The sequence below is a fragment of the Megascapheus bottae genome, chromosome 14, assembly GCF_031878675.1.
Source record: "Megascapheus bottae isolate mThoBot1 chromosome 14, mThoBot2.hap1, whole genome shotgun sequence".
NCBI lineage: Eukaryota > Metazoa > Chordata > Mammalia > Rodentia > Geomyidae > Megascapheus > Megascapheus bottae.
Genome location: NC_143522.1, coordinates 13,784,407 through 13,925,404, shown reverse-complemented (window position 1 = coordinate 13,925,404; position 140,998 = coordinate 13,784,407). Strand labels below are relative to the sequence as shown.

Sequence of the window (140,998 nt, the reverse complement as noted above, 5' to 3'; positions counted from 1 at the left end):
TGGCAACCATGTTCTGGGCCAATCAAGAGAGTAGTCTGGTGGGTTCCATAAAGCACCCTGGCAGGTTTACAGAACATATGTGAGGAAAAGAAGCAGACTTCCTCTTTGTTGGATTTGACTCTTCCCTTTAGCCCCTCTCTCCGGAGCCTGCATGAATCCTGCCATTTCAGGAACTTGCCTGCTCACCTGGACAGTGGGGATAGCAGCTCCCTTTCCAGCGTAGCTGTAGGATTATCACTTTTTAGACACAAGGCAGGATCTGGGCTCAGCTAGAGCAGACTCCATAAGTGGTTATTGTTCCCCCACCCCCACTCCTCCAGTAGGGCACTGGGGACATGCCAGGATGGAGAGCTGGGTGGAATGGGAAGAATTGAATTGTGGAGCTGGGAAACACATGACCCAGTCACCCTGGGCAGTTGCAGGTTTCCAGCCAAACGCTGCATGTGGGTTGGGGCTTTGTCAGCAACTAAAGAACAATATCCTTCCCCAAGGGCCAGATACAGTACAAGCCCTCCACCCTCACTGGTTCCCACACTGTGTAGCCCTAGTGCCCTGGTCCTCCCAGCCTCCCAGCAGCTCCAGGGCTCACAGTGCCCCCTGCTTGCAGCCAAGGTGCCCTGAAAAGGCCCTTCATTTCTGCTCAGCTGCCTGAGCCTTCCAGTAAGCTTCACCACTGCCCAGAAGGATGTTCCTGGCAGCGTGTGTGTGTGTGTGTGTGTGTGTGTGTGTGTGTGTGTGTGTGTGTGTGTGTTGGTCCTGGGGCTTGCATTCGGGGCTGGGGCATGGTCTCTGAGCTTTTTTGCTCAAGGCTAGTACTCTACCACTTGAGCTACAGCTCCTCTTCTGACTTTTGGGGCCACTAATTAGAGATGAGAGTCTCACAGACTTCTTGCCTGGAAAGAGCAGGATTACAGATGTGAGCCACTGGCACCCAGTTTTAGAAGACTGTTTTCAAAGAAGGGCAAGAAGGCAGCTTGCATCTATAGTGCTAAGCTATTCAGGAGACTGAGATCTGAGGATCAAGGTTTCAAAGCCATCCCTGGCCAAAGAGTCTATAAGACCCAACTCAAATAACCAGCAAAAGCCAGAAGTGGAGCTGTGGCTCAAGTTGTAGAGTGCCAGCCTTGAGTGAATAAGAGACAGTAACCAGGACCCAGGCCCTGAGATCACAGCCTAATACCAGTACACGTGGGGGACAGATGAACATTCTCTCTCTCTCTCTCTCTCTCTCTCTCTCTCTCTCTCTCTCTCTCTCTCTCTCTCTCTCTCTGTGTGTGTGTGTGTGTGTGTGTGTGTGTGTGTGTGTGTGAGAGAGAGAGAGAGAGAGTGCGAGCGGGAGCGCCAGAAGGAACTTCAAAGACTTCTGTGTCCACCACCCTCACAGGCTTCCAGCCGAGCGCGAGCACTCTCTCTCTGTCTCTGTCTCTCTGTCTTTCTGTCTCTGTCTCTGTCTCTCTCCCCCCCATCTCTCTCTCTCTCTGTGTCTCTCTCTCTGTGTCTCTCTCTCTGTGTCTCTCTCTGTCTCTCTGTCTCTGTCTCTCTCTCCCTCCCCTCCCCCCCCTCTCCCCTCCCATACCTCCCTGGCTTGGCAGAACCAGGGAAAGAAAACTCCAGCCCAGCTCTTAGCAATAATTTGCCTTGTGACCTTCAGCTGCCTTTACAGTCTCCTTGCCTTCATTTGTAAAGTGAGGGGGTCCAACTCACCTAGACTTCTAATCATGACCCCTCAGTGATTGCTTCCATGGATTCTTTCTTCTGGATCATTCACACACAGCCCTTACCACTGCCTAACATAGTATATCTTTTTATTTGTTTATTTACCATCTGCCTTGCTCCACCTCCCTGCAGGCGGGAGATTTGCTTGTTTTTCTCACTTCACTGCTACATTGCTGCCACCTCCGATGAGAATGGTGGGAGCTCAGGCCTTGTCTGTGTTCTGGAAGGAAATGGAGATTACATACTCAGACAGTGCAAGGAAGAGGAGAAAGCAGCATTTGTAAACTTGTAGACAAGGTAAGATGAACCCATGGGAACGGTGAAGCACCTCAGGGTTCACAGGAAAAGGGGTGAGCCTAAGGGCAAGAGGAAGCAACCCCAAGAGTCTCAGGTTGAGTTGAGTTGCAGGAGTTGCTTCTTTAGTAGAGGAAAGCACTCTGACCCAGCAGAGAGGTGAGGAAGGAATCAATTCCCACTTTTTCTTGGATCCCCTGATTGCCTACCACCTCATACCATTGGCTAGACCAACCAGAAGCCAAAAAATGAGAGATCCATGGCATAGACCTTAACAGTCAGGCTCCTGAGGTATGGGCAAGGTAGAAGAGGATAGACTGGAATCTGGAAGGAGAGAGTGGTTCATTCAGCATGGCCCTGGGCAGTGCTGTGAGCCGGAGCAAGTGCAAGTAAACAAACATAAGATCCAGGTGCTCACTGGAGGAGACCTGAAGCTCCCCAGGCAGCACCTGCAGGCCTTGCTGGGAGGCCAGCCCCCGCCTCCCTTCGCTCCTCCTGGCGCTCTTCCATCTAGATCTGATTTAGGGCAGAAAGTCTGCCTTGCAGAATTACACTGAAGATGGAAACAGGGAGCATTGTTTTGGGGGAGGCAGGCTTGGAAGAGAGAGGGTGGAAGTAACCGAGGGTCTGGGTGATGGGAGCCCTGAACTAGACCTCAGAAAGGTGACCTTGAAGCTGTAGTTTCGTATCCAGAGACAGAAAGATTCAAACCCCACTCTAATCCGTCATATGCTGAACCATCTTGGACTTGATATCTCTGACCCTCTGGGTCATCACCTATTTTTTTTTTTTTTTTTAGTGGGATGAGGGGTGAATAGAATGTAAGAGTTTTGTGAGGATTTAATGCAGATCTGTGCAAGGGCTCAAGCATAGGGCTGGGACACAGGAGGAATACTATAATTAGAACGAAGGCCACCCCCTTTCCTTTTCTCACCCCGCAGGGATCTCCACCCCCTTTCCAGCTCCATTTAATTCGAATGTTTTAGGTCATTCTATGGCTGGCATTCTGCCAAGGCTCTGACAAAGACGGGAGTTTCTGCTCATTCATCCTAATGCAAGTTACTGCATTTATGATAATAAGGGAAAATGCATGAAAGGGCTCACTGCCTGTGGAGGGGAAATCAGCTTAGAATTGAAAATCCAGTTCTCATTTGGCCCAGCTCTCCTCCCTGAGCTTTGGCAAAGGCTCCAGAAGGGAGAGGGGCCTAGGAGAAGCTGATGGGAGGAAGAAGAAGGGGAGGAAGGCATGGGGGAGGAAGAGCTGGCCAAAGGGGACAGAAGGGCAAGGAGGGGGGAAGGGGTGAGGGGCCTGGTGAATGGGTTTCAGGGTGGCTGAGGAAGCTGGCCAAAAAGGCAGAGTGAAAAGGCCAGGCCCGAGGAAGCACTGAGCTGCTAGAGGTTTCCATGGCAACCCCAGCTGCAGCCTGGGCCCTGGCGCTGTCTGGGGGCCTTGTCTGCCACCACATGGTTACCCAGCTCTGTAAGGAAGAAAAATCAGATGGGTTGTCTTGGCTCAGCATGTCACCAGGCCAGGCCACTCTGTTCTGGCACCTTGTTGCTCTCTGCAGTGAGGGAGTGGTGAGTGTGTGTGTGTGTGGGGGGGGGGGGGGATGGACAGAAAGCAAGGAGACTGAAATCAGGAAGGTGGAGGCAGAGCCCCTGGAGTAGGCATGTCATCTCCAGAGTGAAGAAACCAAAGATACAAACATGCACCTTGTTGTGGGTTCAGACAGGCAGGGACAGGTTCTCAGAGGCGCTCTGTGGGAAGTGGTAGGGCTGAGAGATGGTGTTAAAGGTGCTGGTCCCCTGCCGACTGCCCAGGTGCCCAGGACCTGAAGAGGGCAAGTTCTTATTTGGAGAGAGCCCAGGGACAGGAGTGACCTTAGGGAGGTGGGAGGCAGCAGCAGACCCCAGAGGTACACATGACTAGATCTGGTATCTAGATGGCAGAAGGGATGATAAGAGGACAGGCTAGGACATCTCCTGGGCTTTGGCTCAGGCAGCAAGTAGGTGGAGCCTGTACCTCTGGAAACAGAAAATGAGGATTAGAACCAGTGGGTGAAGGGGCTGTGGCAGGGACTCTCTTGTCTGCCAGCTCTTGCCTAGCTTATCTCCTCCCAATTCTCCCCCACTGCTAGGCCTACAGCAACTTGGACCATGCTAGAGGATGTGAACGTGAGATCAATGAATGGGTGAAATGGAGAGAGATAAGAACGAGCAGTGAGAGAACCGTGCTCTTTGGAAATACTGACATGTCAAACCTATGGATGTGCAAGAACCTGGGATAGGCCCTGAATCCTTACCTCCTACTAAATTCTGTCATTTCAGTGTTATGGATTCTATAGGAAGCTATAGTTTGTCTTTATTCACTGAAGTTAATTTCACAAAGGTGGGTTAGGAATAAGCCTTTTCCTGGGCCATGAAGTATGTCTGTCTACCTGTGAATGTGGGGGCTTACAGGTACCCCTGTGCTCTGTGTGTGTGTGTGTGTGTATGCCAGTCCTGGGGATTGAACTCAGGGCCTGGGCACTGTCCCTGAGCATTTGTTGTTCAAGGCTAGCACTCTACTGCTTTAGCCACAGCTCCACTTCTAGCTTTTTGGTGTTTGTAAATTGGAAATAAGAGTCACAGACTTTTCTTCCTGGGCTGGCTTTCAATAGCAGTTCTCAGAGCTCAACCTCCTGAGTAGCTAAGATTACAAGTGTGAGCCACCAGTAGCTGGCAGAACCTGGATCACTTTTGCAGGGAGCTGCAAATGTTTGCTGTGAGAGGGGGAAGCCGCTGAAGCAGGGAATTTGTCAGGCAATTTGTTTTCCAGGAAAATTGTAGTCTCTGGAGTAGTCTCTGACTATCGGTGTTTGCTGGGGGTCAGGGGGAACAAAACAAAACATGGTCCCATAGCCGGGCTCCAGTAGCTCACGCCTGTAATCCTAGCTACTCAGGAGGCTGAGATCTGAGGATCAAGGTTCAAAGCCAGCCCAGGCACAAAAGGACCTGAGACTCTAGGGTAGGGTGATAGCCTTGAGCAGAAGAGCTCAGGGACAGAGCCCAGGCCAAGTTCAAGCCCCACAGCTCACAAACAAACAAACAAACAAATAAGCAACGAGAACTGGCCAGATTGTTTCTTACATGCATTCCTCCTCTGACATCATTCACAACTTTATGTGCATTTTGCTGTTGTTGTTGCTGGTCGTGAGTCTTGAACTCTTGGCCTGGGCTCTGTCCCTGAGCTCTCTTGCTATTTCCTTTTTCTATTCTAAGCTGTCTAAATCCCACTATCTCAGTGGCACTGTGGCTCAAGGGGTAGGACAGTAGCCTTGAGCTGAAGAGCTTAAGGACAAAGCCCAAGTCCAGAGTTCAAGTCCCATGACCAACATAAAAAAAAAAAAAAGATAAATCCCACCATCTCTCACCTCCTACTTCCTGTCTACTTCCAAGGACATATCCTCCTGCTGGCTTCATCCCCAGTTCTTTTTTCATCAGAAGTCACAGCATCAAAGGTCATGTCATTAATCTGGGCAAACCTTATTAGTGGTTGTCCAGAGCACTCAATGGGATATAAAACCATGCAACATCCATCTGGCCCTACTCCCTGACCACTAGCCTTCAAAGCGTGTATCAGGCTCTACTGACTCAGGGCCTTTCCCCTGGTTGCTTTCTTTTCTCTCTCTCATTCTCTGGAATATAATTTCATTAGCATCTCACATACCTGGTTTATTCTCCACTGAGAAGAAATATCATGGGCTGGGGTATGCAGGGAAGAGGACAAGTCCCAAGTCACCCAGCAAATCTGCTAAGCAATGCAAGGTCTATACTGTCAAAGAAAGCCTCATCTTAGCTGGGAGCCAGTGGCTCATGTGTTATAATCCTAGCTACTCAGGAGCTGAGATCTGAGGACCATGGTTCAAATCCCAGACCAGAGAGTCTGTGACTTTTTTTTTTTCTTTTTCAGTCATGGGGCTTGAACTCCAGACCTGACCACTGTCCCTGAGCTCTTTTGCTCAAGGTTAGTGCTCTACTACTTTGGTTTTTAGTGGCTAATTGGGGATAAGAGTCTTACAGACTTTCCTATTTGGGCTTCCTAATCAGCCTCCTGATTAGTTAGGATTACAGGTGTGAGCCAGCCGTACCCAGCTTGTGAAATTCTTGCCTCCACTAAACTACAAAAAGAAAAAAGAAAAAAAGAAATGGGGCCGGGAGCATGGCCTAGTAGTAGTAGCGTGCATGAAGCTCTGGGTTTGATTCCCTGGAACAACATACACAGAAAAAGCAGAAGTGGTGCTGTGGCTCAAGTGACAGAGGGCTAGCCTTGAGCAAAAAGTGTCCAAGGACAGTGCCCAGACCCTGAATTCAAGCCCCAGGACAAGAGAAGAAGAAGAAGGAGAAGAAGAAGAAGAAGAAGAAGAAGAAGAAGAAGAAGAAGAAGAAGAAGAAGAAGAAGAGAAGGAGGAGAAGGAAGAGGAGGAGGAGGAGAAGGAGAAGGAGGAGAAGGAGGAGAAGGAGGAGAAGGAGAAGGAGGAGGGCTGGGAGTTTGATCTAACCATAGAGTGCTTCTCTACCATGCATGAAGCCCTGGGTTCAATTCCTTAGTACTACATATACAGAAAAAGCCAAAAGTGGTACTGTGACTCAAGGTGAGGTACAGCACTCGCATTGAGAAAGCTCAAGGACAGTGCCCAGGCCTGAGTACAAGCCCCAGGACTGGCAAACAAACAAAAAACCCAGAATTGGAGCTGAGGTGCTAATGATAGAGGTTAGGCCTTGAGTTCAAGTCCTAGTACCAGCACACACACACACACACACACACACACACACACACACACACACACACACACACACACACACAAGCCCTGTGTTTACTGGATGGGAGAGAATTTTCTTCAGAGTGTATAATGGCTGGCAGTAAGAGCTATTTCTGCTAAATAAAGAGCTCATGTGAATGGCACCTTGGCTGCAGGTGTCTGAGACACAGTATCACGGGAGTGGAGCTTGGGTCACAGTTATCAGCAGCTATCTCGACATGGTTTTGAATTGCCTCTTTCTCTCCCTTTCTGCCCCTGATTCTAGTGTTTGAAAGCTTGCCTGCTCCATCTTTGAGAGGCCCTTCTGCAGACAGTAAAAGGCTTTGTGATCCAGAGGGGCAAAACTGGGCAGTGGGAATCACAGGTACTTCTAGACTCCAGTTCTACACCACAAGGAAGGTCTTGGCAGAGCGTTCTCACATGGGTGAGCCTCTTATCACTAGGGATATTCAAGCAGGTTGGCAGGATTCTGGGGCATCCCCAGCTTGGGAGCTAGACAAGAAATAGAGTCCTGTGGTCTTATCCCCATGCTTTCCTGAAGATCAAGCCAGCTTCTTAGGCATCCCAGGAGCAAAAGCCCCTTTGCAGTTAGCCCTGAAGTCTCAGCCACTCCGAGCCTGCTTGCTCTGAGATCCACAGACTCAGGGATTTCCTCTAGTCCATGGCTGAAGCAATGTGGCTGGATGCTCGATAGGCCTGACCAAGGCCTCCTGGTTTTCAAGAAGACATGTTCTAGTTTCGCGAATCTGAGACTATTGCACCAGTATGGCCCCTGGTGCTCTTCTTCTCCAAGGCAAAACATCCCAGGGGTGTCACAGGTATGACACCCCCCACCCCCATCCAAGCACAGCTCACCTGGGCAGCAGAGAATCATGCATGGCTCTGGTTCCTCAAGAAAAGAGACCCCTGGCTTCCTGGTCCCCGCTGCAAGGTTGAGGGGTTAGAAAACATTCCAGAAGGCTCTGAACTCTGGTCAAACTATTTTGTTCCAGGCCTGGGCTCAGCTGCTGTAATGGAACTCTTGTTAACAGCTGATTTCTAGCTCAGATCTGCTGTGGGTGAACTCTGTCTCGAGGAGGCAGCCCCAGGCCATGGAGACACTGCTTCTGCCTGGGCTCTCTCTGATGACCGTGGGTCTTTGCATCTCTGAGCCTCAGTTTCCACATCTGGAAGATAGACCAACAAGTACCAACAAGAGAATGAAGCAAAACTGCAGACAGGAGAGACCAGTCTAGCACTGCCTGGAGTTTCATCATAAGTTTTCTTCTGAAACTTTCTTTGTCCTCTGTTTCCCTTTTTCCTTTCCAGGAGCAGAATTGTTTATGCCTGAGGGGTGCAGGGGGAGGTGCTGCAGTGCTTGTAGGAAGAACTACTTCCTTCTTGGCCTCAAGGGCCCCCACCTTTGCTGAATAGCCCACAAATGTGAATTCCATGAAAACACTCACAGTAAAAGCTGGCTGAACGGTGTGCTCACTAGAAGGTGTCATGGAGGAGAGGGGCCAGCTGGAATGGGTGGGGTCTGGGAGGGGCCACTGGACATGGAAACAGCAGATGGCATTCCATACTTCCCAGCTTGGGGGCCCAGCTGAGAGCTGGGGAGGTGGGGAGGAGGCTGGCCGGGTGCCTGTAAGAGGAGGATGGAGGAGGCTGAAGCTGCTTTCCAGCCAGCTGACCCTGTTATTTTTAGCTCTGGAATGCTCCTCCCAAGCCCCCTTCACTTCTGTTTATCTGGCTTTGGAGTCTTTTGTTTCCCTCTGGCAGTTCTGCCTCAGCAGTGAGAGGAGGGTGGAGGGGGAAGGAATGTATGGGAGAGGTTGGCTTGGACCAGGCTGGGCTGGGTAGAGCTAGGAGTGGCTCTCTCCTTTCTCCACCCCCAACCTGGAGGCTGCCCTTTCCTCCTTTCTGCTCTTCTGGTGGGGATGTGGAGAAACCTTGACACTGGCTGGGTTATTGTTTGTGAATAGTCTATAGTCCCTCCCCTGGTCTCAAACTCATTCTCTTTACCTTTCCTTTCTTGGAAGTGCTGGGCAAGAAGGGGAGAGAGGTCCTGTATCCCACTTTCCCGGGTCAGAGCACACTGCTAGACCCTTGCAGGAACTGCTGTGAGGAAGTGGCCACGGGCCCAGCTGCGCTGGGGGCAGAGTGGGCCTGAGCTCCAGTTTACATTCCTTTAGTCCTGGGTTACTTCTCTTGTAAAATGGGACCAACTGTAGTCCCTGCTCTCTGAGGGGATTGTTCGGGGGGGGGCCACAGAAGATGCTGAATAGAAAGTTCTGGAGACACTGGGAAGCTTCTCCATAAGGGTCAGTCCTCATGGCCTCCTCGGAGATGGCGTGGATGGGCCCTGCATCTCTTGGGAACGTCTTAGGAGCATTCAGAGGAAACCACACCCCTCTCTCAGCTCTGCCTTATCACTGCCAGGCCAGGGATGCATTCTTTCTTCCCTTCCCCCACCACAGGGCAGGTTTGTACCCATGCTGGCTGGGAAATCACCTACAGCCAGCCTCTAATCACAGACCTCAGATCTCAAGGTGTAGGTGGAGGGGTGGTGCGACCCCGTGATGATCAGGGGGTCACTCAGATGAGTGCCTCCTATCTCACCCTCTTTAAGCCGATTAGCAGCTCCAGTTGATGGCCTGGCCTCACCTGGAGCTGGAAGCAGGGGAAAGGCCAAGCCTCCAAGCACTTCCCGCATCTACAGAAGGGACAATAGCAGCATTTTAATGTAGTCTGTGTGTCACTGCAAAACTGCTCATGCTCCAGGCCCAAGGGGAGAGTCCTGAGCCCAGTGGGAGTAGGCATGCCCAGGCCAGTCCTGGGTAAAGGAAGTGTGTGCTCAGTCTCTGGGCACAGTACTGACCCACCCCGGGGTGGAAAAGAGGTGACAGCTGCTGCATCCCGGGAAAAGCACTGACCTTTAGAACAGGAGACAGAAATAGCCTAGGAGGACAGGATCCTGTGTGGGAGAGATGGCCTGACTGGCCAGGGCAGGCCCAACAAGGAGGAAGGGATGGAGGGAGGGAGGGAGGGAGGGAGGGAAGATGCCATCCCAGCTGCCTCAGTGCCAGGCATTGTGCTGGCTGTGACACCTGCCTGCTTCCTCTATTTCCAGCCTCCAACCTGCCCGAGAGCTAAGCACCATCTCTATTTTCCAGATGAGGAAGCCAGGGATGTAATAATAGAGCTCAGACCAAGCCAGACATGGTTGGTCTGACAGTGTCCTATCCTCACCCCTGTCTTGCTCCGTCATGAATGCCTCCTAGGTACATGGTAGAGAATGGGCTGAGTGAAGCTGTACTCAAAGCTGGCTTGAAAGGCCACCTTTAACTTCTGTTTATCAGACGATGCAAGGGCCCTTGATCTTTTGAAGAAAGAAGAAAAAGCAGCATTCATCCTTTTCCCTTAACTGTGCTAGGCTGATGGCTAGACAGAGTCCTGCAAACCTGTCCCCTGTCCCCTGAGGCCTCTAGGGGTAAGGACAAGCTGAGAGAATGGCCTTAGCAGCTCTGGCTGGGGCTGAGGTCCTCCAGGGTGAGAATAACATGTTCAAAATAAAGCTGCTTGGGGCTGGCTGGCTCCTTCCCCTCCCCCTGCGGCTCCCATCCTCAACAGCTCCAGCTGTTTCTGCTTATCTGAAGCTAGGGAGGCTGGTTGCCTGGATACCAGGACTGCTGATTAGCAGTTGGGTCCTTCTGTGGCAGGCAGAGCTGCCGCATCCTCAGCCAAAGTATCCCCAGACAGCTGGGCGTGGTATTGCTAGGCCCCAGCCACCTCTCAGAAAGGTGGCAAGGGAGGGTGGCAGCCTGTTTGGGGATGCTTTGGAAGATTCTTCACCTCTTGGCAGGAGTTGTCTCTAAGGGTTACTTTGCAGCCAGAGAAACTGAACCCTGCCTGTTTTGTTGGCTATGTGACCTCAATCACTTGATTGACTTTCTTGAGCTGTTTCTTTAGTCAGGAGACGGGGATATGTATTTAACTCTAAGGGCTGTTTACTGAGCAAGCATGAATAGATGGCCACAGAACCTGGCCACACAACAGTCATAACCCTCTGTCCCCATCAGTACAGTGGGCCCTATCCAGAGCCCTCTGACTCTGTGTGCAATGGAGAAGTTGAGGCAGGCTGATGAAGAGTTGTAGAGGCAGTGGCAGGCTCTTACTTCTTTTTCTTCCAGAGAGGAGGCTGTGACATAGAATCTGGGGCCCTCAAGGTTAGTGGGTGGGGGCACGCCCTGGGATGGGTAGAGGAAGACTGAGGAAGAGAGCAGGTTAGGACATTACTCTAGGAGGTGAAGGAGAAAATGCTTGGTGTCTACTCACTGTTAGGGTTCTTTCTCCATCAGGAGAGAAGCACCTGGCCTGCAGGTACAAGTCTAGGGGTGTGAGAAAACAACCCAGCCTTGGGAGCTGCCCAAGGCAGCCTGCCACAGCATCTGGAATGAGAATACAGGAAAGTAGGCTGAGGGAGCAGGAATATGGCCCAGCATGCATGTTCTTCATACATGCCCAAATCTCGTGTTCCTGGGAGGGCTGCCTTGCTTGAAAGGCAACTGAAGCAGATCTAGAGCTCTGAGTTGGAGGTTAGATAGAACCAGGGAGGAGAAACCTGGCTTTATTCTGTGAAAAGGGCTTTTCTAAGCTCATCTCTCAACAATCCAGAGCCCCTGTCTAGCGCCAGGCCTGCCAAGGAGCAGGCAGTAGGCTAGATGAGAATTATAAATGACCAAAGAGCCCCAGTGACTCCAAGAGGCATGCAGGGCTATCGTGGGCCCCTTTCCTAACCATCTGGACTTAAGAGAAGGATAGGGAGGGGGGCATCATTTCACCAGGGCCTCTGCTTTTTCTGTTTGTATGGGGCATGAGATCAGCCCATGGCTGTTGGTAGCAGAGAGAGGAATCCATGAATAATGCAGACAAGTGCACAGGGCAGCTAGAAAATGGTTACTGTTTCATGAAAACAGTGAACGGGCCTTGAATACAAAATGGAGGGAGGCTGTGGGCTGGAGCTACAGAGAGCTCAGTCTGCCCTTGGGACATTAAGCTGAGGACTCTTTTTCTCTTTTCTGGGCCCAGGTCCGGGCACCAGTCTCTTTAGGGGCATTTGCAACAGCCCCTGGGCACATGGATGGGCAGAATTGGCGGGAATTGCCCTGGGCCTGGCTGTTCATAGTTGGAGCAATAGCAGCCAGGACCCGCCCTTAATACCCTGACCGAAGTGTGGTGCTCCTGGGAGCAAGGGGACAGGAAACAAGAGGTTGTCTACCCTGAGGAAGATAATCCATTCTCCTGTATTTTGGAATTGAGGGAATTAAAGGAGCTGAAATTGCTTGAGTCAAAAGAAGAAAGGGATTTAGAATAGGCCTGCTTGGGAAAGCCCCTCCCCTACCACTGTCTTGCCCCTAAGATATGAGATTGTCTCAGAGGTATACCTGAGTATTTTCCTTGAGCTCCATAGGAATTTCATGGGAGGATTTTTACCAGGAGAGACAGGCCAGATTTGAATGTACTGCAGGTGCTGTAATAATTCTATTGCCAGGGAGATCAACAGACCCTGTATTATGAATTGGCCTCTGCTACCAGACCTGGCGGTTCTATTGTGATTTGAGGAGAAGGGGTGTCAGGCAACTTCAAGAGGTCAGCATTAGTCTGGGGGTGGCAGTGGGTAGCAGGAGCAGAGGGTACAGCAGGCCTACAGAAAGTGGAAAGGGTCACTCTAGATGATGTTGTCCAGGAGAGAGAGGAGGAATGGGGTCAAAGAAGACTGCCAGGATTTTGGTTTGGGTAACTGGGTGCTGGGGAAGAGGGCCTGTTCTATATAGGAAAAAAAGCACTGAAGGCTTTGGAGTTGGGAGATAATGGGAAGATGATGCAGGTTCGGTTTCTGTGAGACCTCAGCTGACAAGGAGGACTTGGGTTAGGGGTGTGAGGCTGATCCTTGTGGCTCATCTTTGTCCCAGTGAGTACGGACAGATACGGTCCTACATTCTTCCAACACCAGAGCAAAGGCACCATGTGATACATACAGATTAGAACCAAGATTTTCTGCTGGGTCCTTGACTGTGGGTAATTCAACCCAGTACAGCCACTCTGCCATGGAAGAACTCTCTCAGCCTTACTGCCTAAACCCTTCCAGGGCCGAGCACACATGAGGCCTTTCCTTTCTCTGCTTGAGCTGGGCCTTTGAGCAGCCCAAGGGGAGCCTTTCTCTTTGACAACGCCCTGGGGGAGAAGTTTTCTCCCCCCCCCACATTCCTCCTCCTCTGCCAGTTATGATCCCCCAAAGGGAGCAGGTGCCTCAGGCAAACCCTGAGAGATACCTTGGGGGTGTTTGCTCTGGGTGGTGGGGTGAAAACCCTCTGGGGACAGGTAGAAACTTTCTGAAAGGTGAGTGCTTCCTGCTTTTTGTTGCCTCCAGGTCTTAAGTCTTTTCTCTCCTGCTGACACCCAACTCCCCCAAATGCCCTCTCCCAACAGCATGCATGCAACACATAATGCAGTTAGTTATAGGAATAAACAGCAGTTGGGAATGGCAAATTAGCAAAGCAGAGAAGTAGAGACAAGGCTGAAGGCAAGAGGAGGCTGTTTAAGGAGGCTAAGAAGGCAGGAAAAGGCTCAGAACAGGAGGGAGGCTGAGAGGGGGCTTTAATGCCTGGAAGAGGCAGAGAGTCCTGGGACCTGGTAAAGCAGGCATCAATTTCAATGGGAAATAGATGCGTGCAGGTCCAAGGATTCTCTGTAGGGCCTAAAAGGTAGGTATCATGTATTCTCCTATGCATCATTTTTCCTTACCTACTGTGTTCTAGGGACTGCCTGGAGACGCAGAGAACGGGACAAAGTCCTGATCTTGGAAAGCTTGGAGAGGAGAGGATCAGTGTCTTAGAGATGGTGAGACCCCATGGCTCTACCCCTGGGGAGACATTTCAGACATCTAAGTAGAGAATTCCCTCCCTGCCCTGGTGTCCCAGGGAATTTGAGGCCCTGGAGAGTCCCAAGGAGGAGAGCAATTATGCAAGGGCAGAGAGATCTGGGGGCTTTCTGAATGCTGCAGTTAGTTCAGTGGGGTTTGAGGATGGTGTGTGTGTGTGTGTGTGTGTGTGTGTGTGTGAGTATGAGAGCGCACGTGCATGCAAATCTTTAAGAGTGCATCTACAGGGGCCGGGAGTTTGGCCTAGTGGTAGAGTGCTTGCCTAGCATGCATGAAGACCCGGGTTCGATTCCTCGGTACCACATACATAGAAAAAAGCCAGAAATGGTGCTGAGGCTCAAGTGGTAGAGCTCTCTAACCTTGAGAAAGTCCAAGGACAGTGCTCAGGCCCTGAGCTCAAGCCCGTGACTGGCAAAAAAATAAATAAATAAATAAATAAATACATAAAATAAATAAAGTAGAATTGAAAATTAAAAAAAAGAAAAGAGTGCATCTACATTCTGAGAATATTGAGCAATGAGGCCAGGCTGTAATAGCAGCATGGGCTTCTCTGCTAAAGGCCTTAGTGCTCTACTGCAGAGACTTGCATGCAATGGGGAACATTTAGATGATACAGAGAGGTTGCTGTTTGGAACATGAAGGGGGGTCCTGGGAGACTGGAGCTAGAAGCAGCTGGTTAGGAAGCCACTGGAGGAATCCATGTCAGAGGTGATGGAGGCCTGAAAGGATACTGATAATATCCACACTTGCAAGCATTGTTCCTCACTGTTTTATGGACTAATTCACTTAGTCATCTCTTTAGCCCTAGAAACAGGTCCTATTGTTATCCTACTTTGCAGGTCAGGTCACTGAGGCCCAGAAAGGGGAAGTAACATTCTTTAGTTCTTCTAAGATCTGGCCACAGTATCTGTCTGCAGTGCATGCAAAGACCCTTGGGTCTGGATGATGAATGGACAGAAGGGCAGGATATCACGGAAGCAATCAGATGAAACTGAAAGGGGGTAAGAGAGAAGAAGAAATCAAAGATGAGGATGAGAGAGTTCTCTGAGTCAAATAGCTCCTATGTCCACTCCTATGTCCATTTATGACTGTGTAGAAATGGGGAAAGTGACTTTATTTGGGAACAGGGTCTTTGTAGATGAAGTGAAGATGTGATTTCACCAGATTAGAGTGGGGCCTAAATCCAAAAATGGGTGTTCTATTATTTATTTATTTATTTATTGCCATTCCTGGGCTTGAGCTCAGGGCCTGAACACTGTCTTTGGACTTTCTCAAGGTCAGAGCTCTACCACTTGAGCACCACTTCTAGCTTTTTTCTATGTATATGGTACCACAGAATCAAACCCAGGTCTTCATGCATACTAGGCAAGCACTCTACTACTAGGCCAAACTCCCGGCCCCAAAATGGGTGTTCTAATAGAAAGGAGGGAACTTTTTTTTTTTAATTGCCAGTTCTGGGGCTTGAGCTCAGGGCCTGAGCACTGTCCTTGGGTTTTCTCAAGGCTAGAGATTTACCATTTGAGACACAGCACCACTTCCAGCTTTTTCTATGTATGTGGTACCAAGGAATCAAACCCAGGTCTTCATGCATGCTACGCAAGCACTCTACCACTAGACCAAACTCCTGGTCCAAAAAGAAAGAAACTTAGACACAGGTACAGACAGAGAAAAAAGCCATATGAAGAGGGACAAAGGCACTAGGTGCTGGTGTCTCAAGCCTGTAGTCCTTGCTATTCAGGAGAATGAAATCTGACGGTTGCAGATGAGCCCATGCAGAAAATTCACTAGATTCCATCTCCAAGATAACTTGCAAAAAAACTTGTAAGGCTCAAGGCATGGCTCAAATGATAGAGTATTGCCAAATTAAAAAAATGTAAAATAAAATAAAGAGGGAAACAGGTGTTAAAGGGACATAGCTAGAGGTTAAACAACACCAAAGGTTGTTTGCAAACAGCAGAGGCATAGAACAGTCCCTCCCTGGAGCCCTGCCAACACCTTGATCTCAGTCTTCCAACCTCCAGAACTGTGAGAGGATAAGTGAGGGTGATTTTAAGCCATTGAGGTGGTGATAATTTGTTATGGCAACGCTAGGAAACTAATACATTCTTCCCACTTCAAAGAACCCTGGACTTGGAGAGAAAGTGAGAGCATATTTATCTATCTAACTTGATTAGGTAACATCAAACATGCAGAGGAAAAGGAGGACACGGTCCCACAGGTGAGCCTAGAAAGACAGAAGTGAGCTGATATGGCAGGCTCTTAAGACTGACATTCTATCAATGTGGTGATCATGGATGGTCTTGACAGAAGAGGGAGGAGCCTGAGAGTTAAGCAAGCTGCTCATTACGGAGCTGTCAGATGAGCTCAGACTGGGAAGGACAAGTTCAAAGCTGGAAGAAGGGCATCAGAGCAAGGACAAAAATAAAGGGCCTGCACGCAGCATCCCACCTGGAGCAGAGGCTTTCAGGAAACACACACACACACACACACACACACACACACACACACACACACACACACACGAGCAAAGCAATGGTTTTGAAGTTGGGGGGAAAGGAAAGCAGGGAGTTTCGTAAGGCTTCCCCAGAACCAGGAACAAGTGCTTGGGTATGAGGAATAATTTCGTGGTCCTGGATGTCAGAGATACCACGTTAGTTGTCATTGATTTTCTCTGGAGAGGGAATGGAAAGGGAAGTACAACTATTGGCAAGAGGAATTGAGACCAAAACTTGGAGAGGTGGTGAGCTTTCTGTCATAGGAGATATCTAAGCATAGACTAGAAGAGCCTTTGGTCAGAGCTGTTATAGAGGAATGTCCTCTATAACTTTAGAGTGGGCACAGCCAGTTACCTATTGCCAGATGTCTGACTCTTTGCTCTATTCAACTGTAGAGAAGAGAAGCTAAGTAGCTTGCCTAGCAGTATTCTGGCTGGCTTTGTTAAGAAGACTATAGAAAGGTGGCATTGCTGGTGCAGGGTCCTGGGTCCGACTTCTTAGTGTCAGGGCAATCAGGATGATGGTGTTCCTGTTGTGACTTCAGATGTACAATCTAGCTTTTCAGCTTTATTTTTTGTTACCAAGCACTGAACATAATAACCTCATCACCAAAGTTCTCACCTTTCTCCCCTCCCCCACTTTGGTCTCCCCATAGCTGTCCTTTAGCCCACCGCTCTCTACTTCAGTGACCTCAAGGCTGAGAAGCACAGAAGGGCTAGGCAAGCTCCTTTGCCTGGTGGCTGGGAGCTGCCAGGTTCCCTCCTCCTCTCCCTCCCTCCTGGCTCTCTCCTCTTTGTTCTCTGTTTCTCTCTCTATGTCTCTCCCTGCCAGTTACAGCTGGCAGGATTCTCAGGCTAGGGGTGAGCCAGGGCCAGCTCTCCCTTCCCCTGCTGTCTGTCTGTCAGTCCATCAGAGGTGGTGGGGGGCTGTTAAGAGGGTTAAGAAGACCTCTTAAGCCCTTTCACTCCCACACCCCAGGATGCTGGCTGGCCTCTCCCAGCTCCAATTTCCTGAGGTGCCCAGGTCTACTCCCTGTGTATTGGCTGTGGGTTAGGGAGGGAAACATAGAAGCCTGCCCTTGGCTGAGGACAAGGATCCCAATGACGTCTTCTTTGACCTTGAGAATTCTTCTACTGGCCCTGCCTCACAGGAGACAGGAGCTGGAACTTTCCCCTTTGGCACTGTCTGCCCAAGGGCAGCTCTCAGAAATCTCTAATGACATCTCAGGCCACTGCATTTTCTCACAATGAGTCAAACTCCCATCTGAAGATGGCAGACAGGGTGAGTGGGGGTGGGGGTGGAGAAGGGGATGCCAGAGCTCACCTTTCGGGGAGGGCTTGGGCTGAGGCATGAAGACAAAAGAGGCCCTCATGGACTACTGGTTTGAGTTCTTTGTCACCTCAACTGTATACCATATGTCAGAGTCTTACCTTTGGCCTATCCTTACCTGGCTCAATGACTACATTTCTTTCCTGTTCTGACTTACAATCTCTGGCTCCACTTACTGCCACTGCTGTGTGACAGTTTGGAGAGTCACTTCACCTCTCTGGTCTCCAGTGTGTGACATGACAGCTAATCTGACAGCAGTCTTACCACCTGCTTCAGAATTTAATGGTTTGATGGGTTCTGGCCACTTCTAAATTTCCTGTTCACGCTAAGACCAAATGATTGACATGTTTCTTATTCTTTTTATGCATTCAATATCTACTGAAGAAAAGAAGCAAAAAGACTATAATGAAAGCAGTCTCTTGTCAGCATTTGTTCCTTTCTCTTTCCCTGTTTACTCCTCTGGCAGGCATAAGGATTCATCGTGACAAGAAGGCAGGCTGCCTACCTGCTCAGGCTTCCATGTCAAAAGGGAACAAGTATATACAACCACCGATCCCTACCAACAAAGAGTTGAACCCTGGCTGTGCCCTTCTCCCTGCTCCATCTCGGAAACCATTGATTTCCTCTGACAATTCTGCCTCTTGTTTCTATTGCTGCTTGGACAGGAAGGACACGGTGCATCATGGGATAGGAGCCAGGGCCCATGCCCAAGTGAGCTTTATGATGGGACCCAGCTCCCACCCTCAGAAAAGCCAGGATTGTCTTGAGCTCTTGTCTAGGGAGCGCCATGCTGTTTGTACCAGGTGGCTTCCATCCTTCCATCCTCTTCCCAGTGGCTGGAAGGAAGGAGCCCCTGCAGAAGCAGCCCTTGGGCTGGGAGAAATGTGGAGACATACGGTGTCGGCCCAGGCATCAGGGCCGGGCTTGCTTCCGTGTCCTTTTCCTTGTACCTCAAGTGTTGTCATGAAGGGGGAGTTGGTAAAGCAGCTGAGGAAGAGAAAGTGAGATGGAAGAGAAGGGGGAGAGCCAGCCTGGTTTCCATAGCAACCACACATGTGAGCCAGCTGCTGTCACCATGGAAACAAGGGGAGCCTGCTCAGAGACTACAGTGTCTCAGGGGAGACACCAATTTTGACACCCTCTTCCCCCACAAAAAAAATACCCTTTGATAAAAATAAAAAATAATGAAAGCCACCTTCTCTGGGACTCAGGGGCACTGCTGATGAGGGCACAAAAGAGAGGCGGGAGGGGGCTGGGTTGTGAGGAAGGAAGAAGCTTTGGCCCAGAGCTTCTATTTCTAAGGAGATTTGCAGAGTCAGTGTTTCAGAGCAGAGGGGGCCTTGAAATTACTTCTGTTGACAGATGGGGAAGGGCAGGTTAGACGAGGGGGGTGGTGGCTGCTCATATACGGTCCCAGGGTTGAAAAACCAGCCCAAGAGAAATGGGGCGGCAAGGGGGAAGGGAGGTGGCACAGCTGGAAGAAAGGAAAGGTTACACTATAGGGATTTGTCCTTTGTGAGCCAATGTGCGGGGACTGGAAAGAAGCCAGTGACCAGGGTGAGGCTGGCCTTAAACATCAGCTGGAGCCTGAGGACAGCAGGGACATTCACTGGGCATCGGGTCTGGGCTAGAAATGTGGTCAAGAGGCTTTTGGTGGCAGTCAAGGATATCTGAATGGCAGGGCTTCTTGCAGCATGTCCCTAGGCAGATAGGCAGGCAGAGGGTGAGCTGAGATTCCTGGCATCTCACCAGGGCAGCTCTGCTCCCATCTTCTCTCTGTGTTTATTTTCTGTCACAAAGCACTTCCCTAAATGTCATCTTTGTCCCTTGGCATAGGTGACAGGAGATGTGCCCATGCCATGGCAAAGATGGAGATATCCTCAGAGAGGTTAGGACCCTGCTCTAAGGTCACAGGACTGGGAAAGCAGCCTAGCCTGAATTCCAGCCCCCTTCTGCACCGCCATCACCTAGGTGTGTCTCTTGCTCCAGATCTTCCCCGGCAGAATTCAGAGAAGCAGAGGCTTCTGGGACCCTGCCCAAGTCCCAAGGCATACATTATGGTAGGTCAGAGGTATATCTTTGGGGTTGGAATCTGGCTGTCTCTTTGTTTGAGAGCTTCCTGTCTACTTTCCCTTGGGGCTGTAGGTGGCTTCCTGCAGATTCCTGAAGGCAGGGTGAGAGGCAAGAAGGGTGGCAGTGTGCAGCATCACGTCCACGGAGCTCGGGCCTCTCCACCACTCCTTTGCAAGCCCTGCATTCCCCACCTCCCATCCTTGGCAAGCTACCACGTGGTTGCGTTGCCATGGAAACGGAGAAGTTCCATTTGAAAGCACCGCACTGTGTAATCTGAGATAGTTATTTGGGGAGGAGTGGGGGAGCTGGGCTTGGAAGGGAAGCATTTACACCTGTTAAATCCTCTGAGCTCCCCTATTACCATCAGAAACTGCGGGGGAGGAGGTGTTCACCTCACTCCTGTTCTACAAAATACTGCCACCCCAAATTCCACAATATGTGTTCCTCTCCCTCAAATCCCTTTGTCATCCCAGGCAATAACCTCACTGGCTTGCCCTCGACCCCCAGGGAAGTAATGATTATTCTTGTTATGTAATGGCAGGGTGGCAAAACCAAACAAAACAGAAAGGCCAGCTAAGAGGTAGAATGGAATCTAAAGGATTGGGTGGGTTAAAGAGTGGTGGAGAGGGCGGGAAGAAGAAGGGAAAGTAGGGACCTGGAGCTCCTCTGTCTCCCTCTTCTTTTCCCACCAGTGGTCTCCCAGTGGGAGGCTCCAAGCCAGACCTGACCGGAAAGCTGAGTCTGACTGAGATTAGAAGCCAATTTGCAAAGACCTCAAGCAGAGGTCACACCCAGCCCTTTGTTGTCCCCAGTGTATACAAGCCTGGTTTAGGAGTTGCTTGCTTCTGGTCATGGCCTTGTCCCCAGTTCCTATCCCTAGTGATGGCCAAAGAGGGAAGAATTGTGATTCCTGTGTGACTTAGGGCAAATGGCTTAGTCTTTCTGAGCCTTCACTGTTGCCATGAAATTGGACCAAGAAACAAGCTGCTTCCTAGTGTTGGTGGGGGGATTAGAGACAATGTATTCAAAGTGCTCAGCATAGTGCCTGGTGTCAACAAAAATAGAAGTATGACTACTATTATTATCCATCCTTCAATACTGCAGAAGGCCCATCTCCTCCAAGGAGCCTTTTTTTCTTCAGCAAAGAACTGGAGCTGGAAGCAGCCACCATATACCAAAGCCTTAATGCCTCATTGCTGACCATCCAGACTGGTGTACTTAGTTTTTGCATGTGCTAGTACTAGGGCTTAAACTCAGTGTCCAGGTGCTGTTCTTGAGCTTTTCTCTTCAAAGCTGGTACCTTACTACTTTGAACCACACTTTCACCTCTGGCTTTTTAGTAGTTTGGGAGCTAAAGAGTCTCCAGAACTTTTCTACCCTGGGCTGGCTTTGAACTATGATCTTCAGATCTCAGACCTAAGTAGCTAGGATTATGGGCATGACTTACTATCATCTGGATGGTGGTACACTCTTTATAGCTCTATTGTATAGATGTGGACATTGAGGTTCACCTTGTACCCCGCACAAAGTCATTAGCTAAGATAATACAGGGTTGAGTCAAACTCTGCCTGTCTTGTTGAAGGTCATGTCATGTCTTGTCATACATACATAGTGCATGGACTTCATATAATGTACGTATGGCATAGGAAAATTCTCTCTTCCAGCCATTTTCCTTCTAGTTCCTGGCTGATTGGTTTTATGTCTGCTTTCTTTGTGATTGTCTTGTCACCTTGATTCCCCACATCAGGGGAAAGGGCCCTGGTTTCCTGGGAGCTCAGGCTCTGGAAGTTGGGGGGTCAGTAGCAGTTTATAGAAAACAGTGAGCTGGTACAGGGTTCAGGTGCCGGACAGGGTCAGCTAGACTCTGATTTTTTCTGTTCAATGCTGACCCTTCTCTAGGATCCTAGCCCCTTAGACTAGGGATGGTGGAGGATCTTGGCCTGGTTTTGTTAATCTGGGAACTCAAAGTGTTTCCTTTAGGATGGAGGGGAGGAGAGACAGAGAGAGACAGAGACAGAGAGGGAGGGAGGAAGGAGACAGAGATTGTAATGGTGAAGAGGAAGGAAAAGGAGAAATAAGAGGAAAGGAGGAGGAGGGGGGAAATGGAGAAGCAGGCGGGAAGGAGAAGGAGGGGAGAAGGACACTGAGGAGGGGAGGGAAAGAGGGTGGGAAGTCGGCCAAGTGTGTGATTGTGAGTTCTGAGAAGAAAGGATGAGAAAGCAAGAAATCAGCTTCAAGGGAAGGGTGGGGGGTTGCAGCTCCAAGGGTGACTAGAGAGGGAGAGCCAGGGAAGCAGCCAAGGGGGAGAATGAGATGAAAGGATGGAGAGAGGCTGAGGGGAAGAGAGAGAAGAACAAAGGAAAGACTGAGCAGCTGTGCTCTCTCCCTCTTCTAGAGAAGCCAAATGAAGGTGGAGGAGGGGTAGAGGGCCATGAGTGGCCCCAGGCTGAGAAGGAGGTGACTCAGCGCTGACACTCAGCCCCACCCACAAGTCCTTTCTGCAGGGATGGGTGTACTACCCTGCCTCTGACCCTCTCCTCTCCTCAACCCTCTGAAACCTCTAACCCCGCTTACAAGGGTTTTCTGGTGGTTAACCTGCCTTAAACAGTACTTCTAGAACCTTCCAAAATGGAGAAACCACTGTGCCTGGGAGAAGGGAGGGGGAGTGGGTGGGCATGCAGCCTGAGGAATCCCCCTTTCCTCACTGCTGAATTCTGGTGTTTTTAGGAACTGGCTGCACCTTAATAAAAGAACTCAAATGTATTGAGTGCTTAAGAGGAGCCGAGCCTGTTGTTTGTTTGATCTTGTTCCATCCTCACCGCGGTCCCCAAGATGCTGCTGCTAGTCCACACTGCTGAAGGAGAAGTGAGGGCTGAGGAGGTTTGATTGTTCTAGCTCATCCAGTCAAAGGGAGGATCCCCGAAAGGTCATAGCCCTTCTGGGATTTGAACCCAGGGCTGAGTTGAACAGGGACATACCAGGATTGGTGGATATTCCAAGCTGGTTTGGGCAGGTCTTGGGATGGTCTGTACCTTAATATCCCCACTCATCATCACTGTGGCTGTGGGTCAGTGTGGGAGGAGGAGCTGACATGCAGAGTCAGGACCTGAGGTCAGGAAGGCCGTGGGTGAGGGTGGCCATCTCCTCTTGTAGGAGGGAGATGCAAAGAGAGTGGACAGTGTTTCCGTCCAGCAGCCTAGCCAGAGTTTCCCGAAGGCCAGATGGATGGCAATGAGGCCTGCTTGCTGAGAGCCTCTCCCCAAAGCCCTTTTCATATGTGATACACACAGTACATATAAAGTATGCCTGGCTTTACTTCTCACTCATTGGAGGAAGGCCAAGGTCACATAGCTGGCAAGGAAGAGTTAGATACCACCTGCATTTGGATGACAAGCTGGGAGACAATGTGTCTGCTTTCAAGGCACCTAATGGGCTCTCAGGGAAACAGAAGGCATATGGCACCACTGAGCCCCTAAACCCCAGCCTCTACTTCCTTGCCCCACAATACTTAGCAGATGCCATTGCTCTCCTTGGCACTGCTAGTCTATATCCCTCTCTAGCCCACTCTCCCTCAGCCCCCTGGCCCTTTTGATGCTGGATTCAAGTGTGAGAAAGGGCTTCCCTCTGCTCCTCCCCCAGCCTCTGCTCAAACAGCAGCTCCCCTTCCCCAGGGACCCATGATGCTGCAGCTCCAGTAGCCAGTGGTTGCCATGGTAACAGCCCTCCTTTGGGTTTGGGGGTATGGTGGGGGATGTTGGGAAAAGGTGTGTGTGTGTGTGTGTGTGTGTGTGTGTGTGTGTGTGTGTGTGCACATCTGCCTGTCTACTTCCAGCTCCAGGCAAGGAGGGCTCCTGGACTAGAATCTACCATCTTCCTCATGTGGCCTCTGCCTCCTCCCAGCTCAGTCCCAGCCTACTCAGTGACATCCAGCCAAAGGAAAGACTGGAAGACACACATAGGGACGATGAACTGAAGAGAGCTGTTCATAAGGAAAACTGTAGGTGTGTGTGTGTGTGTGTGTGTGTGTGTGTGTGTGTGTGAGGGGGTGATGGTGATGGGCGTCATTCCCATAGTCCTGGAAAGATGAAGGCCAGGATGTGGGGAGGGAGTGGGGGGAGGAGGGACTGAGGAGGCTATGAGATGATGCTGAGAAGCCAAGGATCCAGAGGAGTAGACAAGGGAGGGGTGGGCCCCTTATTTTCTGCCATCCCCCCAGGGGGTCTCCCGCTGCGCTTCCCCAGCCGAGAGAAGCCCCCTCTGCTCCTCCAACATGATCTGTAATTTCCGGCAGACATTTGAGGTCCTGACATCTGCATAATGTGGGCTAGTCTCTTAGCAACGGGGAACAGCTGTCTGGCATTTCCAAGATTAAACTGTAACTATACGCGGTCCTTGCCAGGGGGAGGGGGTGGGGGAAGGGGATAAACACTGCCTCCTGGCATTTCCAAACTCATTTAGCTTTTATTCATTTCCTGCCTGCAGTAAAGAGGCCAGGGATTCGGGCTGGGCTGAGCTGCGACTGCCTCCAACGACTGCTGTTGCTGAGATTGCAGATGGCTCTCCCTCTCCATCTCTTAGCTCTCCGGGGAAGGACAAGGATAGGGATAGCATGAGTGCTTTCTTGTTTTCATGTTCTTTATTTTTGAAGGTGCTGGGAGCCTGGCTTACACAATGTAGACACAGCCCAGGGAGACACAAGGATCCCTGTCACTAAATCCCTAAAGTCATCTCTGACTGATTCCCTTCCGTTTCCTACTCACTCAATAGCTTTGTGACCTCAGCTGAATTCCTTATACTGGTCTTCGCCTTTATCTCCTCAGTAAAAGATGGTGCTGCCTTATCAGGGTGCTAAAAACTTGAAGCTATCCTACTAGGGAACAACAATGCAATCTTTGTGTTGCTCTGTTCTATTTGCCATACACCTACCCCTTGTGTTATTATTTTTTTTTTGCCAGTCCTGGGCTTGAGCTCAGGGCCTGAGCACTGTCCTTGGACTTTCTCAAGGCTAGAGCTCTACCACGTGAGCCTCAGCACCACTTCCGGCTTTTTTCTATGTATGTAGTACCAAGGAATCGAACCCGGGTCTTTGTGCATGCTCGGCAAGCACTTTAACCACTAGGCCAAACACTCGCCCCCCCCCCCTTGTGTTATTAACCTGAGGTACCACCTTGAACTCCTGTTCCCTGGAGTTCTGGGCAATGACACTAGGTTCCCTTGCTGTGATGAACTGCAGCAGATCCCAGCAAGGCCTGGCAGGACTCTCTGCTACCGGAGGGAGGTGTCCTCATTCCCTGGCCTGCTTGGGCCCAGGCAGTTCCTGCGGCCAATCCCTGGGCCGCCAGCTCCTGCTATTTGGCTTCAGCCCCTGAACTCGTGAACACGGTGTTTTGGTTTTGCTGCAAGAAGAAAAAAAAAAAAAAAAGGGCGGGTGCAGGGCGGGACAGGATGGGGAGAGAGAAAGAGGAGGAGGGAAAAGCCCTCTAGCTGCCTATGTTGGCCAGTTCCAGGAATGTGTTCTTGGCCACCAGTGCCAAAGTGACCCAGGCAAGGCGGCCAGGCCAGGCTGGGCCTGGAGACCTTCCAGGGAGAAGGGAGAGGCTACTCTGGCTGGCTGGCCCCATCTCCCTCCCCCAAGCTAGCCCTCTGCTGACTCATCCCTGTTCCAGCTGGCAGAAACCTTTTTTTCTGGGGATGGCTGCTGCTAAGATTCCTGGGAGATGACTGATCGCTTCTCTCTGAGCCTTGTGAAAACATGTTTGTAGACTGCACGCAAACACACGCATGCATTCTCATAGGCTCGCATGCCAGGCCTGGACACCTGCTCATGTGTTTGTGTGTCTGAATTTTGTGTGTGCACAAGAAGTGCCCTGACATGCTTACTGCAGCTTTCGCCTTCACAAGATTTATGGACTAATAAGTGCGTGCAGGCATGATTTAGGATTTGGATCACTTGCCCCGCCCAGAAGGGGCGGAGTCTGGCCTGGCCTTCCTGGCAGCTGGGGATAGGCCATGGTTGTCTTGAGGTATACTTGGCCTCTACCCCTCATCTTCTCCCTGGGTTCCTCAGTTTCCTTCATTCTGCTATAATGATCTAATCTTCCTTTCTCCTGAGGCCTGACAGCTTTTTGGTGTCTCCTTTGGTATTTTAGTCTCAGTCAGGAGGCGAACTGTTTGAGAGGAGGTTGCCTGGCTTAGAAGTGACTCAACAAGGAGGCTCTAGGACAGTCTCGGTTTCCGCAGGAGAGAGGACACAGCTGTGGGGATTCATGGACAAAAAGTACTGTGCCTTTCTCTGGTCTGTGCTTTTGGGATATGTTTGTTCTTCCTCTGCACAGGGCCTTGGCTCTTTGTGAGTCTGAGTGTTTATGCCTAGCATTCGGCCCTCCCAGCTTGTACTGTGTGTGTGTGTGTGTGTGTGTGTGTGTGTGTGTGTGTGTGTGTGTGTGTGTGACCTTGGTTCCATTAGGATCTGATGCTTTGATTTCACCCTGTGGAAACGACCTCTTGCTGAGTCTTCGAGGGTTTTAATGCAACAAGATTTGACGAGTGCTTAGGTAATGGGCAAGGTTGTTTTTCACAGGTACTTTGGAAGGAGTGGAAGGACAGCCAGGCCCTGTGCCAGTTTGAAGAAGTCAAATTCTTCTCTCTCTCCCTTCCTCCTTCCCTCTGTCTCTTTCTATGCAATCGCGCGCGTGTGTGTGCGCACGCGCGCGCACGCACGCACACACACACACACACAAAACGTGTGCACACAGAACTCTTTCAGGTTCAGTCTCAAGGGTAGTTTCTTTAAGTGGATCTACTCCAAGGGCTAAATCCTGGAGCCCTTTCCACTATGATCCTATCACTGTTACTTAAGGGAGGCTCTGTACCTGCCCTAAGGGATAAGCTGGTATCTGCCAGGGTGTCTGAAAACTCAACAAAGCTCATATTAGCTGCAAGAAAAAAAAATCCTGTCTGTGAATAATCCTAAAATTAAAGCAAGGCTAGCTCTACAATTTCTGCTGTCTGTAACATGCAGCCAGCAGGGGTGGGGCGGGGCCTTTGAAATTAAGAGTAAAACAAGCTGAGCATGGCAGTGCATGCCTGTAATCTCAGCACTCTGGAGGCTGAGGCAAAAGGATTATGAGTTCAGGGCCATCATGGACGATATATAGTGAAATACTATCTCAAAACAAAAGAGCAAAGAGAAAGAGAAGTGTCACAATAGCCTATCTCCTGGATACAGATTTTCAATAGTACCCCAAGAGTCAGGCAAGCAGTGAATCCCCAGATAGAGGAATAGAGAGCATCATGTCCCCAGGACACCCTGTGTCCCAGCTCAGATGCACTGGGCTTTTGTTGCCCAAAGCTTAGCCTACCCATGCCTATTGCACTGGCCTCAGGACAAAGCTGGACTCTAGGGAGCCTGCCTGCCATTCTTAGTTCTACCAGAAGGTGGCAAGAGCTTCTATTAAGAGTTAGCCTGTCAGGTTTGGGAATTACAAAGGTGAATTAATAAAAATAGCAACCTGAGAGCTAGGAAGCTCAGAGGGGTACACTTGGGGCACTAGGGCGGTCTTTTGGATGAAGGGGACTTTTTCACTGGTAAAGATGCAAGCAGCGAACAATCGAAACAATACCTTTTAAGACTAAGTTGTTACATTACCTACCTCGTCCCCACAATAGACCTGTGAGGGACACCAAATCATGAAGCATACTTTCCAGATGAAGAAGTGCTAAGATGTTAGAAAGAAGCAAGTAAAGAAGAGGGAGGAGTGCTGGGAATGTGGCTTAGTGGTGGTTTGCCTAGCATGCATGAGCCCTGGATTCAATTCCTCAGCATCACAGAAACAGAAAAAGCTGGAAATGGTGCTGTGGCTCAAGTGGTAGAGTGCTAGCCTTGAGCAAAAAAGCTCAAAGACAGTGCCCAGGCCCCAAGTATAGGCCCCAGGACAGAAGGAGGAGGAGGAGGAGGAGGAGGAGGAGGAGGAGGAGGAGGAGGAGGAGGAGGAGGAGGAGGAAGAAGGGAAAGGGGAGGAGGAGGAGGAGGGAAGAGTCTTTTTCCAGAACTTCATCCTCAAGCACTTTCCCTTATTGCCTCTGGCTGGTCACTACCCTAGTTAAAGCCACAATTGACACCCCTTTTCCAAGGATTCTTCCACCTCTGACCTCAGGCCCTCATACCAGCAAAGAGTGGTGTGGCGGAGTGACTTGAGGCTTAAGACTCAACCTTTTGGATCTTAGCTCCTTTGCTACTCTGACATGCAGTAGTTCTAGGAAAGTGCATTCTTTCAGGACTTGCAAGCGCAAGGTTACAGATGCTGCAGATGCACCTGGGCACGCACACATTTACATGCATGCACACGCACGCGCACACACACAGCACAAAACCTTAAACGGAATCACATAGTATGTAATGGAAACTGAGTAGGACCTCCTAGAGTTTTGCATTTTAACTACATATTATATGGCTGGAACATTCCATAGGATCTTACAGACCTATAGAGCTATGGAAGGGCGATTGCCCTTTGTGTTGTATGAGATAGCCCCATGTGTGTTTAGAACTCTTTTAAAAACAATGTTTAGCAGACACTGGTGTCTCACACCCATAGTCCTAGCTACTCAGGAAGCTGGGATCTGAGGATTGCAGGTTGGAGCAGAAGCCTATGAGACTCTTATCTCCATTTAACCACAAAATGAGGGCAGTGGAGCTACGGCTTAAATGGTTGAGTGCTAGTCCACGTGGGCAGTGGGGAGGGCAGGGAATAACAACAACAAAGAGCTCGAGAGTGTTTTATTGTATTGCCCATAACAATGCTACTGCCTCTATTAGGCAACCGATTCATATTTGCTCATGATAAGCAGGAGAAAGTGGACATTTTTTTGCTAACATATTCTTGGCTAGCTGCCTCTGCCCATCCCCTCCAGCATCCACCATGTGCACAGGTCTTTGCCTCTCTTCAGCCTCTCCTCACCTAGATGTTCCTCACCCACAGTTGGGGGAAGGGAACCTTTTTCTCCAGTCTCCACCCATCACCTCCAGAGAGAAGGAAGGGCTGAATTCGGGACCTGCTGCTTTCTGTGTGACATGGTGTTGGATGAGGCAGGATATGTCTGAGCCTCCAGCCCTACCTGGCTTTGGGCTTGTTTTGCTGGGTTTTGCTGTCCAGAACTAATGAGACATGAAAGTCCATCTGGGCAGCAGTTTAGTCTGCATGCATGGCCTTGCTATCTTTGATGGGGGGGTGGGTGTTGAGTTGTTCTCAGGCAGGACCCTAAGAACTGGTGTGAGCTCCCAGAGAGAAGGATATGGAGGATCCTGGAGTCCTACCCTGTGGCTTTCTAAAAGTGAGAAGGTACGGTTGGTCTAGCAGACAGGTTGGAAATATACCTTTCCTTGTCTCATTTCAGGTCTTTAATGGATACCTCCACTGTGCTCAGGCTCATAGACAATGGGGATGCTTCTGCTGATCTAGAGGCTAGGGAACAGGGTGCTGGCACTACATACCCAAGTCTCCAGCCTTGGTTTCCCAGTCTTGAGAGTAGGTGCTAGGGAAAATTCTTCTGATCACCTTTCATTCAGTTGGCTACACAGCGACATCTGGTGGATCATGGTTGTCCTTACAAGGATACTTCAGAAGCCCCTCCCTGGCTAAATCCTTAGGTACAGAATGAGAACCTCCCCCAGGTTTCTGGCCTGCCAGCACAGTCCTCCAGGGGGCTAAAACCACATTTCATTCTGAGCCTGAAAATTCAGGAGCTGAGGACCACTGGAGCAATGAGTAGGTCTTGGAAGGATTCAGTTTCCTATCAAAGGCTGTTGGGGGATTATCCATGAAGGTCGTGAAGTCCTGGTACTTGGCCACTAGAATTTAATGAGGTCCTGGAAGGGTCTGGGCCTGGAGGTGAGACTCAGTTTCCATTCCTAGTGCTATAGACAAACAAAGCAGATTCTGCTGCCTTCCTCAAGACCAAAATGGAGTCCATGCAGGTCTTGAACTTGGGTCCACACACCAGAATCTGTCCAGTCTTCTGTGGCAGCACTAAGAGGCTATGGCTACATGTTTTCACACCACAGAGTTTGGGCAGGCATGTCATTTGCCTTGTCTTTCATGATGTGACTTAGCAAGGCCACATAGCTACTCACCGTAAAGGCCATCTCCCCAGAGGGGACAGGTACCTGACAGACCACCTCCTGGTGGACTTGAGCTATTGAGCTTGAGTTCACTGCAGAGCACTGCTGGGTACTTAAATATGGGTCTTGACGGTTCACAGCTCCTTCCCTATGGTTTCCTGGTAGGGTGGACAGTCTTCCCATGATGTCTTTTCTCAGTTTCTCAGTGCTGAGTGAGGTGGGGAGACCAGGCCGGCATTATCTTGGCCACATGGTGAATGGTAGGGTCTGGCATCTTGTCTCCATGGTGAGGGAAGGCGAAGCCCCTACCTTCCAGATGATGAGTATGCCTAAATTCCTGGAGGCAGAGGAGGCATTTGGATGATAGGTTACTAAACCTGTCAGTCCAGTGCCTGGGACTTGAGTTTCCTGTGATCCTGCCCCCTGACCTGACCCTACTTAAGCCTGGAACAGCTTAGGCACCATGATGCCCTTCCTTCCTTCCTTCCTTCCTTCCTTCCTTCCTTCCTTCCTTCCTTCCTTCCTTCTTTCCTTCCTTCCTTCTTGCCTGTCTGCCTGCCTGCCTTCCTGCCTTCCTGCCTTCCCCTGGTACCAGAGCTTGAACTCAGGGCCTTGTATTCTCAACATGGCTTTCTCTATCACAGCTCTGTCTTCACATATAGTCACACTGGTTTTCAACATATGAATCTTAGGTAACACCATTTAGTCATTCCAAGAGGAAGGAGAGGAATGTTAGCTGAAACATCCTGATGCTTCCAGAATGCCAGTCATGGCACAAGGTCCTTCTTGGTCCTGGCCCTGGCCTAACATTTCCAGGAAGCAAAGGCATTTGGAAGAGTGATTTCAGTCTGCCCTGTACCAACAGCCCTGATGGGCTAATTTTAAACCCAGGTTCCCCAAATCACTGTACCAGGGTCCTCTATACCCATGATGGGATGAGGAGTCAGAATAGGGTACTTCGTATATCTCTGAAGCCTGCCCCCTTCTGCTCCCTGTCTCTTCTCCCTGAAAGCATAATTTTTGTGTTTCATTTTCCTAGTACAATGATTTGGAAGTATTTTCCAAAGTTCCATGTGTGCTGGTGGTATGGCTGTATGAAGAAGTAGAGTGCTAGCAAGTGCAAAATCCCACATTTGATCTTAGTACAACCAATCAATCAACCAACCAACCAACCAATCAAACCAAAGTTTCCATGTTAAAGGCTTGGCCTTTCCTGTATTAAAGGTCATTAGACTGTGACCTTGAAATGGCCATTGCTATTCCTATTCTTTCCTTTTCCTCTTTCCTGTCCTGTCCATGATGCAAACCATTTGACCACTCACTGTCTCCTGGATGGATTTTCTTTATGAAACACTGGGCAGCCACTGCCATTTCTCAGCAGAAGAAGTATCGAATGGCCTGGGAAGATGTTGAAGATAGATAGGTGGAGGCCCAGAGGGGAAAGCATGCTACAAAGTCACATGTGCAAAGGAATATTTAAAAAAGTCAAAGAAAACACAGAGGTCTGATTTTTTTTTTCCAAAAGAAAATCAAAACATTAGCAGGGTGCATATTTAGCCGCTCCTCAGGCCCCAAATTGATGGGACCAACCGGAGACTGAAACCATTAAAACTGAGGGCCCAAATAATCTTTCCTTCTTTCTTTCTTTCTTTCTTTCTTTCTTTCTTTCTTTCTTTCTTTCCTTCTCTCTCTCTCTCTCTCTCTCTCTCTCTCTCTCTCTCTCTCTCTCTCTTTCTCTCTCTCTCTTTCTTCCTTCCTTCCTTTCTTTCTTCCTTTCTTTCTTTCTTAAGCTGATTCTCTCAGGTATTTTATCGTAGTAATGGAAAGCTGCTTAACACACCAGGGAAGACTTTGAATGGATCTGCATGGAACCATCTATTAATGAACCAATGAATGTAGGGATATTTCATCCAAAGGCTGGGCACCTGGGCCATTTGCTCATCATACACGCTTGGAAAGGTGGGGGGCACCTCTGTTGACAGCTGTGCTCTGCCTGGGTGTGCAAAGCAAGGGCTGCCAAGCTCCTCCCAGGAACTTGCCGGGAGGATTTCTGTCTTGAAATCAGAATTCACTTGACAAACAAGAGGGCTGAGGCCAAGGCCATGTTCAAAGTTATCCTCCATCCTCCTGCAGAGGCATGACATCATTCTTGGCTCAGGCTCTAATTATTCCAGTCAAGAGCCAAGTGCAGTGGCCAAAGGGCTGTCTGAGAACCTTGTCTTCTGTGTGACAGCCATGAGGTGAAGAGGGTGTCACAGAGGCTCCTTACTGACCCACACATGGCCCACTCCTTGCCCTTCTCAGGCTCCTATGCCGGGAGCCCCTGACCCCCTCCTCTGGCCTGCAGAGGCCAGGGAAACTGCAAATGGCTGTCAGGATGAGAGGCTGGGAGTCTGGCTAAGAATCTGGGGGAGATTACAAAACAGGAGGCATCTCTGCACGTGTGATCAGCATGAATCATCTGAAAGTCTGGGGTGAGGGATTTAGCTCAGTGGAAGAGCACTTGTCTGGCAAGTGCAAGGTCCTCAGCTTGGGGGTGGGGTGGGAAGGCAGCTGAAAGTCCCAAAGCCATGCAACCTCCTGGGGCATGGATTCAGATCCACACAAATTCCTTCTACCCAAACAGGAGGGAGGCCTTTTTTTGGGAGGGCAGGGCTTCCCATGACTCCTCTTCCATACCTGCTCAGCTCTCATCTCCCTCCCAGGCCACCCCTCCCCGCTCCCACCCACAAGCTCTTCCTGGCTAGGCTTGTCTTTGTTACACAAAATGACAGCACCCAGAGTAGAAATCCCGCCTACTGCTCTTATCCAGAGAACACCCTGCTAAGGTTTTGATTTTCTTTTGGGAAACGAAACCTCTATTTGATTTTTCTTTCTTTCTTTCTTGAAACAATCCATCTGCACATGCTGTGTTTTTTTTTTCCCTCCCCCTACCTAACTACATATCTTGAACATCTTTCCAGGCCATTCAATATTTCTCTACTGAGAAATGTCAGCAGCTGCCCAGTGTTCCATAAATAAACCATTGTTTATCTAGTCAGTGTATTGATCGCTGGACATTTTGTACCTCATTCCCTGACCTGGCTCTGCCTCTAGATGGCTGTGTGATAATGCAAAAGTCACTTCCGCCTTTCTGAAGCTGGCATTGCTCATCTGTCCACAGTACAGTCTAAGGCTCCAATGCCCTTGGGTGTTGCTTTGAAGATCCCTGAGCTGGTGACTGACGCAGCGCCTGGCATCTTGCCTGGGCCACATCTCCTGATGTATTTTCTCAATGTGACTCACCAACAGCTTCTCAGCGGCCCCTTCTGCTGGTTTAGGAGTTCCTGGTTCATCATGGCCACTCTGAAAGTCCGCCCCAGGTTCTTCCTGCCCCTGGCATTCTCAGCCTGTCTCTTGCCTAGATCTTAGCAGCAGGGAGGGACAAGAACTAGTCCTCATACTCAACTAGGAACCTGAAGCCAATGGGGATGGGACTAAGATGACCAGGCCAGCTACTTCCAGGCTGAGTTTGGATTTTAACCTTATTTTTTAGGACAGATCCTTTGGGGGCTTCCATGTGTGAAGTTCTGGGGAAAAGCAGGGGTGCTTTTCTATCCATCTCTCCCAAGGGGAATGCAGCAGATGGACTCCGGTCCCTGGGCACATGCCAAGCTCTGTGCCCCTCCAGCATTACACCCAGAAGTGGGACACCGGACAGTGGCCATGTTCCAGTTATACACTGCCACAGGCCATCTCTCTGGGACTGTCCTTGTGTGGTAGTCTGGCCATGGCTGCCCTAGACCAGTCAGGACAGGTTTGTGTTCTTTGCCCAGCCACGAGCATGACTCATCACAGCACCCAGTGCTTCTGCAGGAGGAAAGGGCCAGGCCCACGCTCCTGATTACACAAGAGAATCCTCAGCTGAGTGTCTGCTTGTAACAGCCAAGGCAGACCCTGAATGACCCCGGGCAGGGAATGCACCTGAGTGCGCATGGGCATGTGCTGATGGTCCTCAGAGCCCCTCCCATGCTCGCTCACGGTCACTTACACTTTCTCTCTCACATACACCCGTGTGCACATAAGCAACCATTCTGTGCGTGTGCCAGACAGCAGTTACTCTAACTCAGCTTGCCATGATGTTCTGAGAAGACATATAAGAGGGGACCTCCCTCCCCTGAGCCAAGATTCAGTTGGTTTTTTCTTCTTATGACTCTGCAGGTAAGTTCTCCATTTTCCCTGCTTCTTGAAGGGTAGGAGAGAGGAAGCACACATTGCCATCTGCTGTGATTTCAATAAGCACTCAAGATTCATAACTGACAACTTAATCTTCAATGCAAATATAGAGAAATGGGGAAGAGGCGGTGACTGGCTGCAAGGGCTCTGACCTCGTGGAATGGATTAATGTCACCATTTCTTCTGGAGTGAGTTAGTTAGAGATTGTTACAAAGGTGAGTTCTGGGGCCAGGTGCCGGTGGCTCACACTTATAATCCTTAGCTACTCAGGAGGTTCAAGGCTAGGATGGGCATGAAAGTCCGTTAGACACTTATCTCCAATTAACCACCAAAAAACCAGGAAGTATCACCATGGCTCCAAATGGTAGAGTGTTAGCCTTGAGCTGAAGAGCTCAGGGACAGTGCCTAGGCCCACAACTGACCAAATAAAAATTAAAAATAAAGGTGAGTTCCACTTCTCTTGCTCTCTAATCATATGCTACCTTCCACCCTAACAGGTGGAAGAAATTCTGCCTAGATTTAGCCCACAGGAGCTAGGATTACAGGCGTGAGCCACTGGCACCTGGCTACCCAAGAACCTTTTTAAATGGCATTTCTTCTTGGGAAATATCCTTCAGTAAGGGAGAGAACATAAGAACCAGGACGAAACAGAGGTCCTTGGTTCCACCTCTGTTTAGCCACAGACTGGGTAGTGGCCTTGACAACTGACTGAAGCTTATCAATCCTCAATTTACTCATTCCTTTAAGAATGGAGGTGGTGAGTGAAAAGCTTTGTTCTGCCTCCCTCACAGAGCTGCACGAGCTACAGGGGATGGAAGTGATGGTGTGCTGGATGGGGAAACCCTGGGCCCAAGTCATCCTTCAAGGTCATTGACTGATCTTGGGTTTTGCCCTTTAAGTCACTAGCCTAGGTTGTTGCTCATTCCTAGTTCTTGTGCACATTTATTTTTGTCTTTGTGTGTTTCTCTGTTTTGTGTGTGTGTGTGTGTGTGTGTGTGTGTGTGTGTGTGTGTGTCTCCCTACGTAGCTCAAGCTGGCCTAGAACTTCTGATTCTCTTGCCTCTGCCTCCTGAATGCTGGGGCCACAGGTATGGGCTGCCAGACCCAGTCTTGCTGATCGTGGTGTCAGAAGCCTGGTGGATTTTGTCCCCCAAAGACATTTCTGTTGGACATAATTGGAGGGGTGCTACTGGCCTCTAGTGGACAGAGGCCAGCTGTGCCACTAACATCTTGTAAGGCAGAGGATAGTCCCCACAACAAAGAAATAGCTGGCTCCAAACATCTTTGGGGCTCAGTGCAATATATCTGGTTCCTGATATTCTTCTAGGGGAGGAATTTCTGCTTCCACTTCTAAGGTCCCTCGAGGTCTGAGCAAGTTTACTAAGATTAGCTGTAAAAGCCAGGTGTTGGTGGCTTATAATCTTGGCTAGTACTTAGGAGGCTGAGATGTGAGGATTGCAGTTTAAAACCAGCCTGGGTAGAAACGTCTAACTCTTAACTTCAATATACCTGCAAAAAAAAAAAAAGCCAGAAGTGAAAACATAGCTCAAATGATAATGCACCAGACTTGAGCAGAAAAAGCTGAAGGAGAGTGTGAGGTTGCAACTTCAGGCCCTGGTACTGGCGCCAAACAAAAAAAAAAAGACTGTTAAAACAGGAGTAGAGGGGTATTGAGGAGCTGAGTGCAGCCCCAAAAGTCAAGTGATTGAGCTTAGCAACCTTGCCTTAGGTTTGACTAGGGCTCAACTTCCAACACAGGGAGGGCCAGTGACTGGGTGTCATTCACAAAAACACACACTTATCCCTGGTCCTTTATTCAGGCAGGGGGGGTGGATCCAGGCTTGTGTGGCCTCTGCTTCTCTCTCCCTGGACATACCTTGCACTCCACTCTGTGGTTTGCCTTTGATATTTCATCTTGTCCTTCTGTGCCTCCATGCTACAGCCAGGCTCAGATAACAATAAGGCCAAGACCCCCTTTTGAGTGTTTTTGGGGGATGGGGGGGCAGTGTCACCCTCTCAACTTCTGGGCAAACGCGGTTTGACCATATTTGGTTTGGGAATGCACCCCAATGTGGCAACACTCTGTTCTTGGCTCAGGTTCCCTCATTCCAAAATTTTAGAACTTCTTTGGTTGTGAGTGACAGAAATCAACTCTGGCCAGGCTAAGCAAAACAGGAAATCTATTGGAAAGAGCCCAGATATCTCAAGAATTTTAAGCAGAGCTGCTGCTAGGCCCCAGGAATGGACTGAACCAAGGCTTGGGTTCTGTGAGGGCATAGGGTTCCCCCTCCCTCCCTCTTCACCCCCTACTTCCTCCTCTCCCCATCTGCAACCCTGTGCAGGCCTTCTAGGATGTGCGCTATGTGGAATTGGGATAGAAACTATAGCCACCTAGTTAGTTGCCTGTTCTCTGTTCAGGGGTGTAAAAACTGGAGCTGGAACCTTTGGGTTCCGATTCAACAAAACGCGTGCACGCTATAAGCAGTATCGCTGCAGCTGAGATGAAGTGAAATCCGAAATACTCCAGGATACGTGACTCCCTCCCTCCATTCCTCCCTCCCTTCTTTTCCTCTCCTTTCTTGAGACAGGATCAGTGGTGGGGCTTGAACTCAGGGCCTAGGGTCTGTCCCTGAGCTTTTTTGTGCTCAAGGCTAGTACTCTGCCACTTTGAGTCATAGCACCACGTCTGGTTTTCCGGTGGTTAATTGGAGAGAAGAGTCAGATGAACTTTCCTGGCTGGTTTCGAACTATGATCTTCAGATCTCAGACTCCTGAGTAGCTAGGCTTACAAGCGTAATTTTACACTTGTTATTTTAATTTTTTTTTGTACCAGTCTTGGGAGTTGAACTCAGGGCCTGAGCTTTTGTGCTCAAGATGAACTCTCTCCCACTGGAGCTATACTCCCATTTCTTTCTTTTTGGTGGCTCATTTGCGATAAGGGTCTCAAGGATATTCCTGCCTAGCCTGGCTTTGGAGCTCCGTCCTCAGTTCTCAGCCCTCTGTGTAACTAGGATTACAGGTGTGAGCCACCGGTACTGAACTGTCAGTTTCTCATTTTTTCAAGTCCATCATGCCAGGCCCTGGCTCCCTTGGGTTTCCGTTTTTCCTGCTGTGGCTCTCAGACTATACAGGGTATAGGAAGGAAGTTGGAAGTCTCATTAGCCCGGGTTGACATTCAGAAAGCATGACCTGCGGACCCTCCCTCTCCACTACCCCTTAATCCCAGCTCCTTCCATCTGTTTTCTGAGTGGAGAGTTCTCCATACCTGCCCCAATGATGGGCACACAAGACTCACAGAGTTGGCTGTCTAGGTCCTATTCGAAGGAAGCAGTGTGCTCAGAGCAGAGATGTAAAGGGCCCATTGTCCTTCTTGCTGGGGAGACACAATGGGGTTCTGTGTGCTATCCTGGGGTTGCATTTAGAAAGAGATGTTCCAGCAGAGCCTGGGAGCAGGTCCAGGAAGAAAGGACCAGAAACATGTCACATGAGCCATCACCGGAAACGAGAAAAGAATTGGTGTTTGTTGGGTGTCTGAACTGTGAGGGCACATGGTTTAGAGGGGCTCTGAGGGAAAAAAAAACACATGGATGCTCCATAGACAACAGGAGCTCCAAGAGCTTGTGAATGTCTTGGGCAGTTACACAGGGAAGCAAGTGAGGCTGCATTTGGAGTTTGATGTGTGTGGGGGGGGGGTTGGGGGGTGTCTGTCTGACCCCTTGCAGTGAAGGCCTCAGCCTTCCTCCAATGCTCTTTCTCCATGAAAGACTTCTGTCTGGTGGAAGCTAGGGAAGCAAGTGTCACTTACCAAGGCTATTCTCTCCTGGCTTCTTCCTTCCAAGTACAACCCATTTATTTGAGACAGCCGTGTACCCAGGTGGTAACAAATAATAAAAGTACAAAAGATAGCCCATATATCTTTGCAATTTGGGAAGATCATGGTGACACATTCTATGTGGTGTGACAGAAGAGGATTTGGCGGGGGTGGGGGGGTGGGGGGAGGTGAAAGCTTTTGTTTCCTTATTGCCTTCCTTGTTTTTCTTCCTTCCTGGAGACTTGGTTGCAGTGTGGAGATGGAGCAGCCAATCTTGTAAGTGTGAAGCAGTTCATGAAGATAAAAGCTGCTATTAAGGACCAAGGACCCTGGGGACATCCTAGAACTGTTGCTACAGCCCTGGCCTGCCCAGGACAACCTCATGGTAAGAAGAAATGTTTGATTCGGCATCTGGTTCAGACTCTGCTGCCTTCTGCTGCCAGCTTTTGTTTGGTGTCATGGAATACAGCAATTCTGCAGCACAGGAAGTCTTTGAGACTAGGACTGCCCTTTACTGATTTGCTCTGGACGACAGATCTTGGGACTTTAGAAGGGGCTGGCAAGTGTACAGGGGCAGGTAGATGGCAGAAGGACTATCTAGTGTTGTGCTTGGTTTTTGACTCAGTGGAGGAGTGAGCCAGGGGAATTCTGACTGACAGGAAAGTTGGAGCAAGGGCTATAGAGCCCAAAATGCAGCTGGATGAAGAGTCACGAGAGATTCAGGGATGTTGTTGTATGATACTGCAATGAGAGGACTCTGCAGTTCTGGTCATGTCTTTTTCCCATATATAAAGAAATAAACTTCCCTTCTTTTTCATAGGCCCTCCAAAACGGTGACTGTGCATTCTCTCCTTTTCTCTGTCCTTTCCTCTCCTCTTGCTCGGGCTGAATGCATCGCATAGAGGGGCTCTGTTTTTCCCCAGAAGATCTGAGAAGCTTGTATAATTCAGGCACACATGCTACACCTGACCCAAACTGTTCTTTTTATAAGTTAATCATCTCAGGATTTTGCTTATCGTGAACGCTGACCAACATCCTCTCCTGAGCCTTCAATCATAATGAGAGGATTCAACAATTTTCTAGGCCCCCCCCCCAAAAAAAAAGTGGCAGGGAGGGAGACTTGCTGAGAGCCTTAGGTGGGGATCTTTTGAAGAAATAGTGTACAAAATCCAGGCACTCTCCAACCCCCACCCCACCCCCACCCCGGGTGGCTGTGGCCCTGTATTCTTTGGCTGAGCTTTATTAGCTCAAGTGACTGACACTATCAGGCACATGAGACCCTGGTATGACACTGCTGGGAGTGTAGGTTTCTGAGGTTTCTAGTGTAGGATCTCTGAGGAAGAGGATTCTGAGTAGAGCTTGTGAAAATGGTCAGCGGCTGCAAGACTCACTCAAAACAAAGGAGGCGCTGGTGGAGGCTGCCATGAGGTGAGAACAATGGAACAGACAGCATAAAAGCAGCCGCAGAGGACTGAGGAGTGTGTGTGTGAATTGTGAAACCTGGGTGTGCCTTTGTGTAACCCGTGTGTGCATTTGCATGTGTGCATGTAACCGTATGTGTGCCTTTGTGCAACTTGTGTGCATGTGTGCAAGCATAAATTTGTGTGAGCAGGCTGTACACTCACACCCCTTCGGCATGGGCATGCATATGTGCATGGGTGAGCATGCACACACATGTATATGCATAGGTGTATGCACACACATGCTGTGTGTACTTGTGCATGCATATTTGCCCATGTGAATATGCATATTCGTGTGCACATGTGTGCACACATGTGTGCCAGTGCATTGAGTATATCCGTATGTGTGCGTGTGATATGTACACACATGCATGTTAGTGAACAGGTGTACACGCATGTGCCTGTGAGTGCATGTGTGCACAGACAGTGTGCATGTCCATGTGCATACATGGTTCCTATGGGCGGTGCATGCCTGTATATGTTCACACACATGTGTACATGCACACCAGTCACACGTGTACATGCATGTGTATGTGTGCATATATACGTGTCAGCAGGCTGTATACTCACTCTCTTTTGCTTTCTGCTTTCTGTAGGTTTTTAATGTTTTGCCTTGTACAGGTATGATTTTAAAAAATTTGCAATATTTTAAAACCAAACAAAAAATTCCAGTGCTTTAGAAACAAAAGCAGAGATGAGAGAAGAATCCTCTGCTTCTTCTTTTCCCACATGTCGCCTCTCTGGCAGCCACAGCCGAGTCTGCTTGTCTGCCTCTGTTTACCAACTGCAGTGCCTTATACCCACCAGGGCAGTGTGAGGAATATGGACGGCAGCCCAGTGCCAGCAGCCTGGAAGCCAGTACGTGAGGTTTCGAAACCCAGAAAGGGGCTGCAGGATGGCCACTGAGGAACAGAATGGGGACAAGCTCCGGGAGGTCCATGCTTTGTTTCATAGTACAAAGCCATGCACTCAATTATTACAATTTTTAATTAGGTAAATGGTCAAATGAGTGGTGGGGATAGAAAGGCCTGGGGGAGGCAATGAGGGGAACTGGATGACAGGGAAGGCTTTGCCACCCAGTTGAGCTGGATGGCCAGGGTGAGAGAGTCAGGTGCATGGCTGGCGCCAGGCCCAGCCCCTGAGCCCTGTCCCCCTAAGTAGCACATTTCAGTGTTAGGTGTTGATCTGAAGGTTGTTGAGACAATAGGAGTAGGGCTTCCTCAACTCTGTGTGGCCAAGAGCTAATTGTTTCTTTCTCATTTCCAGTCAACCTTGGGCCAGTTCTTGTATAAAAGAGAGTACAAAAGAGAAGAAGAAAGAAAGAAAAGAAAAAAGAGACATGCAAAGCATGAGCCCTAAGTTTTAATTATGAGATTAAACTGGTGTAAAAATCTCCCTGCCCGACTGCTCGTCAGTTCCTGCCCTTTTCTCCTCTTGAAGCTCTCCGAGGAAAGCGATGCAGCTAGGACCACATTTCTCCCAGTCCCTTGGGATTCTGTCCTCACCTCAATGCCAGGTTTACCTTGGAGCTGGCTCTTGTTCATGGCAGATGGCCTTACTCGCTTAGGAAGGGTCTGGGGCACCAGTGGGCCATGCTGGGGTATGTGTACCCTGCATGTCAGCAGTTCACATGTGCTCCACAGTTACTCATGTATTTGTCTAGCACTTTTTCAGAGGAGAAACTGAATCCTGCACAGGAACTTAGAGTACAGGAGGATACTGATAGTTGCCTCAGTTTCTCCCCTGTCCTCTGCAGTAACTAGGCTCCGCCTCTGCTTGCTGACCCCTTTTCAGACTACTCTGAAGGAGGCTGAGCACCTTGGAAGGTGGTTCCATCAGCTCTTGGCTAGGGTCTCCCCTCAGGCATGCAGGGGTCATAGGAGGTCTTTCCCCAGAAGACATCCTGAGGTGTCTGAGCACCAGTAGCTGAGCTATCCTCAAGATTAGTGACTTGGACAGATAGCCAGCAGGCCTCCCAAGATACAGAGATCTCCCTAGGCAGATGCAGCTTGTGCTGGTGGGGTCCTGAGCAGGGCTTGGGCAGCTTCTCTTTGAAGCTTCAAAGCTTCAAAGCATGAGCCTGTGGCACATGCCTGCAATTCTAAGGACTCAGGAGGCTGAGATTTGCATATCCCAGTTCAAAGCCCACCCAAGCAGGAAAGTCCGTGAGACTCTTACACCCAAATAACTAGCAAAAAGCCCAGAAGTAGAGGTATGGATTAAGTGGAAGAGCACTAGCCATGAGCAAAATAAAAAGCTATGGGACAATGCCTAGTCTCTGAGTTCAGTTTCTAATACCAGCACGCATGTACACACACACACACACACACACACACACACACACACACACACACACACACACACAGAGTCATTGCTGGCCACCATGAAAGGTAGGTTGAAGTGATGAATTGATCATTACTTGGTGACAGGGGCAAGTGTCAAGTTGGGTTCCTGTCCTTTGACATCCAAGCATCCAACAGTGGAGCATGGTAACATATTGAAGCGATCCCATTCTAGTTGGCTAATAGCTGTTCCTAATCTTTCCACCTCCTCCTTACTGTCCTGTCCTGCTCTTCATGGAACCCCTAGGCACCTTTCCTGGATTCAAAGAGGTTCCTGCACGGGCCACAAGGATGCTGACTCAGTCCTTCTGTCCATGCCAGCAGTTGTGGATGGGCCACACAGGTTGTTACATTTGTGCCACAATCTGTGGCCAGCCCCATTATCACTGTGCTGAGAAAAGGCCATTTAGGGGCATAGTGGATCTGGGATGGAGCCCTATCACCATCAGGCTGGGTAATTTGGGATGCACAGTCCATTTGGTTTCAGATTGTAATGGACACAATGAGGGGCCAGGTGAGTTCTGAAAGATTTCAAGGGACGCTAGTATGCCCTCCTCTGTCTCTGAAATACATGTGTGCACCTCTATGGGTACCTGTGTCTCTGTGTGCCTTTGTGTACATATGTGTACACCATGTGTGTGTAATGCCCGTGTATGTGGCTCTGTGTGTATACCTGTGTGTACCTGTTTATGTCGAGGGGTGATGGTCTCCCCTCTGGATGAACCAATATGAGAGCTGCTAGTTTCACAGCAAGAGGAGGATGGCATTTAGTGTTTTATAAAGCTCACCTCACTGGGCTTGGTAGATCTCTTTCCCCAAGCTAGAAGGAATGGAGGGGGAGAGGAGCAAGACAGAGGTCATACCCCAATCCTAAGCTAGGCTTAAATTTAATTCACCCTCATGCAGAAAGAGACTTTGCCAGGTGGCATGGCTGGGTGGGCATAGTCACAAGTTCCTGGCTCTAAAACCCGTGACAAAGCTTGGGATTCACTTTGCAGAGGCCTTGGGCCATTAGTGACTAGAGCATCAAGTCCAGCAGCAGGTGGCAGGCAGGGAGCTCCTATATAGCCAGATGTGTTGAGCTCCTGGTTAGAGCTCTGGGGCTTAGGCAGGAAGAAGGGTCAAAATACAAGAGGAGCAAAATCAAGTGGAAATTCTGTGTAGGGGGAAACTGAGTCAGCAGAGAACAGCCCTCAGGTTGCATGTGGCAGGGCCAAGGAGGAACTGAGTTTTGGTTAGGTGGGAGCCACACGCAGCGCTGCCATTTCAGGGCAAGCAAGGGCCAAGATTTGCTTTCAGATGCCCAAAGGTCTTATAGAGGCATCTAGGCACCTCTCTTATTCTGCCAGGAGAGGGTTAATGAGAACTACATTCTGTTGTGTTTGTAGACTGGTAGGCCTGGAGATGGGTCAAACACTGTCAAATTCTTTCCACAGAGGAAGGCAGCTTGGATAGGACACCTTAGAGTCAGAATGTCCTTGGCCTCTGTCTGGGGAGGCGGGACCCAGGAAAGGCCAGACTAGAGCTTCAGCTGGGCCTGGGGGCTCTTCCAAGGACAATTCTGCCTGTAAACACCCTCAGTGTGAGAAACAGGCCTGGGAATCTGAGATGCCACTGGGTGAGGATGGGCAGAGCCACTGTGATGGATGGAGCCAGGATCTGTTGACCTGGCTTCAGGTGAGCCAGGCATGGGACATAGTCATTTATAACCTTTTACAAAGTCTAGGTCTGGGATGACCCTGGGAGAACTCTTCTCCTCTACAGGTGACAAAGCTACAGCTGAACTGTCAGGGGCTTTGTCCAGAGTGCTACAGCCGCCATGTCCAGGAAAGCCTGGGAGGTGACTGCAGAAGGGAGCTGTCACTTTGTCACCGATACCACATTTTCCTGTTTGCAAAAATGCAAATGTGTTGGTGGTGCACAGTAGTGAGTGCATCCTGGAAATTGGTCAGTTCCTAGGCCTTTTGTCACCCCCGGGCTTCCCCTGCTCCTACCTCCTTTGCAGAAGTGAATCTGCTACTCCAAGTCTCACCAAACCCTCTCTTCCTCAGTCCTGTAGGCTTCGTGGACGTTGGCTGACCACAAACCCTCTAAGACGAGGAGGACTGAAGGCCTGAAAGGTGTTGGTTCTCTCCTGGCTTGTAGGGAAAGTTGTATTCTAATCGAGACGGGAATTAACAGTGGGACTGAGATGCCCAGGAAGTAGACTCCATGGCCCAGTTCTCAGTCTCTGGGACATAAAGTTGGGTGTGGAACCTGGGCTCCTGCCTGGCCTGGTCTCTGCCAGGGAGGGCTGGGTTCTGCTGGCCTGGCTTCCAAGAGCTGGCGGGGATTCAGGCTGGACCACAGGCAGCTCTCCAGGCTGTCTGCTCTGCCCCTGCCCCAGCCCCAGCATACACAGGGTGGGTCCCCTTCTCTTGTGGAGCTTGGATCTTCCCCAGTCCTGGCCAGGATCCAGGCCTGCTCCCTTCCCAACAACTTATTTCCCAGCACCGCCTGACCCTGGATCCGCTGTGAGTGCCAGGGCTGCATCTGGGAGGCAGAAGCATGAAAGCAAGCATCTCCCACCCTGTGGCTGGCTGGAGTTGGGAGGAGCAGGGCAAACAGGCCCCAGCAGCCATGTGGAGGAGTTTCTGAATTACCTACTGGCAGGAGACCAGAGGCCTGGGCCTGCCCTGCTGGCTGAGGCCCTCAACAGGCCTCTTGGCTCTAGGCCTTTTGGCCTCTCCTTCCTGCCCACCTCAGATCCACTGCTTCCTGAAAAGGCACTTCCTGCCCAAGGGGAGCCACAGGGTATCACCCACTCCCCACAGGGTAGAGGAGGTAGCAGAGGGATTGAGGGGAAGTGCCCCACCTGCTCCTCCGGCCTTTACCTTCCCGCTGTTGAGGTCAGCATGTTCTCTCTTCTCATGTATTCTACTTGACCAAGTTGGGAGAGGCTGTGGGGTTGAGAGAGTATGGAGGGGTGCCTGTCCAAATACCTTCCAATTAATTCCCTTTCCTAGACAGAAAGACCCTTTGTGTAGAAATATCCTCATCCCATGCAGAACCAGCTATTACATTTGTGGGTCATTTGTTTAAAAATTAAGAATGTTAAGCCAAGTGCTCAGGCTCATGCCTATCTTATTAGCCAGTCAGGGGGCTGAGACCTGGAGGATTGGGTTTGAAGCCAGACTAGACAGAAAAGTCTGTAAGACACCATCTCCAACTAACCAGTAAAATGCCAGACTGGAGGCATGGCTCACATGGTAGAGCGCCAGCCATGAGCAAGAAAGGCAAATGTTCAAGCCTTAGTACTATTACACATACACACACACACACACACAAATTTTTTTTGCAAGAATTTACTTTATTATCATAGTGGTTAGATACAGAGAGGTTACATTTCCATGCATCAGGTAACGAGTACATACAGTGTCATCCATTCCCTCATTCTTTCCTAGTCCCCCCCTCCTATGTACACCCAGAGTTGTATAATTCATTTTCATCAGAGTCCAGTGCGCTCCACTGATGCACTTTTTCACCATTTTCCCCTCAGATTCTGTGCCCTTCCCCTCCCCCACCCACTCACAGATATGCTTGGAAATGCACAGTATATAAGCACACGCACAATTTTAAGACAGCAAAAACTGAGTCTAGAACTAACTGTGGGGCTTCGTGTGACGGCACCAGCTGTATACCCATAAACTCGGGCTTCTCCCTAACCCTTCTCCCCATTCTCTCTGAACTTTGATGTGCCTTGGAGAGCTCGGCAGGAGGCAGGGCTTCCACCTGGCTCTGCTCCTTTTCTTTTGACATGTTTTGGCTGGAACATCTTCTCACGCCCTACCCCAGCCTTCTTCTCCGAAAGTGGGAGCAGGGGCTGAGGCTTCTGATTCCAGTCAATGGGGGAAGTGGTGGCCTTTCAACCTCTCAGGGCTGGTCAATGCATGCTCCTGGTGGGGTCTGGTAAGGGACAGCCCATGACCCATTAGTGCCATTTTTCCCTCCAGAGGGACAGTGCAGAGTGCAAGGTGCATGGCAAGCTCCAGAACGTATGTGGTCTGGGTGGACACCTGCCCTGTCTGTTCTTTACCTCGGCGCCCCCTGGTGGTGACTTTGGGCTGTCCGGTTCTTGAGCAGATCCTGGACTGGGGTCTATCTCTTTGGGAGACTCTATCCCAGCCGGCCTGGTCGAGGAGACCACTTTGAGGGGAAACAGTTGCGTTTGCAGCATTGCTTCATCCTGCCCAAGAAGCAGTTTGGTTCTCGGCTTCACAGTACAGCTGGTATCTGTTTTCCTAGTTTTGTTGGAACCCGTGCCTGTGGGCCAGCCCTTCTGTCCTCCCAAGGCATCCTAGGGCGTTCACTGCAGACTTGTTCACACACAGGCACTGCTAGGCAGCGGGGTGGCAACAGCTGCTGGAACTCTTGGGGAACCCCACAGCTGGGCTGGCAAGAGCAGGACCTGATTGCCCTTCCTTCCACGCCTTTTGCCTTTATTTGCCACTCCTCCCTACAGAACATGCACAGAAATCAGGAGAGGTAGTACAGCTTGTCCTCAGAGGGTTGGTTCACAGTCCAGTCAGAGGGATGACGTGTCACTGGACGCCGAGCTCTCAGAGTGTTGGGTAACCACAGGGAGCAGGGGACAGGAAGTTTTTTTGGCTGCAAGGAACAGTGAGGTTGACCCAAGTCACCTAGATATGGGATATTGGCTGATTGATTCTTCACAGGAAGGGATTAAGGTGAGTGCCTAGAAACTTAGTGATGTCATCTCTAGATAGTTAGTTGCCTTTCTTCTCTGTCATGCTTGGTACTTTGGGCCATGCTACTTGACATCTGGAGGATGGATGCTATAATTCGGAATGTCATATTCTCCACAGTCATGTTCAAACTCAAGAGCGGAAGGGCAGCATGCTTGACCTTCTATCCTGAGATGTGCCCTTCTCCAACAATGACAGCAAACATCTGTAGACATTGTTAACTATTCTCTGCAGGGTGGAGAAAAGAGAACAATCCTCCTTCCCTAGCCTGTTGAAAACTACTGATCTAGATTTGCTCTGGCCATTTGGGGGAGGCAGGATAGGATCTCTAGTCCATTTTCTGTTGCTGTAACAAAAGGCCCAATGCTGGGCACTATATAAAGGAGAGGAGAGGAGTTTTATGTAGCTCGAACTTTTGGGAGGCTGAAAGTCTAAGATTGGGTGACACTGTCTGTGCAGCCTCTGGCATCCTTGGCTCCTGACAACATGGTGGATATTGTAATGGTGGAACTAGGAGGACAGAGAGAGAGAGAGAGAGAGAGAGAGAGAGAGAGAGAGAGAGAGAGAGAGAGAGAGAGAGAGAGAGAGAGCGAGCAAGAGAGAGCATGGCAAATCAGAAAGCCAGCACTATTCAGGGAGAGGCAAGGTGGCGAGGCTCATTTTTTTTAATATACCAATCAACTCTTTGGAGAATTAAAATCATTCCCTGAGACCAGCATTAATCTCTTCTGAAGGTGATTTTCCAGTGACCTAATGAACTCCTGCTAGGCTGCACCTCTTAAAGGTTCCATCACCTCTCAACATAGGCATCAGACTTTCTGCACATGAACCCTTGTGCCAGGGGGAGTGGGGTACACTCAATTCATCTCCAAAACACAGGAGTGGAGAGGCACAGAGTGGAGAGGCACAGGAGTGGAGAGGCACAGAGCTGGGGAGATGGAGAAAGATGTCTCCCTCCTAAAGTGTCAGACTTACAGTGTATGTGTTGACAACCTTCCCCTTCCTTCCTTCCTTCCTTCCTTCCTTCCTTCCTTCCTTCCTTCCTTCCTTCTTTCTTTTTGCCAGTCCTGGTGCTTAATCTCAGGGCCTGAGCACTGTCCTTGGGTTTTCTCAAAGCTTGAGCCCTACCACTTGAGCTACAACACCACTTCTGGCTCTTTTCTATGTATGTGGTACTGAGGAATCAAACTCTGGGTCTTCGTGTATGCTAGGCAAGCACTCTATCACTAGGCCAAACTCCCGGCCCCTATAAAGCACTTTTCTTTGTCTCTCATAGTCCTGAGAAGTAGATACTATTATTGTCCCACTGACACACAAAGAAATAGGCTCAGAGAAATCAGTGGCCTGTCACATGGTCTAAATGGTGGACTAGGATTTTACTTGTTTAGTTTTTGTAGTGCCCAGAGTTGAACGCAGGACCTCATACACACTAGCACCTGCCTACCATGGAGCTCTACCTCTTACCCGAGCCACATCTTTAATCCCGCTCTTCTGCTCACCAGCCCTGACATGCATGAGCTTGCATGACAACGGCATTGTTGTAAGACTGGTGACAACTGTCACGTGGGGGTCATTTCCGAATGACTCAGGTGGTAGGGGAAGGTGTAAACCAGGGCGGGACTGCCTTGTCTTGGAGACTGAGATGAGATGTCTGACTGCTCTGGATGGTTATTGGCTGGTGTGACTGCACAATTTAAACCAGAATGAGGCCCTGATGGAGACTCCATGTGTCATTATAAGCCAAATTCCAAGGATACCACTCACCCCGTATAGAGATGAGGAGATGATAATGGTGAAAGGCAGAAAAAGGAGATTTAATTAATGTGGTGTGGGCAGGTTGCAGGAAGAGACAAGATGTCCACGCACAGCAAAGTTTTTACTTATTTGTTTTTGTTGTTGTATTGGATGGTACCGGAATACCAGAACCTCAAAATCTCATGCTTGCTAGGAAGGCCCTCTATCTTTTGGGTGATAGCTTTTTTTTTTTTTGGCAGTAGTTCATTTTTCTGATAGGGTCTTGTGCTTTTGCTAGGTCTTGGCGCTAGACCATCCTGCCTCTGCTTCTTAACATAGCTGGAATTATGACTACATAAACTCCTATACTAGACTTGTTGGTTTGAGTCCTACTAACTTTTTACTAGGCTGGACTTTAACCATGATCCTGCTGACTTCTATCTTTCAAGTAGCTGGAATTACTGATGTGTGCCACCAGGGCTTTTAGGTTTAAACAGAGAAAGAATTGGGAGGGGTGGGGTGAGAGAGGAATGCATGCTTATTAAACAGGCCCAGCTACAGATGTGTTGTAGTGGTCTGAGGTATGCTTGCTCGTTATCTCAGAATTGTTCATGAATGGCCTGGCTACAATACAAAAGAAAGAAGAAGAGCAGTGCTTCCTCCCAGTCAGAGGATGCTTATTCTGCAGTTCAGTGAGGCCTTCTTGGATTCCAAAATACCCACAGAGCAGAGGGCACAGGTAGCACGTGGAAGCTGGGATGTCATGCTTTACCCAGATTTCCATTCATTCATGAGCCCAAGAAGAGGCAGTGCTGTTTAGCAAAAAGCAGTTTCTTGGTACCCATTATATCTACTTAATGGCTACCCCTCTACCCCTTCTGTCTCAGTCACACTCCTCCAACAGATGCTCAGACTTGAGGACCTTTCTTGTTCTGCCTGCATCCTGTTCTCAGGAAAGCCTATGGGCAAGTATTTATTGGTGGGCCATTTTCCTCAGTGAGGCTCCCTCTGGGCGAGTATTTATTGGTGGGCCATTTTCCTCAGTGAGGCTCCCTCTCATGCCCTCTTCCCATTCTACCTCTCCTTGTACAGGCTTGTGGCCAGATTTCCCTGAGCTCAGGCATTATCCCTTTCTCTGTCTTTCTCTAGTCTCGTAGCACCTCCCACCAGGAATTCCCCAACCCTGGCTCTTGATTGTCTTCAGATACCCAAGTACATACCATCCTCCGGGCCTTTGCTAAGCTTCTTTGTGTGAACAGCTTTTCATCTGTGATTTCCATCCAGCTCTCTTGGCTTGGTTTTCCTGTAGCCAGTCGAACACATCTTGTGTTTGCTTGTTCATTTGCTATCTTCTCTTGTTAGGATGTAAACTCCATCGAGAAATGGCTTGGTCTTTTTAACTCCCCAATATATCCCAAATACATCAGACACATGGCAAACCCTTAATAAATGTGCACAAAATGGAATTAAGAGTCACACTGCAGTAGAAGTGTTTGTTCTCTTTCTTGGAGGATATATACCTTCTAAGTTTTTTCTCTGTAGATGTCAGGAAGAACTTCTTCCTCATGGCATGTAGGGGTTGTGGGTTTCACCCTGAAACCTTGGGGATGAGGCATAGGCTGTATCCCTTAGCTTTTTCACTCCAGATTGCCACTCTACCATTTGAGCCACAGCTCCACTTCCAACTTTTTTTTTTTTTTTTTTTTTTTTTTTTTGCTGGGTAATCGGAGATAAGAGTCTCATGCGTCTTCCTGACAGGACTGGCTTGGAACCAAGATCCTCAGATCTCAGCCTCCTGAGTGACAAGGATTACAGGTATGAACCTTTATATTCTCCATAGAGAATCTGTTTTCTGGGTTGGATAAGGATTCTGGTGATCTTTCTCTCCTCCCCGAACCTCATCTCCACATTTATGTTGCCGAGTCCAGGAGCATGGCTGCCTTAGGGGGCAGGAGGTTTTCTAGTAAAGAATCTGATTTTCTGAGCCAGTGCAGGTCCTGGTTCCATTTTCTGTGCTTCTGCTTCCATTTTCTGCGCCTTTTGCACTGGGCCTCAGCAGCTGGAAAAGCAGAGATGGAGGACTTGTGGGGCTGTACTGTCCTCTGCTGGTCAAACAGAAGTATAGCCAGGAGTGGTGCAGCTGGGTTAGGGATGCAGGTAGGAAAGCTGATTTCGTACACACTGCATCTCTAAGCACAAATGCCATTGGGCACAGGTGTCTCATTCCATCCCACCTTGGGGCAACACCAATCGAAAATGATGTGATTCCATTGTGATGTTACCCACCCCAGTAGCATCAGATTTGACTGCCCTACATATATAGCTGCAGGTTGGGGTCTTCAGGACACCTTTTTCTGGCAGGTCTGCTACAAACTTGAGGGGGACTGCAATTTCTTCATTTTGGCTGTTTTTACTAGAACAATGCACAACTCACTGGATGTGCTATGCTCACAATTACAGTGCTTTCTCCTCCCCTCCCCCCGTCAAGTTCTGGGGCTTGAACTCAGGGCCTAGGCACTTGTTTAGCTCAAGGCCAGCATTCTACCACTTGAGCTACAGCTCTATCTCTGGCTTTTTCTGTTTTTGTGGTACTGAGGAATGGAACCCATGACTTCATGCATGCTAGGCAGGCACTCTGCCCCTAAGCCACATTCCCAGCCCTACACTGTTCTTGGGTGTGCAACCTGAGAGCAGCCAAATGAAGATACACATGATGCAAGGTGGTAGCCAGGCATTGGCTAATCTTAGTTACTCAGGAGGCTGAGAGGACTGAGGTTCAAAGCCAGCCTGGGAAGACAAATCCAAGAAGCACTTATTTCCAATTAACCAGCGAAAGACTGAAAGTGGAGATGTGGTTGAAATAGTAGAGTGCCAGCCTTAAGCAGAAAAAGCTAAGCAACAGCTGAGGCCTGGGGTACAAGCCCCAGTACTGGTGCGTGCACACTCACGTGTGTGTGCACACTCAGACAGTAAAAAGACCCGGGAGAGAAGGTAACACTCCCCTCTCCCTAAACAGGGACTCAGGAAGGCCCAATGTCCCAGGCTTGATGGCAGTGTGCCTTTAGATAGCCATGACTGAGTGAACACTGGGCAAGTGATGGGACTCCATCTCTAGCTCAGGATCTTGAGGGTTGGATTAGAACCTTCATCTGTAGTCACTGACCAGCCTGGGGTGACCAGCGCCCATCCTGAGACTGGGTAGGACCATCTGAGTCATAGCAATACATGACCCAGCACTAAGGCTATGAGAGCCACTCACTGTGAGAACCTGGGGTATTGAAGGAAGTTGCTGGACTGTCGGGATTCAGATTTACAGAGTGGGAGATCAGAGAAAAGGCAAGGCCAACTCCAAGTCTAAGAGCTTTTCTCTTACAGCTCAGAGCTCTGCCCTCACAAGACTTTTTGAAAGGCTTCATTTGAGGAGGCATCCAGAGTCACTGCCGGCTGGCTTGGGACTCTCACTTACTTGGAAGGAGGGAGTCAGTATGAAGGGGTGTCCTGGAGGGTCACAGAGGTGGTGGTGGTGAAGATTTTAGCTCTCCATCTTCCCCCAGAACCCACTCAAACAAAAAGATTTGTAAGAACAGTGTCTGTCTTTAGCTTGATGCAAATGAGAAACAGAAGCGTCGTGGGGGCTGAAGACAATTTTTAATGGATCCAGACACATACAATTGCACATTTGGATGTCTCAAGGCCTCCCCTTTGAGTCCGTGAAATCCTTTGAGTGGGGTTGGGTCTCACCCCGGTCCCAACAGTTAGACTTGGAAGGTGTTGTAGATTATACAGAAAAGACATTGTGGACTTCAAAGGCTTGCCTTTTACTGTGGGAGAGAAAGCAGAAGCACTCGGGGCACCCAGATGGGTCTAATCTTCTGCCTCTGCCTCCCTTCCACTGGCCAGTCCAGTGAGGCTGAGGTTTTATTCATTTATATATTTCTCCCAATAGGAAGCCCTCAGGGTGGCTCCCTGTAGGGACCCAGGGAATCCTCTGAGGGGCAGAGGAGAATTGTGGTTAAGATCATAGAGCCAGGGTCACCCGGTCATTGTGTGAATGTCAGCATTGCTTGCTCCTAGCTGGGAAAATTAGCAGCAGAATGCTTAATTCCTCTGTCTTCATTTCTGCATTTCCACCGAGTGTCTACCAGATGTAAACTTCAGCTAAATAAAGCCTTATGGCTTTATTTTTTTCTTTGTTATCCTAATTTTGCTTCTGAGTCCCTATTTCACCATCATAGATACAAATTCAACTTCAGGAGTGTGCACGCCAGGGTCGAGTCTTGTCAGGGAAGCTCTGTGCACAGTGGGTCATCTGTCCTTGTCCATGCTGATCATGGTGTGTGTGACACAGTGCCTGCCCAGCTGGTCTACAATGGCGACTGCAGAAATTCATCAAACCCCTTTGTCAGGTCTGTTCACCCACTGGTATCTGTTCTCAGCGATTCCTCATCTTCTGTAAGCTCTTCCTGTTGGCACTGTTTCTCAAGGAATTTAAAATTTCAATGCAGAGCAGTCAGCCTTTATGTTGTCCATTCCATTCATCACGTGGGAGGACCAATCCCAGGGTCATGTGGCTTGGTAGTTCCCAGCCACAGCTTGATGCCGGGTCTCTTAATCTCCTGTTCCCATTAGTCTCCTCCTCTGCTTTCACAGCCTCTGTCCCTTCTGCCACTGCCTCCCACCTCAGAATTCTTTCCCTTTGACACTTTAGGTTGACCATGCCCATTACTTTGGCCCCCGGACCTGCTCCTCACAGGCTCTTTTCCTGGTGCCTGGAACCCCATTCCATGCCCAGCTCATCTTGTGGCTCTTGATGAGACCACCCAGCACAAGTCCCTGGTGGTTACAAGACACAGGTGTCCCCAGTCAGTGAAGGGCACAGGCCAGCAGCCCAGAGCTGCCCAGAGCCAAGCCAACCCAGATTTTATTTGCTTGTGCCCAGCCCTGATCATGATGTTTGTCCATTGAGCTTTCGTTAGTTTCATTGTCGTTCACTTGCCAAGACTTCTTTGGTTAAACATCTGTCTAGGTGAATCCAGTACAGTTTCTGAAATGTGAAGAAACAAGTTTGAATGGGAAGGGAGTGAGGACGAGTGTGAATCCAGCCTCATGGTTGATGGGCAAGAAACATGCTCATGTTCAAATGACACACCATTTAGGAAATTAGCTCTCATGTTGGCAGATTGGTGAATGTGGGTTATGGTCAGTATTGGCCTGGGTTTTGGTAGAGAGTTGGCTCAGTTGGATTGATTGATTGATTGATTTAGTGTTGGTATTGAAGCTTGAACTCAGGCTCTCTCATTCTCATTTGGCTTTTTTGCTTAAGGCTGGCACTCTGCTACTTAAGCTACACCTCCACTTCTAGCTTTTTGTTGGTTAATGAAAGATAAATGGCACATAGACTTTTCTGCCTAGGTTGGCTTCAAACTGTGATCCTTCGATCTCTGCCTCCTGGGTGATAAGAATTATAGGTGTGTGCAACTGGTGCCAGCAAAGGTTGAATGTAAATGATTTTACAATATGCTTACCCTTTGACTTAGCAACAGCTTGTTTTAGAAGAGTACAAGTATAAACAGCATTTAGCAAGCATGTTTGTGACAACAACTTGTTTTGGCAAACTATTTAAATTAATTAGAATAGTTTCAATTAATTCAAATAGTTTAAATCTCATGAAAATGAGTTTGATATTCTATGAAATAACGTTACAGTTTAAAAAACAAACAATTGAGAGGAATCGAGACATAGGCCAGGCACCGAGGTGCTCATTTACAGACCCAGCCTTTTCCTTGTCCACTTACACCTGAGTGAGGTTGGTAAAGCATGGTGGGTTATAGAACATTCTAGAACCACAGAGGCCTGAGGTCAAGGATCAGCTTGGAGAGCTTAGCTGCTCGACAATCTCTAACCTCTGTCTCATCCTTCATTACACGGGGCAGTACAGCTAAGAGCACAATGGTGAAGTCAGCTCCCAAGCCAGCCTGGTGAATGGTGAGTGCTGGACATCGGTTCAGACTCTGCTGACAAGACCACTGTTACTAGTCTCGCTAGTGTCACTAGTTTCCCCTCTCCCCTGCCTGAGTCAAAACCTGCCTGGCTCCTCCCCTACTCAAAAGCAGAGCAAATGCCCGTGCTCTCCAGAGCACCATGCTGGCTCACATCTCATCCTTGGGATTCCTTTGTCCTCCTGTTCATTCTACCCATCTTGCTATACCCAGCAGAAATGTTACCCCCCACCCCGCCAGTGATGCCTCTTCCAGACTACAATGGCACCTGGCATGCACCGCCATAGCTCCTCTCACCTGTCAGGGCCTGAGTGTTTTCCCCTTGTCACACCGCTGGGCAGGGATGGAATTCCTCTGGTCTCAGTCCCAGCCTTGGTCCCAGTGGCCATCAGAATATACCGAGGCTCAAGCCTTGCTACGTGAGTGAACTATGGAGCAGAAGGCAAGCGGAAAGTGGTACTGCCCTTGGGACCCAGGGAGAAGGCAGCTAGTGGCTGCAGGCAATGTCCTCTAATGCTCAGAATACAGGTGAGATGACCCCAGGACCTGCCTCTCACCCAGCCGGGTCCCTTGGAGAGAGCAGGAAAGATCAGAGCTCACCTGAAGTCCACTATGCCTTTCTTCTCATCCAGCTTCTTTATTAATTCTCTGACTTGGTAACGGTTCATAGGGACCTTGTTTTGCTAAGGAAGTGGATGGAGCATGTTGTAGAGCTCTCTGCTGCCCCATTTCCAGCGACTCCGCCCCCTCCCATAAACACCTATTGCCTCTCGGGATCATGATGGCTACTGAGGGCTCAGAGGGCACTGTACCACTATACAGAAGGGCTCTCAGACTCTCAGAGGCTCTCCCTTTCTGGGGAGCAACTAAGGGGAAGATCGGGTCCCAAGGTGACCCCTGAGGGTGACAGAACTCTCTTTCACAGCAAAGGAAGGGCATCCTTGCTCCTTCTAGCCAGTTCTGGCAAGCCAGACCTCTCTATCATGGGCCTGAAAACAAGTGTCTTTCCATCTCTGTCTGGGCCCCAGGCTGTTCGCACTATGGACCAAGCTTTCATAGACACATTTCTAGGGGCCTAGGGAATGTGGGAGTTCAGGACATATGGTAGAGCCAAAGTAGAAATGTTGGCTTTCTGGGGTGTGGTTGCTTTCTTCACTTCACTTAGGAGAAAGGCCTAAGATGAAAAGTGGGTGACTCGCGCCACAATATCTAGCAATGTGAGACATCTTGGGTGATTGGAAGCCTCAGACCAGATCATATAAAACATAGTTCATCTTGGGGCTGAAGGTGCTGGCTCCCTTCTGGGTCTAGACAAATGAGGTGAATGCCTGTAGCAAATCCCAGGGAGCTTTATGAAGTTCATACATGCATTTCTGCCCTTCCCCCATGCCTGTAGTCACCAGCAACCAGCACACCTGTACCAGAGCTTTCCGAAACTCTCCCACAGGCATTGTCATCGAACCTGTAGAGTTCAATCTCTTGAAGAACTCCAAAACTGTGATTTTCTGCTGCTCTGCGTAGCTCTGAGGAGAAAAGCAAGACACATCAGGAGCTAAGTCGGCCTTATGGCAGTTACCATACCTGCCTCCTCCCATTCCCCAAAGGGTAGCCCAAGCTCCAGGACCCTGAAAAACTGAGAGGAATGGGAAAAGGCAACTCAGTGGCTTGAAGCCCCATAAGTTAGAGCTGCTTCAGAGCAAGGTCCTTGCACAGGTATGATGGAGGTCATGATGATGGTCCTTGAGCTTCCAGAAGCTCTACCTACTCCATTTATCCATTAACTTAACAGATAGAAGGTGATGTTGCTAAGGTGTCATCATCAAGGGGGTGGTATTGATGGTCTGCCATCCCATGTCTGCCATTTGGTTTGGAGACTATCTCTGTTAGGACTAGTACAAGTACAGATGGAATGCTGGGGGATGTGGGAAGGGGGGGACAGCTGTTTATGGTTCAGAGATCACAGATTCAATGACAGTCATCAAGTTTGATGTGTTGGACCAACTCTAGGCACTCAGGATTTTTCCATTTACCACAAATGCACATATGGAGAAGCTCTTTGTTTGACAACTTTAAAGATAATATTTCATTGTTTTCTTCTTAAAAATATTGCTCATACTGGAAGACAATTTTAGATTAGTCAAAAGAAGAAAATGAAAACTAACCCATAAATCTACCCCACCATCTTGGATTTATCTGCACCTATCAATCTGCCTACTGTTCCTACTGTTTTACAAAATGCTCTGTACTAACATATTTTGAACATCTTTCCAGTGTCATTAAATAATATTCTTTTAGGACCCTTTAAAATATTTTTTTGTTTCTTTTCCTGTCCTACTCCCAGAAACCCCAGGCTGAGTCCTTCCATATGGATGGACATTCTTGCAATGTCCGACTCCTGGGTTATGTCCTCAGTTCTTCATCCCTTGCTTGTGTTCCCCACATCTCTTTTTCCCACTTTACATGGAAACCCTCTAAACCTACATGTCCAGTCATACACCTTTAACAGTCATTGGCTACTCCACCAGCACCTCCATCCAGCCCATCTGAAAAGAATCTCATTCAGATGGATGCCCCACACTATTACCCACGGTTGTGAGGGATCCCACAGGGAACTTTGTTATAATGGATTGTATAGACACTCCAGGACTTCCTGGGAACTCGAAGAGGAAGGTTGGAGCTCACCTGGATCATTTTCATAGGGTTTGTATTGTTTAAGAAAGTTTTCCTGGTGGAGAAACCTTGCACAGTCTTGTGTATCACATCCAGTTGGGGGTGGATGGCACACACCCCATCCAGTACTCGAATGAACTGTTCAGTTACCAGCACATTCTGCAGCAAGGAGAGAAAGAGAGAAGGGCCTATGATGAGAGAGCTGCCATTGTGCCACCATCTTGCCAACCACATGGCTCTCCCCACCCTGCCCAAGCCAAGTACAGGAACTTTTTGTCTTTCTTGGTTTGTTCCGCAGTGCTGCTCTTCGGAAGTGCTGTTTAAGACCTGGAGATTTGGCTGATAGGTTTATTTGGATCAGATGTTTTCAGTGAGTGCCAGTGGTTGGTGACACGCTGCCAGCTCAGCTCCACTGAAGTGCCTGCAGTTAGCAGACAAGATACAAGTAGGGAGTTGGAAAACTGGTCCTTAAATACCCGGAATGTCCACATCTACAAGAGTGTCCTTGTTATTGCAGGCGCTTCCAAAGAGGTACTTGTTCCAACCACCCTGTCATAGCTGGAAATGAATGAGGACTCCCCTCTGGAAGTGCTCTCAGAGCTGGCTGACAGGGTACGAGTGGAGCGGTATGTCTTCTTGAGGGTCAGGCCGCCCCTGCAGCTCTCATCCACCCGTGTCATTCCTTTAGCTGGGGTTCTGAGCATCCTTCGCCTTTTCAGAGTTAAACTCGTGCTTTAAGGGCTGGAAATGGCATCACCAAAGCAGGAACTCCGGTACTGACTTAGAGTTACGGCAATGTCGTTGACAGAATACAAGGCAAGGGCAGTGCTGGGCTTGGGCTGCGTTTCCCCCTCCTCCCCAGCTCAGGGGCCATGGCTTGGAAGCTCAGTGCCCAGGGTGCTGTTGTCCCCCTTCCAGAGGTGGCGCCTAGTGGAAGTTGATTGGTCATTGCAAGCACCGCCCCCCGCCCCCAGCAAGGCCCTGAGGTAGTTCTCGCGGGAACTCAGGAGGGGGCGTGGCTATCAAGGAGCAAGGCTGGGCTCCGCTTCCGGTCTCATGAGTTCTTTCCCTCCCGTGAGTACTTCCGCCCCCTGTGCCATCAGGTGATGAGTACAGTGCCGGGCCCTCGTCCGAACCCGTGCCATGCTGTTGAGGTGTTTGATCTCCAGAACTGTGAGCCAAACAGAATATGTATTGACTTTTAATTCCTTTTTTTTTTTTTTTCCCGTTGCGGGTACTGCAGGGCTTGAACGCAGGGCCCTCCTGATGTGGATGCTGCTCAAAGCAGCGCTGCTCCCACTTGAGCCATATTTCCACTCTGGGGTTTTGGATGGTTATTAGTTGGACGTGAGAGTCTCTCGGATTTGTCTTCCCCGGGCTGACTTCATACTGAAGTCTCCTGAGTAGGTAGGTAGGTAGGTAGGTAGTAGGTGTGAGCCACCAGTGCAGGGCCCCAGACACTCCAATTCACAAAGAAATGCCAGCCTCACATGTTGTTTACAGCAACGAAAACAGAGGGATTTGCTATAGTAAGCTTAGAGGCTTAGAAACTTTAGAGGCTGTGTGGTCACAGGTCATAGGTTTATGTGCTCTCTAGGCCCAAAGTGGTACCTTTTCTTTCTTTCTCCTCCCCCCTTCTTCCCTCCCCTCTTCCCCCCCCCCTCCTTTTCTTTTCCAGTGTTCCCAAAAAGTTGTGGCTCAAGTGGTAGAGCAGAAAGAACCTGGGCCTACACCTTTTCACCCTACTAGTGGGTGAGAGGCAATGGCAATATCAGACCCGTGGTTGAGACTCAGAGGCAGCACTCAGGCCGCATCCTAGATGCAGTCACAACTTGGGTATGAGGGCAAAGAGGGCATGGGAGGAAAGAATGCAGGAACACTGTGAAAGGAAAGCAGTTCTGCTCTTAAGTTGTGACCAATAAAAATGCAGGTTTTACTAATTAATTAGTTCTAGGTCATTTGGCTTTAAATATTCAATATATCATCACTTACATACATGATAAGGCAATCATCTCACAAAACGCCATCCTGAAAGGCATTTAAAAATGTAAAAGAGTTTAATGTAGTTATTCTTTTTCTGTAGTATTGGGGATTGAACCTAGGGCATAGCCCTTAGGGTCTTATTTACTTTGCCCAGGCTGACCTTGTACTCCTGATCTTACTGCCTTCATTTCTTGAGTAGCTGAGATTACAGATGTGCATCACCATGCTTTGTTCTCAAGTAGGCAACTGAGCCCTGGAATTACTCTTTATTGTTTTGCAGTAGCTATGGAAAGTTACCTAACCTCTGTGTTTTAGTTTCCTTATAGGTAAAAATAGAAAATGAGAAAAAGTACTTATTATGTCGTGAATTTTGCATCTTGTCATCCAAAAAGAAGTGGAATTTTTTGAATCAGATCATCAGTTATGGGTAACTCAAGATGACTGAATCCTTATGAAAAGAGGATTTAGGGGCCAGACAGGGAATTGCACACCTGAAACTTCAGACACAGGAGGTGAACAGGAGGGACATGGTCTGAAGCCATCCTAGGAAAAGTCAGGAGGCCTTAGTCAAAACAACAACAACAACAAAATAAACTAGGGTCTGGGAATGTGGCTTAGCAGTGGAGTGCTTATCTAGCATACATGAAGCCCTAGGTTCAATTCCTCAGTACTACATAAACAAAAAAACCACTGGAAGTGGTGCTGTGGCTCAAGTGATCGAGTTAGCCTTGAGCAAAAGAAGCTCAGGGACAATGTACAGGCACTGAGTTCAAGCTCCAGCACTGACAAAAATAAATAAATAAACAAAGTTGGTGCTAGATATGTAATCCTAGTTTCTGAGGAGCTGAGATTTAAAAAAATACTGTTATTACAAAGAGGATGTACAGAGGTGTTACAGTTACACAGATCAGATAAAGAGTATATTTGTTTTTGAACAATATGAGCTGAGATTTTTACTGAGGTTTGTGGTTTAATACCAGCCTGGACAGAGAAGTCTGAATTAACCACCAGAAAGCTGTAGCTTAACTGGTAGAGTGCTAACCTTGAGCAAAAATGCCAGGAGACAGCACCCAGTCCTGAGTTGAAGCTCTAGAACCAGCATAAATAAAACCACAACAAAAATCCCCTAAAACATTAAGGATTGGGGATAAGGCTCAAGTATTAGAGTGCTTGCCTAACAAACATGAGGCCTTGATTTAAACCCCAGTACTAGTTTTTTTAAAAGGAAATTTTGAGCTGGGTACTGATGGCTCACATCTGTAATCCTAGCTGCTTGGGAGGCTGAGATATGAGGATCGTGGTTTGAAACCAGCCTGGGTAAGAAAATCTGTGAGACTCTTATCTCCAAATAACCAACAGAAAACAAGAAGTGACATAGTGGCTCAAAGTGGTAGAGTGCTTCCCTTGAGCAAAAGAGCTCAGGAACAGTGCTCAGGCCCTGAGTTGAAGCCCCACAATCCCCCCCCCAAAAAAAATTGGGGGTGGATACAGATATGTACACAGAGAAGAAAGACATAAAAAGACCGAGGAACAACCCAAGGAACACCAGTCTGCCAGCTACCACTCAAGCGAGGAATGTGGAATGGATTTCCCTTGCTGGCAGCCCCTTCGGAAGGAACTGGGTCTGTTGGATGACCTTGTCTTGGATGCCCAATGCATTTTATTGCTTAAGCCTCTGGTTTGTGATACTTTGTTATAGCAGTCCTAGGACAGAATATGGTTTTCTCCCTACTTGCTAGAGTAGCATTAAAAGAGCTAGGATCTTAAATCCAGAGAGCATCAAACTGTAGACAAGTATAGACTATTGTTGGTGTCTGAGGATTCAGGTGAGAATCCCTTGCAGGAGTTGGATTTTCCTTTTGCAAATACTCTTCTGAATACAACATGCCATGTTATATAATGAAAATACCTTTGTTGTTTCCTAGGAATTCCTGTGATTATGGAATATTATGCCATTTACTTCATTCATTAATAAAGCTGACAGCAAACCAATTCTTTTTTTGAGCCCTTCTACCTTTTCTCAGGTTTATGTGTTGCATAAATTATTTCTGGTAACTTATTTCACTGAGATGTTACTGGCTAAATGGCTATTCATTCAGAAAGGACCTTTCTAGAGATGGTAGCGATATCAAAAGGAGAGTCTTTTTGTGTTGTACTTGTGTGAGGACTATACCGGTCTGAGCCATTGGTGCTAGTGGCACTGAATGGGCATGATAGCTGGTACAATTAACTACCATTAATTACTTACAGCAATGTCAAGCTCTTCCATCTTGGATTTGGGATTCCTCTTGATGGACAGGATAAGTACAACTGCGCCTTCCATATTTATAGGGTTCAGGAAAAGCTATGAGAAGAGGGGCAGGACAAAAGAGGGATGGAAATGAGACAGAGAGACAGGCTCAGGGCAGAATTTTCATTTTGTTTCATCAAATCAAACCACTGTCTCCTTTCTAGACTTTCCTAGCAGTACCTATTTCCATTTACCCCTCTAGCTTCTTTCTCATCCATATCTGTCCATCCATCCACTTATTCATTCAGGAATCTATCCTTTCTTATGTCTCATCCACTACCTTATCCATGTATTCTCTCATCTATATAGCCCTACCTCCCCCTTTTCATCTTTCTCACCCACCCACCTTTCCAATCCATGCCTCATACCATCCATCCATCCATCCATCCATCCATCATTAGTTAGATGGCTGCCACACCATGGTTCTGAGGTGGCATTGATCTAGAGTGCAGAGGAGCAGAAGATGGAGGACTCAATAATTCTCTCCAATGGTGTCCAGCCCTGCCACCCTGCTGCCCTCACTCTAACAGACAGACAGACAAAAATACATGCACACAGGGACATACAAATACACTTGGACACACAGAGATAGACATACATACAGACACACATGGACATACATAAACATTTATACACATACACTGACGTCTATGATGGATACACACATGGGCGCAGAGACATGCACTGACACATAGACATGATGTGGACACACACACACACACACACACACACACACACACACACACACACACTGCTATCCCAGCCCAGGAAGACTACCTTCAGCACTTGGAGTGTTTCATTGAATTCCAGGCCCTTGCTGATCCGATTGGCCCCTTCATTATTGATGTTGTTACTGCTGACATCCAAGTAGCACAGGCAGCTATTGAGTTTGAGAACCTCCCCTAGGGCCAGGGCCCCTTCGTTCCCAAGGCCATTCATGGAGAGATCCAGTGCCTTCAGGGTTACATTCATCTCCAGGGAAGGGAAAAGTACCATGATCAGGGTCGTGTAAGTCTCACCCAGATAAGTACTCACCTTCTAGCCCTTGCTGGCATTTAGCCCCCTTTCAGTGGTCCCCCAGAGCCCAGTGGTCTCCTGGAGAGACAGATTTGCCCTATCACTTCACATCCCTCCTTGCTGGACTTATGAGTCTCAAGCTTGGAATCTCAAGTACTCTTGAAACTTGTCCCATCTAGATTTTGGTCTCTCTACCCCATAAGTGATTTTCCCTCTTGAAGGGCCCCCAAACGTCACTCAGCCCTCAGCAGGTAGAATATATACAAAGAAATAAGGCACATGCAAGAATTATGGAAGGAACCCAAGAACTCAAAAGCATTTGGTACAGGCTCAGAATCCCTTCATAATGGTTTCCATGAGAAAGAGATTCAGGATGGCGGGAAGGGAAGCCCTGGCTGACCTCACCTCACATGGGCTTAACACGCCACTCACGGACTCTTACCCGGAGTCCATTGCACAAGGCTGTAGCTCCCTGTGTGTGGAAGTGATTCCAGCTTAGATCCAGCGACTGGAGCCCTACATTGAAGCCTGGAATGGGCAAGGGCTCAGCTTAGCATCCTTCACATCCCAAGGAACCTAGCATCAGAGTTAATAAAGCCATGGAATTGAGGCCTAAGAGCAATCAGTGGGCATGGAAAGTGAAACACTCATGAGATAACTTTTTCAGTTATTCATTTAAACACAAAATTGCAAGAGGATCCCCAGTGCTGCGAAGAATGAAGTAAAATAACCCCAATTTTCCATTACAAGTGTTAAAGTGCATTGGTGTCATGTATTTAGTCAAGGTTATAGGATCATGTATACTTTCCTATTATAATACCCCATCACACACCTTAAGAAGACAGTACAGAATATGGAAGGAGTACGTACTTGGATCAATGATAACTCACCTACAAGTATTCACTTAATAAAGATTTGTGATTCACAGAGGAAGGGCAAAGCGTGCCACCACTTCTAAAATCAGAACATTCAGAACTACATGCACCTAAAGGGAGATTCATCTCCCATAAAAAGTTTTCCTTCCTATTCACCCCACCACCTTTGGCCAGTCCCTTCCCCCATAGAGACCTACCTAGCATTTGTCCCAGGTATTCTCCTGCTGTATCAGAGAATTCATTGTGACTGAGAGACAATGTCCTAATTCGGTAATTGGACTAAAAGAACAAATGATAAAGTTTTATTTGAGACAATGTCCTAATTTGGTAATTGGACTAAAAGAACAAATGATAAAGTATTATTTCATTTTTTAAATTTATTTTTGTTGGTGTGGGGCTTGAAGCTGAAGCCTGGGCTCTGTCCCTGAGCTTTTTTTTTTTTTTGCCAGTCCTGGACTTGAGCTCAGGGCCTGAGCACTGTCCTTGGACTTTCTCAAGGCTAGAGCTCTACCACTTGAGCTTTAGCATCACTTCTGGCTTTTTTCTATGTATGTGGTACGGAGGAATCTAACCTGGGCCTTCATGCATGCTAGGCAAGCACTCTACCACTAGGCCAAACTCCCAGCCCCTGTCCCTGGGCTCTTTTGCTCAGGGCTCTATCTCTTTAAGCCATAGTTCTCCTACTGGTTTTTTAGGTGTTTAATTGAAGAATCTCATGGCCTTTCCTGCCCTGGGCTTGCTTTGAACCATGATTCTCAAATCTCAACCTCCTGAATAGCTAGGATTACAGGCATGAGCTACCAGTGCCCAGCTGAGGCTTTTTTTTCCCCCAGTCCTGGGGCCTGAACTCAGGGCCTGAGCACTGTCCTTGGACTTTCTCAAGGCTAGAGCTCTACCACTTGAGCCTCAGCACCATTTCTGGCTTTTTTCTATGTATGTGGTACTGAGGAATTGAACCCGGAAGAGTTTTATTTTAAACCAATCAATTAATTTTTTGGTTTTTGGAGACAAGGCTTCATTGTGTAGCTCAGCCTGGCCTTGAACTCAAGGTCTTCCTGCCTCAGATTTTTGAGCCCTGGGATTACAGGTGTGTACTACTACACCTTGCAAGAGAGTTTATTTTTTGTTTTCTGATGGAAAAAATTTAATTTCAGGGCAGTGTGATAAAGGTTCTAGGCACCAAAAACTGTGTGGGTTAGAGTTTTTAGAAGCAAAACAGTTTTTTATTATTATCTTGTTTGTTTAACTATTAATGGCCTGGGAGAATTTAGTGCCATTCTAAAAGCTCTACCACTTGCTGCAGCTTGTACTGGGGTGGGCAGCAGCAAAATGTTCATTAGCTCCCCAAACCATGTAAATGGCTATGTTCACTACACTAGAGCAGTTTTTCCCTGTCACCCAGGCCTCCCAGGACCATTCCCACCCCGCTCACCTGCACCCATTGCTACTTACCGACAGGGCTTGGCATAAGAGTGCTGCAGAGTCTTTCTTGAAGTTATTTCCTGTAGTGATGGTGCTGTATTAGCAATCAACTCCAGACCCTTCCCTCTCATACTGTGGCCCTGCCATCCTCACCCCTTCAGAGCAGTCAAACATACAACAGATGACAAGCACCTCTTAGAGCAAATATGTAAAGAGTATGGCAAAAGTAGCTAGGTATGTCTGCCTAGTGAGAACAGAGTGCTGAAGAACTAGTATTGCCAAAGAACGAAAAACTGAAAAGTATATAAAAGTACAGCTAGTACTACAACCTGTATGACAATTGACATTTCATGAAAGAGGAAATAAAAATGGAAACACAAACCGGGTGTTGATGGCTCACACCTGTAATCTTAGCTACTCAGGATACTGAGATCTGAGGATCATGGTTCAAAGCCAGCCTGTGAGACTCTTATGTCTATTAACTACTCAGAAAAGGCCTGAAGAGGCTCTGTGATTCAAGTAGTAGAAGACTAGTCTTGAGCCTGAGAAGCTCAGGTACAGTGCCTAGGCCCCAAGTTCAAGCCACAGGACTGGCCAAAAAAGAAAAAAAAAAGAGTGGAATTACATTTAAAATAATTTTAATACTAACATGGGAGTGTAACGAATAACATAGTGATTAATACTCATTGAATATGTGCCAAATAAGTAGTATTTTAAACATTTAATTTAATATAATTTATTTTTGGCTGTATGTACTAAGGCTTAAATTAGCAGCTTTGTACTTCCACTTGGCATTTTTTGCTCAAGGCTAGCACAACTTGAGCCATTTCAAGCTTTTTGCTGGTTAATCGGAACTAAGAGTTTTCTTTCTCACTTGGGCTAACTTTGAATTGTGATCTTCAGATCCTAATCTCCTGAGTAGCTAGGATTCTAGGCATGAGCCACTGGAGTCCAGAGTTAGATTTTTGGACTTCTCTTTGTGTGTGTGTCAATCCTGGGGCTTAAACTCAGGGCCTGGGTGCTGTCCTTGAGCTTTTTTGCACAAGGCTGGTGTTCTGCCACTCAAACCACAGCTTCACTTCTGGCTTTTTAGTGGTTAATTGGACATAAAAATTTCATAAACATTCTTGCCCAGGCTAGCTTTGAACCACAATCCTCAGATATCAGTCTCCTGAGTAGGAAGGATTACACCAGAGCCTGGATGTGGATCTCTTTTACTTACATTTTTTTTTTTAAATTTAAAATAGACCTGCTGTGTTGTGATCTGATGATCATGGTTCAAAGCCATCCTGGGCACAAAAGTTTGTGAGACTCTTATCTCTTATTAACCACCAGAAACTGGAAGTGATGCTGTGGCTCGAGTGGTGAATGTTAGCTTTGAGCTAAAGAGCTTAGAGACAGTACCCAGGCCCAGAGTTCAAGCCCTGAGACTGACAAAAACAAACAAACAAACAAACAAAGGAAAAAGGCTTCTTCCATCAGAGAATTCAACAATCCAAGAAACACTCTTTCCCTTCTGCTTTTGGAACTATTAACTACTCTGACTCCGTTCCTTCTTTTATATTCTTTGCTCTTTTATATCCTTTGCTCTTTTATATCCTGTACATTTTTCTCATTCTGTCATGCAAAATAGACTTTTACTAATTCTTTTCACCTGTTATTTAATGCATCATTAAATTTATCTACTGACTCTTTAATTTCAGGGATTACCTATATTTCATTTCTTGATGTTCTTATAGGAAGAAGAGGTCTTTTAAAATGCAGTTATTTATTCTTTTGTTTGCACTCACATATTATGTTCTTCATCATATTAAACATGTTTCCTAGCTGGGTACAAGATGTCACAATTTCCCCAAAGTTCCAGTTCATAGTGGCTTCCCTGTTCAGTGAGGGTGGTAAATTATGTGACCACACTGTTTATCATCTGCATTTAGCAATTCTGTACACAAGTTCTTGAGGGCCCATTCTTAACTTTTTGCGTTTGATGACTCCCATTAGTGTTCACCTCTTTGCTTTACAGTTGGTGGTTAGGAATTGTCTGCCGTGGATCCTATGTGTGTGGGAACCACAGACAGCCTGGCTCAAGGGGTTATTCCTCTGAAGGAGCCTTGTTCTTACCAGCATAGGACTATTTCTTTATGTTCATTTCTTGAGTAGGGTCTGGAATCCTGTAGATGCCAGGTCTATGGAACTAAATTACCAAGTGGCCTTTTCCCTCCAGTAGGAGATAGTTAATAAGCTAATTGAAAATAGGTATAGGAGATCAAGCATAAATATGGTTAAGCCAGTGGGAGAAACAGGCTAGAGAGTCATGGTGGTAGAATGCTGCTGTTTGGTCCTCTCCTTGGATCTCAAAGATGACGACATTTGAGTGGAGAGGGAGAGCCATCCAAGGCATCTGGGAGTGGAGATGTTTAAGCAGAGGGCAAGGTGCTGTCAGCCGCATGAGGGAAGCCTCATCAGGAAAGCAGGAAGCTGCCATGATCATGGACGGAGAAGGATGAAAGGAGTTGGTCTGCCTTAACTAGATTTAAGCAGAGGGCAAGGTGCTGTCAGCCGCATGAGGGAAGCCTCATCAGGAAAGCAGGAAGCTGCCATGATCATGGAGGGAGAAGGATGAAAGGAGTTGGTCTGCCTTAACTAGATTTAAGGTTCTTTCTGTTCTTCTTCTCCTCTCCCTTTATTCCCAATGCGATCTTCCCACCCCTTCCATGGGCTCACCTGAAAGCTTCAGTTTCAAGAGTGAAGAGGTGTTTCCCTGGAGGAAATCAGAGATGATCCTGGCCCCTTCCAAGCCAATCTTATTGTTGGAAATATTCTAAAAGGCAAATTCATGTTTAGGTATGTAAGCATTGCCCTCCTAACTATTGAGGTGTATGTGGGGGACTTTCTAGAGTCAGGGTGGGGCAGAGGAGCAGGGTGAGGCTTAGTGAGAAGGATGCTGGACCGAGGAAACCTGGTCCCTGCTTCCCCTAGACTTCCCAACAGGTCTCTATTTTCCTCTGAAGTTGACTTCAGTAACTCTCATCTCCTTGATTCTGAGACTCTTTTGTTTTGAAACAGGGCAGCTTTATATGAAGAATTTGCCATGAAACAAGTAGAAAAAAATGAGTTTGGAGTAAATAATCAGTGTGAATTCTATTTACACTTGAACTCAGCTTTTTCCTTTCTTTCTTTTTCTCTCAAGGCTAGCTCTTTACCACGTTGAAACAGCTCCATTCCAGTTTTCTGGTGGTTAATTGGAGATAAGAGTTTCAGACTTGCAGGCTACCTGCAAGTCCAGAAGTCAGATCTCCCTCAGCCATCTGAGTAGCTAGGCATAGAGACATGAGCAACAGGTACCCATCTCAGTTTTTTTTAATGTTGGCAATATACATATATAATTTCCCAGCCTAACCAGTTTTAGATACACAGTTCAGTGGTACTGACAAGATTCCTATTGTACAGCTTTCACTACCACCTGTCACCAGCACATCCTGTTTGATGAAGTTCATTCATGCCTTTCCCCTCTCTCCCTCTCTCCCTCTCTCCTTCTCTCCTTCTCCCTCTCCCTCCCCCACCTCTCTCTTTCTATTTCTTTCGTTGTCTGTGGAGAGACTTGAATTCTGGACCTGGGCGCTGTTCCCTGAACTCTTCAGCTCAAGACTACCACCCTACCCCTTGAGCTACAGAGCCACTTCTAGTTTTCTAGTGGTTAATTGGAGATGAGAGTCTCACAGACTTGAGTGTCCGGGCTAGCATTGAACCAGGATCCTCAGATCTCAGCCTCCTGAGTAGCTAGGATTACAGGCGTGAGCCACTACACCTGGCTTCATGCCTTTATTTCTTTTAAGAAAATTTATCTTAAGGCAAATATGCAGAGGTAAACTTATCTGTTTATGTACTTCTAAAGTCTTTAGATTTCCTTCTAGCCACAGAGAACACCGTCCCCCTCCAGCCTCTGATGTTTGTCTAGACAGCCAGGTCACCTGATTCTAGGTAGGGGCATCTGGCTTAGTTTGGGTGACTTCTGGGTTGGTTATGTGGTAGGAGCACAGTACCAGCTCCTGGAGATAGTAGTTCTCATGCAGCATTTCCACCAGGCTGAGAACACCCTCTTCCATGATGGAGTTATCTTCCAGTTCTAGCTTGATGATGGCGGTGTTAGACTTCAGCCACCACAAGGCAGGGTGGGGGGTGGGGTAGGTGAAGTGGGAGAGAGGGGAGAGAAAGACACAGAACTGATTGGTGACCTAGTGGTTTTCTGGTCTTCAACTTGCCCCCTCTCTTGAGCATTCCAGTCACCCGAGAGGGTGTTATGGTTCAAGAGTAGATTGTTCCCCAAGGTCCCCTGTGTGGTGATGTGAAATGGGGACCATTCAGAGGTGGGGCCTAATGGAAGTCATTACTGGCTCTTCCCATTTCTCTCTGGCTTCCTGTCTTGTCACACACAGTTCCAGTGTGTTGATGCTGCCTGCCATAAGGCCTTCCCTAGAGCCAAGCTGATGCCTGAGCCATGCTCTTGAAACTACTGTGCCCAATAATCTTCTTTAAAAAAATAAACCTACTCAACCTCAGGTGTTTCATTATAACAATGGACAATGGACTGCATAGAGGTGCAGACTAGAAATTCTAAAGGAGTGGAGAGGACAGGAGAAAATAACACAGGGTATGTCACTGAATTTTGCTAGAAGCTGGAAGAATTTAGATAAGGGTTGTTAGTTCTATTAGAGGAGTAAAGTGTAAACAAGGGGACAAGGAAGAGCCAAACAGTATTTTTTTTTACAGTGCCCCCCCCAACCCCCAAGAAAGGACTGTTACCTACTATGAGCTTAAGGGAAATATGGTATACCTCCTAAAGGAACTGAAATATGAAGATGTTTGCAAGGAGCTCCTCTGAAGTGTTCATTTGTTTTCCTACCTTTTCTTCCAGTTTGGTCTTGGCCTTACCTGATACTCTTTTCATAGAAGGCAGCCTCAGGACTGTGGAAGGATCTGGACTTAGTGGGGTGGGCCAAATTCAGTCATGCGTAAAGACAAGGAAGATGGCCCCATTGCCTTGCAGACGGGGTATTGCTTATCAATATCTAGCACACAAGTCATTACCACTTCCAGAGTGATCCTGGGGACAGTGCTTTGTAATGTGAAGCAGGAGTTCTCACCAAAATATCCCCATTTATCTCCTGGGCCTGTATCTACCCTACTTGGTGCTCTCTGTGCTGCCAGTCAGGGAAATGAGGAACAGAGGGTATAGTGGGGGTAAAGTCAGGGATAAACAGGACCTATACAGTCAGCTTCTCACCAAGCTGGGGAAACACATCTGTGAATAGCTGAACAGTCAGAAACAATAACAGCAGCAAAAGAGTTGATCTCATTAGACTATCACATGGCAAATTGCTAAATGAATGATCCAGGAAATCAGAGGAGAAAATAACTTGCCTCCTCCATTATTATGGAGACACAGTATCCAAGTCTTGAGAGGATTTCACTGTTTCCTATTATTCCCACAAAGCTCATGAGATAGTGGTACCCTAACACTTCATCAACCACTGAGCCCTCAATAAGTTCCAGGATGGTCTCATTCCCTCTCTGCACTTTCCTCCCCCAGAAAACAGTACTACTCCATGCATATATGCTAAACACAAACACTGCTATGTATTTTTTTTCAGGAAGAATGAGCATGTGAGGGAAAAATAACCCCTAGCATTGCCCACAGATGTTGTTTTATGCCAAGTAGAGCCTGGGCAACTCAAATGAACAGTATTTATCATATACCCTGAGGAGTCACTGTCAAAATGTATTCTGACTGTGATTACATTCCAGCCCAAACCAGAATGGTGTATTACAAGACTTTTGAATGGTGTCATTCATTTCCCAATTGGATAAGTATCAAAGCACAGAATCAGTTCCTTCGTTATCATCCTCTTAGACTCCTGCATCATTGAACTGAGCTGCATATACCTTCTTGGCCCTGGTCTTTCATGACTTTGCCTAGCTTTTGCTCCCTCTCCATCAGGGCTTTACCTTCCTAAATGAACAGTTATGTACTCACATGTGTAATTGTTAAGTTCTCTGTGCTAAGAACAAGTTTTTGTATATATATAAAGCTATTACATATTCAAGTTCAAATGATTGTTTGGTCATGCCATGCCAAATTATAACATTCCTGTAGAATTCTACAATGTGGTCTTTGAAAATTATGATATTGTAAAAGGAAGACATTGAATGGAAAGGCTCAGTAGCAGACCTATTTATAGTAAAGGGGAGCTTTGAAATAGAGACTCAGGTTTGCATTTTGCACTGTGTGCTGAATTTAAATCTTGGGCCTAATTCTAATCCAGCCATTTTTCAAGGATAATACTTTAAAAAAAGCACAGACTTCAAGATGCAAATGCTTAGCAACTCTTTCTGGGAGCTAAAAGGAAAAGGCAACTGGCAGGGTTTAAAGCCCAGTGTTTAAAGGTTATGTATAAAGGTTGCTGTTTAAGATCCAAAAAGAAGGGGCCCTGGGAAAGGCTTGCCACCTTGATAAGCCTCTGTGCCCACCCTCCTCCCCCGGCATGCTCACCACCAGGGCTATAGCAATGGCCTTGGTACCCTTGGGGCCCAGCCCATGGTGGTTGAGATTCATGTGGGACTCCTCCATGTTGCGTATGAAGTAGGAGGCAGGCACAACTCCCATAAGTTTGCAGGCTTCCAGGTACAGCTCTTTCTGTCCAGTGGTGTAGTACCTCTCAGTATCTGCAGAGAAACACATATAAAATCTCTGCCTTATTTCTCGAGTTCCACTTTTGACTGGACTCCCCACTGCCAGATATCTATCCCTGTGCAAGCTGGATAGAAGCTAACTCTAGGCCCAAAGTCAGCCTGTGGTTGGAGAGGGAGACTTTAACTCCAGATTGCCACAAATGATTATCTCCCTTTGGGTTAGAGAAAGGAGGACTGGGGTTTTAGGCCCCTGGTCTTCTTAGAAGAGGTGAGCAGTTTATTCTTACCCAGACTTCCCAGGCTGGACCTATCTAGTGGGTAGTCATCAGGAATATGACTCATTCCCTTGCCCACTTTGGAACAATCCTGGAAGCAATCAGCAGCTTTTGATGGTTCTGAGCATGCTCATTTCAATTTTATTGTCACTGACACCATTAAAATCTATGAGCCATGAGCTAGGCACAGTGTCTCAAGCCTGTAATCCTAGCTGTTTAGGAGGCAGAGACTGGGAGATAGATGCTATGAGGCCATACATATTTGAGAGACTGTTTCAAGCAAAGGCTATGTACAATAGTACATGTCCGTGAGCCCCAGTGACACAGGGAAGGGCAAGTAGTTGGAGCTCAGCCCAGGCATAAAATGAGATTCTTAAGAATCTTGGGCCTGATTCTTAAATCTTGGTTATTTTCAAATAACCAATGCAAAAAAGGGCTTAAAGGCATGGTTCAAGTGGCAAAATGCCTGCCTTGCAAGCACAAGGCCCAAAATGAATTTCCACTATCACTATGCCACCAATAAAACTTTGACAGGATTTTGAGATAGGTCAACTAGAAGAAGGCCCAAGTAGGACAGAAGAACAACTCAAAATGGCAAATCAACACAAGTCAGAAAGACCGAGAAACTAGTGAGAAACAAGCAGTTTTGTTTCTGAGTGCGCTTTTCTCATCTGCCATATCTGCTTACATAGCTGATCAATGATAAGATGCTCACAGACCTGTGGACTTTGCTGCCATTCCAATCTTTGGGCCCTTTATTCCTTAGATCAGCTTGGCTCATCGTCAGCAGGCACTGTTCTTCCCTCACACCAGTGCCCTCATTAGACAAGTCTGCTTGGTGGCATGGCCTCCTATGGCCAGCTGGCATTTAAACTGCATTTGATTTTCCTTTGGGTCCCAGGGCCTTTGGACAACCCACCCCAGGCATTTCTAAGGCAGACAATGGAGCTCTGTTAGGAAATGGACAGCTTCCCAGGGAAGGATCACAGCCACAAACTTGCCTTCTCTAGAATGGCTGCCTAGCAGGTTCCCCAGTCTTCTACACTACTGATATTTCGAGCCAAAGTCTTCTCTGTTGTAAGGGGCTGTTCTGTACATTGAAGAGGTTTTAGTAGGATTTCCTGGCTTGCACATACCATATCCCAGTAATCTCCAGTGCCTAGCTTGCCAAATGTTCTCTAGGTGCACAGTTGTTCTGGATGAGAGAATCACTGTTGTTCAGGAAACAGCAAACCCTGCTTCCATCTCCCTCATGGGGAGCCTCCATCAGCTTGACACTCTTCCCAGGAAGCTCTTCCTGTCCTGATAGCAGCTTGGCACCAGCACAGAGGCACTAGAAGCTAGAACAGATGAGGCCCCACTGTCTGCTTAGGATAGAATGTACATCTGTCTGTCTGTCTGTCTTTGTCTCTGTCTCTCTGTCTGACTCTCTGTCTGTCTCTCTGTTTCTGTCTCTCTGTCTGACTCTCTGTCTGTCTCTGTCTCTGTCTGTCTCTGTCTCTCTGTCTCTGTCTCTGTCTCTGTCTCTCTCTCTCTCTCTCCCCCTCTCTCCCTCTCTCTGTCAGGGGGCTTGAACTCAGAGCCTAGGTGCCACCCCTGGGCTCTTTTGCTCAAGACTAGTACTCTATCACTTTGAGCCACAGCTCCACTCTGGTTTTCTGGTGGTTAACTGAAGGTAAGAGTCTTACAGACTTTTCTGCTTAAGCTGGCTTTGAACCAGGATCCTCAGATCTCAGCCTCCTGCGTAGCTAGGATTATAGCACCTGGCTCATAGGGAAACATTTAATGGCCAGAAACCCCTTTGCATGTTTGTTCAGCTTCCAGAAGTTGATGTGGGTGCTGTTCAAAAGGTAGACCGTAGCCTGGCATAGCACCCGCTGTCTCCTATCCAGCCTGGAGAAGGTGCTGTAGAACTAAGCATAGCTTTTCTGTCCCGTCCTGCATGTAGGGTAGCCCACTTGGCAGAGCTAGCTTTCTCCAGCCACTCTCTCCTAAAATACCCACCTCACCTTCAATTTCCAGGTCTGTTTCTGAGTCCTCCTGGGTGGTCTTCTCTTTTTCGACAGTGGTAGGTGTTTCGGCTTCACAGTAGAGCATGTCATCACTGCTGTGAGGTGCTAACTCCGATAGAGTGTCAACTGCAAGAAAAACAAAACAACATCTTCTGGCTTCTGTTGGGAGGGAGAAGGGCCATCTGCCACTAAGTTCCCATGGCCTCTACTCCTCTCAGCTTCCCAGGTCCTGGCTGTAGCCATTGTCCCCACAGCATTGAATGACAGCCTCCCATGCTGCTAGGTAACTCCATTCTAGCAGGCCTTCGTTCTAACAAGTAGCCAGTGCTGCCTTGGGGCTGAACAGTTGTTGGTAGAATCCTGGCACAAATACTTCCAAGTGTCCCCTGGGCACTGGCTGTTCCTGCCCCTTCCTTGCTGGATGGTCTTGGTGAACTCCCTGGTCACACATGTGCCTTTTCATTTGCTTGGGTGGTTTTAACTGCCCACTCTTACTCTTTCAGGTAAAGGACGTGACCCAAAGCCCAGCTTGCTCATTGTAGATGGTGCCCAGGAGTTGATGGGGAAGGGGAAAGGGCTGGGTAAGTGGTGACGGGGGGTCAGCTGTGAAGCAAAATGGTCTAGGATCTGTTGCAGGGAATAGGAGAACGCAATTTGATTTCTAAGAATTGGACCTTGCTTCTTCCAATCCCATATTGTTTGTATGAGCAGGCAAAAGAGGCTTGAATAGATTGATTCCCTGGTTTGAAGTTGTTATAATTAAGCACTGTAGTCTGGTTTCTTCAGGTACTGGTGGGAGGAGCAGAACTTTCCTCACAGTGTCCCTTCAACTTGCTAGTGGTTTGTCTCCAGGGCCACTGATCTGGGACCAGGGTGGGTTTCTGGAAGCTGCTCACAAGGCTCAGTGGTCAACCCTCTATGTTCTGTAGGAGTCTGGTGTTATCAGGAAGTAGTGCTGTGCTTTCCAGCCTGGCCATCAGGTGGGCTGGGTATCTGTAGTTTTGACCAGCCAAGTTCTAGGATAGTAGGACTCCTACTAGTACCACAAATACCTCTGTTGGTCCTTGTTCATAGACCTGGGCTCCTATTTTATACACTCCCCCCACCCCGTGTAAGACAAAGTTTTGTTTTTGTTTTTGTTTTGTCAGTCCTGGTGCTTGAACTCAGGGCCTGAGCACTGGTTCTCGGGTTTTCTCAAGGCTAGAGCTCTACCACTTGAGCCATAGCACCACTTCTGGCTTTTTCTGTGTATGTGGTATGGAAGAATCAAACCCGGTTCTCCACTACTAGGCCAAACTCCTGGCCCCAGTGAGACAAAGTTTGTGTAACACAAAGACATGACCGGTGGAGGCCTGATGGTCAGAAGACTTAAAGCACCTTCTGAGCTGTTAAATTGTTGCCTAGGGCCATGAAAAAAAAGTCGAACAAGTTTAGAATAGCATTCTCTAAACTAATGACACACTGGTAAATGTTCAACAAACACACACATATCCTGACTTACAGTGTCAGCCAGTTCATATGCTGTAATATTCCCAACATGGCTGCCTTCTAACTAGAAATATGACACCAAACAGCCCATAGAATGGAAAGGATGGTTGGCTAGAGCCAATATGAGCCAGCTTCAACACAGTATCCTATTGTCTGTAGACCCTGGAGCCCAAGTCGGTATAACACATCATCCCAATTCTAGAAGGAACCGGGCAGATTGAAAAAGGATTTGAGGGGAATCCATGTTATCGTTGGGTGCTATTTCCCACAGCCCAGAAGGGCCCAGGGACTGGAGATAGGATACCCTTTCACCTTGTGTCTTGGACTCAATAGATTCCTCATCGTCCATGCTGCCAGGACTCTAGAGGGCTGATGTCAACTTCTTGCCACCTCGAGACTGCTTCCCTAAGCAGCACACTTGTCCACTCAGCTCTGTCTTACACTGTGTATATTGCCCTGGCATAGGCAAGTCCCAGGGGAGCTTGCACCTATATTTTCATCCCAGAAAGCCTGGAGGACAGTGAGCTTGGGTGGGAATTGGACATGCATGGATTTGATCCCAACTCTGTCTGGGAGAAGTAGTTACAGCCCCAGCTCATCAGGGAGAGTGGTATAGTTCTACACCCAGGAACCCTGTCAAAAAGATGCCCACCCACCCGCGACTTTGTGACGTAGGAGCTGCTTTCAATGCATCTTCAACATTCCATGACCTCAGGCAGCCATTGTGATCCATGTGGGTAGACCTGGCAACGACAGAGGCCTCTCCGTGTCTTTGGCGGTCATCTTTTCTCATATGTCCACAGGGGCCAAGCCCAGGCTTGGCTGTGAGTGCTCAGGTGCTGTGGGGAGGCCTCTCAGTGACAGCGTATTTCCCTCTGAGTCAGGATCAGACCCAAGGCCCTTAATCAGGTGACTTTGAAGAGCCACCATCATGTTCTTCTCTCAAGGTGGCTGTGCTTCGGGTACGAAGTATTTCAGTGATGGGTGAAGTTGGTTTTCTTCCACCCAGCTCTTCTTCCTTTTTTCTTCCCCCTTTGGGAGAGCATCCTCAACCTTGGAGCAGAAGATCAAAAGCAAAGCATGACAAACTTATGATCTGTCGCTACAGTTCGTTGCAGCCAAAGCATTGTTCAATCCAAACTACTGGGCTGCCTAACTTGAAACCACTCAGCCGTCACTCTTATGCTCTGCTGGGTTCACACATTGTGGAACTGAAGTTCAGTTGCACTTTGCTGTTAAGAGAATCTGGAGGCGTTTCTATTCCATCTCTATAAGCTTTCAGCACATCAACTGTCAGGTGAGTGACTGGAGAGCTTAGGGTGGAGGGGAGTGAAAAAATCCCTTTTGCTATTTAGAAGACTGAGGCAGACCTAAAAATTTATGGAAGAAAGACATAGAACCATGGATCCAAAGAAGAATGTAGCTGGGTGTGGTGTCGCACACCCATCATTCCAGTTACTCAGGAGGTAGAGCTAGGACGATTGTACCAGTTCCGGCAAAAGCGTGAGACCCAGGGCTGGGAGTTTAGCCTAGTGGTAGAGTGCTTGCCTAGCATGCACAGAGACCCAGGTTTGATTCCTCGGTACCATATACATAGAAAAAAGCCAGAAATGGTGCTGTGGCTCAAGTGGTAGAGCTCTAGCCTTGAGAAAAGCCCAAGGACAGTGCTCAGGCCCTGAGCTCAAGCTCAGGACTGGCAAAAACAAAAACCAAAAAACAAAAACAACATAAGACCCCATCTTAAAAATAAAGTGAAATGACTGGAGGAGTGGCTTAAATATAGTCTATGAAGCTCCAGGCCCTGAGTTCAAATCCGGTATCATCGTCCCCAAATGTGTACATCTGAGATATTATTCCTTTTAGCATTTGTGCTGAGAGATACTTAGAACATCTAGTAGGTTACAAGACACTAAGAGTATTGTAGGGCAGGAATACAGACACAGGATAGAGGCCTTTCAAAGCTTGTGTGAAACAAGATAGAAATTGACATGTAGGCAGCTCACACCTGCAATCCTAGCTACTCAAGAGGCTGACATCTAAGGATTGAGGTTCCAAGTCAGCCTCGGGCACTAAAAAGTCCTTGAGATTCTTATCTCCAATTCATCACCAGAAAATGGGAAGTGGCCCTGTGGCGCAAGGGATGGGGTGGTAGCCTTGAGCTGAAGAGCTTAGGGACAACACCCAGGTTAAGGGTTGGGGCGGTAGCTTTGAACCGAAGAATTCAGGAACAGCATTCAAGCCCAGAATTCAAGTCCCATGACTGACAAAAAAAAGAAGAAATTGACATGTAAGAATCATGGGGTAATATTTTGGAAGAGCTCCTGTGCACTGTAATAATTTGAGTATCCTGAAATCAGCATGGCTGCACTGTCTTGGTGTCTCAATCTTATGTAGTCCCTCAAAAATAACCAAGTAGTTTGAGGTGTGGTCAGCTCCAAGAATGATCGGAAAGACCAAGTCCCAGAGATCCACAATGCATCTGGTTGGTGTAGAGGACAAGAAAGCATCCGTGAAGTGAAAGCATCACTCAGTCTTTGGGACCTTTCTCTACCAAGAGTCTGCTTTGCTGATTTCCTTTCACTTGAACTCTAGGGCCTAGGCACCATCCCTGAGCCTTTTTGTGCTCAAGGCTAGCGCTCTATTACTTGAGCCACAGGGCCACTTTTGGCTCTTCCTGAGTAGTTAATTGGGGATAGAGTCTCACAGACTTTCCTGCCAGGGCTGGCTTCCAGCCATGATGCTCAGATCTCAGCCTCCTGAGTAGCTAGGATTACAGGTGTGTCCACCAGTGCCTGTGTTTCTTTTACTTTTAAATAAACTTGAAGTTCCCTTGGTGGGAAGAAACCTGACCTCTCCCTGCGCTTCCCGATCATCTGCCTCACCACTCTTTCCTACTTCCAGGGCTGTGTTCAGATTCAGGCTAGCAGTGCCTCTGCTCCCCGAGTCCATCCCTCATAAGTCTTCAACTTCCCTATCAGTATCTGAGTCTTCATGGAGCCGCTTAAGTATTGCTTACACAGCCTGGAGCAGGAACCCCCATCCTCTGCTCCTCCCATCTCCCCCTAGTGATTCTTTCAAAGAGGTAGATTTATTTTTGGTCTGAGACTAGGACTTGATCTTGGTACCTGACACTTTGACTCACCTCCAGATTCACTAAAAAATTATACTTTTTTCCTCTTTATTGTATTTCCTTTATTGTTGTTATTAAGGTGATGCACAGGGGGATTGCAATTACATGATTCATACAATGAGTGCATTTCCTTTCACCCAGATTCACTTTTAACAAAACATGTTTAAGACCCATCCATGTTGTGGCATATATAGTATTTTTCCATTCCAATTTAGAGTAATACTTGGTTACAGGAATGAGTCACACTTTGTTTTTCCCTTCACCCACAGAATGACACCTTCTGTTTCATCTCATTTTGTATAATTATGAGTAGAGGTGCTACAACATGCAGGTTTCTCCACAAACATAAGCTTTCACGTCTCTTGAGTGAAGAGCTTATAGGATAGGTAGGCCATAGCAGAGTGGAGGTTTAACCTTAGAGGAATTGTCAAGTGGTTTCCTGTTTTGAATTCCCACCAAGAATGTTTTGAGTATCAATTGTTCCATATTCTGCCCATTTCTATTTCTATTTTGCCATTCTAGTAAGTGCATGGTGATATTTCATGGTGGTTTTAATTTGCATTTTCCTAATGGTTAGTGATGTGGAATAACCTCTTACAGGCTTAGTTACCTTTCCTATGTCTTCTTTGCTGGTCTTACACATCTTTTTCTTTTGTTTTTCTTTTCTTTTTTTTTTTTTTTTGCCAGTCCTGGAGCTTGAACTCAGGGCATAGGCACTGTCCTTGAGCATTCTCAAGCCTTGTGTTCTACTACTTGATCCACAGCACCACTTCTGGCTTTTTCTGTGTATGTGGTACTGAGGAATCGAACCCAGGGCTTCATGCATGCTAGGCAAGCACTGTATCACTAGGCAACCCTCCTGGCCCCTTACCTTTCTTGTTTCTTTTTCTTTTTTGCTGTCACTAGGGCTTGAACTCAGGGCACACTTGCTTAGCTTTCTTGCTTAGTTGGTGCTCTACCATTTGAGCTGTGTCACCAGTCTAGCATTGTCCTGGTTAATTGGAAATAGAGTCTCAAGGACTGTTCTTCTGGGATTGGCTTTGTTCATGATCCTTATATCTACACCTCCTGAGTGGCTTGGATTATAAATATGAGCTATGGGTACCTAGCTGTCTCTTGCTCATTTTAAGTTATTTCTTTTTGAAAAGTTTCGAGAATTCTTGATATGTTGTTATAGGTTCTTTATCAGAAACATGACTTGAAAATATTGTCTGGGGATTGTTTTCTTCTTCTCTTAATATTTTTCACAGAGAAAATATTTTAATGGTCAAACTTTGTTAAAAATGACTGTTTTCTATGGGGAAGGATGAACATATGCAGGCACAGTATAGTCAGTAGAGCCTGTGTGAAAAATGAACTATGCAACTTGTGGGCAATGGGAGAGGGAAACTGGGGGAATGCAAGGGAAGGGGTGGTATTGTCTAAAAGGAAATGTACTCATTACCTGACCTATGAAACAGTAACTTCTCTGTACAACAACTTAATAATAACAATAAAATACCTTAAAATTATTTTTTTCTTATGGATCATAATTTTGGGGCTCATATTACAAGACTTCTTTTTTTGCCAGTTCTGGACTTGAACTCAGGGCCTGAACACTGTCCTTGGGCTTTCTCAAGGCTAGTGCTCTACCACTTGAGCCACAGCACCACTTGCAGCTTTTTCTGTGTATGTGGTTAACGAGGAATTAAACCCATGGCTTCATGTATGCTAGTCTTAGAGAACAGGAACTGTGGTTTTCACCTGAACTAGAGAATGTCACCTACGCTAGTATATGGATGTCAAATACCACCATATTCATCACCAACCTTCCTGCTATCACATTTCCAATGGTGAGGTTCAAGGCAGAGGGGACCCTTAATATCTTGAAAGCTACCTTCATTACACTCCTTTAATACCAGCCATTGTCCCATGAACTTCATATATATTAATGCATGTGTGGTGCTCAACAATTGCTACTATGCTATCATGAGATTCTGTTATGTATAAACTGAATACCAAAGAGTTAAGTAACTGGCCTGAGGTCACAGAGCAAGGATATAAATGAAATCAGTCCAATGGCAGAGCCTTCTGCATCTGCTTCTTTGTTGTTCTTTGATTATGGCAGGGTGGTTTCTCCTTTCCTCTCAGGTTGTTTCTCAGGGTAACCACTTATTCATAGCTCAGAAAGGCTTGTGCTCAGGATGAGTGTTTCAGAGTTGGTGAACCCTGCAATGTTTTTTGGTCCATAGTGCTCTACTATGTAAGCTACAGCTCTACTTCTGGCCTTTTTTTGGTTGTTTAATTGGAGATGAGTCTTATGGACTTTCCCAACCAGGCTAGCTTTGAACCACGATCCTTAGATCTCAGCCACCTGAGCTAGGATTATAGGCATGAGCCACTGGCACCCAAGAGAAAACATCCAAAGTCAGAATAGCTCAGAAGGTGATCATGCTGTTCAGAAAGAAAATGGACAGGAACAGTGTTTTCTTTGTGGGAGGATGGACAGAAGGTGACAACACATCTTTATGTGTCTTACATCCAAACTGAGATGTGATATCCAAATAAAACACATACTGGATTTCAAACTCTGAGTACAAAAAAGTAAAACATCGAATTTTAGAATATAGATTCCAAGTTAAAATGCACAATTTTGAGCCGGGTGCAGTGGCTCACACTTGTAATCCTAGCTACTCAGGAGGCTGAGATCTGAGGATCAAGGGTCAAAACCAGCCCAGGCACAAAAGGACCTGAGACTCTTATCTTCAACTAACCTCTAGAAAATGGAAAGTGGGGCATTGTTATCACAGTTGGGATGAATCTGAGGAGATTCCCCCCTTTCTCCCCCCCCCATTATTTCTACAATATAGCTGGAAACAATGCAGATCATGCTTGTAATTTTCCTTTGGCCAGGGAAATCTGAGGCTGAATGTCCTATGCCAAATTTCTTTGGAACCTGCAGTTTCTGGCTTACTTAGCAATGCCATATTGCTGTGTCAAGGGCAGGAGCTTCTTCTCAGCCAGCATCATGGAAGAAATTCTACATTCATAGTTTTTGGAGTCAGCTTTTGCCCAGGTTACAAAAATGCAATAGTAAACACTGGGCCACAGAAACTTCTCAGGTACGTGAGAATTCCATGGATAGGAAATGTCAGGAGACAAAAAGAAGGATGCCTCACTTCACTGACCCCAAGAACAGCCTCTGAAAGAACATGGTATGAGCTGAGCTGAACTCCCAGGCCTACACGTGTGCTCTGAACAGCCATAGGCGAAGCTTCTTCAGCACAAGTTCCTAAACTGTATTTTAGAATTAGTGTCTCAGGGTCTTATCCAGATCTGTGAAAGCTGAACTCTGTGATTTTAAGAAATCTGTGTTTAATGGGGCCGGGAGTTTGGCCTAGTGGTAGAGTGCTTGCCTAGCATGCACGAAGACCCGGGTTCGATTCCTTGGTACCACATACTTAGAAAAAGCCGGACATGGTGCTGAGGCTCAAGTGGTAGAGCTCTAGCCTTGAGAAAAATCCAAGGACAGTGCTCAGCCCCTGAGCTCAAGCCCAGGACTGGCAAAAAACAAACAAACAAAAAAACCAAAAACATTTTCCAAGCTAGGTGTGGTGGCTCACGCTTGTAATCCTAGCTACTCAGGTGGCCGAGATCCAAGGATCAAGGTTCAAAGCCAGTCTGGGCACTACAAAGCCAATGAGACTCTTATCTCCAATTAACCACTAGAAAACTGAAAGTGGTGCTATGGTTCAAGGGGTAGGGTGGTAGCCTTGAGCTGAAGAGCTTGGGGACAACACGCAGGCCCAGGGGTAGGGCAGTAGCCTTAAGTGGAAGAGCTCAGGGATAGTATCCAGGCCTAGCTTTCAAGCTTCAAGACCACAAGAAACAAAACACAAAACCAAAAATCATTTTCCAAGTTGGTGAGAAAATCATTACTTCACAAAATGATTTAAAATCTATCTTGGAGCTTGACCTTCTGGATAACTAAGGATACAAAGAAAAAAGGGAGGGTACAAGGAGTGTTTAAACCACCTGGAAGGAGTGGGCTTGATCTCTGGGCTCCTTAGGTAATACCAATAGCTGTGGGAAGATTTCTAAGCAGCAACAAGCCTCCGGATTGCTTGAACCTCTGGCTCATCTCAGGTAGTGGGACGAGCTCTGCTGCAGAAGGCAGACATTGCTGCCTCTCAAGCTAAGGGTGAATTGTGGAAGACCGCCTGTCTGACTCTCTCCTTCTTCCCCCCTTTAGCCCTTCAGTGTTATGATGTACCCAGCTGGTCCAGGATCTGGTGACTCCCCAGAGGGCTTCCCTGAACAACCACGGCTCCAGCCACAAATTGGAAATCATACAGCTCAGACACTGGGTACTAATGTTGGGTGTATTATCGTCCTTCTTCAGAGCATGGTGGGAGCAGATGATTTGGGGAGGCGGGTGGGAAAGAGAGATTCAAAGAGGCTGTTGGTGAGCACAGAGCTGATGAGAACAATTACTGAATCCTATTTAGGTGTCTAGGCCGGTCGACAGATGATACCCTGAGGTAAAGAAACCCCAAGACTTGGCCCCTGGCTTTGTAAGATTCCTTCTTCCCTTTCTTCCCTTTCCGTCCCCATCCCTCCTCCCTCCCTCCCTCCTCCCTGTCCTCCCTCCCCTCTTCCCTCTCACTAGTGGGATTACATCACCACCACCACCACCCTTCCCCCTCTCCGCCCACCCATAGGAAGAAAAAGAACGCCATCTTTGCGGAAGGAGACATGTTGGGTGCAGAGGCCAGGGAGGACTCAGTTTGTGACTTGGGATCTGAACCGGGAAGACAGTAAAGGCCGGAAGTGGGTGTGACGGATGGGGGCTGAGAAGGGCCAGCTATCCAAGTCAGGGTTAGGAGAGGCCTTTGTATGACAGATGAACTGGGGGACAGAGGGCAGGCAGATGGCGGCCGAAGCAGGAGTGACAGTGTGACCTCGGAATGATATTCCTGGGCCTCGCCTCCATCTTAAACCCGGGGCGCCGGGGGGACCGCTAGGAGCCCGGCCCCCCGTTTCCCTGGCAGCCGGCTCCGCCCAGCCGGCACCTGAGCGCCAATAAAGTTGTGGTTGAGATGTGGAGGCGGGGACTCGCAGCGCCCGTGGTCCTGCGTGGGGCGGGGCCTGGGCGGCGTGGAGGCGGGGCCTGGGCGGGGCCTGGCGGCGTGGGGGCGTGGTCTCGGCGGCGCGGGCGGGGGCGGGGCCGAGCTGAGGGAGCCTTGGCGGTGGCGGTGGCAGCGGCAGTGGTAGCGGCACGGGCGTCCAGCCATGATCCCGACGTTCCTGTGTCACCTGCTGCATCTGGCCGCGCGCCTATTCCGCGCCCTCTCAGGTACCGGCCTCGCGTCCTGTCGGGCGGGAGCCGGGGCCTACTCCTGTGGGGCTCCTCGGGGCTTGAGGTAGCGAGCGGAGCGCCGGGCCCCACGACCACCGCCCCCAGAGGTGCCAAGGTGTGGGAGGCGGGCCTCGACGCGGCCTCGGAGCCGTCCTGGCCTCCCCAGGCTCCGGCTGCCGGCGGCTCTCGTGGGTGGCCGCTCCTCAGGCTGCGGTCTGGTGACGTGGAGCCACGGTTAACGTGGACGGGGGCTGGGAAGGTGCGGCCCTCCGTGGTGGAGGAGGTGCAGAGGTCCTGAGGCCGGCCGGAGCCCCTTCCCCAGGGTCGGAGCGTTGGCTGCCCAGGCGCGGGCCCGAATTCTCTGCGGGGAGAGGCGGGGCTGCCCTGGGAGGGGGCGAGTGGGCGGGCTGAAGTCGTCTTCGCACCCCCCTTTCTCGCAGGCTTCTCCCGGCTCATTGTCCTCTGGAGAAGCCTGAGGTGGATGCGCAAAAGCCAGAGTGCTGCTTAAACCTGGGCTTTGGAACACCGGGGGAAGCGGTGGAAGGAGCGGGCCCAGGCAGGGGTGCTTTGGAGACCTTGGCAGGTTACCCCTTTCCCGTCCCCCTCCGTGTCCCTCGTCACCGTGCGACCCTCAGTTCCTCTGATAGCCTTTCTGCAGCTTAGGGAGCAAGCCGCATTGGTGCCCCCCTTTTTTCCTGCGGGAAATTGATGATAGAGGTTTCATTTATGTATATATATATGTATATATATAGGCATTCACATGTATAAATACTATAAATGTATATAACACATGTATCTATGTATTATGCTTTTTCTCTATCCAGCCTCGATCCTCCATGTCTCTTGTCTCCAGAGTAGCTGAGATTATAGACATGAGCCTAGCTCGAATAAATTCTTATTTTTTTTTTTTATCGACCATAAGAGTTTCAGCTTCAGGAGGGCAAGGCCATGCCCATTTTGTTCACTACCTAGTGCTAATATACTGCGTAGCAGTAATGAGTCTTCAATAAATTTAAGAATGTGAGTCTCAGGAATGTTTGTCTCAAAAATGGGAGATCTTGTCAAAAGTCATTTTTTAGAGCACAAAGCATATTTCTCTTTTTTTCTTTCTGCTGGTGCTTGTTCATCTTGTTAGGCTGGCATTCCACCACTCGAATTGTGTCTCCAGCTCTGCCTTTTGCTGGTTATTTTGGAAATAGAGTCTAATGAACTTTTCTGCCAGAACTGGCCTTGAACTATGGTTCTTGGTCTCTCTGCCTCCTGATTAGGTATCTGGCAAGCATATTTCTTTAACTACCAGTGTCCAGAGTTCCACTGTGGAAGATTAGTCTTAGTGATTGACATATACTTAACTAGAGGTTTGTCCCTCAGTACAGCTGTAAAGTATGTTAAAGGAAGCCCCTCTCCACTTAAATTAACCTGATTAAAAGTCATTCTGCTTTTGAAACACAAACCATTACCAGTAACAAAATCTTCTGAATTTGAAGCTATGAACCAAAGAACCTTTGCCTGTCTGGCCTAAGTAGAGGATGTTTCAAGGGGCAAATAAATAGCAAGCCTCTGAGACAAGCCCAGCAGCCCCACGTTCAAAGCCGGTGTCTCTGCCTGTCATTTCAGACCACATTGTAGTGAATCTGCTCTGTGCATTGTACAGTATTGGGCAGTACCCCTGCCCTCTAACCTGTAGGTGCCAGCAGCACTGCCATAATTGTAACTTCTAATATTTATGGATACCACCAAATGTCCTTTAGGGGCAAAATTTACCCCCATCCCATCCAATTGAAAACCATTTGTTTAAAAGGACATAAATTTCCATGGCCTATTGGTAGAGTGCTTGCCTCTGAGTTCTATTGGTACCACATTGACAGTAAAAAAGCTGGAAGTGGTGCTGTAGCTCAAGTGGTAGAGTGCTAGCCTTGAGAGAAACCCAAGGACAGTACCCCAGCCCTGAGTTCAAACCCCAGGACTGGCAAAAAAATAAAAATAAAAAATAAGTAAAAGGGCATATGTCCGCATAGGTCATAAAGTATTTGAACCTTCCCTAGTTGACACACTTTGAAATTTTTCTTGTCAGGTGCTGGTGGCTCACACCTATAATCGTAGCTACTCAAGAGGTTAAGACCCAGAGGACTGAGATTCCAAACCAGCCTAGATGGAAAAGTCCCTGAGACTGTCTCTCCAAAAAGAGCAGCCAGAGGTGTAGCTTAGGTGGTGGAATGCCACCCAGCAAACATGAGACCCTGAGTTAGTTTTTATTCCTTTAAAAAAATCTTTACTTGGGCCAGGAGTGTGGCCTAATGATGGTAGAGTGCCTGCCCAGCATGCACAAAGCCCTGGGTTTGATTCCTCACTACCACATAAACAGAAAAAAGCCAGAAGTGGTGCTGTAGCTCAAGTGGTAGAGAATTAGCCTTGAGACAGCCCAAGGACAGTGCACATGACCTGAGTCTAAGCCCCAGGACTGACAATGTCACTTAAAACTCTTTGAACAATGAAAGATGATGATGATGATGATGATAATGTCAACAAGGTGATCTATGCCTATAGCCCTAGCACTTGAGATGCTGAGGCAAGGAAGATGGAAAGTTCTAGGCTGGCTACATAGTGAGACTGTCAAAAAAGAAAGTTGATTGTGGTTCATAACCATGCATGTCATTGTTCTGAGCCATAAATAAATGGTTTATGGTATGCATATAGAAGGGGCTGGAGGAGTTGTTTTCCCTAAACAAATTATTGCAGTCAGGATATCAAAGGTCTAGTTTTAGAGATTTTCTTGTGGGTTGGCTGTCATTTGTGGCTGCTGTAGTAGAGAGATAAGAGCTATCTCTTTGTCAGTTTTTGGCTCCTCCTACTCTATGGCCTCTGATGTGTTAGAGAATGGAAAATCAGGTAATGAAATGAGTAAACATGTACAAAGAAACCTAGGCCTTTTGCTAAAATTGTACAGATTTCAAGACCGTCTAGGAATTTTTCTTCTGGAATGCCTTCATAAATTAAGGGACCATCAGATGCTGGTGGCTTTTGCCTGTAATCCTGGCTACTCAGTAGGTTGAGATATATGGGTCATGGTTCAAAGCTAGACTTGAATCATGATACTCTTATCTCCAGTTAACCATCAAAAAGCAGGAAGTAGAGCTGTGGCTAGTGGTAGGGCACTAGCCTTGAACAAAAAAGGTGGGAACATCACCCAGGCCCTGAGTTCAAGCCCTAAGACTAGCAAAAGAAACTAAAATTAATTGAGATCTGTGGAACTAGAAAATGCTTGGAGATTATCTGTTTAGCTTTCTCATGTGTCCATTTTATTGTCAAGTATAAGTCTGTCTAAGGGCACTGTCCAAAGACAGTTTGGTTAATTTTACTGAGAGCTCTTAACCCACCATTCTGACTCATGCTTGTGTTAACTGTAATACAGTTTTAGAACCAGAGAATTGATCTTAATAATGTTAACCTCCAGATACAAAGGGCATGGTTATGTATACCTGTGTTCTAGATTATGGGGGCAGCCATTTTGTTTTCCTTTAGGCACTAATATTCTCATGATCCTACCATGTAAATTCACAAGGAGTTGTAAAGTGAAAGTGTTTAGAACAGTATCCAGCACATAGCACTTGCAGGGTGATATTCCAGGCATCAAGGGATGTGATTCTTGTCTATATAGAGCTTACATTCTACCTGGGAAAAGAATATGAATTGGGTGATACTGTCTTTTGATAACCTGATACTTTGGCTTTCCTCCTAGATGCTTTCTTTACATGTCGAAAAAATGCCTTTCTGGCGAAGAGCTCGTCCCCCCAGGTAGAGGGCAAGTTTACCATGGCCCCTCCGGGGCCTGACCAGGAGGAGTGTGAGGGCCTGCTACAGCAGTGGCGAGAAGAAGGAGCAAGCCAGGTGCTCCCAACTGCGAGTGAGGGTCCCCTGGATGATAAAGGGCTGGCCCAGAGCAGCCTGGCACTCCTGATGGATACCCCTGGAGAACAGGATGCAACTTCAGAGGACAAGTGGCCCAGCAGGCAGCTGAGTGACCTGCGGGCAGCAGAGAACCCGGAGCAGCAGCCTTTCCCTGAGCTGCTAGGCGAGGAGCAAGTGCCAGAGGTTGCGGGTCCTATGTGGGCAGCGGTTCCCATGCAGACTGGGCCCCAGTACGCTGACTGTGCTGTCCTCCCCATGGGCGCTGTGGCTGCAGAGCAGTGGGAAGAGGACCCCGCAGTGGTGGCCTGGAGCATAGCGCCAGAGCCTCTGCCCCAGGAAGAGAATCCCATCTGGCCCTTTGAAGGCTTGGAGCAGATGCAGCCTCCCCCCATGGAAATACCCTACCATGGTGAGTGGTAGCTGAGAGTTAGCCAGGGTGGCAGGTTGTCTGGGACAGGAACCTCTATGGGGAGCTCTTCTTGAGAGTAGCAGTGTCAGGTCTGGAATGGGCCTTGAAGACTATCTTTCGTAGCCTTACGACTTACAGATGAAATAACCAGTGAGGTAGTTCAGAGAGGTAGGATCCAGGTCTAGCATCACACAACTAGGTAATGGGAGAACCAAGACCCAACTCTGGCTCCCCGTACTGTTGTTTCTCCGAAGTGACTCAGTTTTTGTGGGAGTAAGGATGGAAAGATGCCAGGACCTCCACGTGGCTTTAAACAGAATAACTCCACTTTGTGTTCCATATTCAGAGTCCATTAGTTTGAATAATATCCTGGGCTCAGATAAGTTTGAAATCCACCTTGCTATAACCAGATATAATGGTTAAAAATCGCAGAAATTACTCTAGAAATACTTTGAACCTCAGGAGACTTAAACATACTAGCGGAGTAATTCTCCAGAGACTCCTGGATAGCTATTAAGCAAGAGGTTGTCAGAGTTTTAAGAATTTTTGAGCATCTACTGGGTGCTCGTTACTGGAGATGCAGTAGTAAATAGGCTAAGGTTTTCTCCAGTGCTGTGGAGCTTAGTCTAGCCTGAAGAGTGTTGCTCAGATAAACACAGAGTGATGGTGACGGGAGAGAGGAACTTCAGTCAAAACATTAGAGTCGGGTGGAGATGATTAGGCCTCTCAATTACCATCACTCGTCATGAATTTTCCCTTCAATCCTTCTGTAGAAATCCTGTGGCGAGAATGGGAGGATTTCTGTACCCAACCAGATGCGCAGGGCCTGGAGGCGGGAGATGGTCCCCAGTTCCAGTTCACTCTGATGTCTTACAACATCCTGTCCCAGGACCTGATGCAGCAGAGCTCGGAGCTCTACCTGCATTGCCACCCAGACATCCTGAATTGGAACTATCGCTTTGCGAATCTCATGCAGGAATTCCAGCACTGGGACCCTGATGTGAGTGAAGAGTGGGGCTAAGCTGTCCTGCATCAGCCCGGGGCCTGGGTGATTTCCCTCTGTTCTTAGAGAATGAGTTCAGCTCTCTCAAATGATTACAGTCTTTCCTGCAACTGGAGCTTGCCTGCCTGAAGCCAGCCCCCAGACTTTTATACAGAAAGGGTCATTGAGGGGTTCATGGAATAGGGAAATTTAGCATACCTGTCTGGCCTCCTCAGCTTAAATCTGGGCCAGTATCTGAGATCCACAGCCACTTTCCACTGGCCAGACGCCTGCTCCTGTGGAGTGGGATGATGCCCACCCCTCTGAGGGATTGTTTTCTTGGCTTTCCAGATCCTGTGTCTCCAGGAAGTCCAGGAAGACCATTACTGGGAGCAGCTGGAGCCCTCTCTGCGAATGATGGGTATGGCCACTCCCTGTTGTGTGTTGCAGCCCTACTCTTTGCCTGAATACCCCACCTTTTCTTTGTGTCCTAACCCTTGTCTCACTTGGGAGCTATTTCTCTGTATCTGTGGTTGAAAGTGATTCTGACATGGTGCTATATAATCCTTGAAGTAACCAATCCATGAGGATGTCATTCACTTTATAGATGAGGAAACCTGGCTCTGAAAGTGGGTGACTTGCTAAAAATCACACTACATAGCTAGTAGGCTGTGAGGCTATGATTCTCAACTCATCAGACTCCAGCTTCTTGGCTCTTCCTGTCATGTTATATTGCTTTTTATCCCCTTCCCTCCCTTCTTGCCTGGTGGGTCCCTGGTCTTCTGGTTGCAGTTCTAAGAGCCTCTCTGCAGAACAAAAAAAATGGTCAGGGCAAAGGCTTTCCTTATTAAGTAGCAAGAACAGTGTCTCAGGTACACACTCTCATGCTGCTGCATGTGTTGGAAGGGATCTAGTCTTCAAGGACTCTGACACATCTCTTTGGTTGGATTTCCTTGTAGGCTTTACCTGCTTCTACAAGAGGAGGACGGGATGTAAGACGGATGGCTGTGCTGTCTGCTACAAGCCCACCAGATTCCGTCTGCTCTGTGCCAGCCCCGTGGAGTACTTTCGGCCTGGCTTGGAGCTTCTCAATCGGGACAATGTGGGCTTAGTGTTGCTGTTACAGCCACTAGTCCCAGAAGGCCTGGGACATGTCACAGTGGCCCCCCTGTGTGTGGCAAATACCCACGTTCTTTACAACCCACGCCGGGGTGATGTCAAGCTGGCTCAGATGGCCATTCTCCTGGCTGAAGTGGATAAGGTGTCCAGGTTGTCAGATGGCAGTCATTGCCCTATCATCTTGTGTGGGGATCTGAATTCTGTTCCTGAGTCACCTCTCTACAACTTCATCAGGGATGGAGAGCTCCAGTACAATGGGATGCCAGCCTGGAAGGTGAAAGTGGGGAGGCCAGTGATGGGGGGCAGCACTGTCTAGAGAGTCAGATGTTGGCATCCACTGTGCTTCAGTGGCAGGGCCTAAGTTACACTTGTTCTAGCTCCCTCCCTTTTCTCATGTTCAATAACTTATGCCCAAGCCCAGAAGTGAGGAACTCAGAGCACCTTTGAAAGCATATTGAAAACTGACTTTGTTTTTGTCGTAATTTTAAATTAATATGTAGTACAGAAGTACATTTTTGCAAGAAATTATGTATAAAGTGAGGCATAAGTCTCCTTTATTGCCTGCCCTCACTTCTTAAGAGTCAGTAATGAGTGTGTGACTTGCTTAAAAAAAAAAATCACAAAACTACAAAGCTAGTAGTTCTAAGTTTGGCATCATTCTTCCAGCTTCTGTGCATTTATAGTGATAACTATAATTCTGTGATATCACAATTTACATTTACGAAGTTCTTGTGTGCGTGCGTGTGTGGGCGTGTGTGTGTGTGTGTGTGTGTGTGTGTGTGTGTGTGTGTGTGTGTGTGTGTGTGTCACTATGGGGGCTTGAACTCAGGACCTCGAGTTTGCTAGGCTGGCACAAAACCAGTGAGCCAGGCCTTCAGCCCTTATATTTACCAAGTTCTTTGCTGTGTGCCAGGTGCTATTTAAAGCACTTTGCTTTACTATTGATGTTGTTTCCATGTTGTAGATGAGGCATAGAGAATTTGTGTAATTTGCTCTAGGTTATGCAGGTAGTGGTAGATCTTGCATTTGTAACCAAGGTGTCAAGTGCCAAAGTTCTAGTCTAGCACCAATAGGTGACTACTGTAACTGTTGCAATGTAATCTATCTGATGTATTTTATAAACATGACGTAGTGCTTTGTGGATTGTTCTTTCAACAGTTTGTATCTGAATCTGTCTCATTTAACTGCTGAATATTGGTGGCATAGATAGCTTTATTAGCTTGTGCTGACTGCTGTGTATGTCAGTCAGTCCGTCAGTCAGTTTGCTCCTCTGATTTGTCCCTACTGACCCAACTTAACTGATTAAGTTTTGGCAGACCACAGCGGAGAAAGACACAAAATGACTGAATTATTACTGAGCACTTTGGGTTTTTATTTTAATGAGGTTACTCAAGTGCCAATAATGTCTAGGTTACCTAGAGCAGGGCACTATCCTGCTTTAAGGAAGCTGTGTCTAGCATCTTGGGCCACAGAGGAAGAATTTGGAGAGCACCTACCTACCACGTGGCAGGAACAGGCACGTTACACATAATGGATAACTGCATTTGCTTTGAAGTCACATGGGGGGTCCTGAGTTCAAATCCCTGTTCTGCCACCTTGGGAAAGCACTTAACTTTTCCAGCTCCCACTTGTCTCATCTCTACATTGGGGAGATAATGGGACGTATATTAGAAATGCGATTTTTTTTGGTGGTAGTTTTGAGTTTTTTTTGTTTTTATTGTTGTTGTTTTGGATGGATTAAATAAAGTAATGTATATAAAGTGTTTCTAGTACTTTCAGTACCTGGTTTAAAGGAAGCATTCGGCAAATGGTGTAGTGGTTATTGTTATTCATATTTTTGACTGTATACGATGTCAGTATTGTATGTGACAGTAGAAGGGTATCAAATCCAAGAGAGTTAACTCACCTGTCTAAAGTCAGAGCTATTAAATGGTCATTGAGTTTCAAGTCTATTTGACTTCATATGACGCATTGAACATTTGTGCCCTTGAAAAGACAGTCTGTCATCCTTTCCCCAGCACTAGCTAGTATCTTGTACATGGTTGGCATTCAAATATTTGTTGTTGTTAAATGAAATAAAGGGAATTTTGCCTACCCCATGTTGGAGATATGCAAATGACTGATGTTGCCGAACGTTGCCCTACTACGTTCTGTCCATTCCCAGCTGCTGACCGAGGATGGTGACATAGATACGGTAAAGTGCTTCCGTGTTTTTCCCATTTGGTTTGACCCTGTGGTTTCCCAGTCATGGAGTCAAGACACCAGACATCGATCTACAAGATCCTGAGACCAGAATAAGCCTCGCCCATTGCAAGCTAAAGCCCCTGAGAGCTGCTGTTCCCTATTGGGAATGGTGTCAATTTCCTGAGGTGAAACTTAGGATCACATGCTCCTACATTCTGTTCGCCTTGACTCACATTTCTCACTGCTTTCCTTCCTTCTTTTTTTCATGGGCATTTTAGTGTTTCTAGTGAAAAAGTAATGTTTTAACTAGTTCCTTTCTTGTCACCCTTCTCCTGGGACTTACATGGCTTGCTTACACCATGTATGTAGTATGTGATTGTGTGTGTGTGTGTGTGTGTGTGTGTGTGTGTGTGTGTGTGTGTGTGTATTCATCCACATTTCCCAAAACATGGATTGCCATTTCCTTTTTCTGTCTTGGTTTCCTCATTGCTACCTTGCTCATTCCTTGTAGGTATCAGGGCAAGAAGACTTCTCCCACCAGCTTTACCAGAGGAAGCTACAGGCTCCTCTGTGGCCCAGTTCCCTGGGCATCACTGATTGCTGTCAGTATGTCACCTCCTGTCACCCCAAGACAAGAGGTAAGCGTATGTCACGTTCTTTATTTGACTACATATCTTTGTACCCATTTTTGGGGGTAAGATTGGTCCTCAATGACAAGAGAGATTGTAATCTCTTTTCTTTGAGGAAGTTGCTCTTGCTTTTCTTACAGTCCTCCATACGATCACCCTGTAAAATTGGACAATTGTAAGTCATAACTGTTAGTTGGAAAAATCTTGTTTTCTGAGCCAGAATTCCTCTGTTGCTATGTAGAAACTTTGTTGGAACTAAAAAGAGGTCCCAACATGTGGCTTGTCCTTGTCGTTCTGTTCTTTCATGTATGCTTTTCTTGGTTTACAGAAAGACGTAAGTATGGCCGAGACTTCCTGCTGCGTTTCCGCTTCTGTGACATTGCTTGTCAGCGCCCAGTAGGGCTGGTACTCATGGAAGGAGTGACAGACACTAAGCCAGGTAATAGGAATTGAGACTGTTTTCTTGATCCTCTTCCTTCTTCACCCTGACATTTGTCATTCACTGAGATTCTCAGTCTTTCCTAAATATAGTTCTTAGATTTCAGCTTTTGGTAATAAGTTTATAAAGTGAAAGGAAAATTGAGTTGCCTGGCCATATGTATGCCACAGATCTGTAGTATGATTAAGAGTACTGGCTCTGAGAAACCCACGTAGCCTTTTAAGGCTCAAGTTTCTAGTCTCTAGCATACCTATAACATTTCCAGGGGAATAATACACATGGGTTTCAAGAACTGTAAAATGATAGTGGACCTAATTACAGTAAAAAGTTGTTCCTATACACAGTGTCCAGATTGAATGTAGCAGAGTAGACTTGACATTCATCCTTTCTTGTCTATGAAACCACTTCAAAGGAATAAGGAAGATAGGTAAAATAGAAGGTAAATTCTTTTTTTTTTTTTGCCATTCACGGGCTTGAGCTCAGGGCCTAAGCACTGTCCTTGGACTTTCTCAAGGTTAGAGAGCTCTACCACTTGCGCCTCAGCACCATTTCTGGCTTTTTTCTATGTATGTGGTACCGAGGAATCGAACCCGGGTCTTCATGCATGCTAGGCAAGCACTCTACCACTAGGCCAAACTCCCGACCCCAGAAGGTAAATTCTATCTTGGATAAAATCTGAAGATATCTAAAACTGACCCGCACACATATAGAATGGCTATAAGAAGTATTTGCTATGTGACGGAGTGCTAGAGGAGAGACTGCCTATATAGCAGTGTATATTTCCCCTCCCCAGGTGAGGTGTATATCTTGAGGCACAAAACCAAACTCCTTTGTTTTTCCAGCAAGAATAGAATACATAGATTGTGATAGGAAAGTCTCTGGCCTGCTTGAGTGTAAACAGGTAGTGGAGGAAGGGCTGATCAGAAATGAAGCCATATTTGCAATAGTGTGTTCTAGAGCTATATATCTGTGTGACTGGGGAGAAGGAAAGATTCAAAGATTTCATACAGAATTCTGTCTATAACAAAAATTCCTGCTACTTGCAATGCCTAGTCTTTTATTTATATAAACTTTATACAAATAGTTGGCATAGAAAAATCCCAGTTAATGTGGAATTGGGTTTACCTTAAAGGAACAATAGATGATTCTTTTTTAAAGACAAAAAAGAAAACAAAAAATATTTCAAAAATAAAAATTTGCTAATGGAACATAAGGAAATTATAGATATTTCCCATGAATATAAATATGAAGCAATTGGCCTTTGTAAAATAAAAATATAAGTAACTGCCTTTAGAAAATTAATTCATGCACATAACAAGACATCAAGAGAGGAAACTTAAGCTAATTTAGAAGTGGAGAGCTGGAGATATAGGTTAGTGGTAGAGCATTTGCATGACATGTACAGGGCCCTGGTTTAATTCTCAGCACTGCTAGAAAAAAGAGGAGAAGAATAAAAAATAGAAAGAAGATAAAGGTGGATGAAGCACAGAGAGAATAAGTGTTGGCAGAAAAAGGCCAGAAGACAGACAAGGAAATCAAAATGGAACAAGAATATGAGAAGCAAGTGGAAGCATAAAAATGGTGAGGGAGAAGGTAATGGAGATTCAGCACACATAAAAACAGAATTCACAAAGATTTGCAGAAAGTGAAAAGATTTGAGTCTTCAGATCAGAGGACATGTCAGGTCTTAGTAAAAAGTGGTGCCACAAAGATATGTTACTGCATGTCAAAGACAAAAGATCCTTTTATGCATTTTAACCAAAAGATCATGCTACTTTTAAGCATGTTATAATCAGGTTGGCTTCAAGCTTCTCTACAAGACCAGATCAGAGTTTTAGGAAAATCACAGTACTACTTCGTATAGGTCAAGATTTTATGTCCAATCAATAGCTTTTAAAAAATAAACAAAAAAATTAGAGAAATAATTGAAGGCCACCAATCAGTGGCTGGAAATTATGACGAAAGGGCTAGTGATGGAGTTTGTGTTTTGCATGTAGGGATTTTATTTGAACTAGCATTTTGCGTCAAGCAGCAGACATTTCATTGGCTCTCCCCTCCACCCCCAATTTCAAAGCTTAAGAATTACTAATTGGTCTATCAAAAAATAGTATTAGCAATGCTAGCTAGAACAGGCCAGGGATGACATAAGTACATCTATGTCAGACTCAACCAAAGGAACAGAAGTTCAGTGGATTTTTTTGTTTCGCTTTTGTCATTGTGGAGCTCACTCTGGGCCTGGGCGTTGTCCCTGAGCTCTGCAGCTTAAGGGTAGTACTCTACCACTTGAGCCACAATGCCACTTCTAGTTTTCTAGTGGTTAGTTGGGGATAAGAGTTTCACAGACTTAAGTGCCTGGGCTGGCTTTGAACTGCAGTCCTCAGATCTTAGCCTCCTGAGCAGTTAGGATTACAAGCATGAGCTGCTGGTGCCTGGCTTGGTTCAGTATTTTTGTATTAAAAAAATCCAAAAGTTAAACACCAACAGAATCCTACATAGGTATATTGTATATTAAGAATAGGCTGTTTAGGTGGAGAGTTTGGCCTAGTGTTAGAGTGCTTGCCTAGTATACATGAAGACCTAGGTTCGATTCCTTGGTACCACATACATAGAAAAAGCCAGAAGTACGGTGGCTCAAGTGATAGAGTGTTAGCTTTGAGAAAGCCTAAGGACAGTGTTCAGGCCCTGAGTTCAAGGCCCAGGAATGGCAAAAGAAAAAAAAAAGAATAGCAATATTTATGACAGGTATCAATGACTCATTCCTCTGTAATCCTCTCTAGTCAGGAGTCTGAAATCCTGAGGTGTTTTTGTTTTGGTTTTGGTTTTGGTTGGTTGTGAGGCTTAAACTCAGGGCCTGGTTTGAAGCCAGCCTGGGCAGGAACGTTTGAGACTTTTACCTTCAGGTAGCCAGCAAAAAGCTGGAAGAACTGTGGCCCAAATGGTAGAGTGCCATCTTTGAGCAAAAAAAAGCCAAGAGACAGTGCCCAGGCCCTGATTTCAAGACCCAGGACTGACACACAAAAAAGAGCAAAGGTTATTTTAAAACATAACTGCCTGAGGCAGCCAGGTACTGGTGGCCCAAACCTATCATCCTAGCTACTCAGGAGGCTGAGATCTGAGGATTACAGTTCAAAGCCAGCCTGGATACTTAAGTTCGTGAGACTTTTTTTTTTTTTTTTTTTGCCAGTCCTGGGCTTGGGCTCAGGGCTTGAGCACTGTCCTTGGACTTCCTCAAGGCTAGCACTCTACCACTTGAGCCTCAGCACCACTTCCGGCTTTCTTTTGCTATGTATGTGGTACCAAGGAATCGAACCCGGGTGTTCATGCATGCTAGGCAAGCACTCTACCACTAGGCCAAACTCCCGGCCTGTTCGTGAGACTCTTATCTCCAGTTAACCACCGGAAGACCAGAAGTTGTGCTGTGGCTCAAGTGAAAGAGCTGTAGCCTTGAGCTGAAGAGCTCAGGGACAATGCCCAGGCCAGAGTTCAAGCCCCAGGACTGGCAAAAACAAATAAACAAACATTAAAAACAACAAAAAAAAAAACCCTGTAGCATACTTGAGTAAAACAAAAGAGCATTAATTCAGTAAACAAGACTACCCAACACCTTTAGATTACAGACTGACAATCTCCTTTGTAAGCAGAAAAGAACTGTTTTATGAGGGGAAAGACCAACAAAAGCAAAATGACACTATTTACACAGCTGAGAATAAATTTGGGTCAGCACATGTGTTCACCACAAACTGTGAAGGTCCCTCACCCCCAAGTGATTTAGAGTTCCTACCCAGGGCTGAACAGCCATGGAAGCATCAGATCTAAAAATTATCACTATTTTTAGGGAAATCACTGAAGTGTGCCATAAAACTAGATCAGGATGTGTAATTTTTTTCTAGAGAATCTGTGTAGATATATTAACATTCTATTTCCAGTTATAGCAACAAAAGACCAGAGTTATAGTAACGAAAATAGCAGGGTACTTGCATAAAATCAGATGTGTACACCAATGGAATAGAATAGAGAACTAGAAATAAACCTGGCCATCTGATTCTTAACAGAGCTGCCAAAAATATACATTGGAGAAAAAAATAACTCGAGCAAATTATGCTGGAAAATAGTATAGCCACATGTACAAGGTTAAAACTAGATTTCCTATCTCATAACTTAAAATAGAGGAAAGACATTATTATAAGATCTGAAACTTTGAAACTTCAGTATGGAGAATACCTGAAGACATAGGTTAGGCATTGGCTTTCTGAATAGGTGTCCAATAGTTTAAGAAGAAATAGTTGTAAGAATTAGCAAATGGAATTGCATCAAATTAAGAGGCTTCTCTTCAACAAAGATATCAGAAGGATATAGAGACAGAATGGAAGCGCCTTATCAAGTATCTATCTGACTAATATCTAGATCATATTAAAAAAAACTCCAGGAGCCAGGAGTTTGGCTTAGTGGTAGAGTGCTTGCCTAGTATGCATGAAGACCTGGGTTTGATTCCTTGATGTACTACATACATAGAAAAAGCCAGAAGTGGTGTTGTGGCTCAAGTGGTAGAGCTCTAGCCTTTAGAAAAAACCCAAGGACAGTGCTCAGGCTCTGAGTTCAAGCCCCAGGACTGGCAAAAAACAAAAAAACAACAACAAAAAACATTGAAAAGTAAAAGAATAAAAAACCCAATTAGTGAGTGGGCAGACTAGAATATACAGATGAGCTGGGTGCAGTGGCTCACACCTGTAATCCTAGGTACTCAGGAGACTGAGATCTGAGGATGGCAGTTCAAAGCCAGCCTGGGCACTAAAGTCCATGATCTGTGAGACTCATTATCTTCAATTAACCACCAGAAAACCGGAAGTGGCCCTGAGGCTCAAGGAGTAGGGTTGTAGCCTTGAGCTGAAGAGCTCAAGACAGCACCCAGGCCCAGAGTTGAAGTCCAACAACCAACAACAACAAAAATTTAAAATACAAATGACCAATAAATACATAAAAAAGAATCTTTAGTCATATCAAAATCACATTTAGATTCTATCTCGTAATAGTCAGAATAACCATCAAGGAAAAAAACATTCAAGCATGATGTTATATAATCCTAGAATTCAGAAGGCTCAGGGAGGAGAATCGTGAGTTTGAGGCCAGTCTGAGGCACATAGGTCAGCCTAGGCTACCTAGAGGGGCGACTGTATCTCCATGAAGCAAAAAGAAAGAACAAAACTGTCACTGAGGATGGCCAGGAGTGTGTTTGTGTGCTATGCATATGTTAGTCTAGCCACTAAGTCAGCATACAACATAGATAGCTGGATATCAGTGTTTATCATGGCACTTTTTTTATAAGAGCCAAATAATGGATCAACGACTAGATGCCTATCAACCGATAAACAGATGAAGAACACATTGTACATAGACATAATGGCGTAATACTCATCCATGAAGAATGAAATCATGTCATTTGCAGGAAAATGGTTGGTACCAGAGAATATGTTAAGTAAAATCAGATTCAGAAAGACAAGTGTGGCGTGGGGAGTGTGGCTTAATGATAGAGTGCCTAGCATGCATGAAGCCCTGGGTTGGATTCCTCAGTACCACATATATAGAAAAAGCCAGAAGTGGTACTGTGGCTCAAGTGGTAAAGCGCTAGCCTTGAGAAAGCCCAAAGACAGTGCCCAGGCCCTAAATTCAAGCCCCAGGACTGGCAAAACAAAAAGACAAGTGTCAAAAATTGTCTCTCTTATATGGAATCTAGGAATAAAAAAAAAATTTAAAAAACCCATGAAAGTAAAAGGCCACTATTAGAGAAGACAAAGTGATCCTAGGAAGGGGAGGGGCAAATGTGGTGATAGTTACGATATGCATATATGAAATGAATTCCAGCATTTCTACAATTAATATATGCTAATTGGGTGGGGGCTTAATGCATTTATTAGAGTATCAGCTTATCAAGTATGAGTTCCTGAGTTTAAATTCCAGTCCTTTAAAAAATTAACTATCTGGGGCTGGGAGTTTGGCTTAGTGGTAGAGTGCTTGCCTAGCATGCACGAAGACCTGGGTTCAATTACCACATACATAGAAAAAAGCTGGAAGTGGTGCTGAGGCTCAAGTGGTAGAGCTCTAGCCTTGAGAGAGTCCAAAAACAGTGCTCAGGCCCTGAGCTCAAGCCCAGGACTGGCAAAAAAAAAAAACCTTACATATCTACTTAGTATACAGTTATATGTATATATACATATATGTGCTTAAAAAAAGACTCATTGGGTACTGCTTGAAAAATAGCAGTGTTATCAAGCCTAACTGTGTATTAAAACATGCCGCTTTGGGGCCGGGAGTTTGGCCTAGTGGTAGAGTGCTTACCTAGCATGCACGAAGACCTGGGTTCCATTCCTCAATTTCACACACATAGAAAAAAGCCAGAAGTGGTACTGAGGCTCAAGCAGTAGAGCTCAGACTCTGAGCTCAAGTCCAGGACTGGCAAAAAAAAAAAAAATGCCGCTTTGACTGTGACATTACTTTTTAATTTTTTTCCTCTTTGGTGACACTAACGCTTACAGTCTGAATGCAAAAGGAGCTGCGGTGCTAGGGTAGTCCTCCCATATCAGAACTCAAATGTCCATCTAGGCTCTAGTGGCTCACACCTGCAACCCTAGCCATAGTTTTCTTCTTCTCTTTCTCACTGTTTCTCTTTCCCTTTTCCCTTCCAGATCTTTGTGGAACAATCTAGTCAAGGATCTGAGAGGGATTTCAAGGTGAAAGTCTCTAACTGTATGGATGATAAAAGTTTTTTTCTCTCTGCTCCTATACAGAGCGACCTGCTGGTTGGGCTGAATCTATCCTTGAGGAAAACACATCTGAGCTAGAACCTGTCTTCCCCAGGTAAACTTTCCTCCATTTCAGTCTTCAGTCCAGCCCTGGCCTGGATATAAGAGATTACCATTAGCTGTCATGGGGTTGATTTGAAAGGAACACTTGCCACTCTCTTCCTCTAATAAGATTATATGGGCACAAATAAGTATACAGAAGCCAAGACGATCCACTCATATTCTTGCTGCTGGAAAGCCCATATATTCTTCCAGGGAATGGGGAGCGTGAGCTCATGGACAGGAGTATGCTTTACTAGGTGAGAGTGGGGATGAGGAATGTCAGGGAGGCTTAACGTCAGTGTGTCTGTTTCTGAGCTAATTTTAGCTAATATTGCTTCTCTCTTGTTAGGCTGGGAAAGAATTTGCTGAAATTGAGTCATTTGGACTCATTCTTAAAAAAAAAATACTCAAGGCCGCACGTTTGGCCTAGTGGTATAGTGCTTGCCTAGCATGCACGAAGGCCCAAGTTTGATTCCTTGGTACCACATACATAGAAAAAAGCCAGAAGTAGTGCTGAGGCTCAAGTGGTAGAGCTCTAGCTTTGAGAAAAGCCCAAGGACAGTGCTCAGGTCCTGAGCTCAAGCTCAGGACTGGCAGAAAAAAAAAATTACCTAGCTGGGGGTGTGGCCTAGTGGTAGAGTACTTGCCTAACATGCACGAAGCCCTGGGTTCAAGTCCTCAGTACCATATACACAGAACAAGCCAGAATTGGTGCTGTGGCTCAAGTGGTAGAGCGCTAGCCTTGAGAAAGCCCAAGGACAGTGCTCCGGTCCTGGAGTTTAAACCCCAGGACTGCCAAAAAAATACTCATAAACTCCCCAGAGAAAATGACCTGGGAAAAACATTGGCTGACATGTCCTCCTCCAACTTTGTAGGATTGTAGGCACTATCCAGCACTGCCTCCACCTGACCTCAGTATATACCCACTTCCTGCCCCAGCACGGCCGCCCAGAAGTCACCACCATGCCATTAGGTCTTGGGACAACAGTGGATTACATCTTTTTCTCAGCTGAGTGCTGTGAGAATGAGAACAGAACTGGTAAGCCTGGTCCATAGAGGCCACTCAGGGGTCCTCAGGAAGAGCAGATGGTAGGTCAGGCCTTTGGTGATCTGGATTACACTGCTGGGACCTGGACAGCACAGGAACATCCCATGCCAGCCTGACACTGGTTGTCATCATTCTCCCCTCAAACCACTCACTGCGTGCCTCGGCTTCATCCTTGTACACCAGAGTGGTGGGTGGGACACTTGTTCTCAATCCCTATTTCAGAGGTAAAATCAGAGCACCTGGAGGCAACTAGACAATGTTCAGGAGCAGCAGTTGATAAGGTCAATCCATTTCCTTTCTCCTCTCCCCATGTCACAAGTGACTGAAGGATCCCGCAACCCCATGCCTGTTTTGCTTAAGGCATGTTTTTAGAAAGTTTGCATTGATTGTGATATTTAAAGTCAAATTTTGTGTAAGTAGTCTGTACTTCTGCTTTTCTTGTACTGCTGGCTGTGTCCATTTTGCCACAGGCCCTCTGCACCCAGCCTGTCTTCACTGATATAATCTTAGTGGTGGGAAATAAAACCTCCTTGCCTAGAACCTCGGAGAGGTAAAGGAACAGCCAAAGAGATGCCGCCACTTGAAGCGTTGGTCACCTGAGTCCTTATCCTGCCGGCCAGGCAGCATGCCTGGGGCTGCACTACTTACTGGCTCTTTTTTTATGCCTCAGGTGACAGGCTGTATCGAGATGGAACTCTCAAGCTACTGGGCCGACTCTCCCTCCTCTCTGAAGAGATTCTCTGGGCTGCCAATGGCTTGCCCAACCCTTTCTGCTCTTCAGACCATCTCTGCCTGCTGGCCAGCTTCGGCATGGAGATCACCGCCCCATGATGGCCCCTCAAGAAGAGAGCTTCTCTTCTGGAAGAGCTCAGTGGATCAGCAACTGTACAAATGCTCCGAGCTGTGGAAACTTCATCCCTTCCCCTTGTTCCCTCCTGCCCGCCCGTGGTTAGACTCTCCAGGCTTGTCCACGCTCTCTGCCTGTGGTCCCTGACTGGCCCATACCTCTTCCTAATCCTGTGCCACGTGCTCAGTGGCCCTGGGAGAGGTGGGAGGGGGTCCCTCTTCCTTCCATGTACCCAGCGCTCCCCCTTGATTTTGAATTACCAGGGTTGTGGGAGCTATCGATCTCATTGGTTATTTGCTTTCAGGCCTTTTCTTGGTGGTAACCTCCGGGCCCAGCCCTCTTGCCAGGCATGCACATGTGAGCTATGTGTGTGGGATACGTGTGTCTTCCTGAGGCGAGACGGGCATGCTTGTCTCTGCCCAGCTCTCTTTCCACAGTGGGGCTGTGGGCTCAGGGCTGGTTGAGAGCATGATCCAGTAGCTGTGGGCTGCCAGATGGCAGCCAGAGTGTGTGGAACCTTCTCTCCTTTTAGCGTCCATATTCATTAGTTTCATCTTGCCAGCCAGTCGCACATGCCATCCTGGGCTCTGGGAATCAATGGGCTGCATGGCCTAGGGTAGCAGATGGCGTATACACTACCTGTCCAGTGGCTCTGTACCTTCACATCAGAGCCCCACCCACCTGACAGGTGTTTTGTTTTTTGTTTTTTTTTTTTTTGGAATTGTCCATTTTCCCTGAAGGAAGCAGAAGTTTAAAGCCTTGTGTGGAGTGTAGTGGGCGGGGATAGTGGTATGAAGTTGTAAAACCTGTAAAGGATAAGGAGAAAGAACCTTCGGGAAACTGGTCTCACTGGACTCTGCAGAACAGGGTAAGAGTAGGAAACCCAGTAGGAAAGAGCAGGTAGGTTCCATGGATAGATCTGAGCCAGGACTCAAGCCCTTGTGCTATTCTCTTCCCTCTACACACCCAGGAGAGAGTTTAATGTTTCTCTCACACCCTTTGTACTTTTGCTGCCTCCTGACCCCCATTCCCTCTGACTTTCTCTATAGAGACATGCTGTTTAGCTCAGGCCAAGCCATTCTAGCAAAAAGCTGACTTGGGGCAGCACTGGATGGCAGTACTTGAGAGTTTTCTCTGTCCAGCAAGAGCCTTGTGCTTGTTGCCTCTGTTTCCCCACCCCTAATACAGAATCTCCTGACCCTCTCAGAAACCCTCACACACTAGGTCAGGTCACCTGCACGCCTTACTTTTACTGCTGGGATATGGCCTGGGGTGCTGGGGAAGCTTCTCCCTCAGCTCCCTTAACTCAGAGTAGTTGCTGGCCCAGTTTGACTTCCTGTTGCCATTCTCTGCCTCCAGAATGAGACTGGGGAGAATAGCCAGCAGGCCGGAGTCAAGGACAATGGGCCAGAAGTTAATGGCCTTTATTCAAAAGCCAAAGAGCCAGCTGAATTCCACTGCTGTGTTCCTGCCTGTAAGCTCTCCATGCCTAAGTTCTGGAGAATTTCATTTTCTATGTATTTTTAAGCTTTGTTTCCTAGGTTCTGGACATGTGCCTGTCTGAGCCCCAGGCCTGTCTGTCCACACTGTAATGCTCACTGTCTCTCCCTGAGTACCTACTGAGATGGTCTAAAGACAGTGCCCTGTTGGTTCCTAGGATGAGGACCCATCACTGTCTGCCAGGAAATGTAGGTTCAATAGTTAAGGATGGCAGGGGCCAGAGCTGACAGGTTATCTTTTCCTTGTTTTCTTGTTTCTGTTTTAGAAATGAAATGGGGGTTTACTCAAATGGTCACTTAAACTGCACTCTGCATAACTGAAATAGCTTTTTCCAAATAAAAGTTTACTTTGCCCCCAACTCTTGTTGGTTGTTTTATTAAGTCCCTGAAAGGGGTTGAGAAAGAGCTGGCAGATGAAGTGAGCAAAGAAAAAGACAAGAGTCTAATGTTGGGGTAAAGAGTAGATCTAAATCTAGATCAAGAAAGTTTGTCATTTCCTGCATTTACTCTCCAATGCTGTGAGGCCTGGGAGGAAGAGCTTGAATAAAGCTTCTTGGTCTCACCCTAGTACTTACGCCTTCTCTGTCCCCAGCATATTAGGTGAGAATGGCTCTAGTTGGCTGCTTTTTTTTTTATTTTTTATTTTTATTATTTTTTTTTTTGCCAGTCTCAGGCAGAACTCAGAGCCTGAACACTGTCCTTGGGTTTTCTCAAGGCTGGAGCTTTACCACTTGAGCCACAGTTAGTTGGCTGCTTTTTTTCTGATTCCATCTGTGTGCTTCATGCCTCCTATAGCCCACACTGCATTTCACAAAGGCCTGTGCAGACAGTGGGATGGGTTTCTCTGGTCAGAGCTATAGCAATTGTGTGGGCAGATGCCTCTTGCTGAGTGTCTGTTTTTGATCATTTCTTTTGCATCCCAGAGCCAGGTAATAATAATAATAATAATAATAATAATAATAATAATAATAATAATAATAATGAGTAGGACATCTCAGTAGGGTGATGCTCTGCTAAGGTCAAATGTGACATGTGTTTTGTTGGGAACTCTGCCTTTCTGTTACATCCCCATCCAGTTCCTACAACCTTAAGGCTTGGGACCTCATGAGATTACTTAAAACTCTTAGAGGTGTTTCCCACCACCACAACTTTTGGGCAAGTGACTAGAAGTTGTCAGATGGACTGATTTACAGCTAGCCTTCCAGCTGACCCTAAGGTAGCCTGTCCTTATCCCTTGCCAGGTCTCAATATCCAGTACCACATCAACCATTGACAAATATTCAGGATTTACGAGGCAATCTGCATCTGAGCCAGTCGGCTTTGTTTTTGTTATGACAACTGCATCCCATCATCACTGGTCTCCATAGTAGAAGGTTAAAAGCCAGGTGACATAATTTTAACTTCTCTAGTTATACTTGATGAGGAAGAAAAGTTTCCAACAACAGATGACACATACTTAACTCTGAGAAGTGTCACCTATATCAACTCAGTTTTGTTGTGTAGTCCCATAGGCCAATGGATTTGGACACAGGTTTTCCCCCAGCCTGCCAGGCCTACTGTCGGTATACACTCAAGTGTAAACAGCAATATTCCTTGTGCAAGGCTGTATAGTCTGAGATATCTACATTCTGGTTACTTTTTTTTTTGCCAGTCCCAGGGCTTGAACTCAGGGCCTGAGCTCTGTCTTTGTACTTTCTCAGGGCTAGGACTCTACCACTTGAGCCTCAGCACCACTTCTGGCCTTTTCTATGTATGTGGTACCAAGGAATCGAACCTGGGTATTCATGCATGCTAGGCAAGCACTCCACCACTAGGCCAAACTCCTGGTCTCCATTCTGGTTACTTTTTTTGTGTGTATGTGGGGGAGGTCATGGAGCTTGAATTTGGCCTGGTCCTGTCCCTGAGCTCTTCAACCCAAGGCTACTACCCTACCTTTAAGCCAAGCACCACTTCCCATTTTCTAGAGGTTAGTTGGAGATAAAGAGTCTCAGGTCCTTTTGTGCCGGGGCTGGCTTTGAACCTTGATCCTTAGATCTCAGCCTCCTGAGTAGCTAGGATTACAGGCATGAGCCACCACCCAGGCTCTGGTTACTTTTATAGAAAGGCTCTTTGGGGATATTGTTTTAGATGAAGGTAAGTCAGTCTATGAAATGGTAGAGCCCAAGCTGGCACCAGATTCTAGCAGGTTGCCTATTCTCTTCCTAATGCCATGTCCCCAACCCCAGTCACTGCCACACCATTGAAATCAAATGCTGGGCTAAACTAGACTTTCATAGGACTTTGTGGGAGTTGGCTGGAGTAGTGAATAGGTAGCATTCTATCTCCTCTCTTACAAGTCTGAATTTTTCTCAAGCTGACTAAAAGAAAAGACCAGAGGCATGGGGAGAGGGGTTAAGGCTGAACAATGCTGTGGGGGCTAAGGTACTTCCTGTGTGCATCTGGGCTCAGCATACATTTAGGACCCACTGTGTGAGGGAGGAGGGCCTCATTTACATCTGATCCCAAGATCTCCCAGAAAAGAGTTTAGAAGACCTGAGTGGCTTTGGCAGGTGGAGCAGGAAAACCAGAACCCAGTTCTGCCATGACTGGCTTCAGGGAGCTTTCCTGTTCACTGGCTTGGGATTCCCTCACCTCTGCTTAGGTTTTCCCGGAGCCAGCGAGGCACTGCTGGTGGGGCTGAAGTTGGGCTCAGCGTCATCTTACAAGAGAGAGCAGACATGGCTTCCCACGGGGATATCTGGAGATGGGGGAGGCTTTTATTTGTTTCAGGGGAAAAGTGAGAACAGGAATGAGATGAAGTGTAAAAGTGAAGGGGAAGGTCAGTACTGATAGGAGGACAGGAAGGACAAAAGAGAGGACAGCACAGCATTCAACAAGGCTAAGTGGAGGGACAATCCGTAATCATGGGGCCCAAGGGCCCAGTGTCCCCACGTCTCCTCTGTCACACTGAATAAAGGGACGCTTTGGACCCTGGAGCACCTAGATGGGGTGAGAGCATCCTACCGATGGGCCCGTAGCTAGCACCGCACAACCTGCCTGCCTGGAAATGCTGGGGGGAAGCAGTGGCACCTGATGGGCAACTCCCCCACCCCCACACTCATGCCTTCAGAGGACAATCCTGCTCTTTACATATTCCTGCAGCAGCCTGGTCCTCTGAACCAGGAACACCATCCAGAGGATGGGTCTGCCAGGTGCCCAAGCTAGGCCAGAGCACATCCCAGGTAGGAAAACTAGGCACGCATGCCCACAGGCCTTTGGGCATTCAACCAGTCACGATTAAACCAACTCCCCAAACCATGAAGTCAAGTTCATGTTAGAAGGGATGGTAGCGCGGCTAGAAGTCATTGTTAGCTGCTGCTGCTGCTCAGTATCGCGGTCCTAGGCGTGCTCATCTTGTGCAGGGCCAGAGGGCTGCTGCTTCTACTTGCCCATAGAACAATGGGGTGTCTGGCATGATGGATGAGAGGGGGGCATGAGGATGTGGTGAGACCATGGAGGGAGAGGACTGGCAGGTAGGTAGGTAGAGGGAAAGGCGCTCTGAAGCCAGCTCCCCATGTTGTGACCTGGCACCCAGCACATGGCTCCAGACTTTGGGGAGACTCTGTAGTCACTGACCGCCCACCACCCCTGGCCTGGCCACCTCCACTGAGCAGCCTTCTCTACCTCACCCTGAGGGGTGCACAGAGGAGCTGGAAGACCAGCTTGTCTTGGGTTATGGGGAGAAGCTGGGGTCACATCAACCAGGCCCGTGTGTCCCTCATAGGAAGTGAGATGCAGTGACAGCATGGATGGTGACTAAGGCCCCAAAGTCCCTGCTTCTGCCTCCCCAGAGGCGTCACAGCCAGGCCAGCGCTGAGGAGAACTGCCTGTGTAAACAGCCCAGAGGAGAGGAGGGGATGCTACATATGACAAACAGTTGCAAATAAATTAAAAAGCACCACTATGGCTTGTGCCCAGCTCCACAGGCCAGAATCTTGGCCCAGGAAGAGCAAGCACTAGGGGATTACAGCTGGGGACCTACTCCTTCCTGTAGTCAGCATCCTGCCTCCCTACCTCAAGGGCTCAGAGGAAGGTGCCTGTGAGTTACAGTACCCTGGGGCTCCTATGTCTACCCCTCTCACACCTCCTAGCCAATACCCTGTCATTTCCCAAAGTTTCCAGAAATGGCTGGGCCCACCGGGCTTTTGATAAGCAGCCAAATCCAGGCCCTGCTTGTTTCAGTCTCATGCTTCCCAGTATGAACCATTTCTCCATAGGTGAGTATGGGGATGTGGGGACCCCACTCCCGGAAGGCTCCATTGGCATAGGGAGTCAGGATTACATGCCTTGTGTTGGTCTGGCTTGGGGGTATTGTGTGAGGCAGGTTAGACATCACCCTATAACCCACTAAGCCCATGAACCAAAGAGGCAAGATACTAACCAGCTATCCTCTCAGGGTGCCTCTGGCTGGACCTGCTCCTCCCTCTCCTCCTTGTGTTTGCCTCCAGGCACCATCCATCTCTTGGCTAGCCCAGCTCTACATGGCTATTTCACTCCACACTTCTGGTGTCCAGCAATTACATGGGTCTCTGGTTTGTGTGCAAGGAAGATGAACACAGGAAGCTGCCCCCTTCAGGGAGTCTTAGATGCCTCATCCAGCCCTGGGAAACTCCATACAGCCTTACTTCCACACTCAGTGTACTGGGGTGGGGGGGTCTTCTCAGCACAATCTTTCTAGCGAAGTGTCACAGACTGGATTATTAAATATCTTGAACCAAATGCTAACTTCACATACAAAATCAGAGCTCTGGCCTCAAAAAAAATTCAGTCTGGCTCTACAAGGCCAGTACTGTGGGCACAGCAGAAGAGTAGTAGCTCTTCTGCTGACATATAGTCCCCACTCCGCCCTGCGGCCCTCCCGTGTAGCCCCTACTATTCCTGTAGGCATTTTGAGTTTACAAACCTGGTCTCCAGTCCCTTCTACAACCTTACTAAGCTGCCCCTTTGCTGACCCAGAGCCTTTCAGGAAATCAATCAACCAACATTTAATGGTCACCTCACCTAGCCCTTCTACAACCTGAATTCCAGCTTCATGATAAAGCATCACCTGGGAACCCAGCTTGATCCTAAACTCCTTCCCCATACCTTCTCACTTCCACTGCAGCTCTCAGACTCCATCCTCCTTTTTGGAGCCCAGAACCTCCCTCTTGCCAGCTACTCTCCACAGTACCTTAGCCCCTCCATCACATGCCTCATAAGCAGGACGCGGATGACTCCTGCTATTTGGGCAGCTCTTAGGTAGAAACAAGAGCCCCAGGGACCTTTCAAATGTGGAGAGCCATCACTGCCACCCAAGCCTAGATGGGCTTTGAAAGCAGGGGAGGTAGGCCTGGGGCACTGGCATCCTGGTCTGTCTTATCTTGATTTCCTCAGTAAGGCTGAGGTGTCAGGGGTTAGGGTGGGCAGTAGAGCCTATTTTTGACATTTCCAGAGGAATGACCCAGGCCTGAAGGTTTCATACTGCTACCTTGTGCCCAGCTCTGGCATCAAGTTCTGCTTGGTCTGCACAATCATGTCCATAGTGCAACTCTGGCACCTCTGCAAGGCCCAGATCCTCTGCAGGGAACCCCTGGGCTGCTAGAGGCAGACGGCTCCCCTACTGTGGTGGCCCAGACTCATACCATTATGCCTATGGTACCATGGGGGCTCCATGGCACTCCTGGCCTATGGGCTGGTTCTTGGGCAGATGTGGCCTGCAGCAAGCTCCCCAGTTGTGGGCCACCCAGACCTTTCTGAGGAAGGATCCTACCCTGCTTCCAGTTCCCTTGGTCAAGATTGTGCCAGGACAGACCTAGCTGGAGAAAAATGCCTCTTCTCTAGCCCAGCTTCCCCTCATGGATAGGTGCAGAGGAGCAATAGCAGGACCAGCAAGTCTTCCCGCCCAGCTCCACGGCTCTCAGGTCTCTAAGCATTGCCCTCCTCAAGCCATCAGCACATCCACCTGTCCCTTTCCCCCCAAATACCTTAAACTTTCAGTCTCGGGGCTTAAAAATTCCAAAGAAAATACTAACTGCTTCTGGGACCAAAGTTAGGGGCTCCATTGGGAGGGGAGCAGCCTGAGGACTGAGCTGCACGGCGCCCTGCCTGTAGTCTCTTGCTTTGTCCCACCACCAGCCTCTGCCCCTAGTGAGGCGGGTTCCAGCAGGTAGATCCTGGCCTCCTGGGGCAGGACATGGTCTGGCGTGCTGGCATCCACCTCACACTCGGATCTGGTACCCGTTGAGGTCTGGCATAGCTTTGGGCTCTGGTGGCTTCTTCTCACCCGAGGGCCTGCAGGGAGGAAGAGGAGAGCAGTAGAGGGAGTAGGTGATCAGCAGGGAGATGGTGGAGAGGAGCAAGTGGTAGCTGCCCCTCGTCATCTCCCCTTCCATTCTCCAGGACATCAGCAGAAGACAGGAAGCAGTGTGACTTTCAGACCAGCCAGCCTGTTCTCGGCAGTGGTTGTCCGGTGGTCTTGTATGCCTCTTGCTTTTTACAGGAAGTTAGCTAATTGGGCGGGGAGGGCATGGATAACATAAATCTTCCACTATAAATCTTCCTGAGGGAACTCAGGTCAAGTCAATAGTGGGTATTCTGGTGCCAGAGTCTATTTAGTATCCCTTAATCCATAGGTGGCCTCTGAATGACAATTATATGTAAAGCATAGTAATATACAGGAATGAAATCAGAGCATAAGGCTTGATGTTTTAATGGCTCCTCCCCCCATTTACACACAAAAGCTGTATTCAAGATCATCGACCTTGGTTGCATAGAGCCCAGGGTCATGTTCAAGCTGAGCAGACTGCTGAAGAGCTTGAAGCTCTGATTGCTCCTCCAGTCCCCCCTCCCACACAGCCCTCTGCTCCTGCCTCAGACTTGCTGTCTGAATCCTGCCAGTGCACACAGGGTAACCAGAAGGTCATTGAGGAGACTTCTGGGAGGAAATGGCACCATGTTACTGTGAGTGATGTCAAGGCAGAAACAGGTACCCTCAATCCCAAGTCACTGCCCTCCCGTAGAAATACAAAAGAGAGAAGGGTAGGGAGAAGTGGCAAAGCCAGAGGAAAAGCAGAAAGTCTTGGGGGCCCTTTCCCCCGGCCCCCCGCAGTCCCCCCCACTTACCGTCTCTCACTGCGGCTGTTCCTGCGGTGGGGGCTGGATTGGGCCCGCTGCGGGGAGGAGACGTCTTTCTTCCGGTCCTTGGTAGGAGAGGGAGGTCCTGTTCCTTTGCCAATCTAGATGGAAGGAAGAAAGGGAAGCATACTCCATGGCTGTCCCAGAGTCCCTGCCCTGCCCTGCCCTGCCCTGCCTGCCCTGTGGAGAGCCACTGGTCCCTGGAAGCTGTCCTAGACATGGTCCAAGAAGCCTCAGGGGACCTCTACTGTGCCTAGATGTCTTCCCAAACCTTTTTCCCAGGCACTAAAGCCACTAGGGAAGCAACTCTTCATCAGGACTGTCCCCTCCCCACCAGGCCTGTCACAAATTACAAATTGCTCAGGAAAAGGCCCATTTACCCAGGCCAGCCAAGCTTGTGCTAGGAGCCTATCACCTTCAAAATGGTGAGCCAGGGGCTGGGAGTTTGGCCTAGTGGTTAAAGTGCTCGCCTAGCATGCATGAAGACCCGGGTTCGATTCCTTGGTACCACATACATAGAAAAAAGCTGGAAGTGGTGCTGAGGCTCAAGTGGTAGAGCTCTAGCCTTGAGAAAGTCCAAGGACAGTGCTCAGGCCCTGAGCTCAAACCCAGGACTGGCAAAAAAAAAAAAAAATGGTGAGCCAATCAGAAGTCAGACTAATAGCTGTGCCTCTGATTAAGGGAGAAAAAAAAAGGAGAAAAACAAAGGAATCATCTTCAGCATGGTCATCTTGCCTTGAGTTTTCAAACCATGGTCTGCAGTGTGAGTTGGAGAGAGTCCTTAGTGCGGAAGAGACCTGAGAATCATAGCACCAGAGCACTAACCACTGGCTCCACCTGCCTTTGACATACTGCTATTCCCAGAATCAAGAGCCAGCACTCAGGCCCACCTCTCTAGTGAAGAGAATCGCTCAGGAGCAGAGTGTAACCCTTTAATCTACTTGGGGCTCACTGCTGCTGAATCAGCACTAGGGCCTCTGCCTGAACACTGCAGGTGACCATGACAAACCTGATGCCCCTCATGGGGCCCTACCAGCCTCTCAATGTCTATTGCAAATCTCTAAGCCACCAGCTCCTCCTCTTCCCCCAGCTCCCCACACCTGCTGACTTCTGGGAACTGTTAGGAGAATGAAGGGGACGGGAAGGCATCAAAGCTGGTTGCAGAGGTGCCTAAAGGGAAAGGCCATTGTGAAGCAGCTCAGAAAAACAAGGAGAGCCTGAACACACTGGAGATGCCCTGATGGGCCTCACATCACCTGCTCAGGGGTACCCGGGGAGAGCCCCAAATTCTGTCTGCTGGAGGGTTAGCTCAATTGCTGTAGGTACAACAGACTCCCTACCTCCACTACCACCCTTACTGTCCTCCCATGACCTTTCTTCTTTCTTCCCAATCGTTGGCTGCAGGCAGTGAGCTGGGGGATCAAGTCAGCAGGCACACAAGAAGCCTGATGGAAGTTGCTCACCACCCTGCCTGCCCTTTTCCCAGATATGACAAGGTATCAGACCAATTCACCTGCACTCCAAAGTCTCCTGGCCTGAAGTACCAGGGCACTGCCTTGCTTTCTAGTCCAAGACCTACCACTATGCAAACCCACCAGCTGTCCTTGATCTATCCGCCCCAGGACCATAACAATGAGAGACCTTTACATGGAGCCCGCCCCCGTTGTAAGCAGATACCACCAAGCACATAGCCCTGAATCTCCACGCCATGAGGACAGCAGGGGAAGGGCAGGGAGAGGGGCCCCAAGGGGAAACAGCCTTGGTCTGCAGAGCCTGACCTTGAGCCTCATGTCTCGGGCATGTCGCTCCAGCTCCTTGCGGAAGTCATCTCGTCCCAGCCTCTCCACGTCCAGCACTGAGTGCTTCCACTCAATCTGCTCCACGCTGTGGGGGTCATGGGACACGCACTGGCCCAGCTTCACCTTCTTCAGCACGTGCCAGCAGCGGCCATAGGCTGCCTCATAGTCCAGGACGAGCTCGCTGAGCGTGCGGAAGGCGGGCGGCTTGTACATCAAGTCCTCCCGCCGGCTCATGCCCAGGGCCCCATAGCGGCCCCCGAAGTTCACTCCCAACACGATGTGGCGGAAGTAGTTCCCTGAGAAGTAGGTCTTGAAGCTGATGGGGAAGCGTTCCAGGGTGGGCATGCTGTTGGTGAGGTAACTGGCGGGTCACCCAAGCTAAGGAAAGGGCCAGGAAAGGCACCTGACCAAGGCGGGGGCAGTGACAGCTCCATTCACGGGGCATGTGCGAGCACTACGGGCCTCTGGACTAACAACCCCTCTGGAAAGCAGGGTCCTTGCCCTCGCCTCCTGAACCCGTCCTGAACTGGAGGTCTTAGGGACAGCTTCCTTGTTCCCCCTAAGCTGTGTTCCTCTGAGTTCTAAGCTGGCTGCCTGCTTCTGGGTGGCAGATAACACATTCAAAGGCTGGAGCAGGGAGCATGGTGATGTGATGGGAAGGGGAGGGGGGACACATGCTACTGGCCTTGAGTTGGGAAGCTGAGTAGTGGGCCCCCAGGAATTTATGACAGTGTTTTATACAAAACAAACAAACAAAAACATTGGGGGACTCTCCTGGGGGCTTGTTCTGTCCCTAGGGTGACCAAAGCTGCCGACTCAGCAACAAGTCTACTTCTGCCCTTGAGACATTGCTGGGAAACCCTTTGCTTTCAAGACTCTATCATAAACATGCATGTTCCAGATGTGTCAACACTGGGCCACACAACTGCTTCTTTCTCTCAGACTGTTTGGCCCAAGTGGACAATACTGTGTCCACAAGACTCAAAATGGAGCTCCCCCACAAACCTGGGAAGGGAGTAAGGAGGACTGAGGCCTGAGCCTCTTAGGCCATTCCATCTTGGGGCAATTTCTCCATCCTTTCAGGGACTTCTTCCCTCTGGAGAGGTTCCTCGACTTAAAGGCTCCTTCAGCTAGGGGCCAAGTGCAGGAGTCCATGGAGAGAGCCCTGGACCTCCATCAGACCCTGCCCCTCCCCTTTCCACAGCAGGAAGCTGAGGCTGAGGAAGGATACATTCCCAGGATCACTGCTTCCAGGCATTTGATTGGCAGAGCCTCTTTGGTCATTTCCTTGGCCAGGTCCATCAGCCTGTGGAGAAGGGAGGAAAACACCTTCAGCCCCTTCCAGTGGGGAAAAGACAGGAAGAGGTAGACGAATGGAGGTTTAACCCCAGGCTGCTCTCAGTCTAGGCCCAGTCCTTCCCTCCTCTCCCTCAAGCCTGGAGCCTGAGAAGGTGAGAGACACAGCCAGAGGCCATCAGGAAGGAGACCTACTTCTCATTCCTCTCCCTCCTTCCACTTCCTCTTCCCATTCAGGCTGCAGCTCCCAGACCTCTGGTGGAAGAGGGGTACATAAATGGAGGCTCCCCTCCGCCCCAACACCACTACCTTGAGCTCCATCGTGCTGGGGCTTTACAAGGCAGTGGTTGGGGGTGGAGACCTCGGCATTGATCTTGTCCCCTTCTAGAGTACAGTGCACATTCTTCACCCAACCACACTTTAGGAAGAGCTTGCTGACTGAGGGCAAGTGCTCCCCTTTCAGAGTAGCCTGGTGCCCACCCAGCCTGCTCCTGAACTTGAAATTCAGGCCATTTCCAGAGAGCCAGTTCTGCAGGGCTGCCTCCTTCTTCCTCCCTGAAGGCTGCCTTCAGCCCTGGGGCTTTGCCCAGGAAGCTGCCTGGACTCCAGCATCCCCTGTTAGATCCTGGGGGACCCAAGTACCCAGCAGCTGCAAAATCAGAGCAAAGCTTGGCAGGGAAGCTGAGTTCCACCCAGGGGCTCTGAAAGGGGGCAATTAGGTAATCATTTAAAGCATCTTTCTTGAGAAAGCAGAGTACACATGGAGAGATGTGGAAAATTTACTTTTGGGGATTGGAGAGCAGGGTGGGGGAGGCAGGGGCTGGTTCAGTGCACTCTCCCTGAGCTGCTGTTGCTATCTATCTATCTATCTATCTATTTATTTATTTGTTTATTTATTCATTTATTGCTCAAGACTAGTGCTCTATCACTTGAGCCACAGCTTCACTTCTGACTTTCCTGGAGGTAATTTGTTGGAGATGGTCTCACACTTTCCTGCCAAGGCTGGCTTTGAACTGTGATCTCAGATCTCAGCCTCTAGGCTACAACAACTACAGGCATAAGCCACCAGCTAGATGCTCTTTTTTAAGTGGTTAAGAGTCCCATGGACTTTCCTGCCCCAGGCTGGCTTTGAACCATGATCCTTAGATCTTAGCCTCTTGAGCAGCTAGGATTACAGGTGTGAGCTGCTGGTACTTGGCTTACATGAACTTCTAACACTAAGGAGTTTTAAGGTATCTCAGGGCAGAGCCCCTAGACTCAGCCTCTGGCTTCCCTTCCTTTCATCCTGGTAGTTCCACTGTCTGTGATAGGTTTTTCCTCTTTATGATACCCTTAGGGACCCAGGGTGGTACCTGACCCAGGGACTTCCTTTGTGAGAGTCTCCATCTACCCTCTAAGCTGCTACTTAAAAGCAAACCACAGAGGACCTTCTCTACCTACCCCCACTCCCATCCCTTACCCCATCCAATCCAGCCGGGGGTTACTATGAGCTGGGCTGGGAGACAGGCCTCCATACTTACCCTGTCAGAGGTCTGCTCTTCTTAATTTCAAAGAACTGTGTCCCTGTGTGATTGTACCTGTGGGTACCAGCTAAGGGCTTTCTGGTCTGAAAGAGGGTGTGTCCTTTCTCTCCTACTCCTCACCCCCTCTACAGGCTTCCCTCAGACCCTGGATCCCGAATGCTGGCTAGGTAAGGATTCCATAATGTCTGCCACTGGGCGCCCTGGGTGGTGGTCAGGGCCTGGCTCTCCAGGAGGAGGAAAGTAGGACACAGCATGAAATTTCTCCTTCCCCCCTCTAGTTCCCTCTCCTTCCTCTTTTCATCTTTGACTTCCTTTTTCCCCTACTTGGCCTCCCTTCCAAGGGCAGAATACTGAGCCAGTCTTTTCCGGTGGATTTCCCCAGTGGGAGAGAAGAGAAGATTGGGAGTTCAGGTACAGCCAGCCACTTGCTCTCATGGCATTTTTAGTTCCCTGGTCTGGCCTTTTCCCACTGGGGACCCAGTTCTTCCCCCTTGAATTCCTCCTGCAGGAGAGGTGAGGCTGGAGTAGTAAACAGCTCTGGGGCAGAGGCTCAGGCTGGAGGTTGCAGGATATAGGCAAATGGGGACTCAAGTGTCCAGTTCTTTGTAGGTTGGCAGGCGCCCTCTTGTGAGGGAAGAAAAAGGGAAGAGTCAGGGGAAAATTTCAAGAAGCAACCTCCCAGAGCACACCATCCGTTTTCCTTACCTTTACCTCCCTCACCTTTAAAGTCAGATTTTTCAATAGTCCTAAGGATGAGGGAGGACTGAGGCTATCTCCTCCCTAGCAGGTTGCTCAGAATCATTTCCCTCTCTTTACCCCAGTAAGCGTGCACGAGGATGCACGCACACGCATGCACACACACACGCACACACACACACACACACACACACACACACACACACACACACATACGCACAGCAAGAGGGTTCACCACGCATCAGACAAATAATTGCTCTCAGCTCCAGGGAACACAGAGATACAGAGATGGCCGATAGCCGAGTCCCTGGAGTTGGGGAGGGAAGCAGCTCTGCTGATCTCTTTCTAGCCTTGTCTAAAACAAGCCCCACTTGGGCTCTGGGCACTGTTCGTTCTACTCAGTGGTGGCCATAGCTGTGGAGCAGAGGATACTGCAGCTCCCTGATGTAGCGCTGCACAGCTTCCAGGCGCTCAGGGACGGGTGTAGTCGGCTGGAAAGTAGGCACACTCGGTATGGGAATCTAGGGATGGAGAAAGAGCTCTGGTCACATGACGTGGGATACATCTCCCAACCTGTTAATTTGTAAGTATAACGCCCCTAGACCAGTGCCACCCCACTATCATTGCCCCTCCCCTCCGTCCTTTGAGTTTCTTGGTTCCATTTGCACAGATATACATTGAGTATTATGACATTATATGGTCACCCTTTCTCCACCCACTCATCCGCCCACTCCCCTTAAGCTCCAACTCCCTCCTTGTGCTCCATTTTGATCAAGTGCCTGTTGACTGTTCAGATGGGTCACATCATGGAACCCTGCCCCTTCCTATACCATGATAGTCCATTTGGTCATGTATTCATGACTGTGCCCAGTCACTTTGGAGGAGGTCTCTTCAGCACATTCTTCTCTCACCAGCACCACACCCCATGTAGTACAGACAAATGGCCAACAAGGCAGTCCTCCCCACCAGAAGGGATTTCCCAGCACTAAGCTCAGAAAGGGAAGACAGTGGATGAGTCAGTAGGCTGTGAAGGCTAGGATGCAAGGGGTCAGGTGAGAAGTAGCAGACCCTACAGCTATGCTGTAGTCATCAGACAATGTCCAGGAAAGAAGTAGTTATGCAATAAGTGAGAGAGGCCCAGGGAGCCAGGAGATGCACTGGTGAGTGCCTCTAGGGTTTCAGAACTGACTTCCTGTACAGAAGAAATAGGCCTCCAGGGGCAAGGCCCACCCCTCTGTGCTCTTCCTGTCCAGCTTAGCCAGCTGTGAGCTGGCCTCAGACCCTTCATACAGACCCAATAGGCCACTCTCTGGCCTCCCAAGGCCACACAGCTCTCCTATGTTGGCAGATGTAGGAAGAAGAAAAGCCTAAAGGGGTATCAGAAGCCCCTCTGCAAACTCAGGGTAGGACTGTGTGGGGGAGCTCTGTTCCTTCCTTCTTTTCCTTAGTCTGCTCTCCAGTGCTGGAGAAACTAAGCCTACAGAGTACAGACTCTGCAATCACGTGGCTGCCAAGGGCTCATACAGGAAGGGAAGTGACATACCAGTTATCACCACACTCTTAGGCCTGGGGTGTTGCGGACAGTGGGGAACAGAGGCAGTGTCTAGCAGATATTCTTGCTGGGGGGAAATGCAGAGGGGAAGGACCCTGGCTCCAGAGTCACAGCTGGATATAAATGTCCCTTCCTTTGTATCTCCACCACTTTAGCCAGTCCTCTCCTTCCTGTTTGGACAGTCCCCAGCAGCTGACCTCTCTGCCTGAGGAAGCTATTTCCCCTTTCACATCACTCCCCTCCTCCTCCAACTCTGGCCAGCTATCACAGTCACCAGAAGAAAACAGGCCTCTTCCTCCTGCCTACCCTGTGCCAAATGGACTCCAGAATTCTCCAAAGGCTTGGCTGGCCTCCCCCATGCGGAGGATATTTGATTGGCGAGGTGGGAAAGGTAACTACAGGAGTTATTAAGCTGGTTCCTATAAATAGCATGGCACATCCACCTGGTCACCTGACCTCAGGTGGCATCCTCTGTGTGGCAGGACCACCTCTACGAGCTTGTTAAGTGGGGACCCAGCCACCTGGAGGAATGTGAAGCACCCTCCTACAGAAAGTTTCAAATAGGAAGGGAGCCTGAGTCCAAGAATCATTCACCCAAGCTCATGAAGATCCAGGCTTGGGCGAGGGCTAGACAGTAGGCATGGATGTATCATGGGCATGTGCCATCCAGAGCAAGGGCTCAGGAAACAGCGGCTCTGTGAGAAGAGTCAAAACCCAGGTGAGATTCCCATGGGAGGTCTCAAAGGCCACCATCACCGATGCTAAGCCGGAAGGCGCTATCCAGTGAGCTCCTTGAATCATATCAACCCATGTAAACTGCACTCCACCTATTCCCAAATGTTCATTGCAAACACAGATTCACTCATTCCCAGTCAAGAAACTTGGTGTATCCAGATGGCCAAGCCAGTTTGGGCCTGGTTGTTGGGATTGTCCCACAACCCCTACCTTCCTACCCATGAAATGAGGGTAAGGAAAAACTTCCTTGCCTTTTATTGTTGGTGCTAAGTACTGGTGTTCTACCATTGCAGTCACATCTCTACTTTCAAGCTTTTTACTGGTTAAGTGGAGAATTGGAGATTAGAATCTCTCAGATTTATCTGTCCAGGCTACCTTCCAACTATTATCTTCAGATCTTAGCCTACTGAGTAGCTAGGATTATAGCATGAACCTAATGCCAAGGAAAAGAGTATCTTGTTCCTTGCTCCAGGAATTGACAGCTTTGAGGCCTAGAATCCTCTGACTTGAAGGAGCTTCTCCATCCAGCACAATGAGGCCTGGGGAAAGCCAAGTGTCTGCAGCTACATATATGGCCAGAAGGCAGGATGGTCCAGTGATGAGCAGAGCAGATTCAAACACTGGACACTATGGAATCCTAGCTCTGCCTTCATAATGCAACTGAACTTTTCCAGGTCTCAGATGCCCACTTTCTAAAATGGGCATTGTAACAGAATGACATTAAGATGCTGTGTGAAGACACCAAGAACAGGGTCTGACACATAGTGAAGACTCAATTCTGGTTAACCATCTGGTATATACCAAAGATAGGACCCAGACAATGAGGCCCTTTAAGAGATATCCAAATTCCCATTCTGTACGCATCAGTAACCAGACCCACAGTCAGACTTTTAGCCACCGAGTTTGGTTAAGTAGTTGTGAGGCTTGTAAAGGTAATGGCAGCTTGCAACACAAAGAGCGATTAATATCTGAGCGAGTATAACAGGCTGCTGACACTGAGATCCTTCTAGAAACTAGTCATTTGTCATATCAGCATCATCCTCACAGAAGCTCTTTCCCTAAGTGCTTAAGGGGTGTTCTGCTGCATGCCTACTCTGTTACATAAGTAGGCACCTACTAGATGCTCATCAAATAAGGTATTGCATGCTTCATGTTACCATTTCCTGTCAATCTCCCACTGCAGCAGGCATTACCACTGTGTCCATTTTATAGCTGTGATGGCCAGAGGCAAGGAGATTGCATATTTTCCTCACAGAAGTTGTTATGAAAAAGCAAAGATTTGAACACAGTGAATGTCCCTCCAGAGTGCTCTCCTTCAGTCACACTACCCTGAAGCCTCAGGATGCAGCTGAATGCAGAGACTTGGCAAGTCACAAACCAGGAAGGCAGGCTGGGAAGGTGGGGGAGGAGCTGGCTTGTGGCAAAATAGGGGAAAGAGAATCTCTGCCCAGCCCCAGCTGCCATGTAGGATTGCAGATTCTGTGTTCCAATCTCATTTTCTGTAAAGATGCCAGAACCCTGAATCCTTATGTGCGAAAGCTTCCCATTTTAACTTCTGGCACATGCTGTATTTAAAGACATTATGCAGTCCCAACAAAGCCCTTCTTGGGCTCATCCATCCCAGCACAACCTCTGCAGGTGCCTCTGTACTAGTACCACCTGCATGGCTATTCAGGGTGGAGCCTCTCTGCAGCTGGTAGACTGTCCCCCAACCACAGCTGTCCTTCTTGAGAGTCTCCCAGGATCTTTCACACTTCTCAGACCTGAACTTGATTGACTTCTTTCTGCTCTGGACCATGGAAGAAAAGCACCTTCTCCATTGGAGACACCTTTCCCAAAGAATTGAGGATGAAAAAATGTCAAAGTAACACAAACTTCTCATGAATTTCTTTCTACCTTACCAGGGTCCTGTCTCCATTCACTTCCCTAGGTAGCTTTACTCTTTCCTCCATGTCTTTACTGAAATGGAAGACTGAAGATGATATGAGAGACCCCTCCTAGCACGCATTTTTCAGTCCCCAGGAAGAGTGAGTTTTAGGAAGCAAGATGGCTGGAGAGCTGTCTGCTCAGCCAACTTTCCCATATGAGACAAGTGTGTGGCTTTCGTTCCATTGGCACAGATGCTCTGAGAGCCATCCAGTCTTCCCTCCTTATGAAGGGAAGGGAGAAAAAGTAACTGAATGCGTGTAACCAGTACTCAGGGCAGAGCGTGTGTGTGTGGGGGGGGGGGGGCTGTACAGTTTGTTAAGTATCTTTACACCTGATTTATCATTCCATCTTGCTCACAACCAACCCCATTTTACAGATGAGAGCACTGTGATTCAAATAGGCGTGCACAAGGCCGCAAAGACAATCAGTAGAGTCAAACGAAAGACTTTCTCTTCCAGTTTATCCCAAGTTGGGGGAAAAGGGGAGAAGAGGGAAGGAATCAGAGAGCTGGATCCCAAAATGTATGCTTTAGAGTATCCAGTACCATGACCATTTTAAGAATAAAACATTGATCACACATGACCATGTATGCACTAAATAAATTATAAATCTAGAGGACAGTGATGCAGTCATTTAACATCAACCTATATTCTCCCCTCTGGAAACATTAGGTGGCAGTTTAACCTTTAACCTCTGATTCTTTGACCCTCCCCTCAGGAGACATTTTCTCATAACTCTCCCAATAACCTGGTAAAAATCCAACAGGCCGTTTGTCCCCCTCTATGTTACACTAATTCCATTGTCTCTGCCCCCTCCCTTCTCACCAGAGCAGACAGGACCAAACAGTGAGCTCTGAGGAGTGTCCAGAGGACTCCACGCTGAGAACAGTGCTTCCTTAGACAAATACATTAAGGAGGAAAAAAAGAAAACCATCCTTTGCCATACAGCACTGTGCAGCCCACACATCTCCAGTACACAAGTGCCCTTTCTGTGCCAGGCACACACAGGAGACTTTGGAGAGACAAAGATAGGTGAGACCCAGCTGCTGCCTTCCTTGACAACATGGATACAACCAAAGGATTGCTGCTGCGCTGCTGAGGAAAGACTCCAGCCCATGCAGAAAAAGCCTCCAACTCTTCTCCAGAGCACTTCTTCTAATTTCCCCAAACCTAGCGTCCAACAGAGCTGGGAAGCTGAAGGCCAAAGACCTGGCATGGAGTCCCAGCCCTGCCACTTACTGCCTGTGGATGCCTGGTTTCCCACTTTGAGCTTTTGCATCTCCAAGTTGTTCAGAAGACTCAGGAGAGTTCAATGAGATAATGCAAGAAAACAGTTTCTCTCACTAGAAAGATGCCCCCCCCCCACTCCCCAGCCAGTGATTCCTGACCTGTCAGCTCACAGTTCTCTGGCGTAGCTAGTGTCCTCATCCAAAACAGATGGTCAAGCCACATCTGTGTGCTCGTTCATCTGTGGTCCCACCCATAAATGAACCTCGTAAAACCATCCCAACAGCAGTGGGCAGCAAGTTCTGGATCAGGAATGGGCTGTCTTTATTTCTAAAAGTGTAACCCCACCGGCAATTCCCAACCCTGTGCATGGAAGCAAGGGTGTACCGCCTTGCCCTTTGAGCTCCAGGGTCATCAGCTCCCGGGCTCGTCTCCTTCCTGGCCCACCCCACCTCACCTTGGGCAGGTCCGAGGCTCCGCGGATCCTCTGCGCCACCTTCTCCCCATCAGGGTGGATCTTGGCCACGTGCTTCCACATCCTCTCCCAGGTGGCCTCGTCCACGGGCAGACCACCTCTGTTGATGAAGAAAGGGACCCCCCCGTCTCGCAGGTCCTCGTCCCCTTCCTCCTCCGGATCATCATCTCTCTGGGCTGAAGCCCCTTCACTGCTCTCCAAACGCCGGATCCCGGGGTGGGCGGCGGCGGCGGCGGCGGCGGCAGCAGCGACAGGGACAGCACTGCTGCCAGCCCCGACCACCTTCTTCCCCACGGGCATCCCTGAATCCTCGACGGGGGTGGAAGGATGTGCCAGGAAAAAAAAATGGGCGGGAAAAAAATAGGTGGCTCACAGGAGGCCTCCCACACGCCAGCTGCAGAGACGACCCACGGCCCCGCAGGGCGCCGCGCCTTTAAGACAGCAGGGCGTGGCTCCCGTACAATAAAATACTACTAGGTGAGAAAGAGGCGGACAACCGGCTGAAGTCAGAGCCGGGGGGCTGCCGCGGGGCGGGGTCAGCCTTGTTAGGTTTGGAAATCGGGGTCCAGGCCGCACACCCCGACTTGGCAGCCTCCACGAAGCACCCCCGTTTGGCAGCAAAAACAATGACAGGCGGCCATCTAGGATGGCAGAGGGGAGGGGGACGAGCCGGAGGGAACGGGAGACCAGGCCGCTCGGGCCGGCGACCGTGGAAAGCCGGGCCCCGCAGTGTCCACGCCGACGGGGCGTCCCGAATCCCAGCGCGCGCGCGTGTGTCGGCGGGGCGGGGGGAGGGAAGGATAATTTTCTTTTTTTCTGCAAAAACCCTGGCAGGCTCAGCCCCGTGCGCGCGGCCCCGGCGGCCGGCAGGGCGCGGTGAGCTCCCGAGCCCCCGGCGGGAGGACGGCGCCGGGGGGCGATTTCGCCAGCCGGACGCGACCAGTCGGGGTGCCGAGCCTCGGGGCGCAGCCGGCGCGGCCCGGGGAAAGGGCGCGCGCGGACTCGCACATTCCCACCCCCCGCCGCCCGCGGCGGGCTCCCCGCACCAAGCGGGCTTTGTCTGCGCCCTCCCGGGCTCCCTCGCCCCCGCGGGTCCCCGGCCCCGCGCGTCTCAGCGGGCGGACGGCGGGCACCCGGCGCGGCGCTGCGCCGGTGGCGCCATGGCGGGGCGCAGGTTGGACGCCGGGGTCCGGGGCTCAGCGGGACCGGGCTGGGCGGCGCGCACAGGCCAGGCGGAGGTCACCGAGCGGCGGGCTCCGGCCCCAGGGTCGCCGCCCCGGATGGGCTGCAGCATGGAGGGCGGCGCGGCCCGGGGGAGGGGGCGGAGGATGCTCCGTGGCGGGTCGCCGGAGCTCCCGCTGCCCGGCGGAGGAGGCGGAGGAGGGGACCCCGGGCGGGGCGGCCACGGCCGGAGGATGAGCTGCCGGCCAGCGACAAAGCCAGAGCGAGCGCGGGCTGCGCGCGGCCCCCGGGAGCAGCTTGCGCCCCGCGGAGCCCGGCGACAAATCCACCGATCGCAGCGCCGCGGTTCTCCAAGGCTGAGGCCTCCGCAGCCGCCCCTTCCGCCCCAGGGCCCCGCGGCTGCCCGCCGGTACCCGGTCCGCCCGCCGCCCACCCGGCACGACCGGGGCCAGCGCCGCGCATGCGCCTGGTCCCCCCCTTAAAGGGCCAGCGCATTCCCGCCCGGTCCTCCGCCTCCCGCCGCCGTCTCTCCGCCCCGGGTCAGCGCGGGGATACTGTGGGCTGTCCCTCCCCCGAGGCGCAGCCGAGTCGCCGGGGCCGAACCGCGCAAACTCCGGGAGCCTCCTGGCGCGGCAGGAATCCCCTGTACGGGGTACTGTGCAGGGGGCCCTCGGTGGGCAGAAGCGAGAGCAGTGGCCTGGAAACCCCGGCTCTCAACCGGGTTCAGTGCTTGTTCGCATCTGGAAGGTGTAACAGGTTACGCCTCCCGCCCCCATTTTCCAGCCTAGCTGATCAGGAGACCGGAAAAGGGTTAAAGAGTCTTCTGGCTCTACTGGGTTTCCCCCTCATGAAGGGGAATGGGAGATCCTGGGGGGAGGGGGCTGGACTCCAGGTCCCTGCTCCTGCAGCAAGAAGCGATGGTTGAGGGGATGGAGGCCGCTTCCCCCACCAAATGAAAAGTGCAGCTTGTGAACTTTGGAGACTCAACCTCCCCCATTCTGCAGGGTGTAACACCCGGAACATGGCAACACTAGCTACACACCAGCCCAAGCTGAAAGGACTGTCCTAAAAGGCCGCAGCTGAGTCTGTGCTTGAAGACTCTTCCCTCCCCCCTGCCAGTAATTAGTTTAGGAGCCTTATCCTGTGGGAAATGCCAATTCGGAGTTTGGTGTTGTCAGGCTCCCGTTGGCCCATCCATGAAAGCGCCTGGGTCCCCATGGCGAGGCTGTTGGAAGATCCTCCTAGAGGCATGGGGACCAGGACATCTCTCCCTCCCACGCTCTCTCTCCTCCCTTCTCCCTGAAACCTGGTGTTATAAGAGATTTCCTCTGTCTTAAAGTCCAAAGCTATACAAACCCTTTCTTTTTATATAAATTGCTTGTAGGCGCTTTATGGCAGTAACTCAAAGCAAACGAATTCACAGGCCTGCAGCAGTGTGTGTTCCTTCCATCTTATTATATTTATTGATGCTCTGAGGTTTCCACTAGGTCTGAGACAAAGAAGGCCTTAGAGAATTCCCAGATCCTCACCGGCTCCCTATCTATTCCTTAAAACTCTTCCTAAAACCAGAACTTCCTGAATCCCCTGAGTTTGAGTAAAAGCCTCTTGCTGTTTCTAGGGTCATTTCCAAGACACTTGGTCCCAGGAAACCAAGAAAGTTAAACCTCAGTTCTCTTAGGTTTGCTGAGGTAAGAATCCAAGGAAGTAAGGGGCATAAGAGAGCAACATATGCCACCATTTTAATGTAGAAATGGGGAAATCAGATCTCAGAGTAATTTCCCCAAGCTCACTAGAATTTGAACTAGAATCTTTCTTCCAACAGTTTTCAGCCTACTTACTCTTATGTTAGTCAAGTACTTACAACAGGTTATAAATAACCCTGCAAGTTCTTAACGATTCCTTCCAGAAGTCTGATTTTCCTGCCTCTTAGTGTGGGATGAACTTAGGGATTTGTTTCTAATAAGCAGAATGTGATAGAAGTGATGCCGTGTGACCCTTAAGATTAGGTTACAAAAGGAGACAATCTCCTCTCTCAGAAGTCACCAGCCACCATGTTGTAAGGAAGCTCAAGCTGCACAGGGAGGCTACATGAGGGTATTCTGCCCACCATGTCCCAAGAGGCCCGCAGATGTCAGCCAGATAACTCACCAGACAATTAGTAATGAGAGATTTCAGAGAATTCCAGCCCCCAACCTTTGGATCTTACCACTAAGGTCCCAGACAAGGACTAAGCAAGCTGTCTGAATTTCTCTCCTACAGAAATTGGGATAACAAGTGATCATTGCTTTGTTTTTTTTTTTAAAGACGATTATTTTAGGGAGTCATTCATATGCAGTATCAGATAATGGGGTCTGTAGATTTCTTTGAATGAAATAGATTTGGAACACTTATAATGAATAGTAATAAATGATGTATTCATGCAAAGATTCAACAGCAAGAACTTCAAGTAGCACCTCTGTCTTCCTGGGTTTGTACCAGCCACTGAGAATACAGAAGTTAATATGAGGAATGTGGTCTTTGTTCTATTGGGGTCTACTATTAGAGGAGATGGTTAGACATGATTCACATGAAATCCTCTGCCAGAGAGTTAGTTCAAACAGCAAGGGATATGTAACCAGGGAGATAGCTTAGTGAAACAGAGAGTGAGAGGAAAGAAGAAATGAGTTGGGTAGAAGGCCAGCATGGTCTAGGCTGGAGCATTTTTGATGCATGTATAGAAGTGGGAAGGAATATGCATCAGACAAGAGGATATGTAAGTAGATTAGAAGATGTTGAAACTGGAAAGGGAAGTGTCCAACTCACTCTCAGCCAAATGCCTATAGGGAACAAGTATCTTACTTAAGATTGCATGCTTGTGAATTTAGCCTAGACTGCCTTCTGTTTCCCTCCCATGACTCCCCCACACCTATAACAGATAGATGGTTAACTCATTTGGCTAAAAGCTGTTATGCCTATTATCTTATGTTTTGCAGTCTTCACAAAAACTCTGGAAGGAGAACTGGAGTGATTTCCATTTTATAGATGAAGTAATAATGTTCAAGAGAAGCTTAGACGTCTGTGTCCCTCACACAAGAACTGCCACATCAGAACTGCTGGATACCAGTGACTTTAATGATGACAAGAATGATGATGATGATGCTTATTAGCTCACACACATCATGTACATTACAGCTGTTCTTATTATACTCTGGACTAATAATGTTCTAGAAAAGGATGTCAATGATCTAATCAATCTGCTCTGACTCATTTTCTGTTCTTGAGATGCTGAAGCTGGAATCTAATTCCCAAAGAGGAGAGTCTGATTTGACTTAGTTTGGGTCCTGAGCCTGAATCCTAGCTAGAAGAGGGAAGAGCCATCTTAATTAGACATCTGGCTGCAACTATAGATAGTGTAGGCAAGGAGCAATGGTGGTTGCTGTTAGTTCCCTGAAAAGGGGCATAGAAGTGTGCCAGGCATAGCTTATAAATGCAGACACTCCATATGTGTACTGTCCAATATGGAGCCATGAGTCACACATGGATATTTAAATTTGCCCTTAAATAAAGTGGAAATTCTAGCTCTTCAGTCATACGAGTCACATTTCAAGTATACAATAGCCACATTTTGCTTGTGGCTACTGTAGTAACCTTATAGAAGCTTTCCTTCCTTGCATGAATTCCTATTGGAAGGTGCTACTCGGTAGTTTTCACTTTGGCGTGAACTTTTTCTTTTCTTCTTGTACCTCATTAATTATGAATGTGGAAGCAGCAGAAGAGAGTGAGTCATGATCTTTTCTCATTTATTCACCAAGCATAGGGGAAGTATCTACTTTGAATCATGCTTGGTTGTGGATACAACCAGGGATACAGCTAGACGTGTTTCAGTGATGTGGATCTCTTAGAATCACCCAGGGGACTCTCAAAATTTCTGCTACCTGGACCACAGCTGCAGGAATTTTGATGGAATTGCTTAGAGGTGGGGCTTGGTACCCAGAGTTCAAGAAATCTCCGGGGGATGCTAATGGCAACTGGACTTGGGCACCACTGAAGTGTGATCTGACTGCTCAAGTGGTGCTAGCCTGTAACGCTGAAGCAACCTAAGGCTAAATTCTTCTCCAGGGTACCTAAGACAAACTTGGAGAGTTCTCGGTGGATTTGGCATCTGTCTGAAGTGAATATAAAACTCTCAAAGGACTGTAAGTCTACTTCTTTAATCCAAACAGAAGCCAATCCACTTTAAATAAAGTACCCCAAGAACTTTTGGGTCACAGTCTATTTTTCCCTTGCTCTTTCTTAAAATGTTCCTGTGTTTCCAACATTATTCAGCTAAGTGAGTAGTGATGTCCTTATAAAAATAACTACCCTTCCCTGAACACCAGATATAATGTAATTGCTTCACCTGTAGTTTCTTGTCATCGTCTGGGCAATCTTGCAGATCTGGTATTGCTGGCACCAGCTTATAGCTTACAGCCAACTCAGAGCCGATACATTAAAGAGCACAACTCATCCAAGTTTGCACAGCTGGAATTCCAACTCCAGAGTTCTTATTCTAGCCACCTCATGGTCGTGCCAAAGCTGAGTCTGGGGCAGCTGGCAGACACCTTACTCAGTTCCGGATTCTCACTGGAAAGAAAGCTCCAGGAAAGTGAGCTGCATTCTTTGCTTTGTATGTTGGAGCCCATATGATCCGGACAATTGTTACTTGTGCCTGGAAGGAAGGGGCATTTAGAAGAAGCAGCTTGGAACACTGTTGTACCTGGAGCAGTTACCTTTCTGACCTAGCAATTAGGATGCACGCTTAAGAGTCTACATTATCTCTTCTTGGCTGGATTTCCCTGTGGGCTATCTCTCCTGTGGGCTGGCAGAGTGTCTGTGTCGCTATGTATCTGTGAAATCTGAGCTTTTGTCTGAGACTTCCTGGGCAGCCTGACTCGGCTGCCAGGCCTGGGAAGAGGCTGGGATACGTTATGTCCATTCTAAAGGATTCTAGCAGAGAAATCACACCCCCATTTCTCCTGGGGAGGAGGGGGAACCTCCTACAGTAATAGCTGGTCTAGACCTTGGAGGCCGGCAAGGGCCAGGCTTAATGTGGATCAGGCCTTGTGGATGTGTCACTAAGCAAGTGTACCTGGAAGCAAAGCCACTGAAAGGACCTTTAATAATCTTGTCCAGATCCCATTTCAGTTAACATGGGGATCAGTGTGTGTGTGTATGTGTGTATTAGGATTCGAACTCAGGGCTTCTTATTCTCATATGGCTTTTTTTTGCTGCCACTCTAGCACTTGAACCACACTTCTACTTCTGGCTGTTTTGCTAGTTAATTGGCAGTAAGAATTGATGAGACTTTTCTGCTGTAGCTGGCTTTGAACTTCAATCATCAGATCTCAGCCTTCTGCATAGCTTGGATTATTGGCACGAACTCCCAATTCCTAGCAAGGATCACTCGTGGACTCTGGGCTCCCTTCATTCTTGGCTGAGTCTGCCTCCTCTGTGGTGTGCTCTGGCAGGGGAGAAGCTGGTTCTAGGTGAGCCTTTTAGGGCTTGGGAGGGGCAAGCAATGGAGAGAATCTTCCTGTTTGTACCAGGTGTGGCTAAGTTGTACATGTAGGTTGCTAGGACCGGATGCATATTTAGGAAGAGCCTCTTCAACCTGAGGGACTAGACTGCAGCTGCCACTGGTCTACAGGCTGGGGCTTCCCGCTGATAGCGAGATTGCTCAGTACCCAGCTCCCCCCGGGCTCCTATTAACCTGGCTGCAGCTCATGTTCCTCTCTCTGATAAGGGGCGTTTTAGGTAACTCATTTTATCCTGAACAGCCACCAACTTCTATACACAACTACCCAGTCTGGGGAGTGGCTCTGCCTGTGATATTGACTTTATAATGGTGGGATCTTTACTTTTTACAGCTCCCAGGACGAAAATACCTTGATCCTCCATTCTACTGTTAGGAGAAGGAAGCAGCACACTCAAATTCCCAGCCCTGCTACACAAGGCAAGGTAGAATTTGAAAACAGACCTTGCTGAGCCCCTTTCCTTTTTCCAGTTACATAAGTCAGGTAATGAATACATTTCTTTTTGGACATGTCACCCCTTCCTTTGCTTTCTCCCGGTTTTTTCCTCCCATCTCCACCCACCTGTTATATAGTTCATTTTGAACCCAGTGTTTAGTGAGTACTGCTGATGTATTTGTTCATCCGGTTCCCTCCATTTCTGTGCCCCCTTACCCTCCCAAAGACAGATAAATGAACAAAGTCAAAAAGAAAACAGCAACGACAAAGAAAAAAACCTCATGGTCCCATTTCCTGGAGTTCATTTTGGTAAATATTTTATAGGATGAGAGGCACATCGACATTGAGCCTTTGTGTGTTTCCCCTAAGAATATCCTCCTTTGGTCTCACTGCATGTGAGTGCCTAGAGTCCTTTAGACTTTATCATGTCCCCATGTATGTTAGATCTCACTTCTGCATATGGAAGCAAACATGCACCATTTGTCTCTGAGCTTGGCTTTCCTTTACATGATTTGTTCTAGGTCCATCTTTCCCTTCAAATGTCATAATGTTATTCTCTCTAATGGCTGTGTAAACTTCCATTGTGTCTAAGTACCACATTGTTTTGGAGCCACTCATCTACTGTAGGGCATCTGGGCTGTTTCCATAACTTGGCTATTGTGAATAGTGCAGCAATAAAGATGGATGTGCAGTGCCTTTACAGTCCTGGCATGGGCTAATATCAAGGCCCCTTTCTTGATCACTATGCTCTACTGCTTCCTCAGGTGCCTGTTCCATGGAGTGCTGCCCCTGGCCTTTCTGTACCCTTGTGATGTAGTCACAACAGCCAGCAGGTTTGGCAAGGGTGGGTAGATGGTATGCAGAATGCCTATCGCACCCATCAGTTATTCTGAAGAAGGGAAGGCAGTGTTTCTGGAAGCTTCTGTCCTGGTCCAGGGTGATGAGCTGGCTTGTGTGGTGTTCTGCAGTCAGGGAGGGTTTCCTGTGAGCAGGGCAGCATGCCCAGTTGGGCTGCAAGACAAATGGGTGGCATATGTGCCCCGCCTGGCACACAGTCAGCTTGGGATTGTGCTAGTGCCCTCAGTGACATAACACTCTATGATTGCAGGAGGCAGAGAATAAGCACAGTGCTTGGGCCTGGGCTGTGCTCGTGTTGCTCTGTCCTCAGATCTGGGGACTTTGGAAAAATTAACTGTGAAGCTTGAGGTGGCGGTAGTTAAGATTTACAGGGTCAAAGCAACAGGTACAAACAAGCCCCAGATGACCAGTCCAAAACAACCTTGACACTCCTCTTTTGTTGGGCTCACAAAGGACTCTTGTTTACTCTTTTACTGGTGGGAAGAGGCATGAGGGTGAATGACAGGACTGGTGTCTGGAGATGAAATACCAGGATGGCTGGCCTGTTCTTGCCGGCTTCAAGATCTGTGTCAGAGATCCTGCAGGGGGCAGGTCACCATGTTTTGGCTGAGGAGGGTGGTAGCTCAGTGGTGCTTGGCAGATGTGCTGAAGCATGGCTGCTCCAACTCGAGTAAACACCAGAAGAAACTGGATGCTGCTTACAGCATCAATGGCCTGTCCCAGAATTTCCCATTCAGTAGCCCTGGGTGAGCTCTGAGCTCCATCATTTCTGTCAAGTTCCAGTCCATCTTATGGCAGGTCTAGGATTTGGGGGGGGGGGTTGTGGGGCTTGAACGCAGGGCCAGGGCACTGTCCCCAAGCAATTTTGCTCAAGGCCAGCACTCTACCACTTTGAACCACAGCTCCACTTCCAGTTTTTTTGGTGGTTAATTGGAGATAAGAATCTCATAGTGGGCCAGGAGTTTGGCCTAGTGGTTAAAGTGCTTGCCTAGCATGCATGAAGACCCGGGTTCAATTCCTTGGTACCACATACATAGAAAAAAGCCGGAAGTGGTGCTGAGGCTCAAGTGGTAGAGCTCTAGCCTTGAGAAAGTCCAAGGACAGTGCTCAGGCCCTGAGCTCAAGCCCAGGACTGGCAAAAAAATAAAAATAAAAAAATAAATAAAATGTTAAGGGGGAGGGAAACGGGTACCAAGACATGTGAAAGGGTATCAATGTATGTGAATTAATGCACCTTCTATCTGGCAAATATCATGTAACCCTTTTACTAATTACAATAAAAAAAAAAAGAATGCACTGCAAAAAAAAAAAAAAAAAGAATCTCATAGTATGCCAGGCACGGTGTAATCCTAGCTACTCAGGAGGCTGAGATCTGAGGATCATGGTTCAAAGCCAGCAGGGGCACAAAAGGACCAGAGACTCTTTCCCCTCTAGAAAATGGGAAGTGGGGCTTGGCTCAAGGGTAGGGTGATAGCCTTGAGCTGAAGAGCTCAGGGACAGCACCCAGGCCGAGTTTAAGCCTCAGAAAACTTTGAATCAAATCAATAAAGCTTCACCAAAAAGGCTGCCCGAGAACAGAAGTGATCAGTGGGATCTGATGAGTAAATGTTCCTTTGTGCAACAATTAGGTCTGTGTTTACCCTGCCCTAATGCTTCTCGTCTGATGAGAATTAGCGCAGAGAAGTCATACCACCAGAGAAGACAACTACTGCTTAGGTGTGGACTGAGCAATCAGAGTCTGTGGCAATAATATGGCTGAAAATGCACGACATTCACTTTTCTAAAAGTAACAACTTTGTGTTTTTTTAACCATTAAAATCTATGTGTGTGCGTGTATATGTGAAAAAAAAAAGAAGAATCTCCTGGACTTTCCTGCCCTGACTGGCTTTGAACTATGATCCTCAGATCTCAGCCTCCTGAGTAGCTAGGATTACAGGTGTGAGCTGCCAGAGCATGGCTAGGACTTCATTTTGAGAATCACTATGTTAAAGTATAATTTTTAAAAGGGTAATAACTACAGCTTTCATGCAAATATAAAATGAATTTGTTTTAAAAGATTTTATTTACTTAACTCTTTAGTGAGGGAACCAGACAATAGATAAAAATTTATTAAGGGGCCAGGCATGGTAGCTCATGCCTGTAATCGTAGCTACTCAGGAGGCTGAGATCTGAGGATTGTGGTTCAAAGCCAGCCTGAGCAGGAAAGTCTATGAGCTCTTATCTCCAATAAACTGCCTAAAAAAAGCCAGAAGTGGACCAACCAATTGAAAGATGAAAGAAGGCACAGATAAGCAAATAAAATTGCAATCTCCTTGTCCAACCTTTTGAAATTCAGAAAATAAATAAAAGAGCTGCAAAGGGTGTTTTATGAGTAAATCAGTATAAGGATGCATATAATCCAGGCTAGACCCATTATTATGCTTATTATAATATTCATCCTTCCTCGGATTTAAAAGGAATTATAATTTAAAAGGAATTATAACTATGATTGCTGGGCTTGTTAGTGGTCCTCAAGTTTGAACTCTGGGCCTTGTCCTTGAGAGGCCAGAGACTATCATTTGAGCTATTCCTTGAGCCTTTTTCTGCTTTTGTCATTTCAAACAGGTCACGCATTTTTTTCTAAGCTATCCTGGACTACCACCTTCCTAGTTACGTTTCTTACACAGCTGGGATTAAAAGGTGAGTGGCTCGATCAGCAACTGGCTGAGCTGAGATCTTGCCTAGGCTGGCTTCAAACCTGGGATTACAGGTGTGTCACTGTGCCTAATAGGTTGCGTCTGGTTTCTGGCAAATAGGATTCTAGAATGGTTGTGATTGAGAATATAGTAGGGCAGGCTATGAGCCTGAGCTGTGCTTTACTGCTGGAGACCTGCTTCTGGGAACTTGTTTCTTGTTTCAGGTTTTGCCAGTCCTGGGGCTTGAACTCTGGGCCTGGGTACTTTCCCTGGGCTTCAAGGCTAGCACTCTATACCACTTGAGCCACATCACCACTTCCAGCTTTCTCTAAGTACTTTACTGGAGATATAAGGCTCATGGACTTCCCTGTCTGGCTTTGAACTGAGATCCTCAGTAGCTAGATCCTGGCAGTAGCTAGAGCCTGAGTGGCTAGGATTATAGGCATGAGCCACAGGTACCTGCCTTGAACTGGTATTTTTTTTATTGCTGTTTTATCTTCTTTCAAAGACATAAGTTTTAATATTTCTTGATTAGTGATGGGGTTGGACTGCTTGCCTTTGCCCGGTGTCTACTCTTGAGCTGGATTTCTTGATTAGAGCTTTGTATTTCTTATTGAGCAGACGGAGCTCTGATATTGCTCAGTCTCCAATCTGACATTTTGCATCCCTCTCCTATGTAGTACTTTGGGATCAGATTCACCCCTCTCTTCCATCATTCCCCCTCTCCATCCTATCTGTTTCCTCCTCACAGACTCATTTCCTGGTTCCCACTTCTTTTATGAAGTTTGAACTCAGGGCCTCACGCTTGCTAAGCGTGTCACATGTACAGCCTCGTTTTCCTCTGGGTATTCCTGCTTCCCTGCTAGGCATGCATGTGAGCCTCCATTCGCCTACTTCCTGCTTCTTGTCAGTTCTGAATCACAGGCTTCCCTTCCTCAGAGATGGAGTCTCACAGACTTCTTTTTGCCTGGACTGGTCTGGCACCTCCGTGCTTTCCATCTCAGCCTCCACGTATCTTGGGACGACAGGTGTGTACCACTGTGGGTTGAAAAGAGGTCTCTTGAACTTTTCTGCCTGGAATATCTTCAAATTGTGATCCTGCTCAGCCTGTCAAGTAGCTAGGATTACAGGTTTTCAAAATTGGGAAGCTCTTTAGCTTGTTAAACAGAAAAGAAAGTTGTGTTCTTTGCTGCATAAAAATGGTAGGTAGCTCATGTTTTCTAATCCTAGCTTTTCAGAAGGCTGAGCTGTAAGGATCATGATTCAAAGCCAGCTGGGGCAGAAAGTCTTTTATCTCCAATTAACTACCCAAGAGTCAGAAGTGGAGCTGTGGCTCAAATGGTCGAATGCTATCTAGCCTTGAGCAAAAAAGCTCAGGGAAAACATCCAGGTCCTGAGTTCAAGACTAGGACTGGTGCCAAAACAATGACAACAACAGCAAAAAGAGTGGAAGTTGAGGCTGAGGAAAATCCTACAAACAAACCTATACTAACTTTCACACTTAAGTATCTCTTTGCCTAATTAACTACCTAGCTGAAGCCCTTTGCCTGGCCACATCTTCCTAATGTACTTCTGTCCAGTTCAGGTGTCCAGCTTTATGTATTGGGTCTTCAGTTTCTTATGAGGGACATAAACTTGTATTCAATAGATGTACACTGTATGCTCTTTCCTTCCTTCCTCCTCCTCCTCCTCCTCCTCCTCCTCCTCCTCCTCCTCCTTCTTCGTCCTCCTTCTCTTCCTTCTCCTCTTTCTCCTCCTCCTCTTCTCCCTCTCCTCCTCTTCTTCTCTTTCTGCTTCTCCTTCTTTTTCCAATCCTGCGACTTGAACTTAGTGCCTGCGCACTGTCCTTGCGCTTATTTTGTGCTTTAGCCACAGTGCCAATTCTGGTTTTTTTTTTCCTACTAATGTGGTACTCAGGAATTGAACCCAGGGCTTCATTCATGTTTGTCACTTACCACTAAGTCACATTTCTAGCTCATGTTCTTACCTTTAGATTTTCTCTTATTCCAGTCCTTCCTAAGAGAGTAAAGTTTGTCTCCCCTAAAAGAGATTATACCCATTTCACCGTGAAAGGGAAGGGTATGAGAGTGAAGTGGCATTGGCAATGCCATCCAAAGAATTCTGGAGACACGACTGACATTTCCTTGGCTTTTGTAAGTCAATATGGGTTTATTCCACGTGCTAAACTAGAAGAATGTGAGATTGCAATGAAGGTGGGGCCTCCATTTGCCCCAGGTTACAGAGCTTAGGCATTAAAGCCTCACCTGGCCTCTGCCAGGCCCTCACTCCTATTTCTCAGCTTCTGCCAACACAGTATTTCTGCCACATTTGGGGCAAGTGGCTCTTGGGATGATTTGAAGCCTTGGTGCTTGGGCTTGGCACACTGTATGGGCTCTCTGGCCATCCGTTTCATCAGAGTGTTCCAGAAAGAGCTAGAAGCTCCCTACTGCAGGCCAGAGGGATCTTTCTTCCGGTGGGACCCATCACTATGTTTCCTTAGTTCTTGGTCCAATATCAAGTAGCAAAGGAGACACTGACTTAAATACCCTTTATTTCTGCTCAGAAAATCCTCAAGATGAGTACTCCATAAACGCCTGGCTTCCTGGTTGAAATCAGAGGACAGATCAATGGAACACTATCACAAAATGACACCTTTGGAAGTGATTGTTAAACATGAACACCAGCAAATGAGTCCTTTAGAAAGAGAGCCTGGCCAGGAGGCCGCAGTGGTTCGTGCCTGTGAACCTGTGATCCTCAGGAGGCTGAGATCTGAGGACTGTGACTCCAAGCCAGCCTGGAAAAGAAAAGCCCATGAGACTCTTATCCTTATCTCCAATTAGCCACCAAAAAGCCAGAAGGGGAGCTGTGGCTCGAGTGGTAGTTCACCAGCCTTGAACGAAAAGCTAAGAGACAGAGCCTAGGCCTCGTGTTCAAGACCCAGGACTGGAAGAAAAAAGCAAAAAGCAAACAGACTCTTCACGGTGGCCATTGGCTGCCTCAGGACCACCCAGTGAAGGAGAGGGGAGAAGAGGAACTCCACGGTCATGTAAGTGACTTCTGCACTTCGTTCATGACACTTGCTGCAGGTGCTCAGTGACATGGAAGGCTGTTAAGGGATTTTTTTTTCCCTGTTCAGTTTCCCTCCTCCATTTTCTCTCCATTGGAATACTTTTCAATGGTAATGGGATTCACGTGCATAGATTGTAGGTTGCACTAGATTTAGAGGTGTGTGGTGAACAGAGGCAAGATGTTACCACCATCCTTTTAAGGCTTTTCAGCCAGCCCTGAGAACTCATTGCATTGATGAACATATGAAGAGATTGGTTAAAAAACAAGCTTTATGTGGCTTGGGGGTCTACGTGAAGAAATGAAGATGCAAAAGTATAGTTAGCTTGGAGCACTCACAAAGAGTAGTATGACATCGGACAACTAGAAGGGAGTTATTTTAAGAAGGGCAGAATGGAATTCCATAGTTCTGCATTTCCCATTGTGGATGGAACAATCCAGTTCCTCTGTACTGAGTTGTGTGTGTGTAGGGGGGCTCCTCCTGCTTTAAGAAACAGAAGGAAGATCTGGGGGATACTCCCACACCAGGAAAACAGTTTGTGGGAAGTTTGTTCCTAACTGCTTTAGTAGAAACAAAGCAGTGGAAAACAGTCTATTTAAAAAAAATTCAACAAATCAGATTATGAATACAATCTTGACTGATGGTACCCCTTGTTCACCTCATCTTTCCCAACACTGTCCATCCATTCCTTGAATTCCATTTGACATTCCTATGCTGGATATACTGACTGTATTTGCCACCCCTCCTCTATTCACCCCCCCACACCTTTTCCTTGACCCTCAACAGTGTATAAATTTGAGAGGAAACCTTGGGGTTTCTGAAGTTTTTCTTTGGAGGTTTGCCTTAACTGCACCTGCAATTTTGCAGGATTGTTTTTGTTTTGTTTTAAACAAAGAAACTTCCTTCTGAGAGTTACAGTATTTCAATAGAAGTCCTTTTTTTCACCTGGAGGGAAGTGTTTGCAAGCTCAGGTTTTGTAAGCTCACTGAACATTGTTCCTTGGACATTGATGAAAACAGTCATTTCCTTTGGGACGCCTTTGCCATTGAAACTAACTTTGATTTTGAAAGCAAATGTTCTGGCTTTAAAGGAGGGCTCCAAGTGTTAGAACTTCGAATAGTTACCCAGCCATTTATCTGAGAGCCAGATAGGTTCTTTAAACAAGAAGGCAGGCTAGCTTGGGTTTCCGTGGGATTGATTAGATTGGCTTAAGCTGGCTTGGCTGGCTGGGGTTTGCTTGGGTTTGACTGGATTGGCTTGGGCTGGCTTGGGCTGCATGGCTTCCATATAAAGGCAAGCAATGGAGAGTAAATCCCACTCAGTGTAGCTGGTGGTTGCAGTCATCCTTCTGCAAATCCTGTCTTTAGCAAGTTATCTACCTGTTCTGAATGTCAGTTTCTGCATCTGTTCAATGAGATGGGCAAAGTATTGACTTTCTAGGATTGTGATTAATATCAATCAACATATGGAGAAATGTTTAACTGTTTAGAAGGGCAGCAGTTCAGTGGACAGTATTGTATCCAAGTAAATTTCTTGGTTCCCAAGCTTGGTTCCTATGATGTGGAAGACTGTTAGCCTTGGAGAAGCTGTGTAAAGAGTGCACAGAAATTTATGCTATTCCTGTGTACTTTTATGCATGTCTATAGTTACTTCAACAGTTGAGTGTGACATTGTCCAGAAAGAAATGTACTCTGCCCCTTGCTTATGTAGTTGTAACCTCTTTCTGCATCACCTTTATAATAATAATTCTCAAAAAAGTTAAAAAGCCTTTCAAAGACTGAGCACTAGTGCCTCAGTCTTGTGATCCTAGTGACTCAGGAGACGGGAATATAAGGATGGCAGTTTGAATCCAGCCAGGAGAGTAAAGTCTAGTAAGTAGTTTAAAAAAATGTCAGAAGCAGAGCTGTGATTCAAGTGATAAAGCACTAACCCTGAGTGAAAAATCTCAAGGATAGCATCCAGGCCTTGAATTCAAGCCCCAGACTGGTACAAGCACTTAGAGGAACTCTTCTTGACTATGTGAACATGACTTGAATTGGACTTGTCTTTCCCAGGAGATCTGATTCTTTGTGAAGTGAAGGACGGTTCCCCCTGGGCACCTATCCTGTAGTAATATATATAGCCAGTCCTGGGGCTTGAACTCAGGGCCTGGACACTGTCCTTGAGCTTTCTCAAGGCTAGCATTCTATCACTTGAGCCATAGAACCACTTGTGGCTTTTTCTATGTATGTGGTGCTGAGTAATCGAACCCAGGGCTTCATGCATGCCAGGCAAGCACTTTAGTACTAGGTCACACACCCAGCTTAACAAATACTTTCTGACTGAATAAAGAAGGTCCAGAATGGGGGGGCTCTGACCCACAGGAACTTCAGCAACAAAAGATCAACCAGTTCCTGCCATTGGCAGTAGGAGAGAAGAGAGAAGAGGGGTGATTGGCTAATTCTGGCAGAACCTCAACATAGACACAAATGCAATTTAAGGAAGGGATCAAGCCTAGTGCCTGGAGTGACAATGAAATGAGCAGGATCGTGAGATAACTGCCAAATGCAGTCATTCAGCAGCAGAGGTGGCCACAAGCCTAGATGAGTCAATGTCATTTGGATCTGAGCCCCATAAGTGCAGATCATCTTTGACCAAACTCAATCGTAAAGATAACTGTTTTGATGTGGTTCTAGTCTAAGGAGTGTCAAAATTCGAGCTATCGTTCTATGTACTGAGGAAGAGAGAAAGACACTGAAATTCCGGAGTTAAAGCATGCTGTGGGTGTGGGGGGGCTCACCAGGGTCACAAGATCACACTCCATGACAAGATGACAATGGCTCTTGCTGCCTGCAAACCTGGGACGGCACAATGGGAGACCAGAATCAACAAAATGAGGAAAAATACAGAGAGAGTAAAGTAGAGAACTAGGGTGGGTCAAGGCTTTCGAATGCCAGATTCCCATCAGCAAGTTTCTTTAGTTTAGTACAGGGAAGGGTACCATTGGTACCAATGTACCATTGTACCAACAGCCAATGGCTGTTGTTACAGCCATGGATATGCAGCAGAGTTTGCCTACATAGTGATAACTGATTCCAGGCAGAGAGAAGTAGTAAACATTTTTGAAATCTATGCCTGTGGTTAACCATTTACTTGCTCCCTTTATTGAAATAAAGGTTGAACCTTTCCAGGGTCCAGTTCTCAGTTTTTGGGGTACTGGTGGAGTGTCTTCTCAACATCTTTCCTGATCTTACAACTCAGCTTCTGAGTTCCCTATAGGCATGCTGGAGTTTAAGCCAGTCAGGACTTAACTACTTGAAATGTTCTAGGAATGGAGAGCTGCTTTGCTGGATTGGGGACTCAGATAATATAAAGGATTCTGGTGTCTGTTGGGTTTGTTTATACTAGCTCGTGGTTTTTCAGGCTGGCAAAGGAGTGCCTAAGAAAAACCTTGAAGATGTGGAGGTATTTTCCAGAGCTTTTCACAATGCCTGACTTACATTCTCTGTATAAAACATATGCAATGTGTTGAGAATTTTTCTGTACAAGTCAGTCATTTCCAGTTCAATGTTTGGCTTCCATCTAGATGCGGTGGAATTTGTGATAAATTTCCTGCTACTCATAGAAAAAGAAATAAATACCGTATTGTTCTTAATGTACTATGTTATTTCTCTTCTCTTTTTTTTTGCCCTTACATTGTTACTGTATCTGACTTTGTTACCTGGTATATTGGTATATACATTTATTTGTTTATTTGCAATAGGAAAGGGAAGGGAGGGAAAACAAGACAATTAGGAAGGGGTGGGGGGAGGGAAGTGGGGACAAAAACATGAGAAGGGGTATCAGTGTGTGAGAAATAATGCACCTACTACTTGACAAATGTAACTGTAATCCCTCTATACAGTATCCCAACAATTTAAAAAAAAAAAGAAGAAAGAAAGAAATAACCTTAGCTCCTCAAGTGACATTTTGTCATGAAAAGCCTCTTGAGTACATAGAATTATAGGTGTGAGCCACCAGTGCCTGCATAGACTTTCTTTCCTTCTTTCTTTCCTTCTTTCTTTCCTTCTTTCTTTCTTTCTTTCTTTCTTTCTTTCTTTCTTTCTTTCTTTCTTTCCTTTTCTTCCTTTTTTTTTTTGCCAGTCTTGGGGCTTGAACTTAGGGCCTGTGCACTGTTCTTGGGCTTTTTTTCCCTCAAGGCTAGAGCTCTACCACTTGAGCCTCAGCACCACTTCTGGCTTTTTTTCTATGTATGTGGTACCCAGGAATTGAACTGGGGTCTTCATGCATGCTAGGCAAGCACTCTACCACTAGGCCAAACTCCCGGCCCCTGTGGACTTCTATTTCTTTTTTTTCCCATATCTTTTTTATTGTAATTAATAGAAGGGTTACTGGACTTCTATTTCTTAAGGAGCAAACACAAGACACAGTTTTTCTTTTCCCTCAAACCAGACTGTATTGGAAAACAGACTGTCCATACTTCTGGAGTGTAACTCCCGGCGTTGGCTGGGACGGAAAGGAGGAGCCCATCCCATTGGCCCAGTTTTGGGGAGCAGCCCTGGCATCTCCTCAGCTTTCATGTTTGCGCCTGTGATCTGCAGCACCAGATCCTCTGCGTGGTTTTAAATCTCAAGATGTAGGTAGGAAGACCTGTGTGGTGCCAGGGCATGGGCCTGGTTAGCAGCCACCCTGAGCCAGCTGCCCCTGGATTCTGTCTGCATGACTGGCATGGATGGATGACTCTGCTGTCTTGTGTCCCTGAGGCGTCTGAGCCTCTGGAGGCTCTTGTCCACACAGAGCCCCTGGTCAGGCTTCTGCTTTGCCCAAGAGCAGGGCACAGTTCCTCTCATGATCATCTTTCTCCTTATTCCTCCTTTCTCTCCCAACTCCAACCCAGTAACAGCCTTTCCTAGACGTTTTGAGTCTTTTCTTCTCTGCTCTTTGCATGTGGGGGCTGGGAGTTCTCACAGCCTAGGTTCAGCTTCCTGCCGTTCTTCTGCTTTCTTCAGGAAAGAAACATGGGGCACTGGACTTGCTTGTGAGGGGGTACATAAAGAGTACAAAGTCTTAAAAATGTGACTTCCCTTCTCAACACTTGTCACACAGCGTGCAGCAAATGACTGCATAGTAATAATAATAGTAACAGCAAATAAGCAAGCAAAAGAATGGACAAATACAGACTACTTGGCCCAGAGCTGAGGCCCAGAGTTCCAATCCCAGCTCCTTGGATGACCTTCCTGCAATGACCTAATCCATAAAAGAAGGGAGATGAGGTCATTTCTGGGACTCCATCCAGCCCAAACACTCTGGATACTGCATCCACAGAGGAAAAAGGATACTCATGCCATCATCCCACTGAACATGAGCAGGGAAGAGACCCCTGCCAATTCCGACTCGCACACATGCAGACTGTACATGCATCTCTCTCTGGTGGAGCTCCGTCTCTCCAGGACCATCATGGCAGCCTGTTGTTGAGGCAGACTGATTGTATTGCTCACTGTGATATGGAGCATTGCCTGCTGCTTAGCCTCTCGGTGGCTTCCCAGTGAGAGAGGGAAACATTGGGCGATTAGTGAGGATGTTGATGTCTGATTTTAGGGACTTATGGCAGTGGTTTGCTTCGTTAGGGTTGGTGTGGACCATGGTGGGGTTTGAGGGAGCAGAGTGAGGTTTGAAGAATCTTGGGGTGCTAACTGCCGTCGGATGCTTTCTAGTTTGTCTT

At 47.9% G+C, this 140,998-nt stretch overlaps 3 protein-coding genes across 14 annotated transcripts; 1 reads left to right on the top strand and 2 right to left on the bottom strand.

The window, feature by feature from the left end:
• Positions 1-51,694: 51,694 nt before the first annotated feature.
• On the bottom strand, positions 51,695-75,209 carry Lrrc74a (leucine rich repeat containing 74A). 6 transcript variants are annotated; one of them, XM_090344561.1, is made up of 15 exons: positions 75,086-75,209; positions 73,283-73,411; positions 70,859-71,031; positions 68,352-68,459; positions 67,033-67,129; positions 64,342-64,391; positions 63,087-63,168; positions 62,457-62,542; positions 61,775-61,969; positions 60,956-61,051; positions 56,737-56,883; positions 55,470-55,577; positions 54,655-54,737; positions 54,352-54,482; positions 51,695-53,099 (listed from the first exon to the last, which is right to left on the bottom strand). In XM_090344561.1, exons 1-14 carry the CDS (start codon positions 75,120-75,122, stop codon positions 54,470-54,472), a joined length of 1,404 nt encoding a protein of 467 aa, XP_090200687.1. In that variant the 5' UTR covers positions 75,123-75,209; the 3' UTR covers positions 51,695-53,099; positions 54,352-54,469. The 6 variants fall into 6 exon arrangements, with proteins under 6 accessions (XP_090200687.1, XP_090200686.1, XP_090200691.1 ...); XM_090344560.1 differs by lacking the exon at positions 54,352-54,482; XM_090344565.1 differs by lacking the exons at positions 54,352-54,482; positions 75,086-75,209 and adding an exon at positions 72,410-72,613 and having other exon boundaries at positions 73,283-73,345.
• On the top strand, positions 57,808-103,504 carry Angel1 (angel homolog 1). Of its 7 annotated transcripts, none has more exons than XM_090344553.1 (11): positions 57,808-57,897; positions 82,135-82,249; positions 86,981-87,559; positions 88,333-88,559; positions 88,893-88,962; positions 89,501-89,934; positions 92,356-92,482; positions 92,802-92,912; positions 99,695-99,764; positions 100,627-100,790; positions 101,470-103,504. In XM_090344553.1, the coding sequence occupies exons 1-11, from the start codon at positions 57,868-57,870 to the stop codon at positions 101,628-101,630; spliced, it is 2,088 nt and encodes a 695-aa protein (XP_090200679.1). In that variant the 5' UTR covers positions 57,808-57,867; the 3' UTR covers positions 101,631-103,504. The 7 variants fall into 7 exon arrangements, with proteins under 7 accessions (XP_090200679.1, XP_090200680.1, XP_090200681.1 ...); XM_090344554.1 differs by lacking the exon at positions 57,808-57,897 and adding an exon at positions 75,566-76,070; XM_090344555.1 differs by lacking the exon at positions 57,808-57,897 and adding an exon at positions 80,826-81,004.
• Positions 103,505-107,438: 3,934 nt separating this feature from the next.
• Vash1 (vasohibin 1) lies at positions 107,439-122,755 on the bottom strand. The gene is made up of 7 exons (XM_090344551.1): positions 121,511-122,755; positions 116,044-116,132; positions 114,913-114,969; positions 113,328-113,402; positions 112,076-112,457; positions 110,286-110,398; positions 107,439-109,454 (listed from the first exon to the last, which is right to left on the bottom strand). Exons 1-7 carry the CDS (start codon positions 121,826-121,828, stop codon positions 109,382-109,384), a joined length of 1,107 nt encoding a protein of 368 aa, XP_090200677.1. The 5' UTR covers positions 121,829-122,755; the 3' UTR covers positions 107,439-109,381.
• Positions 122,756-140,998: the final 18,243 nt, after the last annotated feature.

Bases quoted from the DNA above. Each gene is read 5' to 3' on its own strand.
- Angel1 (XM_090344553.1), top strand. From the start codon at position 57,868: ATGCTGTTGAGGTGTTTGATCTCCAGAACT. The intron at 57,898-82,134 runs GTGAGCCAAACA...TCCCCCCTTTAG, and splicing joins GGTGTTTGATCTCCAGAACT to CCCTTCAGTGTTATGATGTA. The intron at 82,250-86,980 runs GTACTAATGTTG...CTTTCCTCCTAG, and splicing joins TCATACAGCTCAGACACTGG to ATGCTTTCTTTACATGTCGA.
- Lrrc74a (XM_090344560.1), bottom strand. From the start codon at position 75,122: ATGGACGATGAGGAATCTATTGAGTCCAAGACACAAG. The intron at 61,970-62,456 runs GTAAGAGTCCGT...CCTTCCCTGGAG, and splicing joins CCTTGTGCAATGGACTCCGG to ATGAATGTAACCCTGAAGGC. The intron at 53,100-54,654 runs GTGAGCTCTGAT...TTCACATTTCAG, and splicing joins AAAGGCATAGTGGACTTCAG to AAACTGTACTGGATTCACCT.
- Vash1 (XM_090344551.1), bottom strand. From the start codon at position 121,828: ATGCCCGTGGGGAAGAAGGTGGTCGGGGCTGGCAGCAGTGCTGTCCCT. The intron at 116,133-121,510 runs GTGAGGTGGGGT...CTCCATCCCTAG, and splicing joins GAGCCTCGGACCTGCCCAAG to ATTCCCATACCGAGTGTGCC. The intron at 114,970-116,043 runs GTATCCTCTGCT...TGGTACCCACAG, and splicing joins CGCTACATCAGGGAGCTGCA to GTACAATCACACAGGGACAC.